This window comes from Mixophyes fleayi, chromosome 8, assembly GCF_038048845.1.
Source record: "Mixophyes fleayi isolate aMixFle1 chromosome 8, aMixFle1.hap1, whole genome shotgun sequence".
NCBI lineage: Eukaryota > Metazoa > Chordata > Amphibia > Anura > Limnodynastidae > Mixophyes > Mixophyes fleayi.
In genome coordinates, this window is record NC_134409.1 from 46,301,267 (window position 1) to 46,436,309 (window position 135,043).

The 135,043-nt window shown below is 39.8% G+C and overlaps 1 protein-coding gene across 1 annotated transcript; it reads right to left on the reverse strand.

Moving 5' to 3' along the window:
• Positions 1 to 11,048: 11,048 nt before the first annotated feature.
• Positions 11,049 to 121,368, reverse strand: RGS5 (regulator of G protein signaling 5). Its single transcript, XM_075182506.1, has 5 exons — positions 121,101 to 121,368; positions 81,219 to 81,338; positions 73,161 to 73,222; positions 45,105 to 45,271; positions 11,049 to 16,962 (listed from the first exon to the last, which is right to left on the reverse strand). Exons 1-5 carry the CDS (start codon positions 121,142 to 121,144, stop codon positions 16,801 to 16,803), a joined length of 555 nt encoding a protein of 184 aa, XP_075038607.1. The 5' UTR covers positions 121,145 to 121,368; the 3' UTR covers positions 11,049 to 16,800.
• Positions 121,369 to 135,043: the final 13,675 nt, after the last annotated feature.

The following is a 135,043-nucleotide window of genomic DNA, read 5'->3' on the forward strand; positions in this document are numbered from 1 at the left end:
GGAATCTGCATAAGGATGACAGCTGGATTGGGCACTACGAGGAATTGGCTCTCAACAACTTTGCTAATTCCCCTTAGGTCATGGACTAATCTTTAGACCCTCCCCCCATTTTTCTTCACTGGGAAAATTGTACTATTTGCTGTGCTGGATGTATGAATTAAGATCCTGTGTTGCAGCAGCCTTTCAGTTACAGGATACACCCCTAATTTCACCTTCGATTTTAGTGGGTACTGTCGGATTTCTGGAGCTTGTCTGCCACTTTTCAGATTAACCATTACAGGAGCTATATTTGCCATCAATCCAGTGTTCTGTCCATCTTTGGTCCATAGGGAACCCGGTATTTGTGATAACATTTCCTTTACCTGAGATGGACTTTGTTCTAGAATGGTAGAGTGTAACATTAACCTTTGTGGGGTGTCCAATATGTCCTGTATCTCATGTGCAACCTTCCCTGGTATGTCTAGAAATACAGCATCAGTAAATGACACATCCCATTTTACACAATAAATTCCTGCCCAGTAGGTTAGTAGGAGCTGCTGCAGCCAAGAGAAAGGAATGCTTGGTATGCAAGGGCCCGATAGTAACCTCTGCAGGTTACTATTTCCCTCCAATTAGGTAATGAGGCTTGTATCCTAGTGTTTAGATTTTTCTTGAGACCATCCATTAGAACTGTCACAGCTACCTACTTATGATGCACATCATCCTTTATGTCTGATATCCCTGTGTATTGGTTCATTGCTGCCAGAGCTCTTGCAAAATAATCTGCCGCATTTTCAATATCCTTTCATTCGATAGTAAAAATTTTGCTCCAGCTCACCACAACTGGAAAGTATATGGCCAATTGTGAGATTATACGTTTAATATTTTCCTGATTATCATCATCTGTTAAGGACTTCTCTTCCTCCAACATTCAATCCTTAATAAACTTTTGTGTGTAAGTATTGGGAGGAAAATAGGCCTTCAACACCACTCGCCAATCTTTATTAGGTGGCTCATGTGCATTACCTAAATCCTTAACAAATTTCTGAAATTTGGCAAACTTTTTCCTAGAATCTGGGAAAACAGACATTATTGAATGCAGCTCAGATCTAGTCCATGGACAATGCATTGCTGCATAATTTATAGGAACTACACCATCTTTGTTCGCTTTCCCATTGGGAACTGCTATTGTGCGGACAGGTTGAAAACCTACCAAATCACTACACGCTGGACTAATTGCTGGAATCACTGTTTCAGTACCATGAATGTTCCCCCGTCTATTGGTTTCTACACTATTCTCACCAATTTCTGCCACTGCCCCTGCTGGTGGGACCGTTCCCTTTCCTTGTCTGCCGTGCACCTCTTGTATAGCATGGGCAATGGCTGAAATAACAGTGGGTTCATCATATTCTTCAGAAACATTACCTTTACAATTGCATAATACAGGATATAAGTTACTTGTTTTACTCCATTTTTGTTATCGACTGTACTTTTGCCCCCAACACTTCCTTCTGGTACACACGCGCTGCCATGTGTTCCCTTTCTGTTGCCACAGTTTTAAACAGTCGTTATGTTTAACTCTTTGTTTTAAGGATTTATTCAAACAAATTTTATCTCTAACCGTACTTAATACCTCTGAATAAAAAGTACAAACTTTGGGAAACGGTTTAACACACTCAGTGGTCAACTTGACCCACATATCACAGTACATCATTGCGTACACACCATATATCATACATATTATATAACTAGTGGACCCTAGTGGTCCTGCTTTGACCTGTACGTGGGTCACGTCGGCAATCCCACATGTTTGCTTAGCACCCATGTGGAAACAGAATTTTCCAATGTTTCGCAATGCAGAAATTCCGGTGTGAGATTTGTGGTGGCCGTGGACGATTTACACAAGCTGCGTCCACTGACTTCTTCTCCACTGTGTACCACTAAACAATATATGCGATTGTCAGCGTACCCAGCGAGGTCCCTAACACAGGCCCTTTCCACTGAATTGACGGAAATATTAAACACAGTATAAAACAATATCCCGCCTTTTCAAAGAGGTTCCTGCTGGGTACTATACCAATGGTAGCACTAAGTATTTACTTATATCAGCCTTGCCAGCGTATCTCCTCCAACCGATCGCAATCGCTCATGAGTTACGTTTATAACACGTGCGGTCCGACCGCTTAGCGTACAGATACTAAGCTATCTGTATACTATGTGATTACAATTGCGATTGGTCACGAAATTGCCCTGCTTTCGTAAACACAGTATACCTTCTTTGTATACCGTTTCCTCAGTTCTCTTTTATATCCTGTTTCGTCAAACAGCAACCGGCATCCACTTTACTTTATCTATACAATCACACAATTCACATACACCTATGTTTTTACTTTCCAAAATGCTTATAATAAGTTTTGAGAGGTTTAAACAATTGCTCACACTATAAAATATTACAGGACTATCTATCAAAACAACTGATTAAACACGTGGCAACAATACAGGAAATAAGTATACGTTATGCAAAATAAATCACATTAAATCGCACAATGACAATAAAAAGAAACAGATTTTATCTTTCTTGTCCCTAGGTTCTAACCGGCGCTCCTTGGATTACACAAAAACGGACATTCGGTTTCACAACACAGAGTGATAAACAGGTCTAGAACACATTGCGTTCTTACCCAATTATGACGCGTATCCACCCTTTGTTGAGGAACCAAACTCTGTAGTCTTTGCGAATCTTCTGGTAGCGTGATCTTCGCTGAGGAGCCCCCAAATTGTTATGTTCGTTTAGTCGCAATCAATGAAGATTGTCCGCTGCGATTTGGTGTGGTTCCAACGCACAAAGTGATTTAATAGCAAGATGCAATATATAACAATTGAATAGAATAAGTACAGCAGATACATACGCAAGCACCCTAGATCCAGCATACAGTCATTCAATCCTGAAGTCTGTGGTCAAGTAGACTGTATAGTGGACCCAGAGTCTGGTTTGTATATAGTTTGTGATACATAAGAAAAACAGTAGTGATGTCTTGGCGTGATTCTATAGTTTTAGGATTCAGGACAGTCCAGTATAATTCAGGTCATAGGTAAGTTCAAACAATGCCCTCCATGGGTGGGGATCAACTCTCCAACAGCTGTATATGTGTCTACCCGCTGAAAAGCTAGTTTAAACTGGTCTATTTGCATTACACATTCAATATCATTCTGACCATTATTCCTCTATCATCCATAACTTGCATGCGCAAGATGCTACCGCTTAGCCGATAGTAGCGGATGTCTGATGGGAAAAAGTGGAATAGAATGACACTAAACATGATATGTTTCCTAAATCCCAAACCTTAGATATCAACAAAGTGCTTTTAAAATTATTATATTAAACTATTAAATCTATTACATTTGATTATAAATGACTGTGCGTTGGAACTTTATTAAGGTGAACTATTTACAAGTGAATGTGAGTGTATGTGTAGGCAGAAGTGTTTACAAGTGTTATTGCTAAATACGCCATTCCACACCATAGCGTGCTATTCGCATATTTTCACATAAAGTAAAATTAAATTGATGGTTATTAATTGAAACAACTCCATCCTATTATTCGACTTTCACACGTCCACAGCCAGTTAATCTCTAGCAAGAGTTCTGGTGCTGCGATTCGTTGAGGAGTTCGCTTCCAAATGGGTGCCAAACAAATGCATGAGATGGCTTATGTGCCTGAGACTCAGGTGAAAGGTGACCTGGCAGGGTCTTTTAAATTGTAGCGAGAAATGCATGTATGCAATGGCGTACTGTGATCAGTGGGTCAAGATAACCGATGAATGTGTGAAACCTTTTCCCAAGGTTGGTAGTTTTGATCCAGAGGTATTGAGTATGGTTAGAGATAAAAGTGTTTGTGAAAACTGAGAGTTAAACACACTGTTTAAAACTGTGGCAACAGGAAGGGAGAATGTGGCAGGAGAGCACATGCACAGCAGAAAGTAGTGTTGCAAAGCAAAGAAAAACGAGCTCAAGACTGCCTCTGCACCCATGCGGACACAGGGGGGAAAAGCATAAACCGATAAAATAAAATTATAAAAATAACAAATGTAACTTATAAAGTATATTAAGTGTGTAACTGAGGTCTGAGGTTTTTTTTGCTGTTGATTGATGATAAAGACGGAAAGTAAAGAAATGAAAATATGTTGTTTGTTTTCTACTATTAATTAAACTTAGATTTTTCTCTTCTTTAGACAAGGACAGCCAAAGAGAAAGATGTTTATTTACTATGGGGGTTGCAGGAGAAATGCAAAATTTTCCCTTAAAGACAGAAGTTAACATTGGGTTATGCTAACACTCTTTCTTCTAGTTACAGTGGCTCATGTTAACTTATTTGGCTGAGATGTATAATTGAAAATGAAGTATGTAATATATAATGTTCTTTTGGTGGGGGTTTTTTCCACTATTTTAGCTACAAGTCCATCACAAGTTGTAGAAATATTGTTATCAGAGATACCGGGTCCTTATGAAGTAATAGTGGACAGGACACTGGATTGGATTGATAATGTAACTCCCTGTTAGATTTATAAAGAATGGGGGAGAGGTCATAGATAGGTAAGATTTAAGGGGATTATTGAAATAATTAAGAGCCAATTCTCCATAGTGGCCAATTCAGCTGTTATCTTGCTTTAAATCTCTTTTTCTGCTTTTCCGCTTTCCTGTTTCTCTGCAAGTCATTTCATTATTATTATTCTTTGCTGTGTTATTTCTCGTTTTTTACACTTCTAACTGTCAATACCTCAGTCTTTTCTTATAAACAGGTACAAAATACGTACACACTGTCCCAGAGGTTTACAGGCAACCTCAATTTCTGGACACAAGCCTGGCGTGACTGTTTTCAATGTTTCCAACCAAATAAGGGGTGCAGTATGAAAAATAGTATTGCTGTGTCCCGATTTGTTTATATCATCAGTGTTTGAAACGAAATATTTGTTTATTTATTCCTCTGTAACAGACACAAGGTTGCAAAACGATGGATTACAGCCATGCCAGACAAAGGTCCAATACTTGAGATATTGTCTCACCCACAGGGCTAAGACATTTTTGACAATGGGAATAGTTAATGGTACAAACACTACACTGACATTGCCACAAAGGTAGCTAAAGGTTGTATTTCTATGCTCACTGAAGCTGCTGAGGTCCTTGACACAGTACTGGGACATTATTCAAGTTTTTATACATTGCATGCAGAATCTGCCCACCTAAGTCCTGCCTAAATTACATATGTTTCCTGAGAAAAGTGTACAAAGTTTGCCTCTAGATGCACAAAGGTTGAAAAGAGAAGAGGAGACTAGCTGAAGGTTAATTAGGCAGATACGCATGACTGTGTGATCATTTGAATAAGACTTTTGCCACAAGACCTGATATAAGTGACATCCTTTAGAAAATGTAAAATTTTCAGGTTTATATTTGCATAGACAGACATATAGTGGATATTTTTATAAATGACCAAGGTGCTATAGAAATTGACCCCTTTGTGGGATTGAGAATGGCATGTGAGTTGGCAGAGGGTAAATCAGTTAATATACACTGATTTTTAAGTATGTTTCTAGGATAGTGGGCGACGTTGAGGCGACGAGGAACTTTTATGACAATAGCAGGACATGAGTAGCGCACTCACATTACATAAAGGATTTTATGACAGTGATAAAAAGACTCAATTTTAGTGGGTAATAACAGAGCGGACAGAGCTGCCAAGTGGACAGCAGGTTTAAATATCACAACTGACAGCACAATGGGTTTTTTTTTTTAAATGATAAACACACATCATCATCACCATTTATTTATATAGCGCCACTAATTCCACAGCGCTGTACAGAGAACTCACATCAGTCCCTGCCCCATTGGGGCTTACAGTCTAAATTCCCTAACATACACACACACAGACAGAGACAGACACAGGCTGGCAGACTAGGGTCAATTTGTTAGCAGCAAATTAACCTACCAGTATGTTTTTGGAGTGTGGGAGGAAACCGGAGCACCCGGAGGAAACCCACGCAAGCACGGGGAGAACATACAAACTCCTCACAGATAAGGCCATGGTCGGGAATTGAACTCATGACCCCAGTGCTATAAGGCAGAAGTGCTAACCGCTACGCCCCCGTGCTGCCCACGCATTAATTAAAATGCAAGATTTGTGTTTCCTACAGAAAAAGTTAGTCTGGAATTCAAAGGGATGTGGTCAAGGTAGGCCGTGGCTCCCAGAACATATCTTCCAGGCCTAGCTGAGGCAGCACATGTTCTGACTCACCTGGGTAAAGACGGTATGAGTATACTGGTAAGAGCATACTGGTCTGCACCAGACTTTTCTTGTCAAGCTAGTAGGAAGGTAATGTCCTGTCTTACTAGAGTGAAGAAAAATGTTGGAAAGACAATACCAATAGAGCCATCCCATACCCCTCCTACAGATTGACTTTATCCAGGTAAACCAAATCAACTTCATGCAATTGCCACCTTGCAGATTTCTCAAGTATATACTGGTGTACTGATGAAATCTATATCTGGGTAAAAATTCATTCAAATGTTTCTAACATAGCTGTGTCATACTCAGAATTTTTGTTAGTAGATATGGTAACACTAGAGTTAAAGAAAGTGATAGGGGTATTCATTTTACTGGTATTAACTTTTAGATAATGAGTAGAATGTATGGTCAGTGATATTGAGTTACAAACTCTTTATCAGCCACAAGCCTGTGGAAAAATAGAGTAAATGGTACTATCTAGAATGAATTGAATAGAGTGACAGTTGAAACTAGATTGGAGTATCCAGAAGCTTTAGCCACTAGCTCTCCCCACTATCAGAATAACTTCTAAACCGCCTCTTAACCCGTCAACTTTTGAAATACTTTTGACAAACAACCTCACTTGATTGTAGATTCCCGATATGAGTTCATACTGGAGAGACTTGAAAATCTCGTAAAGAAAAGCAAATAGTGAGACAGCAGCAAAGGATGTTTGAAACACTGTCTCCTGATATGATATACACTGTTATGATGTTGGACTGGGAGAGTATGTTATGGACTGTAATTTCCTACGCTGAAGTTGTTTGACAGACAGGTACCAAGTGTTGACAACCAGCATCACATCCCTAGGAATAGCAGAGAGACACCTGGACCCATTCCACCCACTGCAGAAGAGTCAACAACCCGTAGACGGTTCAAATTACAGCCGGGAATGACACTCGTAAATTTGTGCTGGGAGACCTAAGATCACAGTTAATAACACCTGAGTCAAAGGACTTTGCAAAGACTTTTAGCCTATCATGGAGCAGCGGTTTTTCTGTTTTCCCTTTCCGGTGTTTCTCTCATTCTTATTCTCTTTCCAGGACATTGGTGATCAGGTGATGGAGATTGGTTCAGGAAGTGATACTGAGGATGTGGGGATGAAGGAGAAGTTGTTGGCACAATCCGTCCAACCAATTACACTATTCAATTCAGGGGTAAAGAAAAGTTCTGCTAATCTTGGAGCTCAGAGACAGTGTGAGGGGCTATTGTCTGAAGAATATTGTGTGTGTAAGTACTGTGACCGTATAGTTGAAGACAGGTGCATCCAGCAATGCCAGTCCAGTAATAATTTGGACTTGAGTGGACATCCATGAGAATGATTATCAGTCTTTGGTGGGTAAGGTTTTTGACCAAACTAATTACTGGGTGTGCTCTCACGTACCTCAGAGATAAAATTATGTAAGACTAGTTCTCTTTACACTAAATATTTCTGAGGTTCTCAAATTATGGGGTGGGAGGCCAGTAGAGGGAAAGTAATACAACTAGGTCCCTTAGTTTGAAGTTTCACAATACTCGGCAGACCGATCACTGTTTCACATAAAAAGAAACTTGAGTATTGGGAGACTGGACAGAATGAAAAGAAAATAGGCCATCCCACAAATGTTGATGAAAAACCCATTGATATTATTAGAGTGCATTTAACTCAAAAGGCTGAAGGAGACCATAAATGAGATTATGTTAACTGACATAAGATGGTGTTTTTGGTGAAAATTTATTGTTTAAATGTCATATAAGCTAAGACATGTCTCGGAGAGATGGACATGCTAGGGATGAGGAACTTTACTAGAATATTATGTATTGCTGTCAAATATTTGATTGTACCTTGTATCCTTCCAGAAAATGTATTACATATGTGGATGAAGGGCATACAAAAGGTTAACTCTGAGCTCCAAAGTTATGTAGAAAAAAAATTGGTTTCTAAAATCTAAAATTATGACTCTCTTTTATGGTAACCTGACTGATATCCACAGACAGTGTGGTTGTACTAAGGGGGACATACATTACAGAGAATGAAACATACTACTGAGATCCTGCAATAAAAATTTTCATAGGGTGAGTGTTAGGTATACTCTCAAAGGGTGGCCTGTGGAAGTCAAATAATTGGATGAAGTCGGCTAAATGAATTAGTTTTTGTTTACCATGCAATTGTGATTAGTTCACCATGTGTAATGACACAATTGCACAGATTAATAACACACACATTTACATTCACACTTACACTTCTAAATAGTACACATTTATTAAGGTACCAATCTACATTTATTTATTAGTAAAATGTATTAGAGATTATTTATACATAGACAATGCTACAATGGAATTTGGTCTGATTAAAACTAATTAATCTATATTTTACTAGCAGAAATCTGGTGTCAAAAGGGAAGCGATCGCATATTGAGATGGCAAGTTATGAATGTTATGAGATTAATACTCAAAAACAATTTGATTATGGATCAGTTTAAACTGGTTATTCGGCCCCTCCTTTGGGAAGAGATCAAATGAACTGACCTATGACCAGTAGTCTACTGGAATATCATTAACCCTGGACTAATGAAGACCTCTCTTAGTGTTATCTGTGTATTTTCGTGACATCACCATTGTTTATGTTAATTCAAACTGCATATAAGCAAGTTCCTGGGCCAGTGTAAATCTCTCTCTTTCTCAGTGCACAATACAAGGCTGAATATGGACCTGGGCCCAGTATGCGCTTGTGTAATGTAATGTATTCCGTTTATACTTTCCTGTTTATTGTTATACCTTTTATGATTCATCATGGCTTGCTGTAAATCCTGCTAGCTTTTGCTATTAAATCTCTTTGTGCATTGGAACCATAATAATCTCATTGATCAATGTTTATTGGTAGTGACAAAACTAACATTACACGCCAGACACAAAACAAAGGTTAATTATTGCCCTGATGTCTGGAGGCACAGAGGGAGGGGCAGAACTGTGGTTCTTGAAGCTCTGCAGCATGGAGGGGTCAAATGAGTAAACTCCTGAGTGAGGCACTGGGACATGAGTACACTTGGGATTACATGTTTAACCTTCTCATAGCCACAGTGTAGTGTTCTGCAGTTGTCCAGTCCATCGTGGCGCAGCCAGATCATTGCAGAACATGTCACAGCATAAATAACTCTTATGGAGTGTCTGTAATTGTGCTAACACTCCTACCAAACATTATACAGATTTATCTCTACAGTTATACAGCCTTGTGAGGTCATTCTCTATTAATAGATGATCGTAGATTCTACTGTAATACTGAAATTCCCCCCACCATGAATACTGACTGATTTCTATCTATACATGTCAAACATTAACTGCATGGCAGTGACATCTCTCCACCCCACTGGGACACAGAGGGTTAATTCTGAATAACATTGACAGCTCCCTAAGAAGAAGAGAAAAAAAAAACCTCTGATTTTCAAAATGATGAGAACACATCTGAAGGTAATTGTGTATAACCGGTGTAGTGTGTACACATGAATCGTCATGCTGATCGGGACTTTCTTTTTTTCCTGTTGTTGGTAAAATTGGTAAAAATATCACATTGTTAGAAATTTGCTGTAGTGTGTATCCAGCCTAAGAGAGCAACAGTCGAATTTTAGATAATTAAAATACTGTATCTTACATGACGCATCAAGAAATGGAAAGGTGTGGATTCAGTGTTTCTTTACATTATTACATACTAATGATACAGTGATATCTCACTCATAAAGATAATAGGGCTAAATCAACAATGTTTCCTCAAAATAGTAAAAACCCACATATGCTTACTATATATTCACAGAGAAAGTCAAGTCTATAAATTAAGCTTCTCTGCAGCAATTTGGGAATGCTCCCAACTGTAATAAACACAGAACTGCAATTGCAAATGGTCAAGCTTATAAGTCAGTTTAATAAACATAATAATGATATTGCATGTCAACTGAATTAAATTAAAGACTTCAGATAGTTAAAGAAACATACTAAACATTATTTTAAATATATATGAGAACATCCCCTCCTATTACACTTCAAAATATATAATCTATTCCTTATATTTTACCCACTCTATTATATGTTGTTTAAACCCCCCACAGTTGTCAAACTTGTGTCAAAATTTTAATCAAATGGTTTATAGTTTTTCTAATTTGTATTCCTAGTGACTTCTAAAAATGAGGGCTCTGTTGTGATTTTACTATTTGTTTTCATTGTTATAATTGTATGATTTGGCCATTTAAAAATATAAATGAATTTTGAAATATATAGAACATTTATAAAGAACCGGTTCCCAGGTAACTGTGCAGAAAAGATGCTGTATCTCATAACAACTAGATTGTATAATTTCTGCTACAGATAGAAAATGAAAGCAAACATCTGATTGGTTGCTGTGGGCCACAACATCCTTTTTTGAACAGTTACCTATGCAGCATTTCCCATAAAGGTCTCTTATCAAATGTGCTTCTGTTCAGTCAGGGGCTGACTGGTAAATATTGGACACGACACAGCAGCCTTTTAGGAACATTTTAAAGGGGGAAAAAAATATTATTATTATTATTATTAATAATAATAATTGTGGAGATTAGGATATGACAGGGACTTGTGGACATGACAACTGAGACCTGTTGTTCTGCAAAGCCAGTTATTACCCCATTAATTACAGATTTCAAGAATTGCACACACAATCGTTTCAGAACAACTTTTCAACATTTTTCAATACTGGGTACACTCCCCCAGGCCATTGTCAGCACTGATTACACAAACACAAGGCTAGTTGTTACTATTTATTTCACGTGCAGTGTTACACAGAGCATATAAAGTTAGCCAGATATATCCAAAAGTAAATATCCATTCAATACATCACCATCAGATTCTGCCATGAGACTGCCGAGATGGATGGAGACTTCATAATATTTGTTTGCTACTACAGCTCTTTATATGAGTGTATTTGGGTACATTTGCCAAAAAATGAACATCAATACCTAGGGTAAATGTATTAAACTGCTATTTCTGCAAATCGCCGACATTCAGCAACTTTGACAGCTAAATTTAAAACGGCAATGTATTTAAGGGCAAAAGACATTGCCGCTTTAAATTTAGCTGTCAAAGTCGCCGAACGTTGGCGATTTGCAGAAATCGCAGTTTAATAAATTTACACATTAATTTTATAGTAAAAATGTGTTGAATTTTTCAGGTCCTCTTGAGGTTAAGATAATCCATGTGCAACAGCTGCCTCCAAATGGAGAGCCATATATTGCATTTTTTGCTTTGCTGCTTCATATTACAAATTTAATAATAAAGCTTTATACTAGACCAAACCAAAGAATAACAAAAAAGCCATTATGTGCCTAATCAAGTCAGGAAATACATTGCAACTACTCTCAATTCACGTGTTTCAGTATTTTACCTGAGAGTCTATAGACGTACATATCACATTATAGCATGCAAAAGCAGCTGGCTATTTTCTACTGACTTCTCCGTGGTTGCCTAGCAATAGGAAAACATAACAAAGTGATTTAGGTTCATCAATGTCCTTATGATTCCTCTCTGTGACCTTTTTAGGTATTCTTATAGAGACAGATATTTTGAGGGGAACATTTTGTTATCCAGGAAATAACCTGGCAGTGTTTCTCACCAAGAAGGGAGGCTTCAGAGAGGAAACAAGCTCTGCTCTGGCTCTTACAACCGACTTACATACTGATTCTGCGCATCATTACTGTGTTTATAACCTCTCCTGGTTGTATGAAAGCATCTCAAAGGAACACGTGCAGCATCCATTATAACACTGCAAGACTGTATATCTGTTTTCAAGTGACAAATAGTGTAAGCAAAAGATAGATTTTAATGATCCACTATGAGAAGATTTAAACAGTGCTTAAGAAATCCCAGGAGTCAGGACGCCTAAAAGTTTGCTCCTGGCGCCTATATTTATTTTCATAAATTTATGGCTTCATCTCTACCCTGGTTTCTAAGCAAACAAGCTAGCTCTTAAATCATTTCTCTTGCTTCTAAATTGTAGCTGTATTTGTCCACCTCTGACTTGAAAATATGCAAAACCAAAAACCTTTGCTATGATTTACTATGGCGGCCTACAAACGTGGCCAAATTCCTCTCTGGGTCAAGCTTTTTTTCTTCTAGTGAATCCTGCCTTTATAGCACAGATGTTTCTCTTTCATAAATGGATATTTGCCGGTTAGATTAATTAAGTAGGATACATTATGCAGCCATGTTTTTCTGTGACATTGAATCCATAATAGTTTGGCTTATGTATGTATAAGAAAGGAAAGCGGTATTGGTCGCTAATGTGCAGTTCCTAGTTAAAGGTGGCATATATCTTTTTCACAAATATATCAGACATGTATAGATGTGATTTTTCTGACAACACACTTCTGACAACGCAACAAGCCTTACAATTTCCCCTGTATGTATTCTTCCGCTATTGGGATAGAATTAAGAGGAATGATACGTGACAGCAAAATCACTAATTTTTAATGACTTTTTTTTTTTTTTTTCCCCATTGGACGATTCAAACTATTTACTGTCTGACACGGGGGCATACAGCTAATTGGTTCCTTATGATAAATTCGCATCTTAAAAAGTACAAGTCTCTGGCTGCCCTGGTGATGTACTCAATGACATGTTTACAGGAAAGTATACAAGCACATATATCAATTAACAGCCAAGTGCAAATAATGTAAATACCGCTGAAATTCTTATACGCATTTATGTGTGATGCAGAGGTTAAGCTAAGTGATAGAGCTTTCATTATATAATATGTAGGAGATGCCAACCCTGCTATAGATTTTCTTGTTAAAACCTTATTCCAGAGGTAAATAAAGTCAAGACCTGCTGTCATTTTCCCCAGGCAAAGTTTCAAGAATTTGTAGGATGTTTGATATTTAGGAGTAACTTTAATACAAAGAAAATTTGTGTTGGGAGAAAAAAAAAACTGCAGGACTAAGTGTTAGAGTCCAGTTTAATGACACTGAAGTTGAATAGTATTGGCAGACAGTTGTGAAATCTGGTGCAAAGCCAATTGTGTGCCATGGCAACCAGTCCGATGTTTGCTTTCATATTCTAAACCATACTTAGAAACTTTTATTTACAGCACCTCTGTTGCACATTTGCATATGTTTTTATAAATGTCCCTCAACCAGGGGCAAACGCAGGATTTGTGGAGGGGGGTTTCCACACCACGCCGTCAATGGGCGTGACCAGCATGCATGGGGGTGTGGCTATAATTTTAGACAGTGCTTGGCTGTTCTCCAACTCTTCCTATCCCTATAATATACATGGGCAATGCTGCGTGAACTACTGTTAGGTGCACACAGCTCTCCCTTTTCAAGCAGAGCCGTGTGAAGCAGGAGCAGGGTCCAGCCATCTCAATTATACAGTGCCCTAGGCTTGGAGGGGGGTTTCCAGGCACTAGGAAACGCCCCCTTGGTTTGCCTATGCTCAACGTCCCTGGTTCTCACGATAATTAACAATTTACTAATCTCTCTATAGCTCTTGAATGTGAACAGATGTTATAAATACAATTGGCAATGAATATTTTTATATTCACCTACTCAGTCCAAATGTGTTAGTTAAATTATGCACAGTAGATGCAGCCACTTTGTGAGCCCATATTCAGCCTAAGAATTATTTAGTGGCCACATGCCTAAGGGACTTCACTAGTTCCTAGTGAATTGATGTAATCATTTGCATGAATATTGGTCTACAACATGGATGCCTCTAATGTTTGCTGGAGTCATGTTGGCTGGTGTGATACAAATTATGTCTATTTGAAGTTCACATACTGTATATTTTTCTTACATAAACAGCTATTGAAAGTGTATTTGCTTTTCACTACTGTCTCTTTCAAGTACTTAAAAAGTGGTTCTTATACATTGTGCTGCCAAGATAGTCGACGGAATATAAAATACATATTGACTAATACTGAAAAAAAAATCACAGATCACCCAATTATAAGTGTTTTACTTTTTCAATAGGACTATTGTCCTGCAGTACAGGGAAGTTTTCTCCTTGGACACACATCGCTGAAGATTATGGTGCCCATTGAACAGGGCATTCAGTTGGCATTTCTCCTACAAAGCAAGACTACAGCATACAAGATATGGCAAATATAATCAGGATAAAAAGACACACTGACTCTTTTGACAAGATACTGAGCTGTGCAGATGTTCCATATAATGAATTAAAGCAAAAGCATTAACTTAATGGCACTATTTTCTGCTATTGCCAAGGTGTCCTCTGTATTAAACAAAATATTAATTAGTCGATGAGTAGCCCTCATCATCCCTGGATTCACTGTGCTGTGAATCTCTTCCAAGGAAGATGCAGATTACATTAATAAACGGTTTTTTAATGGTTCTACATGGTAAAGGGTGTCAATTATAGCATTTATTGGGGTTGCAATTCATCATAATAGCAAAGAGGTGGTTTTATTTACCATAGAAGACTAAAGTGTGGCTGTCAAATAATGTTCAATGGAGGTAGTCATTTTGTGGGCTGGAACAATAATCATGGGGATACGGCTTAACAATTCACTGGGAACTAGTGAAATCGCCAAGATGTGATTTGATAGGCTCCAGTCTTATGAATATCGGTTCAGCCACAAAATGTCTGTCTCCATTGTTTGTAAGTGGCATGTAATATGCTCATGTAAGAAGGATTTTCAGCTTGTTATTGTATGCCATCTGTTTCAATGTTTTCTTAGAAAAGAAACTAAAGCAGCATCCCAGAAAATGATACACCCTAAGCACTGCCATTGGTTTGCCATTGGCAAACCAATGGCAGCGCTTAAACATCTAAACAGATTGTATGTATTACGTTTTGTTTTTAAAATGACAAACTGAGCTGTGTTTTAATAGTTAATATGACTAAGCCCTTTTGCCTGCCTTACAGAAAGGATCCCACTTATATTTAAAATGTACAGGACATAAACTAATAAATGACAGGACCATGCACATTTAATTTGTGTTCTATAATTCTGGAGATGAAATAATGCATGGAGTTTGTGACACTGACCAATCAGAACATTCTCTATACCACGGAGATGGGTGCCTTCAGTGGAATATTAGGATTGTTTCAGATTGTTGTAATGAACTCTTATATTATAACTGAGTTATGCAGGAATATTATTGAGATCTTACTTTATTATGATAGGGCCTTTCTCACGTTCAAACATCCAAATTAAGGGATATGTACTGCTCACACTCTGGGCGAATGGACTATATTGCCATATGAGAGTTTTAATATTCACTTGTGAGAGAGAAAGTAGGTTTCCGATACGATACAATTAGACCAATAACAGGTAGATTTTGGGGATTAGGCCTGAATAAATTGTAATAAAGAACTCTCTATGTAACTAAAAATTGGTTGTTTTTTTTTTCTTTCAATATCTCACAGTGAGATTTTACAGTCCCAGGTGTAAAATGTAATACCAACCCTCCTGGAATAGCCATCTCTGTAACCCAGTGTCCCCTTACTCACTTCAACTTTTTCTATGTCACCTTTTCACGTAAGGCCCCTAAGTTCAAACACCATTATACACTCTCATCTCCATATGAAAAAAATGTAGGTCACTCTGTACTTTTGACACTATTCATTACCCATCAAACCTTTCTGTAAGCTTTTCACCCAATTCCCGGTACCTTACAACATGACCCCTCTACTTACTTATCCCTGGGCTCTGTTCGGGCCCTATTTAGGTAAGTACTGTTTTCAGCAAATAACTTACTGTAACACTCAGTGCAGGCCACTAGGACTTGTAAATACAAATTTCCAGTGTACATGTGGATATTAGCTTCTGTAATAGAACAATATAACAGTATAGGGAAGCACTAACATGCATTTTAATGTTTAGGGAATATTAATTGCTCTTCTTGGTCAGTAGTCTTGACTCATCAATTAGAAGGGAATGTTGCTGTGAGTAACATACAGCAACCCACTAGATGTCTACATATGAGCCCATTCAGATGTCTTTGACCTGTACAGAGCTGGTCAATGCCTTGACCGCATTCATTTGACCTGCACTCTCATCCGCAATTAACTTTGTGATGATATTTTACATTGTGAGCCTGAGTATTTATCTGTAACTTCCCCTTCCCATGGATGCAATACAATATGGCTTTTTTTTACCAATTCATAATCTGTTGTGCAAAACTCTCCCTTAAAAATGCTTGGGAAGGAGTCAGTACACGTGATTGATCAGAGATCTTATAGGTGGCTTGATGGAAATTAATGTAATCTCTGCTACAAAAAAAATCAACCCAAGATGTGTGCAATCTTTTACATAGAATCTTTAGCAATGAATCCTATATAGTTAACCACTTTATTTTTCTGACACCAGCAGATATTGTGCAGGCACCATATAATATACATAACAAGGGACAGCTTGGCAACAACAGTGTCAATTAAAGTGCCCATTAGAAAAAGCAGCTGAAGAAACAACAGGCCAGCAAACCAGTGTCTGACAAGCATGGAGTGCTGGGGACGCACTACACAGCTCTGTCATGCTGTTACTTCACTAGTTCCTGATAGATCTCTGAGCGGATGAATCTGGGCAGTGAGTCTTTCTCCATTAGAGCAAAGATTTTCTTTTGGGCCAAATCAAAGCTGGAGGTTGATGGTTCCACCAGATTCTTCATTGTCACATCTTTGGTGAAGTGGTCGATGTTGACCTGCCAAGAGAAAACAGAGTTACTGTTAATAAAATTAATCTCCATATCCATTATTCCCCCCCTTTCACAAAAATACATCAAATCAATCTCACAGATTAAAACGAATGTAATATACAGATAATTATCACTAAAACGACAAGCTTTTATTTTTAAAAAAAATGTGGTGAACAAATTGAGCATAGTCTGAAGGGAATGTTATATGCTACATCTGCCTGACAACCGAATATCTCTATAGTGCATGGTGGTTGTGTATTATGGAAAAATCAATGTATGCCTGCTAATTAAGAGCCATGCTAATCAGGCTCATAAAACTATTCACTCACATTTTGTGACTCACTTATAAAAAGTTATTGCTTGGTAATAGCGCATTCATCTTTTTGTATTTTCATGATGATTCAGAAATTTACTGTAATTTTATATTGTATGTGAAGCCTATTTAATTACATTTCTGCGGAGTGAGCAATATGGTAACTCTCACCGTTGTTAATAAGACTAAATATGCAGAAAAAAAAAGTGAGTAACTTCTCACCTTGGCAATATCATGTTGCATTGGAGGGGGCGGTAAATTTAAAATGTGGGGACAGATTTATAGTTGGGATAGGGCATGTCCTAGATCAACTTTAAATGTCAGTGTAAAAGTATATGTATTCAAGCATTTGAAAGTCCTAAATGAAAAAACAGCCAGTAATTTTCTTATGTGTAAAATAAACGAATTTGCTCCCATCCCATTGCAACATGGTTTTGCCAAGGTGCAATGTTACTCATTTTTTGCTTTCCTTTCCTTAATGAATCAAGCCCATGATGTTTAGGGGCTGATTCAATTTAGCACAACTTGCTGTGGAGTGCCTCCACAATGCACTCCAGGGTGATGTAACATTGTGGAGTTTGCCACATACCCCGATGTTGGGTACCATTGTACTCGGAAAAAATGTGCAGCCAAACATCGGGGAAGAACATCGAACTGAATTAAATCGACGCCTTAGAAAGAAGTATATTGCAGATAAAAATGAATACATGTTAAACTAGAGTTCATGTATATATTTCATTAAAAAATTGTATAATAAAATAAATGTAGGGAAACATTTTTGATTCTAGATTGAAATTTTTTGGTTTGATATTGTGTACTTCAGCCACCCATACAAAAAATGTTCAGCTTTAAAAACATTTTGACTTCCTATCCCAGTCCTTCATGGCTGTAAACAGAACATTATTTACGCTTAATCTTTGTGGTTGCCATAGTTACAGATGGAAGAGTCAAAGTTTCTGCACGCAACTTAATATCCTCAGGGTGGGAAAAGTCTAGATGAGACTTGGCCCCTCAGCCCCTTTAAACACAGTTTTTTTTCCATAAGAAATTTGCCATCTTTTATACTGGAGCACCACATCAGATGCCAAATATAGATCTGGTACCCCTGGGTTCCTGTAGAAACGGTCTTCAACCCCAGCCTCAACATTGTCTAAATCAAGGTCATGGACATTAATACAGACAAAGAAATATTGTCCACTCCAGCACTTTTCTTTGTTGACCTGATCTATTTAGAGTAGAACTTTACCAAGAGGTACATTAGGATTATAATTTGGTATCTGTTATCTTAAATCTAAGAGGTACACCATGTTGGACATATAACCGCATCAGCTGTACAAGAAAAGGGGAGCTCAGTTTAACCCAAATACTCTTATTTACAGGATAACAATCTCAGTTCTTGGCAGGAGGGACAAACAACCACACGTTCCAACAGATTTAAGAGGCTCAGAATATATTTCTCATTCACAGATTTAGACTATAGCAATATTTCTTTATGGCAAAGGGGAAAGAGTAAATGCACCTCTCACAATAGACAAGTATATGGTATTAAAAAATTCATAGCTGATTCATAGCTTTGTGGCAGAAAAAAGATTCATGAAAGATATCAGGGTGAAAGGGGCAGCTACTCAGGGTATAAAGCTGAAGAGGGGTGCAGGAAGCTTAATATTTTCGGTTACCTTAATTACAGTTGAGGGCTAGGGGGCTTCCATTTTTATTCTTGCCCCAGGTACTAAAGTTTCTAATTACGGCTCTGAATGATATGGTTTAACATAATTCGTTAGCGGTTGTGTTTCACTCAGACGCAAAAAAGCCACAAACACTGGGTTGGGATTATAAATATTGTTGTACATAGTGCTATGTACTTAATGAGTGTTCTCAAATAACTCCACTCTGTATTCTGAATTATTCAGGCAATGTAGAAATTGATGCAAAGTGAAGTGGACTTTTGTCAGAAAGTGTATATGTACAGGTCCATTTGCTTACATTATTTGTTCCACTGATTTAATGTATGAACTATATATTTTCGTTAAAGATAGGAAACACTATAATTGCAGCAGACAAAAATATAGTGATTTGGGTAATTGCAATCATCTAGGGGCAAATGTATCAAGCTGAGAGTTTTCCAGCGGGTTTGAAAAGTGGAGATGTTGCCTATAGCATCCAATCAGATTCTAGCTGTCATTTTGCAGAATGTACTAAATAAATGATAGCTAGAATCTGATTGGTTTTTCAAACCCACCGGAAAACTCTCAGCTTGATACATTTAGCCCCTAGTGTTACTTCTTACTATGTTTTATTTAAGTGATTGCCACAGCTTCTTTTAATACTGAGAGTTTGTTTTTAACAGAAACTTTGAATGCTCTGATAGTCACAGTTCTTTTGAACCATCACAGCTGTTTTGAACGGTGACTGAACTTTCATGTTCTTTTTCTTTATTTAATCTGAACGAGAGAAATACCAATCGGTGTAACTTGTTTAAATGATTTGTTAGTAATATTTTAGAGTGCACTTGACAATTATACTTATACGTTCTTTATGTATGGTTTTATTTAAGTGTGTTTAATCGCTGTTATTTTAATATGACTTAACATGACAAAATTCACAGGTGTTAAACGATTAATGGGAAAATCCCATTGGCTGTGGGATATTTAAATAGCGAGCTCAGACCTGATGATTTATTCTTCAGAAAGAAATTGCATGTATAGTGGAGAAACGCATCAAACTAATGGCTCTGTCTGTTACAAATACATTGGTACTTCACATAACTCTACAGGCTATATTTATATCCACAGATCTTGGCTGTTTAAAAATGGGAGAACCATGTGCTATCTATCTTTTTCACCTGAGGAAGGAGTGCATTTATGTGCGAGCGATGAGCCATTTTCCAACTACACAACAGCACCATATAGTGGTTTTTATATCAAATAGAGGATTGTTTCTCCTACTATACTGGATAGGTACTATGTCCACTATGGGAAATATTTTATGGGACTTTATTGTTCTGTTAACTGTGGTCAAGGGTATGTTGCTCAAATTTAGAATTATGGCTGTAATAAATGTTGAATATTGATTCTCTCTCTCTATCTCACTCTCTCTCTGTCTCTCTCTATAGAGCGGTACAGTAATGAGTGTGTGCAGGCAACAGTGAAGCATGATGGAGGTTCCTTGCAAGTTTGGGACTGCATTTCAGCAAATGGAGTTGGGAATTTGATCAGGATTAATGGTGTTCTCAATGCTGAGAAATACAGGCAGTTACTTATCCATCATGCAATACCATCAGGGAGGCATCTAGTTGGCTCCAAATTTATTCGGCAACAGGACAAGAACTCCAAGCATACAGCCAGTGTCATTAAGAACTATCTTCATTGCAAAGAAGAACAAGGAGTCCTGGAAGTGATGATATGGATCCCAAAGAGCCCTGATCTCAGCATCATCAAGTCTGTCTGGGATTACATGGACACATAAGGATTTGAGCAAGTCTACATCCACAGAAGATCTGTGATTAGTTCTTCAAGATGTTTGGAACAACCTCCCTGCCGAGTTCCTTCTAAAACAGTATGCAAGTATACCTAGAAGAATTGAAGCATTTATGCTGTTTTGAAGGCAAAGGGTGGTCACACCAAATATTGATTTGATTTTGATTTAGATTTTCTTGTTCATTCACCTTGCATTTTGATAAATGATTAAAAATAAATGTATTGATTTTATTTTTGAAAGCTATCTTCTTTTGCCCACACCTGCCTAAAACTTTCGCAGAGTAATATATATATATATATATATATATATACACACATATATATATATATACATATATGTTGTGTGTATCTCAGGATCTTCCTCCTTCCTTGGACATTCTAATTACCTTTAGTAACATAATTGATATCCATCTCAGGTGACAGGTAGACACAGGAGAAGGAACAGTTTCTCTGAACCACCATTAGGTTGACTCCATGCTTCAAACACTAGTAATCCCTCTCAAAGAACCCATGCAGCTCAATCACTCCCATTTACTGCCTGAGGAGTGGAAGATGAGGTTCAAGAATAACCTTTGTTTATTTTGTGCTGCATCAGATCATCTGATTGGAGTTAATCCTAAAAAGTTGGAAAACTGTAATCCTAGCTGGTACTGGTGCGGTCATGTTTATCTTCTTTCAACTACTCTCCTACTACTAACTGCAGTCCAAATTTCAGGACTCTTGCCCATGAGGATCCATCTTGGTCTCCACCTTCATAAACTCCAGAGAAGTCGGGAACTTCATTACCTTTCCTTAGTTTCTAAACTCAGTCTTCCAACCCAGGATCTGGTCCAAGCAGTTTGTCTCTCAGACAAATTTCGGGGGTACTATACTCCGGAAAACCCTTAAGCTCACTTCACAATTTGGAGATTCACACAAGGAATCTATCGCCTTTTTTTATTTCTAACACTATTAACCCTGTCATTTTAGGCTATCCTTGGCTTGAGTCTCCAATTCTTAACTGTCATTCTGTCCAGTTCATTTCCTTGGGTCCAGGTTGCTATTATAAATACATTCAACAGGTTACTCCTTGCACACGTTTATGAATGTGTGTTCTATGAATTCAGAGTGTCTGTTGGACTTCATTTCATCAAAATATCAAAGACTTTGTTTTTGCCTGTTCCATTCATGCTCATTATAAATTGTTGTGACAAAGTCCTATTGGGCCTCTGCTATCACTACCCCTCCCAGATAAACCCTGGATCCACCACCTTTCAATGGACTTCATTATGGATTGTCCTTCATCCAAGGGGTACAATACCATCTGGGTGGATCATTTTCCTAACACTGCACATTTCATAACTCTAAAGGGCCTTCCTTCAACACCTATGTTAGCTTCTTTACTTGTCAAGGAGGTTTTTTATTTACATGGTTGTTTTCTTGAGTTTGTCTCTGACCAAAGCCTTAAAATGGTTAGCCAAGTCCTGGCGAGCGCTCTGCAAAAGTGTCATTATTCAGCTCAATTTCTCCACAGCTTAACACCTGCAATCCAGCAGGCAACCTGAAGAATAATTCAAAATCTTGAGAAGTTTATAAGGATGTACGCTTCTGCTAGTCAAGATATATGGGTTGATTTACTTCCCTGGGCAGAATAAACTCACAACAACTACTTTCATGAAGCTCCTTCCATGTTTCCCTTCTTTATTTTGTATTGCTGCCAGGGGCAGGCTGGGCTTCTGGGGCACGGAGGCATTTGCCCCCCGGGCTGGTCCCATAGGGGGCTACCTTGGGCTGGTCACTGAGCCACCTGCATTTTTTTCTCCCTTTAAAATGTTCCTAATAGACTACTGAGTCGAGTCTTGCCAGCCGGGCTAAAGTTTGCCAGCCCTCCCTTGATTGCTGCCATCCTCATCTCCATTTTTTTGTCAGCTATTCCATCATCTGAAGTTCCTGTGGTAGATTCTCTTCTCAGAGAATATTCTATTATCTGGTCCCAAGCCAAATGTATCTAGTCAAAGCGTATCTACGCTACAAGACCACAGCTTATAAGAAGAGACATGTGGTTCCCAAGTAGTTTATCTGATGACAAATACAGATTCAAAACAAAATGAAACTCAGGTGAATCAAATTCTGGATTCTCGTAAATATCCAAAGGCATTTTATAATTCCTCATTGATTAAAGGGTTATAGTCCTGAAGAACATGCTTGACTCAAGGAATCTAATGCTTATGTTCCCTTCTTAAACTTTTCCACGAAAAATATCCTAACAAACCCTTTCTAAAGGTGTTCGATGTCCACCCTAAAGAGGGGTGTCCTGTCACATATTAGACCTGGTGTCTGCCATTCCACTCCTCTTTCTGCATTGCTCCCAACTCTGCTGGATAGCAGCAGGTGCATGGCTCTCTAGTCCGATCTAATTTGTGGAGAGCTGAACATGGACTTAATCAGAGTAGTAGGCCACTACCTCGCTCCTACCGTCTATCCTCCAGCGCTTCTTAGTGTGTAGCTTACCAGATATCCATAACTCAGCCTGTCAGACTACGCTACTTTTTTGCAGATTTGGTACCTTGCTGTGCTCACTGGTGATTCAGACCTATTCAGTAATAGGCTTTCTTTGGTTATCCCCAAGGAGCAGATCTGAAGGCCACATATCTGAGCCAAAAATCCCTTGCAGGTGTCCTTGGTGAATACAAGACTCTGCATCTCTGTTTTCTGTTCTGCCAGTGCAAACCTTGGTTAGCAAGCAGGTCATCTGCTACCTCCAGATCCTACTTTGTGACACCATCATACTGCAAGGTTGTGTCAAGTGGAAATGTGCATTCATACCACGCATGCCACTCATGACCAGTGACTACATCTTTGAGTTTAAGCTCCTGCAGTTCAACATCAACCTGTGTTTTGCCATCGCCATCAACAAGGCTCCCAGGCAATCTGGGATCAACTTGAGGAATCCATAATTTTCACACAGATAACTGTATGCCTCATTGCTCGAGAGTCTGATTATTCTGCTGAAACAGGCTAAATATGTATGAGGAAACAGGTACCCCACTTTAGTCACCAAAACAGGTACTTAACACTGTAGATGCAATATTCCAGGTCTACGGATGGTGTCATTGGCTTGTTGGGTTACCTACTCGAAGTGATGGAACAGGCAAAACGTTTGAACAGTATGCATGTGTAACAGGGGCGGATCTAGAAAAGTATCCTACCCAGGGCGATTTAGGGGGGCGATTTAGGCCCCGCCCCCTTTTTGACTTCAAGGCTGCCGGCGGCTGCACAATATGTGCAGGTCCGCTCGGCAGTGACAATGTGCTGCCCGGCTGCTCTGATTGTGTTTTAAACACAATCAGAGCAGCCGGGCAGCACACTGTCACTGCCGAGCGGACCTGCACATATTGTGCAGCCGCCGGCAGCAAGCCCCTGCTAGGGGGGGCGATCGCCCCGATCGCCCCCCCCCCCCCTGGATCCGCTACTGATGTGTATATACTAGCAATAAAATCCACATATAGAACATACTTAGTTTGCAAATAAAAAAAAATTTTTTTTTTAGTAAAACAAACACATAGGGGTAAATGTATCATACCCCGGTTTTGTCAACTCCCGCGAGTTCGGCGTCTTCGCAGCTTAAATTTAAAGCTCCTTTACAAGGCAGCGCCGCTTTAAAATTTAAGCTGCAAATACGCCGAACTCGCGGGAGTTGACAAAACCGGGGTATGATACATTTACCCCATAATGTTACATTATATATAACATACTGTATATGGTCCTAAACTTTCACATTATGACTAGGTCTACATTATAAAACAGCATATAATGAACCCTATGGCCATGAAGATCATTTATGTGGAGAATAACCTAGCTGACTTTATTCACTGGTTAGATATCATTCTTAGAGTGCACAGAACGGGTCCTCACTGCTACATCATTTCAATGGGGAACATTGGACTGTAGGAGAACACTTGTTCTATGGGCTGCATTCCCTTCAAGGTCATCTTCCTGATGTCACTGGCTTTTCAAACACCACCAGGTTATTATTTATTGCTCTTTTGTCAATATATTTTTTGTATTGTTTAGAACCGTCAATACAATATACATACTAAAAATTTTTTATATATACAGCTTCGAACGTTTCCAGATGTAATTACATATTGAGAATTTTAGGTTTAGTGTTACTGGAAAGAAGTGTCTTTTATTAACTGTCTCATTTTGTATATAATACATTTAGTGTGATATCACAGTGTGTAAATATTAGGCTTTCTCAGCTCTGATCATCCAAATCAGTAGTCATTTTCAAGAAGATAATGTATTATTAGAGATAGTCTGTTGCCAGCTGCCCATCTGGCAGGGTTTCAACTAGACTCATCACGCCACTTTTCATAGTCCCGCATGTCACAGGCCGCAGCAGTAAATATTTACACAAGTGTCTGAACACAGTCAGGGTCACAGTGACTCCCCCTGGGACACTGCACATCCGCAGTATGTGGCAGGACCTGCTCCACTGGGATAAAACATCTGTGTCTTGCTTGAGGAATTCATCATGGGAAGCAAAGTCCTCAATGTTCACTACGTGCAGCATTCAAGCTGTGAAACGGTTCATCTACCAGGGCAACATATCCAGACAGGAGATACTTCTACCCTCTGTTTTATGCTAAACTCTGCTATAAAAATAGTTATTGTATCAATTTATCTTTAGTCGCATTTGCTTATGTTGTAAGTACTTGTGTTGTTCTTCTGGAAATAACATATGTATACGTTCTTAAGCTAAAAGGGTAACATTGTTTAGCTATACTGCATTCCTCCACACATAACCTTTACATTCCTTTTAAACACATTTTTATTCTCACTCCAAACCCTTTCATCAAGGTACTGGAACTTCTCACAGTGATGAATGATGCAAATACTAAATACCTGCGTCTACATCAAGGTATGAGGAGTGTGGTCAGAAGCGGAGATACTAGGAAAATATGGGAGTACTTCTTCCTCTCCAATACCTCTATTTCTGGCCTCAGACAGGGGCGTATCTATACTAGGTGCAGGATGTGTGGTGCACACAGGCCCGTGAGTCAAGGGGGCCCTACTCTGTCCAAACTGTGCCCAGAGCAGTGGCAGCAAACACCATTTTTCTGGTGCTCTCTTCTGGGCATTAAAGGGACTCAGACCAGGCAGTGCTATGGCGCCACTCCTACAGAAAGACTCTGGTACTATGCGTCATATTTCCCGGGGGGTGGGGAGGGCCACACAAAAAGCTTGAACACAGCCCAATAATTTTTTAAACGACTGAGCTCATGGACACATTCTTCATACAATGATTTAGGTGGGGAACCCAGTGAATCTGTCATTTACTAAGCAATCAATCCCCAAAGATTTCTAATACTACTGAATATCACATAGTTTATTCTGCAATTTGATTTTTATTCTGTGTGCTATAAAATTAACATTTATTGAAACATTTATGGAATTTATGCAAAGCCTGCATGTTATTGAAAATATTTATTTTCACAGTGTATGGGCCTCTGATTAGTAGGAGGACTTTAAATCCTAGTGAGAACTGTAACCAATCATCATCAGAAGCAGCAGCTATTTATATGGCGCCACTATTTCCGCTGTGCTCTACAGAGAACACACTGACATCAGTCCCTGCCCCATTGGAGCTTACATTCTAAATTCCCTAACATACACACACACACACACACACACACACACACACACACACATACACACACGCACGGACAGAGAATAGGGTCAATTTGATAACAACCAATTAACCTACTAGTATGTTTTTAGAGTGTGGGAGGAAACCGGATGTGAAGATACTGAGTTTATCAGGCCCAATGCTATCCACTTCATGCTGGCTGGCTACCCAGGGGTGCCTTACTATACCAGAGAAGCCAACCAAGTACCTTCTAGGATTCTCATAGTCACTCAGGCAAATGCAGTTAGAAAGTAAAAAAAATACAATTATTGTAATAAAAACAATCACTAGAATATAATTTACACACAGTAAAGAAATGCCTGGCAAGTTCGCCACATTATCTGTCCCTTACGCCACTAGCTAAAGGAGTTACAGTTACCTGGCTGTCCTGACTTGACGACCCATAGATCTGCCAATCTATTTCACTGGTAGTGAATGGCAACTCAACACCAGGGGCCTGATTCATTAAGGTACTTAAATTAAGAAGTTTCTTAGTTCAGTCTCCTGGACAAAACCATGTTACAATGCAAGGGGTGAAAATTAGTTTTCTGTTTTGCACATAAGTTAAATACTGACTGTTTTTCATGTAGCACACAAATATCAACTTTAAATTTCAGTGTACAAATAAGCTTTCAAGTATTTGTGTGCTACATGAAAAAAAACAGTCAGTAATTAACTTATTTGCAAAGCAGAAAACTAATTTTCACCCCTTGCATTGTAACATGGTTTTGTCCAGGAGACTGAAATAAGAAACTTCTTAGATTAAGTACCTAAATGAATCAGGCCCCAGATCTTGCATCTTACAGGAATCAAATCACAGAATGACCATCCCCCCCCCTTCCCCCGAGTGGCTCCTTATTACTAGGGTCAAATTTTCATAGTGTTTTCCCATCTTTGGGCAAACCCCTGGGTCTCTCCTTCTTAAACATTGGTGAGTGCTGGGCTGGACTAGGGGGTTGGAGGGGGAGTGGAGGTGAGCTGTTATTCTACAGTGGCTCACCTGCGGTTTCCCAGACAGTACCTATTGTCCTCCACAGGACTGCCTGACACATTCTAATTGGCCTTCCCCACCTCCAAATATCAGATAACAGTTAACCCCTCCTGAAAATAACCCCTTACACTACTTTCTGATGTCACAGGGTCCCCAGCTGTTCCAGGCTTCCTGTAGAGAAAGGAGGGGGGAGAAGGAATGTAACTACAGCCACCTCACCTCTATCCTGAAATCTGATAGCCATAACCCACCTAGCTAATTTAAGAACAATGAATAACAGCTTCACTGCAATATCAACAATATACAATAAACAATATACATATTTACAATGAGTTACAATGTCTTCTTATCCACATGTAATTAGACACTGCAGTTGTACTCTGTTTAGCTGGGGAACAAAAGAAAGGGCTATAAAAAGTACATGCTATAATCCATATTTTGTGAGAAATGAGGGACAGGCTGATTAAGGTGTTATCAAACTTGTTTCGTAACACCGGAGCACACGGAGGAAGCCCACACATACACAGGGAGAACATACAAATTCCATACAGCCAACCTCAGTGTTGTGAGGCAGACTTGCTAACCACTAAACACCGTGCTGCTCATGTACAACCATGAGATTTCTTAGAAATCATAATTTTCCACGACATTCATATAATTAGCGGCAATTACACCTGTCCCCACAGACCTATATGGGGACATCAGCACTAGGTAATTCATTAAGCTGCGAAAAGCAAAGCCTTTAGCAGCAAATTAAGGCCATTCTGAGGCCACTTGCAATGGGATCTAAATGAAGCATCTCTCCGGCTTTGCACGAAAACGCAATATGCACATGCGCATAATTCTGTCTCCTTTCGCCGTCAGTGTTGGACTGCTGGTGAACAGACAAAAAAATCTTTGTTTAGGATTCAATGCAGCGGCACCCAGAGCTGCCCAGGCTTAGTAAATTACAGAGCTGGTGCCTCTTTATGTACCACTGCAATTTTACAACGGGACATATTGAGGGCTACCACACTATAGTATGTATTTTATTATTTACTATGTTAGCTATGTGTATTGCTGTATTTGTTTGATGCCAACATTAGTGCATGCATGTGTAAATGCTGTATGCATTTGTTTTTAATTGATGTACCCTTGCTTGCTACATAATCTGTGGGGCCTTATAAGTAAATGTCAATAACTGATGATGATCTCTTTATGTTGTTTTCTTTATAAATCAGTATTCCTGTTCCATGCTACATAATGTGACTATAAGATTTACTCCGTTCTGTTTCTGTTTGCTTGCCTTGTTCCCTCTCTGTCCTACTAGTTAGCATCTTAAGCCCTGGGGCAATGGTAATTCTGCATATTTCATGTGAAAATTGGCTATTACCGACAAAGACAACACTAGTCCATTTGCAGATGTTCACAAAGGGGTTTGTTTCCCTGAGATTATAGTGATTGTGTGATTTTCCAATATTCCAAGGGATAAATCTATTCAAAATATATATTTTGCATTATGCCGTGAAGCACTATATCAAAACTACTTGATCTGTTTCCTCATCTCTATTCAACAATTTCACAGAAGATCCCCAGGCATGAACTGTCCACAGTGAAACCAAGGTGCGCTTCTTTAAATTAATGAAACGTGTACAAGTGAATAAAATCATTTGAAAAGTGCAGCCAGGACAATTAAGACCACTGTGCATGTGAAAATAAAATAAAAGATTGTCTTGCGCTCTAAAACAAACAATATATAAATCACTGGCTATAGCAGTGTGCTGGGGGATCTCTCTGTGTGTTTGTTCCTTTCAGGATAACCCCACCCTTTCAAGCACCTACTATAGCCTATAAATTGATTGAGCAACTTCCACTTCTTTATTTGTCTGAGAGGCATGTTGGTGTCAGTAGCTGAGGGGGAGTGCTGACATTGGATTGTTATTTGGAGGCTTCTGGGGCACCTCTTTGGTAAGTTAGCTCTCAATTTAAAAACACATATGTATGGCCCAAATATATGGGACTCATTGTTTAGAGTAGGACCACCCTATTAGCAAAAGCGCCGTGGAGTGGCGGGTGGCTTTAACATACATTTGCAAATGTGTGCAACTAAGACTTTTGCATTTTTATCTACAGTAGAAATGGCAGATCTGTTGCTGGCTATAGCAGTGTGCTTGGGGATCTCTCTGTGTGTTTGTTCCTTTCAGGATAACCCCACCCTTTCAAGCACCTGCTATAGCCTATAAATTGATGGAGAAACTTCCACTTCTTTATAAATCACAATGTCACAGCATATACATAAATATAAGAATAACTATATGGGGATAAGCTCACCTGCCAACGTCAAGGCATCTCCTGTAGGTGAGCCTGTGAAACAATTGTATATTCTGGGTGCACTGTCCTCAGGTCAACCAATGTAAAGGAACCGACATTTAGAACAGTACAATTTTTAGACCTGGAAATCTATACCTCTGAATCTTTAGTGTTCCAGAATGATTGTGACACCTAGATAGAATGAATGGAAATAGGTTTCTATAACTATTTTAATGAATTTATGATATGGATTTAGATGATCCCATCAACAAGAACAGGAAGCTCTTTGTAAGGCATCCAGCACCTATGCTATTCCAGGAAACCATTTAAATAGTTAACTTTAACAGCAAAATTGTCAAGTTGTTGAAGTCTCCTTTAGAGTTGAGAAACACAACATAGGAAATACGCCAGTTTGTACAGTGTTATAATTAGAATTTACCCTTACATGGATTGACTTGACATGACCAGCATTCTTTGCTGCCAAACAGCACAAATTTCAGCAATAACTAAACATTAGTGGAGTGTTATTTAATGTTTTCTTTAGGAAACATTTAGAAAAGATTAACATTGTGTTATTGATGCTTATACTTGAGATGAAAGGATCATTAATCTATGGGATTTGTTATTACCTAAATCAATCTTGTTTATACAATATCAAAGCTGTGTGAGATTATATCAATAAACTCTACATTTTATTGAATATCAATAAACTGTAAGTAATCATTAAAATTATATTACAAGATTGTATAAACTCAGCAGCACTAAGGGAAATTCACTTGTTGGGTTTGTTAAGGTGTCTGGTGTGTGTGTGTGCAAAATAGGCAGCATCAATAGTACGAGTAAAGTATTTTATTTACCACGTCACTTTTTGTTGCGCTCAGTTGTTCTGGCCAGAACAGTATTAATACAGACAGTAGCTATACTGGAGCAGTTTAAGACAAGCGGTAAGGTATAATCAACGGCAAAACTGTTTACAATGCCATTAATCAGAGAGAACTGAACATCATTTGATTTAAAATGACTCAGGAAGAAATTACCACTGAAGCAATAATCTCTTTCCAGACATGATCAAGGGATGTTTGACCATGCTTTTTACCAGGTCCTTGAGCACCAACATACCATGAAAAAGACACCTGTTTTTTTATTTACTAACTAGTAAAACATAACTGAAGAAGGCTGAAACAGAACATACCCAAGATGGGTCAGTTGGCCCCCAGTGGTTTCAAAGTGGAGTTGCATTAATTTATGTCTGCATCACCATTCATTGAAGGCACTGCACCACAGCAGCTTATATTATGTGTGGGCTTTTAGCTGCTGAAAAACATTATCACTACTAGATTTGCAGCTGTTTATATTGTAAAACCACACTGTTTTAGCAGTAGAATGTTTTCTACAACGTTCAAGGATATTGACACTGCTGTATACCATCATTATCTATATATTTCCTGCTTATAAAGACGTCTGTCTCTTTGCCCAGCTACCTTTATTTGTGAGTTTGTGCAGTTTTTTGCTTCTTTCAACTACAACTTTGTGACACATGTCTGAAAACTACTATCAAACTAATTGGAGACCACCAAGTCAATCATCATTATTTTCACCTGTGCTAATTGTTACATTCCAACGGTTCCTTGCTGTGCAAGTATTCAGCCGCTTATACTACAAGAACATTCCATAACCACTTCTAGGAGCTAATCAATCTCACGTTTATTTAATCAATCTCACGGATAGTTATATAAAAAGAAAAAATACAGACAATGGCGCTGTCCCTTGCACAAAATAATTAGTCAATATATACCATCTTACATATACATAAAAATTAACTAGTTGTATCCTGATAGCAAACATATGGTGTAAAATATAAGGTAATCAGCCTATTCTTTTTGCCAAGACTCATGGTCCATAAAATACATATAGAAGTGGAGAACCTTGCTGTCTTCTGTTCTGTTCTTGAAGGCACGAATATCAATTCAACCCCAAAAAATAATGAGAGGAAACTGTGTAGTATGTTCATATATAATATATCATTCATCATATAATATATTGCTGGCCTATGTCTCCCATATGTTGGGCATTTGTAGAAGAAGATGAGAACAAATTTATTTATTTGTCTCTTTCTCAAGATCATAGGGGTAAAGATTTAAGTCATTCTCTAAATAAACTACAGATTTTAAGCCTTGTCTCACGGCCCACCCTAGACCTTGTCTACAGCCTCTTCCTAGGTCACCAAGTACTTTTCATCTGGGAAAACGTTGGGTCAGGAGCTCCATCTGAGCTCCATCTTGTCAACTCTGTCAATGAGATGTAGTAGGGAATGTTCAAGACTTCATTGTACATATTGTAGAGTGTGACAGATGTCACACGTCCATAATCTCATCGACACGACTATAAACACAATATTTTTCATATGTCCAATGTTTCCTAAAACTTTGTGAATATTCTAACTGTGTTTAACATAATGACCTACAGATCCCTGTTTTCCAGAACTTCAGTCTGTTTTCATCTTACAGTAAAGGCAGCACAGAGCATAAACCACCCATAAGTGTAAGCCCTAATTTACATGTAATGTTGCATGGTTTCTTAGGATTTGCAGGATTTATCATTGCAGACAGTTTGTCCCTAAAAGTATCCCCAATTTTAATAGACTAACTGCACAGTACCACATATCTGCATCTGTACATCAAATTTATTTATAAGCTTATACAGTATAATACCTGTGGGAATGCCTAAAATACAAACTAAACGTGTTTTGAGGATTTTCAGTGACCGTGTTATGTTGTTGGTCTTAAAACATTATTGTTATACCTTCAGCATTGTTGTTTTACATATGCATTAGCAATGTGTAAACTCCACCTAGTGGTCAGTCTAGTGTCAGCTTAACTGAGCAACTTAGGCCTCCATAGCTAGTTCTCAATGCATTTTTGGGTAATGACTAAAGGTCACCATTTTAGATCTTACATGCTAAGTCAGAGAAGCAGTATATTTCTCCCCTTAGCACAGCATCGATGGGAAGATATTATGTTAAGTTATGCATTTATGCCATGTTTTCATGTTTGCATTGCATTATGTTTGTATATATTGTATTCTATCATTTCTGTATTACAGTTTTACCACTTGATCTACCATGTTCTTTACTACTTATGATGATTTTTGCCTCAGGCACGTCAGCAATAACTTGTTTAACCATTCTCAATCTGTGTTGAGGCCTCAGCAGCGCTTTAATTGTTTAGGTGAGCATGGTCTATGCATAGTCTGACTGACCCCTCGTTTCTCACTGTGCTACCTTGGCTGCGACTCACTGTGTTGCTTCCTCTATTAGTGTAATTATACAGAGCCTTGTCATGCGGCCTAGCTCAGCAAGCCCTTTGCCCTTCATGGCAACGGGAATGAGTCGGAGTGCACAGTCTGTGGGGACGATTGATTCATCCAGTCGCATGTAAGGAGTTTAAACATGGGAGTTTACCAATAGTCTCACAGTTGAATAGGTCTTTGAATTCCTTGAGTTCTGGAGTTTCTTACTGTACCATATGGACTTCGGTTTCCAGGCGTATCAAGGCCAGTTTAATACTATCAGGCAGTCCGTGAAGTGGTCTGACGTCATGATCAGCAATGTGAAACTGTAATGGGGCAAATGTGAAATCTAGTGTGGCCATGCCCATAGGTTTAATTATTTGATCTCTATACGCCACAAGGTTTACTGAATATATCTGGTCAATTAGTGCCTGTGGGTTTATTCTCTGCAGGAGAGTCGTTGACATATCGTTGCACTTGGCACCAGTGTAAATTTTTATTTTCAGTATGTTTCCATTGTGTTTGACAAAGACACTAGTAATGATTTCTTCCTTTTCAGCGACCAGATCTACACACTGATGCGAACATGGTCTCCACGTTATTGACTCTATGTGACAGCCTTTCCCTCAGTGTTTCCCGTGGCATGCTAGTTGCTATTGTGTTACAGCGTTTATTATCTGCATTTTTGCTGCACAGGCGCATAGTGCCTGCCACAGTTTTGGCATTGCATGTATGGGTGTGTTGTGCACTGTATGCTACATACTTTTACCTCCTTCCTTAAGTCTCCTGTACTCCTCTCAGACTGTTCATTAAGCAAACAGATGACAATAGTAGTTTCTAAAGTCTTTTTCTTAACAAATGTGTGTGTGCAGTATCATCATGAATACCATAAACAATTCTGTAAAGATCAGCTTTGTGCTATACCCAAGGCATTTAACAAGCAACAGCCACCTGAATAGGCTAACAAGCACATAAAGAAGTTAATATGTAGTTCGAAGTGGCAAAGGGCCATGTACATGCCAATAAAGTTATGTAAAAATGAAATACCAGTTTAATGACTGCAAGCAGTCATGCGGCATAAAGCAAAAAAACAAAAACAAAATATACTGTTGGTTACGGAGCTGAAGTAGTAAAATAATAGCGTAGTATGTATTATATTTGCTCTTTACAGACTTGACGTGCGATACATTGGGTTGTGTCATTGCAATGCTGATGATGAATAAGCACATGAAAAATGAATTGTTTGATAAGTAACAAAACAAGTATCCACTGACGTTGCCATATTTCTTCTGGTTTTAATCATTTTGACTCAAGTGATTTGCACTGACTTGAGACAAGAATTAATCCAGCTGTTTGGCAGGCTCAGTGCAACTATATTTCCATAGTTATGTCTGCACATGACAGGAGAGCAGGAAGTCAAAAACATGTCTTCTGACCTATGGAGACACCTTTCTTAGAGTTGAGATACTAACAGAGTGCAAACTTTCTAAAGGCCAATATGATTAATATGCAAATTACTTTGAATTAAAGGGATACTTATAGAGCTGACAAATACAAGCATATACTAGAGTTGAGCTGTTTGAATTCTGAGAAATCCAACAGATCCGAGTTTTGGGGTTCCAAGTGGAAACGAGTCATGACTTGGTTTTGCGCGTCAATTTTGGATTGCAAAATGAGGCAAAACGTCTAGTGGCTACTGGTTGTTATTAATGCATATATAATAGTTCTAGTATATAGAGTGAGTTAGATATCATTCTGAAATAAGTAGCATGGTTAGTGGAGAAAAACAGTGTGCTTTTGCTATATGACTATAGAATATCCAATAAAACAAATAAATGTATTTCTTTTAACATTTTAAGCTTTTCTAGTGAAAGTAATCTTATTTGGGGCAGTGACATTTGAATTCATTAAAAAAAACAACTGGGTGTTTGCTTGTGAGTATCAACGCATCTGCACACCCTAAAAAAATGCCATATATTCTAAACTTTTTTCTATTTGTCAATAATTGGCAATTTTGAAAGGGTCGTTCAGTGACATCTATATTTCAAAAAGGTTGTTTGCATGTGAGGGTTTTTCTGGGCATTTTCGACATTCAGCTACCGTAAATAGAACATTTCAGTGGCAGCAATAAAAATGTCATCTGCCATGACACCAAGTGAAGCAACCCTGTTAGATATATTAACCAGCGTAGTGGCTTAGTGGTTAGCACTTTTGCCTCACAGCACTGATGTCAGGAGTTTGATTCCTGACCATGGCCTTACCTTATCTTTGTGGAGTTTGTATGCTCTTCCCAGGTTTCCTCTGGCGCTACAGTTTCCTCCCACAATCCAAAAACATACTAATAGGTTAATTGGTTGCTATCAAATTGACCCTAGTCTGTCTGTGTGTGTGTGTGTGTGTATTAGGTCACTTGGACTGTAAGCTTTAGTGGGGCAGGGACTGATGTGAGCGAGTTCTCTGTACAGCGCTGCTGAATTAATGGCGCTACATAAATAGCTGACGATGATGATGATGAATTTAGTGCAAGGTACAAGAGATAAAATTGTTGAAACTCTACACACACACTAAATTGGAAACGTTAGACAGCATGCATCATGGAGAGTGAAAAGGCAGTATCAATCTGATGTCATTAGATGGACAGAAGCATCAGTAGATATTTAGACAAGTAGATACCCAATTGTAAAGAGCTACATAATTTGATGTAGCTATAAAAAAAGTTGATGATGATAGATGAAGGTGACCTGCACCCATACTATACACTTCTCGATGGGCAAAGCATTGATTGGTATCCAAGAGCAGAGATTTCATAACCTTGCCACTATATAAATAAATGTGGATGATTGTAGATGAAGGTGGCCTGCAACCATACTTCAAAACTTCAAAGACTATGCACACTACATTTTGAATGTTACAGAGCATTCATCATAGACAGTGAAACTACAACAGGCTGAAGTTGGATGGACAGTGGTATGAATGAATAGTTAGACATTTATAAAAGTAAAAGTAAATAGACGATGGTGGCCTGCACCCATACCAAAAACATCAAAGACCAGTACTATGCACTTGTCAAAGGGCATTCATCGGTAGCCAAGAGCAGAGTTTTAATACCTTGTTTAACTTATATGCTCTGTCCTATAGTGCTGCCCCTCTGACTCAAACCAGGGGATTTGTATATATTTATGGGGAGGGCTGAAGAATCAGTCCCCTGGGCGAAGCTTCATCTAACCCCAGGGTAAAGCAGACTTGCAGCGGAGGTGGTCCACAAGACCCATGTATTCAAATATGGAATGTATATAAATAATATTTATATTAATATGTTCTATTAGTGAAGTGTTAGAAATATGTAAAACAGACAGTTTAGATAGATGCAAATTTGCTTTAGCTTGCTTGTGTATTTTCCTATGTATGCTCAGGGGGAAAATGTATCCAACTCTAGTTAAGCTTGTCTGTCAGCAGTGACACATAATTGTAATTTAGAGGGTGTTAAAAAAAAATGTTGTATGAATAGTGGATAGTGAATATGGAAATGTCAGGGTTTTCAGGGCTGTCAAGTCTCACATTTGTTTCAGAAGGTCTCCTGCATTTGAACCTGTCTCCTGGCCTCAATGTTTCATAATGCAATCTCCCACATACCAGGAAAGGATGTAGAAAAATCAAAGCAATGCAGCTTCAACTGTGCCAGGACGCTGTCATATTTAGGGCAAAATAAGCATCCATCACCTCCTTTCCCCTCTGCTTCTCTCCCCTCTCCTCCTCCTTTCTATCCCCTTCAATCTAGTCTCTTCTGTCCACCTCTTCCTTTACACACATGGGGTTGGTAACAACACCGAGTGGTAGGCAGACAGAAGTAAGTCAAGTGCAGGTAAGTGAGTTGGGGTGGTTTTATGAGGGGCTTTGGAGTGAATTAATATTTGGTGAGGGTTATTAATGGTATGAGGTGACTCTTTATTAGATGTGAGGCTAATTAACATAATGTGGTGCTGCTGGGACTATTAACATATGTTAGGGCTTATTGATGAAATGTGGGATCTCTATTAAATGTGGGCTGATAATTTAATGCTGGGGCTCATTGATGGAAATAGGTCTATTTATTAACTGTGAATGCTATTAGATCGATGTCAGGGCCCATTGGTTAAATGTGATGGCTATTAATTTATTTTTGTGGCTGGTTGGGGAAAGGAGGCTAATTTATTAAAGGTAAATTCTATTAATTTAATGATAGAGTTAATTTGGTGTATTATGCATAATATTTAAATGCTAATGCTATAATGTCGGGGCTGGTAAGAAGGAGAGGAGTCTAGGCTGTTCACATTGAGCTCAATGAGTAGGCATCAGACATGAAAAGTGTCTCAGCAAATTTACAAAGTGATACTAACTGTGAATGATCTAGGATTACAGATAACTATTATTAGTAAGAGGGTAATATACTACTATCCCTAACCACAGAGTTGGATTGGGATTATAATCTTCATTTCAATCTAATAACTATCTATCTGTATATAACCAATTCATGGAATATTATAACTAACGTATTAATTGGCCTGAGAAATTATAAACTACTCTTTGGCCATATATATTATCGCTAATTGATACACCTATTAAGGGTGGAGACTTGGATGAAAATGTTGTAATAAGGATTATCTCTAATTTTTGACTAATAATATAAGAAATTAGTCCAAATATTATTTGAGATCAGTAATATCGACAGAAAAATCCCTATACCACAAATGAAGGTGTTTATATATGAGGAGATTTGTGAGATTACTAAACTAGTGCAACTGGTTCTGCATTTTAATCACTATACACAGTTAATCACTATAGTTTCACTTTGTGCTTTTATTTCGCAACATTATATGAAATCAAAATAATATTTTTAATGCACACTAATAAAATAGATGATTTAATATGAAATGACATCCCGAATTGCCTCTCCTAGGCCCTTTGCAGGCCTAGGAGAGGGTAAGCTTCTTGGTGCTTGGGGAGTAAACTAAAGGGGCAGAAGAAGAGGCAGCCAAGCTTGTTTTCTGCAAAGAGGCAGGGGGCCCGTACTTGGTTAAATACATTGCCCCTATCATGTATTTAATAAGTAATTTCTTCCATGGCTGCTATGTGCCAGATTTGCTTATTTGCTTTTAGAGTACATAAAAAGTTGAGGGGTATGGATTCTTCCAGTTTTTAGCTAATAAACTCTTAGCCATGACCAAGATATGTGAGGCTAGTTTTTTAGAAAATGTATTAGTGTCATGGGGATATAACATAAAAGAAACACCCATGGGTCCCTTTCCACAAGGGCCTTAAATATGCTCTTCAAGAGTTTGTACCAGTAGGGGGTTATTGTGGGACATGACCAGCAGATGTGAACTAAAAAAATGTACAGGAATAGTTTGAGGGACAAGACAGAGATCAAGGTGTTGGCATGAAGGCCCTGCCTTACAACAGGAGTTAACGGATCTGCTGCAAATGTCTTGGTGCCAGACATCACAGGACACTTTCAGAGGTCAGAGCTGTTTTGGCAGCACAAGGGGAACCTACACAAATATATGTGTGTGTGTGTGTGTCAAAGGGAGTGGTTTGCCACACGCTGCTTAGAGAGGAGTTATGTGTTCAGCTGACAGTCTGCAGGAGAAGGCTGCATACAGTGTTAAGTCCTTGCACAGTGAAAATCCTATGCTGAATACACACAAGCAATTTGACTAAAGGGAGGGGGGTTGTGTATTAAACCTGAGTTGTGCATATGTGTAGTGCAAGCAATTCTAAATAGTGACCAGTGTCTAGATAGAAGGACTGTACCTTGTCAGTGTTAATATGCCTGATGTCATTCTGACAGAAGTGTATGCCGCTTTATTGTGATGGAAGAATAAAAGTACTGTTTATACAGCAATACGTTGTTCGTGTGTGCATCACCAGAGGGGTGCCCGTGTCACAAGTGGTGTTATTGTGGGATAAGTAAGGTTAGTCCAAGCACAGCTGTCTGCCCAACCAGCCAGATGCAATGGTGGTGAGTGAAACTTATTAAATTTCACTATCACGCGCCAAACTATTGAAAATCTGTCAAAAAACAAAACAAATATTTTATATGTGGAGAGACAGAGAAAGGAGCAATATAACTGTAAAATTGCTGGTTGTTGTAGTGGCACACCTGATCACTCACTGAGTTGTGAGTTGGGTGTGGTCTGGGAAAAACTCTGTGCACAGAAGTTTGCTATTTGCCTGTGTGGAGTGCTAAAGCACTTGTTTGTTTTGCTAATTGTCTATGTAAAGTGCTGGATGTATGTAAAGATCAAGATCGTTGTTTACAGTCTGCAATGGAACAAAGAGTAATTGCTGCTAGTACAAATTGTCTTTGCTACAGCTAAAGATAGGCAAGAAAAAGAATAGAGTGTGGCAAAAAAAAGTTTGCAAGCAGGTGTGTCTGAAGTTCAGTCCCAGCAGTTTTGGAAAAACCTGCACTGGATTTTGGAGGGGGGGGTGAAGTTGAAAAATCTATTGCTCTCTGCAAAAAACATGTTGGGGCTGATTATGTGTCCCCGGAAGAGTTTGGCTGCATGGAGAAAACTATAAGAGAGGAAAACTTCTGGCTTGAAAAAGTGTTATGAAACTCATATTGCCAGTTGTATGAGTTGCAGAAATCATCATCATCAGTTATTTATATAGCGCCACTAATTCCGCAGCACTGTACAGAGAACTCATTCACATTAGTCCTTGTCCCATTGGAGCTTACAGTCTAAATCCCCTAACATACAGAGAGAGAGAGAGAGAGAGATTAAGGTAAATTTTGATAGCAGCCTATTAACCTACCAGTATGTTTTTGGAGTGTGGGAGGAAACTGGAGCACCTGGAGGAAACCCACGCAAACACAGAGAGAACATACAAACTCCACACAGATAAGGCCATGGTTGGGAAGCAAACTCATGAACCCAATGCTGTGAGGCAGAAGTGCTAACCACTATATATATATATATATATATATATATATATACATATATATATTGTAACAAAAGGAGGCATTTAGCTGGCAATGTGCAGAGAAAGCAGGGAAGTAAAGTAAAACATTTGTGCAGCAATGCACCTAGATTGAATGTAAAGACCTATGTGTAATAAACAATAGTTTAAGTTTAGTTAACTTACATGATAGAGAAATCCTTCCTCTCAGCAAACAGACAGGGTGTGTCTGTTTAGTGCAAACAGAGCCAGTGATGGGGCGTTTCCTTTTAAAGAGAAGGTGGGTGTGTCACCTGTCCATCAAGCTAAGGCTGGGGGGGGGAGTATCAGGTATAAAAGCTTGTTTGTATCATTTGTGCACTGAGACCAATGCTGGGTAAGCTGGCTGGTGCTGAGAGAGAGCTGGTCTATGTAAAGCTAGCGTTTAGGGTCTCCAAGTGTTGATGTGAAATCTGTACGGTGTCAAAACATTTACCATCCTGACAATAAAACTACATAAAAAGGAAGAAGTTGTTCGCGTGTGCTTCTGCAGTAGCGGGCTCTTACCACAATATATATATATATATATATATATATATATATATATATATATATACACACACATATATACACACACACACACACACACACACACACACATACACATATATAAATATAGTGGGGTATGGTAATCCATTGCTGTGGATGCCAACATCCAGTATATCTACAAAAAAAGACGAACAGATTAATAACGATATAATTAGAATGTACCCTTACCTGTACAGCGACGGGGAAGATTACCAATTGTAGTGTTATGCGAACACTGCTAAATCCGAAGATGCTGGATGGCGGTGGCTGATTTTGACATCACATAAGATCCCAACGTACCCCAACCCTAACCGCTAAGCTTAACATATCTGTTTAAATAGATGTTGGCGTCTTCAGTGACGTCAAATCAGGCAGCGGCATCCAGCAGCTTTGGATATAGCAGCGGTCGCATACCACTACATTCAGTAATCTCCCCCGTTGCTGTACAGCTAAGGGTACATTTTAATTATATCGTTATTAATCTGTTTGTGGTTTTTTTTTGTAGTTATACTTGGTGTCTGTATCCCGAGCATCGGGATATCGATTACCACTGATATATTGTGTGTGTGTGAATAGTCATGATAGATTATTTATGTAAGGTACTTGTGGTTTGGGTTTAGTGGTTCTTTAAATGGAGAACCCATTCTTTTAAACTGCTCTAAATCACATCATTAGCATTGCACTTCCTTATTGTCACGAAAGTCGGATTATGGGAATGGTCCTGATTGCTGCTAGAGTGACAGCTTACCCCCAAAGAGGTGCGGAGTCTAACAGTGGAGAGACGTTCACCAGGGATTCCCTCAAAGGAATATAGCCTTGGATGCTCTCCAGAAGCAGTAAGCAGCACAGGTATTGTGAGCTGCACAGGTAATGTTGAGAAGTGGTGAGTTGTACAGGTAGTTGCCAAGAAGCACTGGAATTCTGAGTAGCAACAAGCTGCACCATCCACGATGCCAGGAACAACAGGAGTCAGAGGAAATGCTTCTTATCAGGTAGAGAGACCTGATGATCTAACACCCATTAAAGGGAGGAGGGCCCTTATAAAGGGAACTGGCTGCAGATGATCCAATCACTGCGGAGCAGAAGTTTTGAAGGTTCCCAGGGAAACGCATGTACGGACCACCAGGCAAGATGGCGTTCGATGATAGAGGAACGCCAGGCTGAACAGCAGTAACCAAGGGAAAACCAAAGCACACAGTGAACCACACGGGGCGAAACTGGTGAGATGTGTGATACTTACATTGTTTTTCACTGTGCCTGTTTCTCATGATATGGTTTTCTGGTGGTTTTATTTAATATTATAGCGTACCAAAGTACAGTATATAATTGCTGGTAGTGCTTTATTTGAATATTGAAAGACACCATCAAGAATCAGTCACACTGATGAAAACTACAAAGACAGGATATTTCTTCAATACATGAAAACTGTGTTAACAGGACGCTGAATAACATCACTGCCTGCACAAGCTATTGGGGAAAAAAACTGAAGCTACAGGATGTCTATGCAAGTATATCTGCTAAACCTGCATTTACTTCTCCACAACTTTTAGATTTTGACATCCATTATGATACATATTTGATCCTTCTTGGAATGATTTGTTCTTAATTTGATCATGGAGAAACACAGCCAGTGTTTAGCATTCACTGGTAACTGGAGCGATTGTTTCATACATTATCTGTATATATCCTGTTGTTGATCATTAAAGAGACAGACTTCTATACTGATCACAAGCATGATAATTATATTTATTGTTTGTTTGGGGGTTTTTTGTAAGATTTTGCTTATGGTCTATTCTTTTAGTACATAAATACATGTTTTCTTATCTTATCCACAGACACAGTTGTTTTTAACAGTTAATTATATTTGATGACTATTAAGCGCTGTTATCATCAGGATTTTATTAAGTACAATAGGTGGGCTCCTTTATAGCACTATTATGGCCCTCACTGAATTTTAACTCCTTAGAATGAATCTCAGTGTAATTTGAGTTTAGGATGTCTTGAATAGAGAGTGAGAAGCACAGTGTAATATATGGTTTTTGTGGTGCACATATGGGTATTGCTGTAGGCAGTGTTGGTCATAATATAATGTGTGTTGATTAGTAGTATGTGCAGTCTTAGAATGAACATATTGTATTAGTCCAGTGATATATGTGATTTATAGTCACCATTACCAGCCACATTGTACTAATCACACCACAAGCCACATTATACTGATCACCCTGCCCCCCCCCCAGCCTCCCGTGCATGGAACCCATTGTCCTCTCGGCTCTTGTATGCCAGTCATCAGCACCAATCTTACACCAATTCCATCACTAGCCCGCCTCTTGCATTGATCCCACTGCCAGCCAGGGCATGGGGCCTAAATTGGAGAGTGCATGGGCGAGTAACTGATTGTCATGTCTGAGGGTATCACTGTGTTACTGCAACATGATTGTCACAGAGTGGAGGCAGGCAGTTATATACCAGCCAAGACATTAACCTTTGCTATGTGTATGGTTAAACTGTGATTCAATTTGTCCCCTGTACTGATTTAATACAATTGTTTAATTCCTTGCATAGGTCTGTCTCCTGATTGGTTCTAGATACATTGTGTCTGAGTTCAGTAACGTACTACTGTACGTTTATTAATATATTAAACAGAATATTTTTCTACTTTCATTTACAATGGTACTCCACTCTCATCTGAATTTGAGCTCTAACTTGCATTGAATGAACAAACATGCACAATTTCCTAATATTATTTTAAAGAACACATACTCTGTACCCTTTTCACAACACATACTCTGTACCCTTTTCACAACACATACTCTGTACCCTTTTCACAACACATACTCTGTACCCTTTTCACAACACATACTCTGTACCTTTTTCTGCTTTACTAATCTATATTTGGTATGTTAAATTTTCTTTAAGAGTTCTTTCCATATTAATTAGGTTTCTGTTGTCCCAGATTTAGATAGCAAAAATAACATTTAAGAAATGTTTCCAATATATTGTTATGAGGCTTTATTTGACTCAATAATCCATTAACATGTAACAGTATGTATCACTTACAAGTACACAGTTTGTTTTTTGCAGGTTATATATATACCTTGAAAATATGATTCAAAGCCAAAAACAACTATTTGGTAAGAATTCTTTTAAATCTCTTTGAAGTTTATTTTGTGCCTTGGTAATATTACTTTGTTACATTGACAGTAAATAAACACTACCAACACAAATACACGTCTTGTGCCTACTACCCCCGCTCATGTGAAAGCAAAGCTTTAATAAGAGGATAAGAGTTTACGCAAATGTATCATTTGTGCCTTAAGAGTCCTTGAAGATGTAAAGATGAACAGCCTTAGGAGCAATTTTATGGATTTCTACTGACAGTGTAAAATAATGTGACGCAGGTAAGAGTTCGACTAATGTCTCAAGGAAACCATTGTAAAGACTCAAACAGCATGAATGAAATAGCACTGCAAATGATTTGTAGCAAAAAACTGAAGCTCAGAAACATGACAAGGCCATATATATATATATATATATATATATATATATTACATACATACATACATACACACATACATGGACCTATTACAGATCAAGAAACATCCAATACATGTAGTCACTATCAAATATGATCCGGTCTTTGCCTGATAGGAAATTGTAAAGTAAAGAATTGCATTCGGCACTCTATGTTTGTGTACATGTCCTGGCTATTGTTTGTGCATGCACATGGGTACAAGTGTGTATCTGCATGTAACTGTGTAAAAAATAAAGCAGATATTTCTAGCTGGAGAAAGAGCAGCCGAATACTGTTCCTACTCACATGCTGGAGTTCTACTCTTCTGTATAAAACAAATACCGAGCATTTTTGTATTCTAAAGTAAAATCCATTGATAATTCATATACCCTAGCAAACTCAATGTACTCTGGGATAATATTTGTGAAATTTGGCTACTGAGCACATTGCTATAACACATACCCCAGGTCATGAAAATACTTGGACCACACTTTTCCTCCGTTACATTGCCACGACCCACCCTTTTCTCAGTCGCTCTACAGTCAAAACTCTAGTTGGTGTATGTGTGTGTGTGTGTGTGTGTGTGTGGGTGTTATTTATGGTCACCTTGGAACATTTGTGGAACTATGTTCTAGCAGACCCTGGCTGCCCGGGCATGCTTGTGCTTGTAGTTCTACAAGCTCCAGCATTTAATAGCAGTGAATGACTTCCAGGGCTTCCTGAGACTTGAAGTTTTGCAATAGTACTTAATCTATTTTTGATGAGACTGTTATTCTGGCATGCACTGTCCTAAGAGGACCCTTAGTGCTATTCGGCTTGGGGCTGGTTGCCCTGAATTGTGCAGGACTGATTTTCCTAGGGATGTCTGCCCTGTACTGACCGGACTGGGACTGACTTCTCATTATAACTGGGAACCCAAGCCATTTGGTCTTCCTGTTACATTGTGACAGGGACAAGCACAGCCAGACATAGCCTGGTGCTGGTGGCATCTTGTTTGTCTGTATTAAATGAATATTCAATTATGTGTTGAGCATCTTTACTGTTGTTTTCATTTCATGGATCTACCAGTAACAGTTTATCACCTCTGTTTTTGCAATTACCTCTCTGGGAGCCTCGGTTTGGATGAATTCCTCAAAGATTTTCTTAGCCTTCACTGCAAGCTTGGTAGGAGACTTGATCTTTCTGTAATCCTCACAAGCCATCCAGAACTCAATGTTCTCCTCACTGAATTCCATCTTCAGAAAGCTCTGGAAGGAGGAAAGTCCATCTACACAAAGGAGAAAAACAGGGTTTAAGGTTAAATACTAGAATATGTATAGATTCAAGCAGGAAATTTGGTAAGTATTACATCCACCTACTCAGTGTGCAAACTGGCCTACATCATGGTAGGGAACAAGTTCTGTGTCCATAGTGCACACTGTGGGGTAAAAAAAATGTGTTGCACACCCTTCACTATAGTAGTTGGAAGCTGAATGGAAAAAATGGAAAGGTAGCAAAAAGCAACGATTAACAAGTAGATAGAGAGCCTCTTAGTAGATTGGTCTGGGAAAATCATTATCTCAACAGTCCATTATAGAAGACTAGAATAACAAATAGTTGGCTTACTGTCTTGAATATCTATGTACCACAATCAATTCTAGTGCGTCAGGCTGAACTTTAGCTACAAGTGAATTTTGGTTGGAAATTTTAACAGATTAGTGTATAAATAAATAGCTATTCACAAATGTAGTTATCTGAGTCATTGGTGAGTAACTATGTACATGTATTATATGAGTGATTTACATGATTTAATATATATTATTATTAAAAGTATTATTTATACAACGGTGTATCTGCTAGTTCCTTCTGATTGTAAGAAGGATCCTACTTCTTCCGAGGAGTCTTGGACATCTTGCTCTTTGCCCACACTTGGATGGGTGGTTTTTATTTTTCCTCATTTGCACACACACTAAACATAGATTCACGGAAAACAAATTTCTAACAATAGTTCTGTAACTTTCCCCAGCCTCTTGTGATTTTTTTGTTTCTGAAGTTTTCCGAAATGTTTTGATTGGGGCATGATTTACTTCCAGAAAAAGTTTTTTGAAGAGTAAACTCTGACAATTGCAATCAAAGTTTAAAGCAGCTATCCCACATAGGAGGTTTATTTATTTTTTCTTTAAATAGTAAGTTAAATACTTAACTGTATTACAGCTCTCAGCTCTCATGTGAGGGTTTAAAGATATCAAAAAGTAAAAATTATAATTTTCCATTACTGTCTTAGCTAGCAAGGGATAATTTGACCTAAAATGCAATCTACTTTTTATCTATTTAATGTGGAAACAATATTTTGCTATAGTCAGTCTTCATGCAGCAGGACATAGCTCATAAGTCCTGTGCATTTCGTCAGTGAAACCACCTCTGCCAGTGTTATCACCAAGCAAAGCATCAACATCTGCTGGATCGGACTGAAACAGGGTATAGAGACCAGAGTCATAAGATTAAAGATATCAGAGATCCAGGCGAATCCGACAAATGGTGCATCTACGGTAAATATAATTTCTTTTTTTAGAATAATTCTTTGAACTCCATCCAAAAACTATATTTTAGTGAAGATCTTTAATGGTCCTTTAATGAAAACAAACATAGTGTTTGGAATTATTATAATGGCAAGTAAAGGAGAGACAATAATTTCATGCACAAAATATGGAAAGTGTTTTGTCTGAGGACTCTTGTTTCTTAACCTTCCTGTGTCTGTCCTGCAACATGCATCATATATGTTTTCTCAGAATTTTTCCTTGTTGTTTACAGTTAATTAACATCTGTGCGTGCTGCTAGAGCAAATGTTCCATACAAGTTATTTTTCTTCGAAAGCAGTAGTACAGAAAGCATGATAAATGAGTACAACATGTCAGGAATTATCTCCACTGCTTTATTTCCTGTGATGGACAGGAAGTTGCATTATCACTTTGAGTTTTCTCCCACTTTTTTGCCCAGATTTTCATTTAATTAGAAACGTGCACAATGTTTAATTAGGAAATGGGAAATGAGGTACTTTGATGTAATAAAAACAGAGATTACAGAATTGTACACAAATTCAGCCTTTACTGCAAGAGTTGTATAGTCAAATATACATTTGTGTTTAAAATATTAGGGTTTCTAGGAAGAACATGGTAACCAAAACTGTATTGTATTCGTATAGAATTTCTACTTATGTTTAAACATGGTAAGAATGATATAGATACTAGGTATTTTATGTACGTAAAGTTTTGCCTCATTTTTTATATAACACAATAAGCTTAGTTGAAAGATTAAACTTAATGGGGGTGTTAAAGATCAATTTAAACCAGTCCTTTATGTTAATAAATGTCAAAGCTTGTGTCTTACTGAGGTTAAAAATGTGCCTGAAATAGCTGGGGTGTTTATACTTAACCAAAAATGTCCATCAAAAATGTCCATCAAACTCTCATCACTGATCTGCAGCAAGTTGCTATGTTAGAGGGGGGGGGGGGGGGCATGCTCCTATAACTAACCAGATGGTGACTGTTAATCTGATTTGCTATTCAGAAATGCACTGTGTGAATTGGTGGATTCATATACAAGAAAAGTAGGACAGGCCCAATGGGGAACGGGAATTTCCGGGGGGCCCCACCTGACCATTCAATTTAGCTACAATGTTGAGAGGTGACCAACTACCTGCACCTAAGTGCATATGGGAACTAATGATGTTGTGAAGGTGCCAGTGAAGAGGAGCCAGGAGAAGCTAATCGTAAACCAAAGTAGACAAAAGAAGCTCATAGGAGCCGTAAGGTTAATATGGGTTTTGCAAGAAGGGAGGTGGGTGGGGATCAGCTATCTGTAGAAAACACAAAGAAGACCAATGGCACTATAGAAATCTTTAATCCTCTAGCGCTCATCTAACTTTGAGATAAAAATAGTTGCCTCTCGAAGCCAATAAAGCTAATCATTAGCAAATATACATACTTTAATTAATAAAAATTAAACATTTATGCAGCAATTCAATCAGATAAAAGGTTCTTTAGTACCCTTGCGCTTTATGTTTCCACGTGATGTGAAATATAATAAATTCCAATATGAACACACACCTATTTATATATAATAATATATAATTAAAGGTCATTGCCCAGAGCATAACACTGCCTCCACTGGCTTTCTTCTTTCCTTTTTCCCATAGTGCATCCTGGTGCCATCTTTTCCCCAGGGAAACAATGACGTCCACATGGTGTAAAAGAAAACGTCATACATCAGACCAGGCCACCTTCTTCCATTGCATCATGGTCCAGTTCTGAAGCTCACATGCCCAATGTAGGCGCTTTCGGCAGTAGACAGGGGTCAGCATGAGCATGTTGACTGATCTGCGGCTACACAGCCCCATTCGCAGCAAGCTGCGATGCACTGTGTGTTGTGACATCTTTCTGTTATAGCCAGCATTAACTTTTTCAGCAATTTGTGTTACAGTAGCACTTCTGTGTGATTGGACTAGACGGGCTAGCCTTCACTCCCCACGCGCATCAATGAGCTTTGGTTGCCCATCACCTCGTCGCCAGTTAAATGGTTGTTGGACCACTTTTGTTAGGTGCTAACCACTGTATACTGAGAAAACCCCACAAGACCACTGTTTTGGAGAAGCTCTGACCCAGTCGTCTAGCTATCACAATTTGTCCCCTATCAAAGTCTCTCAAATCCTTATGCTTGCCCATTTTTCCTGTTTCCAACACATCAAATTCAAGAACTGACTGTTCACTTGCTGCCTAATATATCCCAACCCTTGACAGGTGCTATTGTAACAAGATAATCAATGTTATTAACTTCACTTGACAGTTTTAATGCTGTGGATGAACTGTGTATGTATTTATATACTAGTTAACAGCCTGTCAAAATGAAGGGAAAAAATAAAAGTAAGATCATGTTGGACCGTTTTGGTAACCGTTAAATTATGCGCATTGTTTATCACACGGATGTGGGATCAACTACAGGCTCAACCCGCCCCCCCCCCCCCCCCCCCCCAAAAAAAAAAAAACCCACATATTCCTATTTCACAAATATTGTCAAAGAATTTTCGGAATGGTCATGCTGTCCTTTCATTAAGTGCTCAATAACAGCGGAAGACCTTATTGCACCCAATTTCACTTTACCCTTGTGGCAGCATTGATTGAACAGTTTGTCAGATGGCTGCTCAACGTGGCAAAATTTACAAATACTGTTCATGGGACCACAGTTATTAGTATTAATATTTGTTTTAACAAAGTTGCCAACATCAAGAATGGCGTGGCATCTTTTTCGCTGACTTTGTAGGCGCTGACGTGATATTACGTGTGTCCCGTTTACTCTTCGATGGTTTTTTCTGTGATGGGCAATTTGCCTTGAAGTTAGATTTGCATGGCGATGATGATCACGTTTTGCGTTCTCCGTCCTTTTGCCGCTTCTTGCTGTACAGTTACTCCCACAGCAGACATTTGCCTTTTAGGTGGCATCACAGTTACACTTTGTTGCTTAAATTAATTAGTATGTTCCTATTAATTTTACACTAAGTGCAAATAAAATAGAAAAATCAAGTCAATTTGGAATAGCAAAGGTCATTATAAACTAGGTAACTGCCACACAAAAAAACTAAATAGACCAAACAAAATAAGAAGAAAGAAATGAGGAAAATCTAGTGAGAAGGAATAGTCCACAAAAGAGTCATTTGCAAACATTTTACCAAATTCGTTTGTGTGTGAGGAGCAGTGTTATCTATACATATATATATATATATATATATATATATATATATATATATATATATATATATATATATATATACACATATACACACACACACACACAGTGAACAGCGTGGGCTGGAATAAGGTGGCACTGCTACTTCCCCTACTGCTTCGATTATACTATAAAATTCCATTCAATTACATTTTCCATACCGCCACTTCTAAATTTCTCCTTCCACCACTGATATAATATTTTAATACATAATATGTCATGTGCAGTCACGCCCATGTTTACAACACCCCCAAAAGTGTGGTCATGCCCCCTTTTGACAGTGCACAGCAGCCACACACGGCCTATTATCTGCTCATCTATGGAGGGAGGGGGAGACAAAAAGTTGCTGTACCGAGTACCAAATTCCTCTTGGTGGCACTGGTGCTTGGCTGTGACGTCATAGCCAAATTACACACTCCCAGCTTAACTCTGAGATTGAGAAGCAGCAACCGACAGTTTCACATGTGAGAGGCTGCTGGATGCTTCTATATTATGTCAGCACCTCGTGCTCCATGTGGGGGCACTGCGGGGGCATTAAAAACACTGGATGAATGGCATTACATCACTCGTTTCATTTTTTAGGTACCCTCAAACCATTGGCACCCTAGGCAACCCCATAGGTTTACCTAATACTAGGGCCCGCCCTTATTTAACCTACTTACTTACCTACCCCTGTGTAATCGGATGCCTACTTATGGGTAATGCTGAATTATAACTTTTGGACAGTAGACCAAGATAGTAAGAGGGCCTAGTCTTACCCCACTCAAACTCAGCTGTGTAGGTATGATCTTGCTAAGAGATATAGATTGATTTACAGGACTATAAGGATTCACAACAGGAATCAGGAGTAAATCCAGCTAGAAGGTGCAATTTCGCAAGGGTTGGGGTGCACTTCTAAAATATGTAGTCAGGTTTACAGTTGGGAGGGTGGTGCCTTAGCTCAACTCTAAATTTCAGTGTTGAAATAAAGACCAATATTTCTGTGCTGCTTGTAATATTTTCCCAGGATGCAAAAAATGCATTTGCACCCATTGCATTACCACATGATTTGTGCAGGTGCACCCTTCAGCTCAATTTGTCCTTAGCTATAAATGAAGGCCATTGACATGCGCTGGCAGCTCCCAAGAAAGAACCACTTGCTGGGGTAGCTATCAGAGACACACCACATCCGGCCAAGCTGCTTAGTCCTGAGAAGAGCAATCATGAGGTATAAGATGACGTCAAAGACTTGTAGAAGATAGAGTAATGATGGATGAAGCCAAAGTCAAGGGATTGGAGAAGGAAGAATAGAGGGATGAAGCTGAGTTCTAAGGATTGGAGAGAGTAGAATCATGATGTACAGTCAAGCAAAAAAAGTCTTAATCAAAGCACAGGCAGAGAGATCGAAAAACAAAACTTTGCCCCTGCAACGGTTTTGTAGAACTGAGGGACCTAGAGAGACTACAAACAGGTGAAATGAATTGATATGATTGGCTTAACCTTTTCACTGAAGAGCTAATTGCAGAGTAGGGAAAGTTGTGCAGAAGTCCAGGTTTGGTGATTAGCTAGATTGCTGGTCTTAGCCGAGTGCTAATTACAGGAATTAAGGAAATGTGCTTGTAGCTGACATTGTAATAGTTATCGGACAGCTGTCATCTGGAGCTAGTGTGTGAGTCCTCACAATAGTTGATTTCTGAAAAATTGTCAGCTGGAGCTAATGTTATGAATCCTCATACTCATACTGATCATGTGGTGAAGGACTCACTTAATATCTGTCAGGATCTGCCTTCGCCTGCACTGCAGCATCACCCCAAGATGTTGCTTTTCCTCTGTAGCTCTTGTCTGTGGGATGTTAGACTTTTGTATCAGGCCTGCAGTACCTCTGGCTTACCAGAGGTGCTGCTATTGTTCTATTGCCTTTTCCTTCACTAGCAGGAGTTAATCTTCTGCTCCTGGTTAATTACTGCACCTGTGTCTCTGCCTATTTATGCCTGTTTCCCACAGTGCACCTTGCTGATCATTGGTGTTATTCTTCGTGTTCCCTGATCCTGGCTATTCATCTCTCTTAGCTGGTTTACCTGTACCTGTTGTAGTATTTTCTGCTACTTACCTGTTTCCAGCCACACCCAGATATCCATTGTTTTTATTCAGCTATACTTGGTCTGTACCTTCCCTGCATTATTTTGAATTATATTTGTTCAATAAAACTGCTATGTTTTGTTTTACCATACTCCAGGTTTCATAGCTGTCATTACTAATTCCAGCTATTAGCACAGAAACCTGACAATACCTCAATTAACTGGGCGAGCTGTTCTTGATGGTTATTGCAATCCTTTAGCGTATGTGAATTTCTATGTCTATTAATAAAAGAAACGTTCCCAATATGAAAAAATTCTGAATGTTTCAGTGGGTGATTAAGTATGGGAAAAGTTTATGGAGGGGAGGGGGGTTCATGACTTGAGCATCATCTAGTGTCCATGAATCATGGAAACTCAGAATGCAGAGCTGCTGTTACTAAGCTTGCTTCCTGTTCAGGTTGTACTTACATTTACCTAGGAGTTACGTACCAGTTCACAAGGCCAGTCTCCATCATTGTGTGCATACGTGATTTAACAAACCCCGAACCTCTGAGCCCCAGTTTTCACCTTTGGCAAAGAGGTCCTTTAACCTCTAAACATATCAGTCATGGACATGTGAGGTTTGCCCCTGTGTGAGCTCTGCTCTATACAAATGCAAAGCACATGTACTGGGTTTTTCTGCAAATAGCAGGCAACACTAATCTGCTGATACACAAACACTGTTACGCTTTGTGAACGCTGCGGTAATCCAGCATTCCTGCTCACTTACCACATCAATTAAAAAATAAATCAGGTCGTCAGGATTAAAAACGTAGGGCTCAGGGAGGAAATCTGGAAACTGGCGCGAACATTCATGTGGATTAAAACACAATCTTCAATAATCTGGACAGGTTTCATACTTTCAAATGAATTAAAAAAAAAATTGTTTTTAAAAAATATTATATTGTTGAATTTACATGGGAACCCTAACAATATGCTCTGTCCTGAAACTGTCAGTGGAAGTAAAAAAGGCAGAGGGAAATGTGTACTTTGTATCCTTCAGCACTGTGGCGATCACAGATGTTTGCCAAATCCGTGTCTTTTTCTTGGTCTGAATCCATTCACAACTGAGTGCATACTTCCTTTCTGTACTTGGACTATGTCTCACCCCGTGCTCCCACTTTCTGGACGTGCAAAGAGCTGTCCAATAAGATACACTATGTAAGCTGGAATGGTGAATCAGCCCCATTATAGATCATTAAATACTATTAAGCGCGCTCTGTAATTGCATACATATTTAGTCTCATTATGGAACACAATGTGTTCATTAAATTATTAGTGTTTTGATACACTCACTATTATAACAGAGTGGCGTGTGTTTATTTGCCGATGTGTTGATTTCCTGAAAGCTATATTTAAAGCTTTTAATGTGCTGGTAAACAAAATTATAATTGTGTACTTTCCCTGCCAGGAGATATTGTGATATTTCAAATAATTTGCTTTTTTTGGCCTTGAGGCTAAATGAATGGCAATTCTAGAACAGTTGAGCTGCTTTATAATTAATCAGAACAAAGTATGACAATTTGCATTGAAAGGTCCTCTAATCCATTCTCTGTTGCCTGTGGGTATATGTTCTGATCACGCCTGTTGTTGTTTGAGCAATTAAGCCCAGTAAATATAGCTCTTTTGTACAGCAGTCAAAGGCAAATTGACAATAGATTGTACTTCACAATTTAACATAAAACGAAGGAGAGTAATTAGCACCAAGCCAGGGACAAGGTTCTTCACTGAGCAGCTGTCTACATTTACTATGTCCATGTGATTTCAGGACACACATTTACTCCCTACACATTTCCATCAGGTGTCAGACAATGTATGCAGCACTGTGTAACCTGTGTGAGCTGCAAAAAAATACAATTGTAATCTTATTACCTGTACTTGGATCTAATATTTGAGAATCCTCATTTGATTATAAACTGCACATCTCTCCTTAATAATACTGTATTCTTCAACATGAAATTGTATTTTCAAAAATACACAGCCACTGACAGTGGATTCACTGCGTAAGGGGGGGGGGGCGCTGGAAATGCCCTGATAGTAGAAAGAAAACATATACAGTATGTAACCTGAGATTTTAAATCAGTTAAGACCTGAATGCATGAATTAATCATTCTTGCATACTCTCCCGGACTTCCAGAGAGGTTCCCAAATTTCGGGGGTACTCTCGGAAGGGTAGACATTTTCCCGGTTGGTGGTGAAGGTGTGGCTTAATGATGCAATTTTGCATTATCATGCCCTGTCCCCATTATGCATTTCATAGCAGGGGGTCGGGGCAAGGTGACCACAGCCCTCATATATTTGTCACATGACCTCCTCACCGGGATCTTCCCGAGGAGAAGTTTTAAAAGTGGACAAGTGTGGAATTAATAGATAAACCGATAAATACAGCTGAATCTTGTAGTTAGCGTTACAAAAAAAAATAATATTCTAAGTCAGAACCTGCACGGAGGCACTAATATAGCTGTCAGTAGCCATATTACTTGCAGATGCTTGAAGGCTGGTGTAAATACAAACTGATGATCATGACAGTTACCACCACTAGCTAAACACTTCTGATTTTCTGACTGAGGATTCACCTCTAAAGCTGATAGTGCTTTCTTCTTTACTGATGCCTATATTATACGATATTGAGTCTGTATTTTAAAAAATTGTTTTGCTCCTTTCATTCTTACAGGAGTAGGAAGATACTGTATTATAGAGGGGTTTTTTTTATTATTTAAATCAAACCTAATACTAAATGCTTTTTCACTATCAAAACAAAACCTTGCTTATGGTTATGCGTAGGGATGTTCACTGACCCCCATGTTTTAGTTTTGGTTTTGGCAAAACCATCCTCACGTGTTTTGGTTTTGGTTTTGAATTTTTGGATCTGTATTTCTTTTGCAAAAATAGCTTAAATATGCTAAAATCACATAATTTGGCTGTTTTTTTTATTTGTCCATTATTATTAACCTCAATAACATGGATTTCCAGTAATTTCCAGTCAATTTTGACCACCTCACTGGGTACAATATTATTTTCATCCAGTTTAGGCCAAAGACTGCAGCGAGCAACGGCAAAAACACATGGCAGTTCATAGCACATCTATGAAATATTTCCACATAGCAATGGCAGAAAAGAAAAGTGGTTCAAGATGGAATTGTCCTTGGGCCCTCCCACCCACCTTTATGTTGGATTGACATAATATGATTGATGGTCAGCAGACTAGACAAGGTTATAAAGTATTATTAGAACAATAATTGGAATGTAGACAGTATTTATTAGGTTGACTATTCAATTGTAGATAGTATTATCCCTAACTCTATCTCTGTCCCTATTTATAGACCTGTACCTATCTCTGGCCCTATCCTTGCTCTAGATCTGTCCCTATCCCTGTCCCTAGACCTGACCCTATCCCTGTCCCTAGACCTATAGTTATACTATCTACATTTGAATAGTCTACCCAATTATACTGTCCACCATGTGAATTGTCAACCTAATAATACTGTTGACATCTGAATTGTCGATTGTTACACAAGCTGATAGACCAAGGTCAAAATGTAAAACAGTGCAAGATGGAATATGTTAAAAAGGACATGTACAGTTTAACAAACCAAGCACTTCAGTGACAAGGACTGCCATTTTTTGATTGAAGTGCTTGGTTTGTTTGGGCCACCACAAAACAATCTACCAATGGGCTTAAGGTAGCTAAGCTAACAGTATTGTCAATGAACTCTACAGTGGCAAGTCATGCACCAGTGATAGAAACAAGGCCATTGTTATGCCTGGGCATAAGACCAAAAAATCCACTTCTTATGTGTGGAATTATTGTTACTCAAATCCTGACAACAGTTGTGTAGTCATTTGTAGCGTTTGTAAAGTCACAGTCAGTAGATGTAGGGACCATAACCATCTAGGAACCTCATCCATGTTACGCCATATGAAACGAGTTCATGGCAAGCTTTTGGTGAAAATCTCTAACTTATGCTAAAAAAATAACTGTCACGGTCGTCTGAATTTCTTGATCCGATTCGGGACCCTTGGGACTAGCTGGAGCAGGAGTGAAACAGAACTTAGCAGCCTGGATGAACTTCTTGCTCATGTTCGTGCTGATTGTAGAATATAGCAGGGGAATTAGCAGTCTGGAAATGTAGACAGGAACACTGCACTTGTAATGTAGACAGGAACACTGCACTTGTAATGCAGACAGGAACACTGCACTTGTAATGCAGACAGGATTACTGCACTTGTAATGCAGTCAGGAACACTGCACTTAGGAATGCAGTCAGGAACACTGCACTTAGGAATGCAGTCAGGAACACTGCACTTAGGAATGCAGTCAGGAACACTGCACTTAGGAATGCAGTCAGGAACACTGCACTTAGGAATGCAGTCAGGAACACTGCACTTAGGAATGCAGTCAGGAACACTGCACTTAGGAATGCAGTCAGGAACACTGCACTTAGGAATGCAGTCAGGAACACTGGAGCCAAGAACTATCCTCTGGAGAGAAGTGTGTTGTTCTGGCAATGAACAGATCACAGCAGCAGGTTTAAATAGGATGTCCCAAACAACTATTGGCTGATCAGTTCATGTGATCACAGCTTCTGAATCTGGTTGGTTTGGAATGATCACCTGACTGCATCCAAGATGGCCACGCCCATGCAGCAGGACAGACAGTATGTGTTTGTTTACAAATGAAGGTGTGGAGAACGGGAATGCTGCAGATGACCAGAAGGGACCCAGGTAGCCGTGATATGACAGCGGCGGATGAGGTAAGTGCGGCTAAGATCCCGATTTGTGACAGTACCCCCTCCCTTACGAGTGGCCACTGGACACTTAGATTGGGGCTTAGTTGGAAACTTGCGGTGAAATTTTTTGATGAGAGATGGAGCGTGAACATCAGAAGCTTTGATCCAGGCCCTCTCTTCTGGACCATAGCCTTTCCAGTCGACTAGATATTGTAAGGTTTTATGTCGAAACCGAGAGTCCAAGATCTCTTTAATTTCATATTCGTTACCATGTTCAGTCTGCACTTCAGGAGAAACCAGTTTGGGTGTATAAAACCGATTTAGCACCAGTGGTTTCAAGAGAGAGATATGGAAGGTGTTGGGTACCCTGAGGTAAGATGGTAGATGTAATTTGTAGGACACTGGATTGATGACTCGGGAGATGTTAAACGGTCCAATAAAGCGAGGAGCGAATTTCATAGATGGAACTCTGAGGCGTAGATTGCGAGTAGACAGCCAGACTCTGTCTCCGGGTTTCAAGCTTGGAATGGCTCGTCGCTTTTTGTCGGCCTGAATTTTGTAGCGTTGGGACGCTTTAAGTAGAGATTCCCGTACCTGGCGCCAGTGGCCTGAAAAATTCTTTAGGAAAATTTCAGAGGCAGGTACTGAGGCTGTAGGAAGTGGAGTAAACAAGGGTACCCTGGGGTGTAGGCCATAGACCGTATGAAATGGAGTGGAAGCAGAGGATTCGTGATAATGATTATTATGAGCAAATTCTGCCCAAGGAAGCAGATCTACCCAGTCGTCTTGAGAAGAGGATATGTACAAACGGAGAAATGTTTCTAGGTCTTGATTAACTCTTTCCGTTTGCCCGTTGGATTGGGGATGATAGGCCGAAGAGAAGTTTAGTTTGATCTGTAGTGCTTGGCACAAGGATCTCCAGAATTTCGCCACAAACTGAACTTCTCTATCTGAGACGATTTCTTCAGGACACCCATGCAAACGGAAGATCTCCTTTATAAATTGCTGAGCCAGGATAGGTGCTGATGGGAGTCCACGGAGAGGAACAAAATGCGCCATTTTAGAGAATCGGTCAACGATGACCCAGATGGTATTGAAATTATTAGAATTGGGCAAATCGGAAACAAAGTCCATAGAAATATGGGTCCAGGGTTTGGTGGGAATAGGCAGAGGCAAAAGTTTACCAGCTGAAGATTGTCTTGAACTTTTATGTTGGGCACAGCTGCCACATGCGGAAACAAATTGCTGAACATCCTGATGAAGCGTAGGCCACCAGTAGCTTCTCAATATGAAAGATTGAGTTTTGCGGATGCCAGCATGACCGGCAAATCTGGAACAATGTGCCCATTGGAGCAATTTTTTACGCAGATTCTCAGGAACAAAAGTTTTCCCCTGGGGAGGTGTATTGTCGGGTCTACTGACTGCGATGCTGAGTGGGCTGATAATAGGCCGTGGATCCACAATGATGGAATCTTCTTCTTTTACCATAGAACGTGACAGAGCATCAGCCTTGCGATTTTTGGAACCGGGACGGAAGGTGACATGGATATCAAATCGAGAAAAGAATAGTGCCCATCGGGCATGACGTGGATTCATGCACTGTGCAGTTTTAAGGTAGAGCAGATTCTTGTGATCCGTGTATATTGTGACAGGATAACGAGCTCCCTCAAGTAAATGTCTCCACTCTTCAAGCGCCAATTTGATGGCAAGCAGCTCTTTGTCCCCTATGGCATAATTTCGTTCAGCTGGTAAAAATTTTCGGGAGAAGAACCCGCAGGGATGCCATTGCTCATCAGCTGGTTTTTGGGAGAGAACTGCCCCTACTCCGACAGATGAGGCATCAACTTCCAAGTAGAATGGACAGGTTAAATCTGGTTGCCTCAGTATGGGAGCAGAAATAAATGCTTGTTTCAGAAGTTGAAAAGCAGATTGGGCTTCTTCAGACCACTTGGCAGGATTAGCTCCTTTTTTGGTGAGGGCGGTGAGTGGTGCTACTACAGTAGAGTAGCCACGAATAAATTTTCGATAGTAGTTAGCAAATCCCAGAAATCGCTGTACTGCCTTTAGTGTAGATGGTTGCGGCCAGTTAAGAATAGCTTGCACCTTCTCTGGGTCCATACGGAGACCGGTGCCCGAGATGATATACCCCAAGAATGGAATGGATTCAACTTCGAAGGTGCATTTTTCAAGCTTGCAATACAGTTTATTCCTTCTGAGACGGCTGAGGACCTCTTTAACATGTCTGCGATGGGACTGGATATCAGAGGAGAAAACGAGGATATCGTCCAAATATACCACAATAGTATGGTACAGTAAGTCCCGAAAGATTTCGTTTATGAAATTCTGAAAAACCGCTGGGGCATTGCTCAGACCGAATGGCATGACAAGATATTCGTAGTGCCCATCCCTGGTGTTAAAGGCGGTTTTCCATTCATCGCCACGCCTGATACGGATCAAATTGTAGGCCCCGCGGAGATCCAACTTCGTAAATATTTGCGCACCTTTGACTCTGTCAAATAACTCTGTGATGAGGGGCAGAGGATACCGGTTCTTGATGGTAATGTCGTTGAGACCTCGGTAATCGATGCAGGGACGTAATCCACCATCTTTTTTTTTTACAAAAAAGAACCCGGCTCCTGCCGGTGAAGAGGATGGGCGAATAAAGCCCCTTTCCAAGTTCTCTTTTACATATTCAGACATAGATTTTGTCTCAGGGATAGAAAGAGGGTAGACTCTGCCACGCGGTGGGGTTTTACCCGGAACAAGATCAATGGGACAGTCCCAATCCCGATGAGGTGGTAGAGTTTCAGCGGCCTGCTTACTGAAAACGTCTGTGAACTCTTGGTAGGCAGAAGGAACTGGTAAAACTTCCTTATCAGAGGTGGAGCAATGTGGAAGAACACGTTGTAAACAGGACCCAAAACAAGTTGGAGCCCACGCCAGGATTTGTGGAGTCGACCAGTCAATATGGGGGTTATGCGTTTGAAGCCATGGAAACCCGAGAACCACAGGGCTAGTGGCTTCTGGGATGACCAAAAAGGTAAGAGACTCGGAATGCAGAACTCCTATTTGGAGCGTCACTGGAGAAGTCTGATGCGTAATGGTACCCCCTGGAATACGGCTACCGTCAACCGCAGAGAGAAAGATGGTCACTGGAATTTTCTCTAGTGGAATGGCTAGTTCAGCAGCTAATCTGGCAGACATGAAATTCCCAGCTGCTCCAGAATCCAGCAGGGCTGAAATGTATTGGGAGCCTTGAGCGTGTTTCAGAGTGACTGGGATAATACAGTCCTTGCCTTGTGGGGAGCGAAGAGCCACTCCTAGGCTCACTTCCTCATCGTCAGCTAGGAGGTTGTGTTTACCCGGCTTACGATGACAATGATGTAACAGATGTCCGGAACTGGCACAGTATAAGCAAAGTTTCTCTCTAACTCGCCGTTCTCGCTCGGTGGGTAAAAGACGTGCTTTGCCTAATTGCATGGGTCCTTCAGGGAAAGGAGACGGTACACGGACCCGTTGAATAGGGTGGAACTTGGGGTGTTTCAGCTTCCTCTTTTCTAGAGCTCTTTCTCTGAACCGAAGATCAACCCGATTGCAGGTGGTAATCAATTGGTCTAGCGTTGTAGGTAAGTCCCGAGACGCTAATACATCCTTAATGTGGTCAGACAGGCCCTGCCAGAAAACCGCAACAAGAGCATCGTTATTCCAAGATAGTTCAGAGGAAAGTGTTTGGAATTGAACGGCATATTGGCCCACAGACTGCTGCCCTTGCCGAAGGCGCAGAATATCTAAAGCGGCTGACGTTGTTCTTCCAGGCTCGTCGAATATTCTGCGGAAGGTAGACAGGAAGCTATCAATGTCAAATAAAATTGGGTCAGATTTTTCCCAGAGCGGTGATGCCTATGCCAGAGCTTGCCCTGATAGTAGCGAAACAATATAAGCAGTTTTGGTACGTGCAGTGGGGAAATTTTCGGGTTGTAATTCAAAGTGTATACTACACTGGTTGAGAAACCCGCGGCAATTCTTCGGATCGCCATTGTATTTAGCTGGCGTGGGAAGATGGAGTCTGGATGAAGTAAGTAGTGAAGCAGGTATTACTGGCTCAGGCGGAGTATGGAATGGTTGACTGCGGAATAACTGCAAGGTATCCATACGTGTAGAAACATCCTGCAGCAATCTCAAAATTTGCCCCTGGTTAGTTTCTTGTCTCTCAATGCGTTCAGCTAATATTTGGACAGAGTCCTCCCTCGGGGTATGTTCCCCTAGCGGATCCATTAGGCCAGAACAAACTGTCACGGTCGTCTGAATTTCTTGATCCGATTCGGGACCCTTGGGACTAGCTGGAGCAGGAGTAAAACAGAACTTAGCAGCCTGGATGAACTTCTTGCTCATGTTCGTGCTGATTGTAGAATATAGCAGGGGAATTAGCAGTCTGGAAATGTAGACAGGAACACTGCACTTGTAATGCAGTCAGGAACACTGCACTTGTAATGCAGTCAGGAACACTGCACTTGTAATGCAGTCAGGAACACTGCACTTGTAATGCAGTCAGGAACACTGCACTTGTAATGCAGTCAGGAACACTGCACTTAGGAATGCAGTCAGGAACACTGCACTTAGGAATGCAGTCAGGAACACTGGAGCCAAGAACTATCCTCTGGAGAGAAGTGTGTTGTTCTGGCAATGAACAGATCACAGCAGCAGGTTTAAATAGGATGTCCCAAACAACTATTGGCTGATCAGTTCATGTGATCACAGCTTCTGAATCTGGTTGGTTTGGAATGATCACCTGACTGCATCCAAGATGGCCGCGCCCATGCAGCAGGACAGACAGTATGTGTGTCACGGGCACTAGGAGTCTTTACCCAGGGATCACCAGGTGATAGGCTTACCAGAGCAGTATAGGTGGTAATATGGTACTCTGGTAGCAGGGTGATCACGGAACAGGAAATAGCAGATGATGAGATGCTCAGGAAAGTCTATGACTAGCAGCACTGGCAATATGGAGGTAGTAATACACGAGGAACTGTATGGACAAAGGACACGTGAAGGTAGTCAGTGGTCTGCGGTAGCAAGTTGTACCACTGCTATAGTGAGGAGGAATGTCCAACAGAAACGAGGAGGTGATGAGAGTCAGCGGTCTGCGGATAGCAAGTTGTACCGCTGTCCGAGTGAAGGAATGGAATCCAAGTGGAGGTATCCGGGGAGTCAGTGGTCTGCGTTAGCAAGTTGTACCACTGCTATGTGAGAGGATACTGGAACAGGTGAAACTGTAAACAGGAGTCAGTGGTCTGCCACTAGCAAGTGGTACTACTGAATATATATGTGAGGAGGTGCACGGGGAGAGACTGCAACACAATATATACACGGGCACCTTGACTTTGATCCACAGTAATATGCACAATATAAATGTATAAATGACTGAACAACACTGCCAATATAGAAAGTCTCTTGAAGTAATCCGGCATGAGATAACACAGTCAATGATGGCAATAGACTCAGCGGATAGTACACACCAGAGGAGAACCAACACAGTCCAGCAAGGTATGCAATACACAGCACAGTCAATGGGAAGTATGCATACCGTGGTTCAGGAGAAGGCAGTCAGACAGGAGTGCAGAGATACCTGAAGGGCAGGAGGCCAGCAGGATACCAGTCCCTGGATGGGTGAAGCAGGGGTCTAGCAGGTGCAGCGCACAGGTAGGTAGACCAGCAGGGAACACAGGAAGGCGTGGAGAGCGGATCAGCAGTAGATGGATGAGTAGCGCTGAGAAGTAACAGCAGCGGGTCTCTGCGGGAACACGGAGGTAACCAATAGCAACCAGCAGGTGCAGTAACGATGGGACACCGGAGCAGAGTTGAACTGGAACAGATGATCACGGAAAGTAGCGGGTAGCAATAGTGGCAGCAGACTCAAGGAAACACGGGAGAGTAGACAAGAACTGAAGACTGAAGCGCACAGAGGCAGCGGATAGGAATCAGCCAAACAGTCACGATGAAACACAGACGGGTTGCAGGTTGAAGACTGTAGTGCACGGAGGCAGCGGATAGGAATCAGCTAACAGTCACGATGATGAAACACAGACGAGTTGCAGGTTGAAGACTGTAGTGCACGGAGGCAGCGGATAGGAATCAGCTAGCAGTCACGATGATGAAACACAGACGAGTTGCAGGTTGAAGACTGTAGTGCACAGAGGCAGCGGATAGGAATCAGCTAACAGTCACAATCATGAACAGGTGAGTGGATGTGGATGAAAGACTGTAGTGCACGGAGGCAGCGGATAGGCATCAGCTAACAGTCCCAATAATACATGGTAGAGTTGAAGTGGTTAGAAGACTGTAGTGCACGGAGGCAGCGGATAGGAATCAGCTCACAGTCACGATGATACAGTAGATGATAGAAGTGGTATGGGAACCACAGTAGTAGAAGTGGTTTGGAAACCACAGAGGTAGAAGTGGTTTGGAAACCACAGGAATCAGCAGGGCTGAAAAACAAGGAAACACAGGAACACCTTCAGAGACTCATGGGGAATGAGACTCCAAGATCAGGCAACGTGGTGTTGACCACAGGTGCTTAATATAGGGAGGTTGCCTGATCTGCCAATTAAGTTAAAGGAACATACACTGAAGGTTTGGAAAGGGCTGCGCATGCGCAGTCCCTCAGGATAGAGGACGTCCACGGTTCCTAATAGTCCGGGAAGAAGCACTCACAGTCCGGTGAGTGACAGTACCCCCCCTTTTAAAGGTGGGCACAGAACGCCTGGAACCGGGCTTGTCCGGATTTTTGGAATAAAACTTCTTCAGAAGGGCAGGAGCATTAAGATCTTCAGCTTTGATCCATGAACGCTCTTCAGGACCAAAGCCCTTCCAATGAACGAGGAAACGGAGGACTCCTCGCGAAATTTTTGCATCCAATACCTCAGTAATCTCGAAATCCTCCTCCTGATGAACTTGAACTGGCTGCGGTGCTGAGGGAGGAGTCGAGAAACGATTGATAATAAGAGGTTTGAGTAAGGACACATGGAAGGCATTGGAAATCCGAAGATTCTTAGGAAGAAGAAGTTTAACACATACTGGATTGATAACTTGAATGATCCTATATGGACCAATAAAACGAGGGGCGAATTTCATAGATGGAACCTTCAAACGAATATTTTTGGTAGATAACCAAACCCGATCTCCAATTTTTAGTGGTGGAATAGCCCGCCTCTTCTTATCTGCGAAAGACTTATATTTGTTAGATGTCTTCTTTAAACAGGTTTTGACCTGAGACCAGATATTTTTGAAGGTCTGACAAGCAGTCTCCACAGCAGGAACTTGGGTGGGTGGGAGGGCAGGAAATTCCGGAAAAGACGGATGGTGACCGTAAACCACAAAGAATGGAGTTTTGGATGATGACTCATGGTACATGTTGTTATGGGCGAATTCAGCCCAAGGGAGCAATTCTACCCAGTTGTCTTGGTTGGCTGAAGAGAACATCCTAATAAAAGTCTCAAGATCTTGATTGACTCGTTCCGTTTGTCCGTTAGATTGCGGATGGTAAGACGATGAGAGTGCTAATCGTATGCCCAAGGTTTTACAAAGGGCCCGCCAGAATCTGGAAACGAATTGTACTCCTCTATCTGACACAATCTCAGACGGACATCCATGGATGCGGAAGATTTCTTTAATGAAATGTTCAGCCAGAGTAGACGAGGAAGGTAAACCGGACAGAGGGACGAAATGAGCCATCTTCGAAAATCTGTCTACCACTACCCAAATAGTATTGTGATTCTTACTTGGTGGCAAATCAGTAACGAAATCCATACTAATATGGGTCCAAGGCTTGGACGGAATGGGTAGTGGTCGCAGCAACCCTGCTGGAGTTCTGCGGGAGGATTTGAACTGAGAACATAAATCACAGGAAGCAATAAACTCTTTGACGTCTCTCCTCATTGAAGGCCACCAGTAACTACGAGAGAGAATCTCAAAGGTCTTATGTTCACCGGCGTGTCCAGAAAAACGAGAGGCATGGAACCACGAAAGGATTTTCCTCCTCAGAGTAGGAGGCACGAGGGTCTTCCCAAATGGTAGCATTTTGGTGGATGAAGCAGCCAGAGAAATACATTTGGGGTCTAGAATAGCATGGTTGGGAACCTCTTCTACATCAGAGGACGTCACAAAAGCTCGAGATAGAGCGTCAGCTTTCTTGTTCTTAGCAGCTGGTTTGAAGGTTATAATTAATTCAAAACGGGAAAAGAAAAGAGACCATCTTGCTTGACGAGGGTTCAAGCATTGAGCAGATTGCAAATATGACAAGTTCTTATGATCCGTGAAGATCGTCACCGGATGGCGAGCTCCTTCCAACAAGTATCTCCATTCCTCTAATGCAGCTTTGATGGCCAGCAACTCCTTGTCCCCGATAGTATAGTTTTTCTCTGCGGGCAGAAGACCCCGAGAGTAGAAGGCACAAGGATGTAATTTTTGTTGCTCCGAGCGTTGGGAGAGAATAGCTCCTAAGCCCACATTAGAGGCATCTACTTCTAGGAAGAAGGGGAGTGTCACATCAGGTTGTCGCAGAATGGGAGCAGACGAGAAGGACTCTTTGAGGATTGAAAAGGCTTGGAGAGCCTCAGATGACCATTGCTTAGTATTAGCCCCTTTCCGAGTTAAGGCCACAATGGGAGATGCAATGGATGAGAAGTCTTGAATGAAGCGTCTATAGTAATTGGCAAAACCTAAAAAACGCTGGATGGCACGAAGAGTAGTTGGCTGAGGCCAATGTAGTACAGCATTTACTTTGTCTGGATCCATCTTCAGGCCAACTCCGGAAACTATATACCCCAAGAATGGAATCTGGGGTAACTCGAATGAACATTTTTCCAATTTACAGAACAACGAGTTTTTCCGTAGTCTGGAGAGGACCTCTGCCACATGTTGGTGATGAGAAGGCAGGTCCTGTGAGAAGATCAATATGTCGTCCAGGTAGACAACGACACATACATATAATAAGTCCCGAAAGATCTCATTGATGAAACCCTGGAAAACCGCGGGGGCATTACACAGCCCGAAGGGCATTACTAAATATTCGTAATGCCCATCTCTGGTGTTAAACGCGGTCTTCCATTCGTCACCGGAACGGATTCTAATTAAATTGTAGGCACCACGAAGATCCAACTTAGTAAATATCCGAGCTCCCTTGATGCGATCAAATAGCTCAGTGATCAGCGGAATGGGATACCGATTCTTGATAGTAATGGCGTTGAGTCCACGAAAATCTATACAAGGGCGTAATGATCCATCCTTCTTTTTGACGAAGAAGAACCCAGCTCCAGCGGGAGAGGTGGAAGGTCGAATGAACCCACGCTGGAGATTCTCCTGTATGTACTCAGATGTGGCTTGAGTTTCAGGTAACGAGAGAGGATAGACCCGACCCCTGGGAGGAGTCTTGCCAGGTAGAAGGTCGATCGGACAATCCCAAGAACGATGAGGAGGAAGACGTTCAGACTGAGCTTTATCAAACACATCGGCAAATGAAGCATACTGAGGAGGGAGTCCCGGGGAAGAAGATGAGATGGAAGATTGCTGTACTTTAAGAGAAATAACTTGAGAGAGACAACGATGGTGACATTCAGACCCCCAAGACATAACTTGAGGAGTGCGCCAGTCAATCTGGGGAGAGTGACACTGAAGCCATGGAAGGCCTAAGACAATCGGACTTGTCGTAACTGGAAGAATTAAAAACGAAATTTCTTCATGGTGTAGTGCACCAATCTGAAGGGTTACTGGAGACGTACTCTGGGTGATGAGACCGTTGATGAGACGTGATCCATCTATAGCCGTCACAGTAATGGGTGTTTTTAAAGTGATCACTGGTAGGGACCATTGATTCACTAGTGATTTAGAAATGAAATTTCCTGCTGCTCCGGAATCAATCAATGCCTGTGACTCAAAGGATTTGGTAGCAAAGGAAATCGTAACATCGAAAGCGCAGACTTTAGATTTCATAGACAATGGAGAGGACTCCAGGGACCCTAACTTCACCTCTCCAGAACTAGTTAGGGCCTGGCATTTCCCGATTTCTTAGGGCAAGAACTGAGCATATGTGTGGAATCAGCACAATAGATACAGAGTCTATTCTTTACTCTTCGTTTCCTCTCTTCTAAAGATAATTTGGAACGTCCTATCTCCATGGGAATCACAGAAGGTGAAACTGGACGAAATTGAGGGTTTAAACGAAGAGGTGCTTTAGCAGAAGTTGTTTTCTCAGATTCTCTTTCACGAAATCTCATGTCTACACGATGGCAAAGAGAGATCAAATCTTCTAGTGACGAAGGAAGCTCTTGGGTAGTCAGTGCATCTTTAATTTTATCGGAGAGCCCCTGCCAGAAGGCGGCAACTAATGCTTCAGTGTTCCACTGAAGTTCAGAGGCTAAGATCCTAAATTGAATGACATACTGTCCTACTGTATGGGAGCCTTGTCGCAAACGAAGAATGCTGGAAGCAGCGGAGGTCACACGACCTGGTTCATCGAACACACTTCGGAACGTGGAAATGAATTTGGCACTATCTTGTAGAATTGGATCGTTTCTTTCCCACAGAGGGGAGGCCCAAGCCAGGGCTTGTCCAGAAAACAATGAGATAAGATAGGCCACTCTGGAACGATGGGTAGAAAAATTTTGAGGTTGGAGTTCAAAATGGACTGAACATTGGTTAAGGAAACCTCTACAAGTTTTGGGGTCCCCGTCATATTTTGACGGAGTAGGCAGGTGAAGCGTAGGAGCTGTAGACACCTGGGATGGCACTGGGGAAACGGAGGAAAGCACAGGAGCTTCAATACTAGCTGTAACAGTCTGTCCAGATGTTCCTTGGGAGGTTAACGATTGGTAACATTGAAGTAACAGCTGTTGGCGAGCATCCTGTTGCTCCACACGGCTGACCAGATGCTGCAGCATCTCTTTAGCAGTAGGTTCCGTATCTGGGTCTGTCATGGCCTGATCTTACTGTCACGGGCACTAGGAGTCTTTACCCAGGGATCACCAGGTGATAGGCTTACCAGAGCAGTATAGGTGGTAATATGGTACTCTGGTAGCAGGGTGATCACGGAACAGGAAATAGCAGATGATGAGATGCTCAGGAAAGTCTATGACTAGCAGCACTGGCAATATGGAGGTAGTAATACACGAGGAACTGTATGGACAAAGGACACGTGAAGGTAGTCAGTGGTCTGCGGTAGCAAGTTGTACCACTGCTATAGTGAGGAGGAATGTCCAACAGAAACGAGGAGGTGATGAGAGTCAGCGGTCTGCGGATAGCAAGTTGTACCGCTGTCCGAGTGAAGGAATGGAATCCAAGTGGAGGTATCCGGGGAGTCAGTGGTCTGCGTTAGCAAGTTGTACCACTGCTATGTGAGAGGATACTGGAACAGGTGAAACTGTAAACAGGAGTCAGTGGTCTGCCACTAGCAAGTGGTACTACTGAATATATATGTGAGGAGGTGCACGGGGAGAGACTGCAACACAATATATACACGGGCACCTTGACTTTGATCCACAGTAATATGCACAATATAAATGTATAAATGACTGAACAACACTGCCAATATAGAAAGTCTCTTGAAGTAATCCGGCATGAGATAACACAGTCAATGATGGCAATAGACTCAGCGGATAGTACACACCAGAGGAGAACCAACACAGTCCAGCAAGGTATGCAATACACAGCACAGTCAATGGGAAGTATGCATACCGTGGTTCAGGAGAAGGCAGTCAGACAGGAGTGCAGAGATACCTGAAGGGCAGGAGGCCAGCAGGATACCAGTCCCTGGATGGGTGAAGCAGGGGTCTAGCAGGTGCAGCGCACAGGTAGGTAGACCAGCAGGGAACACAGGAAGGCGTGGAGAGCGGATCAGCAGTAGATGGATGAGTAGCGCTGAGAAGTAACAGCAGCGGGTCTCTGCGGGAACACGGAGGTAACCAATAGCAACCAGCAGGTGCAGTAACGATGGGACACCGGAGCAGAGTTGAACTGGAACAGATGATCACGGAAAGTAGCGGGTAGCAATAGTGGCAGCAGACTCAAGGAAACACGGGAGAGTAGACAAGAACTGAAGACTGAAGCGCACAGAGGCAGCGGATAGGAATCAGCCAAACAGTCACGATGAAACACAGACGGGTTGCAGGTTGAAGACTGTAGTGCACGGAGGCAGCGGATAGGAATCAGCTAACAGTCACGATGATGAAACACAGACGAGTTGCAGGTTGAAGACTGTAGTGCACGGAGGCAGCGGATAGGAATCAGCTAGCAGTCACGATGATGAAACACAGACGAGTTGCAGGTTGAAGACTGTAGTGCACAGAGGCAGCGGATAGGAATCAGCTAACAGTCACAATCATGAACAGGTGAGTGGATGTGGATGAAAGACTGTAGTGCACGGAGGCAGCGGATAGGCATCAGCTAACAGTCCCAATAATACATGGTAGAGTTGAAGTGGTTAGAAGACTGTAGTGCACGGAGGCAGCGGATAGGAATCAGCTCACAGTCACGATGATACAGTAGATGATAGAAGTGGTATGGGAACCACAGTAGTAGAAGTGGTTTGGAAACCACAGAGGTAGAAGTGGTTTGGAAACCACAGGAATCAGCAGGGCTGAAAAACAAGGAAACACAGGAACACCTTCAGAGACTCATGGGGAATGAGACTCCAAGATCAGGCAACGTGGTGTTGACCACAGGTGCTTAATATAGGGAGGTTGCCTGATCTGCCAATTAAGTTAAAGGAACATACACTGAAGGTTTGGAAAGGGCTGCGCATGCGCAGTCCCTCAGGATAGAGGACGTCCACGGTTCCTAATAGTCCGGGAAGAAGCACTCACAGTCCGGTGAGTGACAATGTGTTTGTTTACAAATGAAGGTGTGGAGAACGGGAATGCTGCAGATGACCAGAAGGGACCCAGGTAGCCGTGATATGACAGCGGCGGATGAGGTAAGTGCGGCTAAGATCCCGATTTGTGACAATAACAACACACAGTCCAGCATCAACTAGTTCCCTTCTCTCAGCTAGATACCAGCACCTGCAATCTACACTACCACTCCACCTTCATCATCAATATCCTCACTTATCATCGGTGTTAGTCCTGCATCCAAGTTGCTAAGGCTAGATGACGCCTCCCCCTTCCAGGATTCCTCAGAAGAATCCTTGAGCGTTAGGCCCACTGCTGCTGCTGGGGCTGGATCTTCATCCCAGAAGCATACCAAGCAAAAGACTACTAGTAGTTTAAAACAACAAGTATGACAGCTGTCACCCAGTCGCACAGTGAATCACAGGCACCATGGCGACAATGCTAGTATTAGATCTGCGTCCAATATCCACCATTAATGCAGCAAGTTTTAGACAGTTAAATGAGGTCCTGTGTCCCCATTACTAAATTGCATCTCAACACTATTTTACTAGGCAAGCAATTCCTCACCTGTACCAGGAGGTTACAAAAAACCTAATTATTGGGCTACGAAATGCCATTCTACGCACTGTACACTTAACCACAGATATATAGACAAGCGGAACTGGGCAAACTAAAGATTATAGGACTGACAGCCCACTGGTTTGATGAATCACCTTCAGCAGCAGGAACAGCAGGAGAATCTAACAAACAACTCCAGATCTTTAAGAATCAGGCTACCCTGTGTATCACCGGCTTCATTAAGAGGCATACTGCTGACAACCTGTTAGAAAAACTAAGGGAGGTCATTGCAACATGGCTTATCCTGCTTGGATTCTCCTCAGGATATTTGTATTCTATTTTCACCGATATTGTGAGAACATTACAGTGGGGTGATTTAAATCACATTCCCTATTTTGCTCACACAATCAACTTGGTGATACAAAGCTTTTTAAAAAATTACAGGGGGAGTGCATGAGATGCTGTATGTGGCCCGAGAAACTTCAGGACATTTTTGGAATTCAGCAATAGCATGTAGGAGATTGCAGCAGCTGCAAGAATAATTGAATTTGCCCTGACACCAACTGTAGCAAGAGGTGGTGTAACCAGATGGAATTCGACCCTTTATATGCTTGAGGAACAGCGAATGCAGCCCTGTCCACTCTGTCTTCGAACACAAAGAACACTTACTTCAGCCTATGATTTCGGGGAGTGAGGTAAGGGGTGTTTTGCCGTAGTCAATGAACAGTAGGGGTATGCCAAATTCAAGCGTACTCAGGACATATTTGTGCAGTGTGTTGTGTAGTAGAGCACAGCATATCTATATCGTAGAGATACGTTTGTTTAAAACCAATACAGGTTGCGGTCAGTATTCGCGCCTTTATGAATCAGGCCCAGAGTGTTTGTCCCAATAAAAGAAAGGTCGCTTACAACAGATTGCAATAATCATAACATCAAGCGCTGATAAGGTATTCTTTCATTCATAATTAACAGACGGATTGATACGTCAACATAACACAAATCAAACTAGGAATCTACTTTATTAATTTCTATGTATTGGACTGCAACCCTATACTTAGTTTCAAATGTTTCTGCAGTTATAACCAACGCACAGTCAGTGAAGAGCGGCATGGAGAGGAGACAGAAAATCAAAGAAGGGAAGAGGAATAGAAGAAAACAAGAAAAGAAGGTTAAAGAAAGGTAAGTAAAGACTGGAGGGGCAGCAGTGTAATAAAGGGGGCACAGTGATGAAGGGAGCAGCAGCATAATGAAGAAGGCAAAAGTGTGAAGAAGGAGGGGGCACAGTGCGATGATGGAGGGTCAAATGTGAGAATTCACTAGTGAGAGGGAATAATAGGAGCAGAAACAGGGCTAGATAGAGAGGATCAAGGAGTAAGGAAGGAGCGAAAAAAGCAGGATGTGAGGCACAGGGGAAAGTAGGGAGGGAGGGAAATAGAGGGATACCTGCAATGGAGATAGGGGCACATAGGAAGAGAAAAAGGAAACAGATCAGGGAAAGATAAAGGGTACAATGGAAGATATAAGAGTTATATTTTGTAAAGTTTTATTATAATATTATGGAGATATGAGGGAAAATGTAAGTATATAAACGAGACACGAGGGAAAGGTGGAGGGACACAGAGGAAAGTTAACTGGACACAGGAGAGGTGGGGGACACAGGGTGGATAGCCTTGCATCATTTAATATGCTTTATATTATACTATATATTGTTAAAATGCATCTGAAATTAATTTCATTCTATCAAAACACCTAAACCTTCGGGAGGCCTAGGCCGCCCCCAGCTGTTCATTTCACAGTGAAAGTTCCATGCCAGCACATCTAAATTTCCACTTATTTCTTCTATACACACCTTTTTATTATTGTATTGTATCACAACCTTTTCTATCTTTTAAATAAACATATTCAAAAGTTTCAACAAAAAAATGTTAATTAACGAAAAAAAAAGTATATTCTTTTAAAAAATAAAACATACTATTACTGTGGTCTTTGAGTGTCCTCATTGTCTTTTTCTTATCTCCGAACCAAGACAGGTCAAATGGTTGGGAAGAGGCCTAGGGGTAAATGTTTCAAGCTGCGAGTATCCGGCAGGTTTGAAAAGGGGAGATTTTGCCTATAGCAACATATCAGATATTAGTTATCATTTATTTAGTACATTCTACAAAATGTTAGCTAGAACCTGATTAGTTGCTATAGGCAACATCTTCACTTTTCAAACCAGCTGTGAACTCGCTGCTTCAAACATTTACCCCCTAGATTATTTCAGTGTGGACCTGGAAGACTTGGAAGGGCCTTGATATTTGTTGACAACCCCCCTGCCAAAGTACACACCAGTCATGTGCTGCACATTCTGGGGATAGTTTTCACTATAGCAGGAGTAGACCTTACTTATAGTCTCCCTGGTACAGTGGAAACCATCCACCAGGCTCTCAAACGCTGGGGTTAATTGATTATTTGAAAAGGAAACATGTTGCTCGTATTTTAATTATTTCATAATTTTTTTAATTACATAGTGCTGGACCTGCATTCTGAGCAGAAGTATAACCATCAACCGCTTGCAGTTCTCTGCTATTCAGCCTCATGTGTTTTTACTACAAATGACTGACTTACCTCTGCTCAGGTGACATATTCTGCCAATTCATCGATGTAATATTAAATAAAGTTTTATAGATTATAATTATTATTATCAGCAACATCTTTCATTCATTATAAACTGCCATTTTCATGGCAACATCCTATATTTACTTTGATTCAATAGCAAATTAGAGTATAGCATATAATGTGATTGTGTATATTGCAAGTAAAACTTTCAAAATCATTACATGGGATCCATAACAGGAGCAGATTCAACCCAAGATAATTTGACACGTGTTACATTTGTATGTAACAAATTACTTTGCAGGTCCCCCCTGGAACCTTTCCTGGAATCCAAACCAGGAGAGGGTCATCTCAGAGTAGAGGACAAGAAGGTCTGAATTTTCCAGTCAGTGAAATATTCGGCTTGTGGGAAAACAAATGAAGCTACAGTGTATGGGGTCAATAGCATGGACCAGAGTGAAGCTAAGCCTTTAGTAACAGGACGCAGACAGGAAACTGAGAGAAGCAGAGAAACAAGAATTAGACAGATGGGAACTTACAGCTGTTCTGCAGCAGCTTCTCCAGAGTATCTCGCCATTGTAGGGCTTCTTCTGCGGAGGGTCTGTTAAAGGAAACAAATTGAGGTATCAATATATTAGCTCATCAATGGGCTCAATATAATAGCTTTAGGTACTCAGGATTGTATCTACATTTAAGTTAAGCCAGGCCAAAGAACTGATCAGAAGTGAGCAGAGAATACATTAATTAATTGTTTTACCATTTTTCTGACTGAAATGTGAAAAAAATTATGTTAGATTTACAATTCCTGGTTAAGCGTGTGTCTTTTTACAATAGCTAAGGGCAGCATTAATACAAAGTGTAGACCAGTGTTGGCTAACCTGTGACACTCCAGGTGTTGTGAAACTACAAGTCCCAGCATACCTTTACAGCAATAAGCTGCTATATATTGGCAAAGCATGCTGGAACTTGTAGTTTCATAAACACCTGGAGTGTCACAGGTTAGCCAACACTGGTGTAGACCCACAGGTGGTAACAACTGTATCCTTGTTAACATTGTCTAGTGATGTTATCATAGCAGTCATTACTATGAACACTTATGTGTAATAAGGAATCATATCTCTGGTTGTACATAATACACGGTATAGTATATCACCTTATATATCACCTGGTTTAAATTATAAGGATATTAGAAGTCGACAAGAAATGTTATAATTCTATAAAGGCACAAGGCCACAAGCTGTGTGCTTTACTGATCATGCAATTATAAAGTATATCAAAAAATGTATCCAAACATTCATCAACTAGAAGAGGAATACCAAATATGCTTTATATGTATTTTACACAAAAGGGTAGCTCTGAAATTACACCAAATACTGTCTATGCAGTTCTTTGGTTGATCCAGGTATAAACACTAATATGAATATTTACAAAGAAGATAACTTTTTCTTTAATTATTTTATACCAGGAAACAGTCCCAGTTTTCTGCACCATAAATGGAAATGGACAAGTGGAAACGATTGGGGTTGCCTTAAAACCTAACTCTCATGACAGCTGCTTCAGTTTGACTCATTTATGGGTGGAATTGGAACAGAATTTAAAGATAATTTAAATAGAAAAAATACATTATTCATGGAATATGTATCATTATACTATAATGCCTAAATGAGTTTTATTTTCAAATGAAACACATTTTACATCACTAAGGTTGTCACCTTTAATTCATTTGTAATGGTCATTCTGCAACTTTTTCTTAAACAGGACCTGTGATTTCTCAGCTAAAGGCCTCTTTACATAACGTCGTGTGTTATGTCTTTCCTGAAAAAACAAGGTATCACAATACGCCAGGAGAGAGCAGGTAAAATCTTGGCAAGCTATATGCAAATGCTGAATGTGGGCTGTAAATACTGACTCATTCTCGCCCCCAGGTAACTTTCTTCCACAGCTCCGCTGAGCTCACAAGGTAAGGGAGTTGTGATATAAGAGGAAACAAGCAAAAATTTAGCATTTGATTATAGCGCACCTAGGTATTTCATGCTCTGTCCTGGGACTTTGATCTTTTTAGGACATACACAGGGCCTGAGTCATTAAGGAGTGCAAGGCAAAAAAACGAGTAAATTTGATCCTGGACAAACTATCTTACAATGCAAGGGGTGCAAATTAATTTAAAACTTTTTTTTTACACTGAAATTTAAGTTGATCTATGACATGCTGTACCCCAACTATAAATCTTTCCCTACATTTTTTATTTCTCTCCCCCACCAATGCAACATGGTTTTGCTAAGGCGCAAATTTGCTCCTTTTCTTTGCTTTGCTCCTAGCTCAAAATCAGGCCCAATGAGTCCAGTACAATTTAATAGATCAGAATACTCTCACCTATTGAATCAGACTGGATGGATTGAGTCCTCCTATGCAGAGCCGGATTTAGACCTCATAGGGCCCTAGGCAGGATACTGTTTTTGGGCCCCCTTCCTGAAACAATCCATAGCACTATATTTTTGCAGCCTACCATATACCCCTATAGTTACGTAGAAGTGAAAGCATGTGCCGCCGCATGCCTACCATATACCCCTATAGTTAAGTAGATATGAAAGCATGTGCCGCCGCGCCACCAAAGGAGGTGGGGGCGTGGCTTGCATCTTTGGGGGCGTACCTAACATGTGAAAAGAGCAAGGCCACCCTGCTGATGAAAAAAGGCACCCCTAAATAATTACCAAGCAGTCCCGTTTTTTTAAGTAGTTGGGTCAAAACAACTTAATAAATATTGAAGTCAGGGCAGAAATACTTAAGTTGTTTGCAAAAATAATACGCATAAATCCAAGTATGTGCTCTTGTCACTTTTGTCCCTCTATCATCACACTGTGCCCCTTCATTGTCACTTTTGCCCCTTCACAATATCACATGTGCCCTTTCACCATCACCTCTGTGCCCTTCACCATCACCACCTCTGTGCCCTTCACCATCACCACCTCTGTGCCCTTCACCATCACCACCTCTGTGCCCTTCACCACCTCTGTGCCCTTCACCATCACCACCTCTGTGCCCTTCACCATCACCACCTCTGTGCCAATCACCATCACCACCTCTGTGCCCTTCACCATCACCACCTCTGTGCCCTTCACCACCTCTGTGCCCTTCACTATCACCACCTCTGTGCCCTTCACCATCACCACCTCTGTGCCAATCACCATCACCACCTCTGTGCCCATCACCACCTCTGTGCCCATCACCACCTCTGTGCCCTTCACCATCACCACTTCTGTGCCAATCACCATCACCACCTCTGTGCCAATCACCATCACCACCTCTGTGCCCTTCACCATCACCACTTCTGTGCCAATCACCATCACCACCTGTGCCTCTTCACCATCACCACCTCTGTGCCCTTCACCATCACCACTTCTGTGCCAATCACCATCACCACCTCTGTGCCTCTTCACCATCACCACCTCTGTGCCTCTTCACCATCACCACCTCTGTGCCCATCACCACCTCTGTGCCTCTTCACCATCACCACCTCTGTGCCAATCACCATCACCACCTCTGTACCAATCACCATCACCAATTCTGTGCCCCTTCACCATCACCACCTCTGTGCCCTTTACCATCACCACTACTGTGCCAATCACCATCACCACTTCTGTGCCAATCACCATCTCTGTGCCCTTCACCATCACCACCTCTGTGCCCATCACCATCACCACCTCTGTGCCCTTCACCATCACCACCTCTGTGCCCTTCACCACCTCTGTGCCCACCACCATCACCACCTCTGTCCCTCCGTTGTTTTACTTACCTTTCTATTGCCTTTCTTCTGCGGCGCGCTGCTCCTCCTCGGCAGCCTCTCCTCCTCTCTCTATCACTGAGACACTGAGAGGAGAAGAGGCTGCCGGGACCCAATTCGCGGCACCCGACCCCCCTCCCCCGATTCCCCGGGGGGGGGGGGGGGGGTGCCGCGAGTCGGGGGAGGGGCCGATTTTTTTTATTTTTTTTTAAATTGCTCCTGTCCCCCCCAGCTGTGCCCCCTAGAGCCGCTAGGCCCTAGGCAGGTGCCTAGGTTGCCTAGCGGTAAATCCGGCCCTGCTCCTATGCTGTGAACTAAATAGCTGACTAATCAACTAGTCCACCCTACTTCTGTCTGCAGGCAAAGGTGGACATCTCAGGCAGGGCATCTAAAGTTTACTATGTGAGAAGCGCTGGCCATAAAAAGTTGATGCTTATAAGTGGATAGCTCTTTAACATTTAGCAGTTATTATAACATAACCGAGAGATGAATGAAGCCCAAGGGAAATTAAAAGGTGAAATGTGTGTTAGTAACTTTATTTGTCCCTCTCTAAGGGGTTAAATTCAGCAGACAAAGTGAGCTTTGGGTAAATCTCATTGTTGTGTCACGGTGGGAGGTCACTTAGGCCACATTATATATTTCTCTGGCTGATGGTGTTCTGCATCTAGGCTGCAGGACAAGTTGGGAGGATAAGTGTGGTGCCTGTTTTTCTGTTTCTTTGCCTCTCCTTTTCTCACCTATGCCTTTTTTGTTCCTCCTCCCTTTCTTCCTTTTGCCTGCTCCCTGTTTTCTAGCCTATTCATTTCTTCTTTATAGTCCCTATGTTCCTGGTGCCCAGTTAACTCTGTCTAATAGCCGGGTTTTTCCTGGTGCCACATGTTGTTAAACGTCCCTACTGTCTTTTACGAGTCGCTGTGTTCCGCAGCTTGCTTCCTCTGCTGGCGTCCTGGCTGTCATGGCAACAGCCAGGGACGTCACTTCCTCCTTCCTCGTCCCGGCCGTTGCCATGTTGATGCCCTCTGTAACTACGCCGCGTCCCAACATTAGGGGGCAGCCAGGCGCGCGTGTAAAAGTTAATTAAGTTAATTACTTATTCATGATTAGCCTCCTGTAAATAATCTCTCTGACGCTCTATTATTGGCCAGTTTAAGTATTTAAAGCAGGGAGGGCTTAGACTCCCTGTTGGTTACAGCGTCCTTTGCCCTGCATGTGTTGCTGACCTGCTCTGTGACTATCCTTGTTATTCCTGTGGATACTCTGCTAAACTTCTGTTGGACCTCTGTTGTGACCTGCTGTCTGTTTTCGGACTTTGCTTGTGTTTTTGATTGCCCTGACATTTGGCTTGTACCTCAAAGCTCCCTGCAAGCCCCGACCCTCTTGCCTGTCTCTGACCTCTCTGCCTGCTATAGATCTCAGACCCCGGCTTGCCTCTGACTATCTGCTCTTATCTTGGCTACCGCCTCCTATTCACCACTTTCGGCAATGCATATAAGCTTCCACTACACAAGAGCTTATGACCTGGGGGCATCAAAGTTCCTCTGAGCACATAAAGTTCTAACAGAAAGGTGGCTGCTATAGGCAAAGACCTCTGTCTCCAGTTCTGCAAGCTTATATCAATAGTCAAGAGCCATAACACTGTCCTGGTTGGTCCTGTAGAGGGCAATAGCAGTGCCTCCATGGTCTGGGCCTCTGTGCTGGTCTCCCCTACCCTATTTTCCACTTACCTTTTCTCGCAGCAACATCGGCTTCCCAGTGAGAGAGTGGCCATGTCTCCCTGCCTTAGTTCTTGAGTGAATTAGGTGTGGCCGGAAAACATTGAGCAGTTGGCGAGCTATGCTTGGTGGGCATACATTAGTTTTATTTATGTAATGACTGAACCCGCCTCCCTTCGAAGAGTAGGCTTTGGCTTCGGTACAGGTTTGTTGGTTGTGTTCAGTCAGCCCATAAGGGACACGGGTTCTCGAATGCCTGGGATAAAGATAAGGTATACCCATGTTTAAGGAAAAGGGTACGGCAGGGCGAAATGGTTCCCTATGTATTGATATCGAGAGGGTAAACAACCTCACAGTGATATCAGGAGCATTGGTCCTTACCAAACTGCTTATCGTTTTCTCCTCCACCATACAATGTTTGTATTTTAATAAACTCCTTTATTTGCCAAGCACTGTTTTGTGTTCTTTATTATTATTAGCTTGCTAGGGAGATGAGGGGGGGACTGACTAGTATGTGAGAACATCAATCGTAGTTTAATAGGATAAATAAGGTATATTACGACAGATGCGAAAAATGAAAAACATTCTACTGTGATATTTAAATGCAATAATAAATAGATACATGCAACTTCAAAATAATAATAAATATGTGACGTATTCCATACTATTAAAAGAAGTTCAGATATTTTGAATGCCATATGTAAATGTTAAAGCATGGGAAATACATCTTCATTTGAACTCCTATAAAGAGCTGTGGTCTTGGCTGTTGCTCCAGTGATCTCCATTGGGAGATTTTATTTATATCTGGCTCTAGAATCAAATCTAATGTGTCATCTCTCAGCTAATACACAGCTGGAATGGTACAAATGTGTATATGGGGAATAACTATATTTTCTACACATGCAAAATTTATTTTACAGTAAAAAGTTTGTGGAAAAATAAACACAAATTAGAAACGGTATATTTTGAATCAAAATTTTGAAATCACAGTATGTATGAATGGCAAGACTCATTGCTTGAGATGGACAATCTGGTGCTGTCCCATGTTACAAAGGATGAACTGGGAGTGACTAACAGACTGAGATATTTCAGAAAATAGAAGGGTATCCTAAGTTTAGGTTCATTGTCACCAGGACCATTTTGAGCTGCTCAATCCTTCTTGTACCTTTCATTTACAGAACTACTCATCTATGATGGCTGGATGGAAATAAGAGAGTCGTGTGCTCCCCGATTTTCATGGGGCAAGCCTTACTCATGAAGCCTGGAAGGGGCTTTGCCATTTTGGGCATCAATGGGCAGATTGTGGGCATAAATGGGTGAACTGGAGCATGGCCACAATTTGTTCTGATATTTATGCTTGCAATGTGGCGGGTATGGAGTTGGGGGAGGTAGAGTGTCAAGGGCAGAATGGGTAACCTGTCCCACTAAACATGTGTGTCCTGCTTCATTACACTGATGACCTTCCATGATTATAAAATATTCCCTTTTTCTTATAGATAGCAAGGGTTAAGAGAAAAGGAACATGAAGGATGCCAATCACAAAGTGTATTCTAATTACAATATTGGTACAAAAAGTCCTCTACAAGGGGCATGTTGTGCAACGTGCCTCTCAAACAGAAATCATTGCCTGTAATGGTAACTGACACATTGGCCTCAGACTTAAGCCTGCAGCAGAAGTGAAGCTTAAAAAAATTAGATGTTCTGTGGGATATTTCACAGTCTTCCAATAATTACCCTATAATTACATTACGGAGGTACCACAGTCACAATATTCAATCTAGCTCTGTCATTTAGTGAGATAATTAGAACAATGAGAGGACCACAGACATTATTTATGCAGGGCACCTGCATATTGCCAGTAGGAACAGGCTTTTAGCAAAAACAAGTGATATCATCAGCTCATGTACAGGAGTGATTCTAATGAAGAGTATAGTCAGAAGATATATAGGATATGAGTATGTGGATCTACATGGACCATTAAAAAGAAATGTTACTTAATGTATAAAAATACTGCACTATAAAGGTAACTTGGTGAAGTGCCATTTTATAGACCACTGGTGGGCAATAGATGGGCATGCAGTAATCCAGAGCCGTTTAGCCCACCCCACCAACTTTTCTAACTGACAGCGCCTGGTCAAGCCCCCTCATTTCCTGATTGGGCAGCACCAGTACCCTCCCTTGACTCAGAGATGTATTGCTGAATCCATCTAGCTATTTCAAGATATAGGAACTGCAATAAACGTTAATATTCTATTGCTGATTCCAGTGCCTTACTTGCACTAGATCGCTGTATGAGATACGGAAGATTTGAAGTTTATTAGTGAATAACATCCTTTTTTTGTTTTAGACAGTTCTGGTAGACAGTGGAGGAGATTGCCCATGCTGATGTATACATGTCTCTCCAAAGAATGAGCATTTTAAAGGGAATGCTGTGAAAACGCTAGTTGCAAAGATAATAAGACATGGAGGAGCATATAGTGCATTCTAAGAAACATGAGTTAAAGTATTTATTTTGATGCCAGTGAGCAAGGGGCCTGAGAGACTACCACACTCAGCTCCTCCAGTGCCTGTGAGTCAGCAACTAACTGCTCAAATGAGGCTTCACTGCACATGCGCCGGCCCCCACACATGCTAACAAGAGCAGAGTGGTGACATCCGGAGCAGGTGGACTAGTATCGTTGTGCCCTCCTTGCCACTGGGTCCCCCGTTACTACTTGGCTACATAGCCGTTGCATGAGCTGCTATGGCAGTTGTTACACCACTATCTCCAGATCTACCTTATCCTCTATCTCTCATAAGTGTTATATATACATTATTTGATGTCATCCCATATCAAAATATACACCGTGATTGTTTTTACACTAGACCTATTTTTTACTGGTTCAAGCTCATATGACCATATGACATAGATGAACCATGTAAAACGTTAGTACAGTGTGGTAACAAGGAGTTATAAGAAGTAAAAGTTATAGTTAGTAGCACTGAGGAGCTGTGGTAGGATGTATATGGAGTAACAGGAAATGCTACTTGTAGTGAAAAGTTTATTGGTCACTGACTTTTTCTTGTTTTTAAACCAATTAACCTTTCCATATGCAGATACCTACTTGGGTGTCTTGACTGTCTTCTCATGCTTCTCATGCTTCTCAGGGTACGGGATAATTAAGTCAATGGCAGTTTCTGGCTTCTGGAGGAGAGTGCCGAGTTTGGTCTTTATCTCCTTGGCTCTAAAGAAAAACAACATAACACTTGTAAATGGCTGTTGTCAGGAAAAGGGTCATACATATAAAAAAAAAGCCAGTATTTGTATTTCATTTGTCCACTGTATCTTCAAAAACAAATAAAATCACACATTGGAAAAAATTAGGAAACCATGGCACTTTTAAAACTAGTGTCAAATGGTTTTAATATTCTTTCACTTATGCCAGTTGTTTGATTTATTTCTTCTTTACTTTGCAAAGCATGTACATTTTCACGTTAGCATTAGTATATATGCACTGGTTGGTTACCATAGAGACACAGGAGATAACAGGAGATTGAAGCTCTCCGAACTGCACCATTCTACATAATGTAATAACATATAGCCCAGTGGTAGCTCCTACAGTACTGTGCCTTATAATACATAGCGATTCTTCCATATCATAAACAGTATTGTATATTAGAATTACTAGTTATATCACATGGACCATGTAATGGTACAATGTTGTTCGTTTCTGATTCTGGAGTTATAATTGCATAATTGTCCAGATTTATCATTTATGTTGCTACTACTCTTTCATCATATATCAGATTAACAGGCTATTATTAAGTTGAAAATATTGCAGGAAGCAAGATTACAGAATTCGTTTAATAGTAGAACAATTGAACAATTAATGGACTTTAAAAGTAAAAACTAAAATTACAATTGAATCATAAAATAGGTCCTATCCTATAGAACAGGAGTCCTCAACCTGTTTCCTTCTGAGCCCCCTAACCAAACATATTTAAAGCCATCAATTTCACAACTTATTTATTATATCTACAGTACTAAAAGCAGCTTGTTATGCACTTAAACAAATATAATTTACAGAAAACCTATTTTATATGCATACTTGCATATATTTTACACCGTCAAAGAGGGACATTAATAGAGACAGATTTTTGTCCCAAACACTATCCCTTTAATCTCTCTATCCAATTTCCAATCCTTCTTTCCCCACCCAGGCACTGGCCAGCACTCCCTCTTCTTCCATGCATCTCTTCCACAATGAACTCTTACTCTTACCCCAGTCACATCCCAAACCCTTTTCTTTCCTCATGTGTTCCATTAATTTGACTATACTACACAGTATGTAGTGAAGTTCTGGCCTGAATTGGCAGACATGCAGCCAATCAGCTTACTTCAGAATAAAATCTCTGCCCACTGCAGGTGGTCAGCTCATCTCGCAGCCCTCTGCCTCAAGCTTGTGAACACCTTGAGGGCTTTAAGTCCCTGGAGCTTACAATACATAATATAGGAATAAATACAGTGACAGATGACTAGACAAGTATCAATTTATATTACAGAGATACTGATAGATGAATAAAACATGGACTGTCAACAGGACAGTATTAATACCACTCATATGTATCCAATTACAAGTAAAAAAAAAAAAAAAAAAAAAGAACAAAAGTAAAACTCGAAACTCTGTGACCTGTATAAAACTTTGACATTTTAATTTGGTCATGGTATGGCTCGGTAACTTCTAATATTATAACATAAAATTATAGGGCCATAATCCCATTTCATATTCACAAAAGGAGGAGGTTACACATATTGGGTCTGAATAATCAATATCTCAAAAGGTACGTGTTTTTCTGTTGTATCACTTGCACCAGCTACAAGTCAGGGGGAAGCACAGATTGATGGTGATGACGGTCACCTATGCATGCTAGAACATGTCTTTGCAATCAGCAGCAAATGTAAAAATGCATTTAATGTCCAGTAGACATTAAGAACATCATGATCAGGGGCAAACCCAGGATTTGTAGAGAGGGGTTTACACACCACGCCACCAGTGGGTGTGACCAGCATGCATAGGGGCGTGGTTATAATTTTAGACAGTGCTTTGCTGCTCTCCAACTCTTCCTATCCCCATCATATACACGAGCAATGATGCATGCACTACTGCTAGGTGCACACAGCTCTCCCTTTTCGAGCAGAGCCATGTGAAGCAGGACATACCTCCCAACTGTCCCTACAGTCAGGACAAAGTCCTAACTAAGTGTGTTAGCACAGTTGGCAGACTGTCCTGCTCTCTCCTACCTGTTCTTGCTGCTTTCAATATTTGTTGCTGCTGCTCAGGTCCTAAGCTCAGATGCTGCTTGTCTGGATCCTGGAATGTTGGGTCACTGTTTGGAAAAAGGACAATTACCTAATATAGAAATCCCAGCAAAGAGTGAACAAATCAGCCTGATATTAAATCGAAAGCAACCACGTTTAAAAATTAGGCCTCCCAGCAACCAACCCTGACAGTAAATTAATGGCATTCACCTTTAATAAAAAGATCAATTTCCTATCAAACAACCCCAACATTAAATAAATAGTATTTACATTTCATAAATAAACCTATTTCCTCCCAAACATTAAATAACTAGCATTCACTTTTAAGAAATAATAATCCATCTCCCCAAACTCAGCCACACATTCAATTAATAGCACCCAAACCACCCCAGCATTAAATGAATAGTCCCATCGTCCCACCCTTAATAGGTTCGCCATAACCCCACTATTAAATTAAATATTCCCAACTTTCACCCCACCAATAAATTAAAAGCTCCCACTCTCAACCTACTATCAAATTAATATTTCACACCCCATCCACATCACATAAAATACCCGCCTACACTTACATTAAAATCCCTTTTTCCCTTCCCCCACATTTATATTAAAAGTCCCTCCAACTCTATGTTTACAAAGAAACTATTGTACTTATACATTAAATCCCCCACTTACATTAAGTGTATATGAGAACCCCCCCCACAAACACACTCACACACTTACCATCTTCATCTATTGCTGTGTCTTGAGAGAGGGGCGGGGACACACAGCAGGGGAAATAGGGGCGGGGACACACAGTAAGAGAGAGGGGCGTGGACACACAGCAGGGGAGAGAGGGGCGGGGACACACAGCAGGGGAGAGAGGGGCGGGGACACACAGCACTGGGAGAGAAAGGGGCAGAGGCACACAGTAAGAGAGAGGGGCGGGGGCACACAGCACGGGAGAGAGGGGCGGGGACACACAGCAATGGAAAAGAAAGGGGCAGGGACACAGCAATGTGAGAGAGGGGTGGGGACCACAGAAGGAGAGAGGAGTGGGGACACACAGCAATGGGAGAGAAAGGGGCAGGGAAACACAGCAGGGGAGAGAGGGGTGGGGACCACAGAAGGAGAGAGGGGCGGGGACACACAGCTGGGGAGAGAGGGGCGGGGACACACAGCAATGGGAGAGACGGCTGTGAACAGTGCAGACAGAAACGATCAGCACACAAGTTGCAATGTGGTTCGTCCCAGGGGCAGGGTCCAGCCACCTCAATTATACAGTGACCCAGGCTTGGATGGGGGTTTCCATAACTAGGAAACCCCCTTGGTTTGCCTATGGTGATATATGTATTGCATGCATTTTTAAAAAGCGCAATTTACGCTAGTTTTGCTTGCCTTAAGGAATCTGGCCCATTATCTCAGTTCAGTATATCATAACAAAGGATGGTAATGCATTCAACTGTGAATGAATACCCCATGGATATGACAACCACCTTGTCCATGTCACCACAAAATGGGCCATCTAGTCTTGATCATAACAGCCAACTTTACTAATGAGCACATTTGACTAGTCCTATTTACAATTGCTGTCCACCTTAAAGCCGTCTGTCTCCATTGAGGAGTCAACAACTGCATACCAGTTTTGTCTGAGTACTGTCTGCTTTTGTCTTTTTTTTTTAAATGTCCTGTATTCGATTTCTTGACGAAATTGCTTGTGTATGGAATTTTTCTGGCTTCCTCCACATTTCAGTCGGACTAGACATTAATAGCTTCCATAAGTGTTCACAAGAAAAACACTCATCTATGGCATCTGGAAGATCTGATGCAACTTTGCTAGTGCTTTCTTATAGGGACAATTCTGGGATATTAAGCCTCATTTCAACTATTTGTGACTTGCTTAATTACTCATCAATGCACCATTCATGAGAAAAAATCAACTAAAGTAAAAAACAAAAACAACAACAAATAATATACTCATTAGATAAAAAAAAAATATTTGATTTACACAAATCTTTAGTAATGCTGGTGTTGTCACATTTCTTTCCCCCTCGATGATGTGTCAACAAACTAAATTTCGTTAAAGCTTATCACTCTCCTTACTTAAGGAGACACCCGGAAAATTATTAGTTTCATGCCCTTGCTTTGAACAGTCATTCTGATTTATGGCTCCACACTTCATTCACGTTTTGCATTACATAAACAATGATTTGAATAGTATTCTGTGTTTGTGTGTTTCACAAATACAAAGTTACTTAATGTTTTCCTAATAACAAAAACAAGTACAATTGTCAATGACCATTGTAAAGAATTGTTATCTTTAAAAAAAATTCAGTGCAGCACTCTTAATGATTTAGCCCTAGAAACAGTTTATGCAAAATGTAATATTTCAGTGTTTCACAAACTTTTCAGTTGATGAACCGATACAGAGGTCCACATATATATATATATATACACTGTATACACACACACACACACACACACACACACACTATATACAGGAGCGCATTTAGTGTATGTATATATATATATATATATATATATATATATATATATATATATGTGTGTGTGTGTATAATATATATATATATATATATATATATATATATATATATATATATTATACACACACACACACTATATATACACAGGGGCCCATTTAGTGCATATATATATATATATATATATATATATATATATATATATATATTTATATTTATTATACACACACACACACTACATATACAGGGGCTCTTTTAGTAGTAAACAGATTTGCGCACCGAACATAAGAAAAGTAAACACCCAAAGGGGTTCAACAACAGTAACATTTGTGCCAGCCATACAAGTGTGTATACTTACACCCCATGAGAGTGTACAGATGTGATTTGACAGTGACAGTGGTAAATGCTAAAGTCAAATTACCCTGTTTGAACACAACATAATAATGTAAAGGGTCAATACATATATATTTTACACACCTCTCCTGCATAGGGATAATTAAAATCCCAAAGAGTCAGCAGGTACAGGCTACAGACAGGGTTAATTCCCACTCAGTCTTTCATACAGCACACAGGTGCACCACATGGGTGTAATTAGTTTATTTTCTTTATTGGTTAAGTACTGCTTGGGAGGAGAATAAAAGGCTGTCTTGTTGTGGACGGGGCGACCAATGAGAGCTTGTTGGCCAGTGACTAGAAAGGAGGTTATGTCTAGTCACCTAGTGTCATCCTGACAAAAGTGTGCTGTGTTATTGGTGATGTGTTACAATAAAAACACAGTTATTCAAGAAAGAAGTTGTTGTGTTGGTGATCAGCCGGGTGTCAGCATCACAATATATGCAAATGTGCTTTCTGGCAGAGATGCATCCTGTCCTCACAGAGAGAACATCCCTGTGTGACAGAGCTTATATGTGTCTTTTTGTTTTCGATACATATATGGGCATTTATGCCATGCAGCTGGTGCCATATACATGGGAGATACCGAGTGCAGGCTCATTTCTTCCCTGAAATATACTGTATATATATATATATATATATATATATATATATATATATATATATATATATATATGTGTATTGTTTTGATGACAGCTATCACTGTATAAGAAAGTAAAATTTTCAACTTAAAATGTACCCACCTTCAAATCTGTTGTTCACCCCTTTAAATATCAAATGGGAATTTCTCCTGCAGTTGTCCAAATGGAAATGTGTATGTGCCCCTAGAAGAGTTACAATGCACCCCAGCTCCTAGACGGTACATAAATTAAGCCCTTTTTTACGGAGTGAAAATGGCCACTCACCCTTTTGCACTGCAAGCAACTACACTAAGGGGGAATTCAAGTGACAGTGTTACTCATGAGGATAACACGGTCTGCGCACTATTACTGTTCATACGTAATTTTAAGGCGGATTTCTGCTCACAACTGTCAGAGGCACAAGCAAAAATCAGCGTTGAAACTACCGTACTAATGGTAATAATGTGCCCTATTACCGTAGTAATGGTAATAATGTGCACTATTACCGTAGTAATGGTAATAATGTGCACTATTACCGTAGTAATGGTAATAATGTGCACTATTACCGTAGTAATGGTAATAATGTGCACTATTACCGTAGTAATGGTAATCGTGCGCAGGCCGCGTTTTCTTTTATCTATTTCAAAAATCTTACTCCACAAATGGAAATCTCGCTTTTGCACTGCCCATTAAAACTAGCAGCATGGTTTGATTAATCTGAACTTAATGCCCTTACATAACCATACTCATTATTCAAACTTCTGCTTCTCCGCAAAAGCCAGGTTGTTACTCAATAAATGCACTTTGGTGGAAATCTAGATGCACTTGTGCAAGTCAAGACCAAAGCACTTCCAGAGCAAGTTTGCACTGTATATTGGCCATTTTGTGAATGGTTGCCCAATGTTAAAAAGTCCGTAGACGGCAAAGCATTATTTGCTTAATTTACTGCAGTTGTTTAGTAATGTATAAACCTAATTTTTCCAAAAAAAAAGAAATCATCCTGCTGTTCTCAATTGCAGAAAGTGTGACCTCTACAAAGGAATTTATAGAATGTTCTACATAATTCCACTTTAAGCCATGAGCCCAGTTCAATGTTTTAAATGACACAGAACAGGCTGGTTTACTCTTCTGTTACTAATTTATTTGAGTTTTTTGCGTCAAAATGTGAATTACTACCACTCTCTTGCTATTTGATAAGTTTCTGTTACTATTTTATGTTGCAGTTCTAATTCAAACACTTAAATGCCAGAAAGAACTTTTACACATCAATGAACTACATATTTATCATTTTATTTACCAAGGCATAGTGCATATAATGATTATCTTGTTTTAACAGCTTTGTGAAGTAATATTAACTGTATTTTCCTCCTAGAAAGGGATAACATTACCTGCGATATTCTTAGTTAAGCAGCACGTTTGGAAAATGTGGAAATATTTGTGATGAGTCCCAAAAGAAAAAGGGAATTCTTATGAAAATATATGCAACCACATTTTCAACACTCATCCTTACGTCCTTGATTATGAAACACTGCCTATAAGATAAACACCAGAATTTCTGAGAATTCAATGTATAAGCAGAATGTTATATAGAACTGGAAGCAGCATTTTAATCTAGAACTCAGTATATCAGGACTGCTTAGAGGCTAAACGTCCCTGGCGCTGACAGCTGACCACAGCCAAAGGGTACTCAGTGTTTTTGCTGGAATCAGCACTTCCTGTTTTCTAATTGGCTTTTGGTTCCTCAATTGCCAAATAACATGATTGAATTAACTGGTGTGAGATTTTCAGTCCACAATGGGAGCATTGTTCCTGGGCTGTTATATAACACTTAGAAAAATAGGTCACATAGCCTTAGATTTACCAATGCAACAAGCACAATTAGAGTCAATAATGTATCGTTGGTATTTTTTGCATACACCCACTATCTATAGGGCAACTGTTAAAAACACCAAGGTGAATGACATAGCAATAAGGGTCCAATGGTAGCAGTTTGGTGCTATGTCATAAGGCTTATATCGATTTGCTATGGCTTACCCAGTCCTAATGTATAGATCTAAAAACAGTGAGACCAGATTGGCACTTTTCAAACCCAGAGGTCGTGATGTGATGAGGTCATTGCAATGTCATTTTTACGGTTACCCCCATATTCACTGTTTTTGTTTTCCTTTCTCTGCCCAGACACAGGGCAATCACAACAGAAGATCTTGGGCACTTACTTCAGTTACACAATTGGGTGAGGAAGGGGCATAAGGCACACACAGAACTATGTCTCAAGTGGGGGAGGCAACGGACACACGCAAAACAAAGGAACATAATATAATTACATCTGGACACTGATAATAATGTTCAGGAACTATTCACAGGTACGCACAAGGGTATATATACAGAAGCAGTGCCAAATGTCAAGCAAGGTGACAGAGTGGAAAAAGGTGCCGTGGGGGTTGACAAGAGAGACATGGGGAGAGACAAAGGGAGCTGCTGAGACCTGAGAGACATCTAGAAAAAAAAGGGAGCACACAGGAGTGATGTGCGCTTTGTGGGTGTTTTGTGTGTCATTAGTGGCCTTGGTTACAGGCAGGAGTGTGTGTGGGCACATATTGTACCAAGGGTCATTAGCTACATTTCACAATTAATCATGAAACATGTGCCTCTATTATCATAAACATTTTCTTGAAAAAGAGTATTGAAGTGGGATTGAAGTGTTTTCAAGATGGAGATGTCATAAAAGGTTATCTGCTTAGTTACGTTAGTATTTGGTGTGAGGATGGGTGACGTAATCAGCTCCTTAGCAGGTGTATCACTTCCAGCTTTCTGACATTCAGATTGATGAATACTAAACATACATGACACCAAACGCAATCTCGCCTCAAGGAAACCTCATGCGGGCCACATAAACATGCCAAAACAAGAGACTAACAGATGAAAAAAAGACAAGAAAAGTACAAAACAAAAGACAGAAAGTTTCCATAATTGGAGCTGTGTCTGTTCATCAAACTGATCAGCTGCTATTTATAGAACATTGTTTATTTATTCAGGGGTGACCGCATAAAAGAAAGCATTTTGCTGGGCTGAAAACACACAGATTTAGTTTTTCCCTTTCAAACAATTTATGTTTCAAAAATGAAATATTTATTGAGCTTGTGATGGAAAAGCAACAGGATTGACCAAGAAGAAAACAACAATGATATTTGAACATAATGGGCCTGATTCATTGAGCAAAGTAAATGTAGATACGTTGCATATTTTGCGTAAATCACTCTGTGCGTTTCTAGAACCAGGGCGTACACCAGAGAATGCAGAAACATCAAATTCACCTTTGTGCGCAATGGATCCTTGCCACAGCCTACAGGGGCAGAACAGGGAGGGGAATGGGCGTATGTGCGTCGTTAATGTACAGTAAGGGTGTGTCGAGCTCAAGCGCACACATCAGTGTCTGATACAAGCATTGTGCATCTCAAAGGTCCGTGATTTTCAGTTGTATCACTAGCACCAGTTACAGGTCAGGTCTAGGTGCCGATTACTAGTGATGACAGCTGTATGCTAGAACATGTGTTTACTATCAGGAACAAATGTAAAAAATTATTTTATGTACAGTAAACATTCATAGCATCCTAATAAATGTATTTTAAGGGGTAAATGAAGAAAAATAACTTTTTTTTTATGTTTTGATATTTTGTCATTAATAACTATATTATTAACAGATGACATTAACAAAATATTGTATTGTGTGTTAGAGCAAAGCAGACCTAGAGCTGTATTCATCAACAGATGTATCCTCAGATCCTTGTTGAATATGGACGTGTGCATGGCCGCTGTACGTGTTTATTTTTAAAAATGCACATTACATTCATTTTGCATCTCATATTAAGTGGTTTAAAAGTACAGTTAGCTCCACTGCAGTTATGGAGGTGGCATCTTTGATACATTAGGTTCCAGTAATGACCTTTGAGTTACTGTGTATTACTTTTGTAGCTGGATATAGTGCCATCTTCAGGTAGTAAGGAGAACAATGGTTGAACATGACTAATATATAACCTAAACCTTTCAGTCTACACAGGCCATCTAAAAAATAATGTAATGTGAGCATTTTGTACACTTTTTTTTTTTTTTTATCATTTTTTATTTTCAGTGGTCAATCAAGAAAATACAGACAGCAAAACGATAACACTGTGTAGCATACACAGTAAAATCACAACAGTTATTGTGGTGTATCGCGTATTAGGAAACCTTTAGACAAAAATTACTGTTTTTTACATTTTTAAGGAGTAATATAAAATGGGTGTAGGAACAAAAGGGATTGTGGTGGGGGGGCGAGGGGGGTAGGACCACAACGATAAGCACTGTAAGTATTTAGAGGTTAATTAGGGTGTGTTGAGCCTATAGCAGAGGGGGAGATATGTGTCGGGAAGAGTTAGGGTCATCGCACATGGGTCAGGTCGGAGGACGCGGAGCGTTGAGTTTTGTACACTTTTTATTATTCAAATTACTTTGGAGGAGTAACAACTTGAATATTAGTCCATGCAGATTAGTGATTGTGTGAAGAAATTGAGTCATTTTGAGAATAATTCTGAATTTGATGAAATAATTATAGTTTAAAAAGGGAAGTGGAAAAGGAACAACAATATATTATGGAAATTATGGATTGACAAAGAAGAAAACATGCACAATATAACTAATTTTGAGTTAAGTAAAATGATAGCAATATAAAAAAAACCTTGCAAAAATAACAAATTTGAAAAGGTAGATGAAGAAAGGGTAATTATTCAGCACTTCAGCTAATGGATCTGATAATGACTGTTCGATTTGATCTGCAAACATGGTTACAAGTATTATTATTTTAATAAAGGGAGACCAGGTGAGTCAAAAACAAACAAAAGCAAAAAGCAAGAGAAAGGAATGAGCAGATAAAGATGGTTCAAGATTTGGTGGATGAGAACACATAGGGTGGGCTTGTTGATGTTTGAGACTGTCTTCAAGGTATGATTGTTAGACTTTTCTTTGTGGATGGCCCCTTTAATTTTTGATCAGTTTGACTTGAGTCATTACTTAATAAATGTCCGAGTTTCTCTCTGGTATGTTGTTTAAATGATTTAGGATTTACATATTTTTGTTTGAAATATTTTTTAAAATGAATATATGATAACAGAAGGGACAGTGCCGATCCTTGGTTACACTCTACCTTTCCTCCAGTGGAACAGAAGGTGTTAACTATTTTGGTTGAATCTACAAGATCCGTATCCAGGAAGCAGTTTTCGCAGCCAGCATGCGTTCTACCACTTCTTCATTAGCTTGAGCAAGCACCTGGCTGCCCATTATTGATGATTACCACATTGCTGTGCATGCCCACCAACAATACATAAGCATATATCCGTATACACATTTATAAGTGTTTTTTCTTACATCTCCCTTCTACTCCTGGAAGGGAAGAACAGGGGTTGGACGGGGGCTGGGGTTCAGGAGTGGGCGAGTATAGGCTGAGTAAAGTAAGAGTGTTTACACATAATTGCAACAGAACAAGCAGCGATTAAAAAAGTCATACTTATCTCTGCCAGTGGCCCAGGGCAGTAGTATAAATATACCCCTCGGCCTCCAAATACTACCCTTACTTCTAATAAATGCAGAATAACAGTTACAGGAGGAATGTGCATTCCATGTTATAGATTTCCAGTTTCCAAACGAGACTGTTCTGGGAAAATCCTACCATAGGTGTATGAAGCTTCTCCCAATTCATTATTAGATACCCCAATTAAAGTACATATAATATATATCCTACAGAACATCTGATACATAGAAACCAAACTGTGCCCCAAACTTTGAGATCCATTAAGAAATTAAAATGGCTTCAGTCAATATAAAATACCCTTTTATCGCTGCGGGGACTTAGCTATAAATTCGTTATAATGTCAGAAATACTACTCTCTTTCTTCTAAATAAAACCTCCACACTCCAATGTGTTTTTTAAGTTCAGCCATTCCATATATTTGTCTGGAATACCCAATAGCACCAAGCCAACACCCAGCTATGTCTTCTGCTTAGCATATTAGGTATATGCCTACTTGTTACTTACTCTGAAGCACTTCATTATAGAACCAGTGTAGATAAAATGTTCTGAATTATGAGAATTTTATCTATCAGGAAACTAATCTACAGCAACACCAATGTGCGTGGCCCATGTTTTCTATTTTAATAGATCACCACAATTTACCTATGACAAATGCACTTGCAGTCTACTACAATCTAAGACAAACTGCAGCGACATTGCTGGTCGTGTTACTGCGTTTGAATACATTAACATTTGTTACCTAGAGAACTGCAAACCAATATTTATCCAAAGATGTTTAAGACTTCTGTGCACTGTAATTATTTCCCATTACAAAGCTGTCTGGCAAACAACTTGTTAAGCATGTTGGTTTGTGAAAGTTACTTTTTTTTCTTGTTTCAGGTATATTATTTAGTTTAACAATATGGGCCCGATTCATTAAGGAAGTAAGGCTAAAAAGGAGTACATTTTTTCCTGGACAAACCATGTTACAATGCAAGGGGTGCAAATTAGTTTATTATTTTGCACATAAAGAAAATACTGTCTGTTTTTCATGTATAAAACAAATACTTGATAGCTTCATTTTTACACTGATATTTAAATTTAATCTAGGACATGTCCTATCCCAATTATAAATCTGTCCCTACATTTTAAATTTACCTCCCCTCCAATGCAACATGGTTTTGCTAGGGTGCAAAGTTACTCCTTTTTTTTTGCTTTCCTCTACTTAATGAATCAGGCCCCACATGTTTAGATTAAAACTAATCAGTGAGTTCATTAGCTCTTTGAAGGATGAAAACCTGTTTTTTTAAATCTTACCCCACTATTTACTTATTGTGACCTCTCAAATAAAATGGGCAGAAATATCTGTAAACTTCAGTTATGCAATGACTATGAAACAAGCTATTTGTTGCCTTTTGTCGATTGGTGAGGTTTGTTGTAAACCTCAGTAACATTATCTGGATATAAATTCATAACCAATTTACAAATAAACACCTCTGAAACATGATGAGCACATGACAAGAGGTCTAAACGTAATATAGATCCTTAATGCAACCTGTGTGTGCAAATGGGTAATTAATGGAAAGTCTTTGAATTCAAGCCAAATACGTGCAGTCTTTGAGGTCAGGATGGGATTGAGAGGACACAATTGACGGGCAAAGATTGTTATGAACAATATTTCCTTTTTGCCTGTGCCACCTAGTCTGTACATTGCAGAAGAGGAAATGCTCTGATCAAAAGCTTTAATGTAGAAGCTGTTCTTCATTTCAACAACTCCCAAGGGAAACAAGGGCAGGAAAACCAGCATGTTACCACTATTGAAGACATCGGACGGACATGTACAGTATTTTCTATTGGTACCTGTGCTTGCCTAACATTTTTTACTTGCTGGCTAGATGAAAGCACATTTATTTGTGACCATTTAGTTAATAAGGTTAAAAACGGCTTGTAAAGTTTTGCGAGTTTCCCCAAAGTAAAATCCTATCTGGTTTGTGGATGTTTTTGTGTGTTTAAAGATGTAGGAAACTGTGTGGCGTGTAGTATATAAATGTTGTCTGGCTGTTTGATTTTCACTTGACAAAATAAATTGAAAGCCTGAGAGTAATGTTCCACAAACAATTCCTTGTTACAGGGTCAAGTGAGTAAATTATTTAGGAATGTTGGAAAAGCAAGATGGGGTGAGACTGCAGCAGCCACAGTTTACTCATACTTTTCAAGGAAATTTGCACACCAAGCTGGGAATATATCTTATACCAGTACACTGGAAGTAAGTGGGACACCCCCTCATAAAGTAAAGGGTCTGTTCTGAGAAATGGGCAAACATTATTCAGCGGATGATGCAACATGATTTTGATGTGGTGATCCTTTATCCATAGCATTATTTTCTGATGTGCAGACCTTTGGTCTGTGATCTCTCTGAGGACAGCATTAACACACTGGCAATGTGCGCAAAGTGTGTGTAAAGGCTCTCATGTGTCCGATAATCATAGCAAATTGAGGCCATATGGGCTAAATATGTGAAATGCTAAAATTACTCCCATCCATCATCCAGATACAGAAAACTGTCAACATATTTAAACTGTATAGTGAGTCAGTGACCATGCTACCAAACTGAGGACATACGGAACAAGAACAGGGAAGAAAGGGAGCGACAGAGTAGACATGGCGCTAATTTAAAGTTGAGCAATCCATACTTCCTAGTAACTGTCTGTACATCACAAGTGATGTTCAGCTGTACAAGAGATTTTATTCTAACCCACACAACCTTCATTCTCTACATGGATCAGGAGACTAAATTTAATACCATATTACGGATGTCCTTTTATTTCATGTTTTGGATCATTGATGATGGTGCATTGATTTTGAGGAGTTAAAGTCTGATTATTTTTAAGGGCTCATAGACAAGGCTGTTGAAATAAGGAAATCAGTGCCTGCTAAAATATACTTTTAAGCGGTTGGTTCAGAAAATAATGTTAATGCATGAGTACATTGGCGGAACTCTGCCTCTGTATCACTTGCATCATTAAGCCCCGTCTCCACAATTGCCCGGAAGCTTGCTTAATCTTACTGGAGTCCGGGAGGACTCCTCGAAATACAAGAGCCTCCTGAAAATTTTGGGAGAGTAGGCAACTATGAAGTAGACAGTGGACCATGTGCTAGTTACCTTTTACAGTGTGGAAGGGGTTAACATGATTTGAGAAAGTACAGTGTACACAGGCTGAAAAAATGTTGTTAGATAACGCATGCCCTTTGCAGTCCCTTCATCAGGGATGCTAAACGGGGTCTCACCTGGGAACAGAAGCTGAAAGGCATGGCCATTAATTAGCAATTCTTTACTAATTTGCTCTTATTCATTTCTTGTATCACTGCACTGTTATTTCTGATAATAGCTCTAATGTTATACTTGAAATCTTTGTATTTCTGACTGTTGAAGTCCTGGAAAACCTTTACCATATTTTTCCTATTATGTTAGTGGATTCTATCATGTCCAAGTCTTTGACGTAAATTAGTGTACTTGCTAGGAATGACTTTTCCACATGTTTTTATTCATTGGTCTATGACATTGCTATTAAAGTGCACCTGTTGCCTACACACAGTAGATGCAGACTATTTGTGGGATAAACCAGTATCCATGAGAATGCAGCCTGGGCTATCACTTCACTAGTAATCAGGGGTATCAGTGACGGCTGGTTCCCAGTGAAGTCCATAAAATGCCTGACTGCATTGTGTATAGATTACAGGTCCACCTTAACTAAAGTTCCTCCCTGACATATGCTCCCAATTTTGCAATTTACTATGTTATTGCTTTTGCATCTCAGCTGTCCATCTCCAAACCAGAAACAGAGTATTAACAATTTACAATGAAGATGAAAGTAGATGAGAAATGATGCAGATTGAACTACTGTGCTCTACTATACAGTATCTTGAATTGAGAGTTAAGCTGGGTACACACTACAGAGAATTACTGCAGATAGGATTTCTGTAACGATTTTGCCAACGGCTGAAAGTCCATATGAGCCTGTAGAATTATGTGTACAAACCTACCTACACGATTTAACTTCAGATCTGTGATCTTCATCTCTAATAACCATCCGCTGATATGATCGTGACTCTGCACACTGTATAGTGTCTGTATGCCTACACTGCTGGTAGTGAGTAAATACACACTTCCACATTTGCCCTATATCGTTCCACCACTGATAGTGATTATTAGGAAGCTTATAAAACCAAATCAAACAATACAATGTGCTTTGGTATGATAAAACATGATTGTTGGAGCACACACACTATTAAGATATTATTATTATTATTAATTTTTATTTATAAGGCGCCACTAGGTATCCGTAGCGCCGTACAGGGACATACAGAAACACGATACAGGGTGAGACAGCACGGTACAGTTAACAAAAAGCACAGTAACTCAGAAGCTCAATGTACAGCTAGATGAAAGGTGAGAGCCCCCAGCGGTGAAGCTAGAGGGGCAGAAGGGCAGGAGGACCTCACGGAGGAGACAAGGAGCTGGAGAGCAGAGTTAAGGTGGTGGAGAACAGAAGGAGAGGAGGCCCTGCTCGAAGGAGCATACAATCTAAGGGGAGGGTAGGACGGACAGAGACACAAGGGTAGGAGGAGGAAAGGGGGAGAACGCAGAGAGGGAGAGGGAGGAGAGGAGAATGACGAGGTGGGAGGCAGGAGGAGGGCAGGATAGGGAGGGCGGTAGGTGGGAGGCTGGAAGGAGGTCGGTTAGGTGGGGGATATCTTACCAAACAATCGCTTATTGTGTGATCGGCACGATGATTGGGTGAAAAACCTGTAGTGTGTACTAAGCTTTACATTTGGACATTTATTCTATTTTTTTTTTTAAATCTTGCAACAGGACTACAATGATTATCTACGATAAGACAAGCAGACAATCAGGCAGAATCCTTTGATTAACTCATCTAAAATTTACTCATTATAGAGAGAATGCTTGTTATAGGGAGAGGACCTATTATAGGAAATATATGTTATAGGGAGCTTTGCCGGTAGACAATACTATTTAATGAAATATTATTTATTATTAAATAGAAATCTAATACAACCTGCAGTTGTTTGCTTTTACTTGTACTTTAAAGAAATACACTGAAAATGTAACTGGGGTATGCAACACTAGTTATTTTACTTATTATGCTGCTGATTTTAAAGAAACCGATTGCACCTTAAAATTATATTTCAGCCATTATCAAGATTATTTCAGCAATTTTATTTACTCTTTTTCTTGTTTTAAAAAGAAAACTATGTGTATCAGCTATGAACTATGTGTCAATTGTTTTATAAAAAGTTCATTGTCTTTTGATAATAGGGAATGTGTCTTGAAAAGAAGACATGTTTGTGCAGACCAGACATCTATTAGAAAAGCAAATAGCTTTTACCTGTAGATTATTACTGGCTGAGGTGTGAATCATTTATATTATGTGCCTCATGAAGCAGTGCTTACACATTTTGTTCATGGTTTACAGCATTAAGACTTAATTTTCTGTCTTGGCTAGAAAAGGCCATTAGCTGCGATTATTGATGGCTAAGAGGACACTTTGCTATAATATGGCTCTCTAAGCCACTGCCAATTGGCTGAACAGGATTCCTAGCCAAAACCATCATCACATCAACTTGCAGCTGGCCTAATGTTTTCCTGCTGAAAGATTCATAACTAAACATTTACACAGGCAACACTGCAGCTCCCATGAATGAGCAAAGAGACTTTATACGCAATGGCTGATAAAAACACTGAGTTGTATCCTAATGGGTAAAAAAGACCATATGCTTATGATATCCATGTACAGCTGTCTCAGCAGAATCAAGTGCTACCCCGATAGGTCATGCAATATAGAGAAAATGTATTAAATATCTGTTTAGAGCAAGCATTCTGTTGACCTGGAATCACCTTTGCTTTTACAGCACTCAGATACTTTACATCAGCAAATTTTACATAGATTCTGAGGATGACTAACAGACACTATGTGTGTGTATATTTAATAATGGTTATATGTCCTGATTATTACTTTTTGAAGAGTCTACAGTCGTTTTAACTTCAGTTAACCTTAAAGTTCCTACCATAGTGTCAAAACCAACCATATTTACTACTACCATATGCCATATTTACTAATAGCATATACTACCAGGCTATTTTGGAATAATAATAAATAAACAAATAAATAATAAAAATTGAATAAACTATTCTCTATTGTGTAGATGACACTTCATTACATTATTGTATTGTGTACAAATAATTTAATGCAACATTGGCATTCACTACTTGCATTATTTCTACACTTCTGTATGCTACCTCTACATTTTCCTGGGGAGTAACCAATGGTGGAAGTGGGGTTATATACAATGATATGCCATACTGCCACTTCTCCTACTGCCTTCATTGTAAAACTATCAAATTCCATTCACTTATGTTCCCATTACAGTTTTCATACCGCCACTTCTATATTTCCACTTCGACCTCTGTTATAAAGGGTTGTCATGCCCAACATGTGCCTAGTGCAAATGTATTTTTATCTGGATGCATCTTGAAATGCTTCCCACTGAATATATGCACGCAAGGAGAATTAGGAACAGGGCCCCCCAACTGCACAATATATTGAACCTCAAACTGCTGCGAAAATGTGGGATCACACATACCACTGTATGAAATGAAGTTCACGCATCCTTCCATTTCCATTTTGTTGTGTTCAGAGACTAGTATCCATGGTCTCAAACTTTTATTGTGTATGAGAAATTTGTTAATAAAATAAATTATGGTTTGAAAAAAAGCCCTAAGTTCAAAGTTTGCATTTGCTATGTCACATTTCCATTCACTGAGCTGTATAAGCACAGTCTCTACACAGAAAAGACATACAGCGGATGCACGCAGATGTCTAAGGAGGTCCAGGCTCACAGCAGAACTGAAGAGTGGATGTTTGACAATTAATAATTCATTCTCAAATAAGTGCCACACTCTGTAAACACAGCCGATGAATGAGTAATTATTGAAGTGCTAACTGAAATAGGTCAAGATACAGTTCAGTAAAGGTTTCCCTTGCACAAGTCAGGGGCATACAGGACATGCTGAGGGACACGGAAAGCCCCCCATGTGATGTGACCATTTTCAATTTTGTGTACACATTGCCACTGTGCAGCACCATGCTCTGTCCCATTTCCCAAACTTGCAGTGTTGGGAGGTATGTTATCATTTCACTTATGGAAGGGGCAATTTTTTTTGTTTAATGGGAAATTTTGGCTACAAATTCCATTCCAATTAAACTGTAATGTTTTTAAGGGACCACCTCGCCCTAAAATTGAAGTTTGCAGAAATTAAACCATATATGAAAAATACACTGTTCAGTGCTAACATGACTTTCCACTGCAGCTCTGTTTTCTCCTTAACACATTACAGAAAGATAAAGCTACTCCTACATCTTTAGGACAATGTCCTGATATGAACTCAAACAAGGTCATTGTGATGAGAAAGTGGTGATGTGTTACTGCGAAATCACTGGCCCTACGCTTATGTATGAATCTAAAAAACCCCAAAGTGTATTTCTGCACAGCAACTCTGCAGAGCTGTGACTCAATCTCTGCCTGCTCAGATAGAGATGCAGTTCCCTGCTCTGACATCCTGGTGCAGAGGAGTGAAAGAGCATGCTGGACTAGTTAAGTAAGAGCAAACAAATTATTTTACGTATCATATACAGCTCAGCAATACACAACCTTTGATATATAGTAACTTCAAAAAGTAGCTTAACTTTTAACCATATAACCATAAAGCAGTTGTTTCAACTCAAGTTGAGCCAACTAATTACATTTTGCTTTGATTCGCATAGTTATCAACCAATTCTTGAGGCTCACAATATCAAATTGGTATTTATTGTCACAAGCCGCCGTCGCCCGTCAGTTCCTTCTGCTGTGTGTCCCAACTATTGCCATGACAGCAGGGACGTCACATCCACCTCCTTGTCTCGGGTGTGACCAGGGCAACAGCCGAGATGCTCTTTTGCTCACCGCCACATCCCGACACAGCCGTCAGTCGGGCACAGGCGCAACAGGTCCCCTAAGGTTGATTAGGCTCCTGTGTTTCATTAGTAGGCTGCTGCAGGGGCAAAGCTAAATGGCTATTGCCATTATTTAAGGCAGGAAGGGGTTAGCCTCCCTGCCGCTTATAGCTCAGAACCTTTGTTTGCTGACCTGCTTATGTTTGTTCCTGCGACTCTCAGCTCCTATCTGAATACCTACTGTTGTAACCCTTGCCTGATTTCTGGATTCTGCTATTACGCTTGTAACCCTGACTGCTGCTTGATTACCAGATTTTATTTGAACGCATGTTGCCCGGACCTCTGCCTGACTACTGGATTTTGCTTGAACGCCAGTTGCCCTGACCACTGCCAGCTTCTGGATTCTGCCGGTCTGCTGGTTGCCTTGTTCCACCCCAGACTCGTCCGGTCTTCAGGTACCCTCCTACCACCCACACTGCGTTTGCCAAATATAAGCTCGTACTACTTAGAGTTTAAGACCTGGGGGTATCTGAGTACCTGTGAGCAATACTCGCTCTACCTAAAAGGTGGCTGCTATAGACGAAGACCTCTTCTACCTGTTGTAGCAGTTAATGATTTGGACACAGGCCTAACATTTATGACAATGATTCTACAAGTTATAGCAACCAATCATATTGTAAATATCAGTTTTTGAGAACCATATCGCCAACTCTCAGAGGATCACTGTTATCTTTTTTGGAGACAAACTAGCCTACTGGCATCTCCCTTTCCCCTAAGTCTTCCGCACATTTTGCTTTGAAATAAGTGGAGTTTGGAGCAGGGAGCGGCAGGCAAGGATGGAAGAGATTACCTCAGTTCAGAGCACAGTAAAGATGATACTCCTGGGGTGAGAGATATTGACAGAATACTACAAAGTCTGACATGCACTAGTCTCACACTCACCATATATTATATCGGAGCATATGAAACTATGGGGGCATATTGACTATGTGGGAGGTATTTTGTCCATAATTAGCATATTGGCAAGGCTACATGGAGCCATATTGGCTATGTGTGGCATATTGGTTATATGGGGGTATGTAAGGCTATATGGAGGTATATTGACTATGTGTGGCATATTGGTTATATAGGGTATGTGAGGCTATATGGAGGTATATTGGCTATGTATGGCATATTGGTTATATGGGGTATGTGAGGCTAAAATGGAGGTATATTGGCTATGTATGGCATATTGGTTATATGGGGTATGTGAGGCTAAAATGGAGGTATATTGGCTATGTGTGGCATATTGGTTATATGGGGTATGTGAGGCTAAAATGGAGGTATATTGGCTATGTATGGCATATTGGTTATATGAGGTGTGTGAGGCTATTTGGAGATATATTGGCTTTGTGTGGCATATTGGTTATATGAGGTGTGTGAGGCTATTTGGAGATATATTGGCTATGTATGGCATATGTGAGCCTATTTGGAGATATATTGGCTATGTATGGCATATTGGTTATATGGGGTATGTGAGGATAAAATGGAGGTATATTGGCTATGTGTAGCATATTGGTTATATGGGGTATGTGAGGCTATATGGAGGTATCTTGGCTATGTGTGACATATTGGTTATTTGGGGCATGTAAGGCTATATGGAGGTATATTGGCTATGTATGGCATATTGGTTATATGAGGTGTGTGAGGCTATTTGGAGATATATTGGCTATGTGTGGCATATTGGTTATATGAGGTGTGTGAGGCTATTTGGAGATATATTGGCTATGTATGGCATATTGGTTTTTGTGAGGCTATTTGGAGATATATTGGCCATGTGTGGCATATTGGTTATATGGGGTATATGAGGCTAAAATGGAGGTATATTGGCTATGTATGGCATATTGGTTATATGGGGTATGTGAGACTAAAATGGAGGTATATTGGCTATGTATGGCATATTGGTTATATGAGGTGTGTGAGGCTATTTGGAGATATATTGGCTATGTATGGCATATTGGTTATATGGGGTATGTGAGGCTATTTGGAGATATATTGGCTATGTATGGCATATTGGTTATATGGGGTATGTGAGGCTATATAGAGGTATATTGGCTATTATATGGGATATGTGAGGCTACATGGAGGAATTTGAAGGGACATTTGCATTCCATTTACCTTAGCACAGTGATGGGCAAACTTTTTCAGGAGCGGGCCAAATAAAAAAGAAAAACTTTAGGCGGGCAAATATAATTTATTAAAAAACTCAAATATCGAAATATATAATACAAATTTTTTGAATGGGACGGGAGGGTGTTATATAGCAGTGTTACCTCTATAAGTGCAGCGATCGTACAGACACAGCACTTATTTCAGCAGGTTGTTGCAGATCCGTCTTTCTGGTGAACCACTAACTGACAACACAGCAGCCAATCAAAATCCGCCTTAGTATATGGCCCAGCCCATCTCTTCTCACATGACTTTCAGCCATTAGGGGGAGGGCAGGTGTTTGAGTGATTGACATACGAAGTGTCCTTTTAGGAAGGAGGATGAAGTGTAATGGAGGAAATAGCTAGGCATAAAAATGAAGGTTCTGACACACAGGGTCGGTCCTAATAATTTTATGCATATTTTAATGAATTTTTTTTAAATATTGCCGGATAGAACCTCTAAGTGGGCCGGATCTGACCCGCGGGCCGTAGTTTGCCCATCACTGCCTTAGCATGTATACTAAGTATTCACATTTTTTTGCAATAAATATGTATTTCTTCACAAATCCATGCATGTCAGGTATATATTTTATTACATATATTATTTTCACACCACACTACTTAATATTACTAATATTACAAAATGGAGTACACTATGTATATTTTTTAATAATTTTGCCATAATATAATAAAATGCAGCATCTTTTACCTCTTACCTTGGCAGCACACGAATCTCACTGTAAAAAAAAGATTTATGTTGCTAGACATGTGGTACAGTTCAGAAAATAAAATACAAATATCTAGTTAATTACCAAAGGCAACATCACCCTTTCTACACATTTTTGAACCAGTTTTTATAAATGTCCCCCACTATGTTAAAATCTGACGGCGCAGACCTACCTACTAGTGCCCGTAGGGTCTTCTGCAATTAACTAACAACAAATTTGAGGAATTTAAACCAAGTATCAATCCAGAGGATTTGTAGTACAACAAATAATAGTTACACACTGGCTTTAAAAATTAAGGTTTTACCGGTCTGCCATAACGTTATTAAAAGCAAGTACATGGGTATGGGGATGAAACATATATCCACGATCGCTTGCACTTGCAGTCAGGAGCAAGAAAGCAACTTCTGTTGGATGCTATCTGTTCTATGCACCAGTGTTCACTGAAAATACATAGGGTCAAAGGAGTATATTCCATTACTCCCCCTTCCCCCCCCCCCCTACACCCCAGACTCCAGAAATTCGGGTAGGTCGGGAGAGCAGGCAAATATCCAGCATATGACAACATGTTCCCCAAAATGACACGATTCATGGTGAATCGCGTCATTTTGGCCCCGCCTCTGCGAAAACTGCATATTTTTTTTTCCGCAGTCCCGCCCCCTCCCGCCCTCCAACCACGCCCACCTGCCTGGGATCTCCCAGAATTAGCTTGCCAAAGGTTGGCAAATATGGACTATGGGTATAGGTTTACTCTGCTGTACTAGACCAGACACTGCAGGATACGTACAATACCTATGTGGAATATAAAATCTAACAGGAAAAACATATACAGTCATTTATGATTATACCTGGATATTTTAAAAATAAAGTGTTTTTTAAAATATTTTTATTTCCCTTGGAAAACATATTAGGCGGTCTTTAATTAAACTGTACATCAAATACATTTTTACAGTTGCTCCTGGTTCCAAACACATGTTATAGCAAGAGATACATCAGAAAACCAGCATACTTCTGTGTGCGCCTGAGGTTGATTTGGACGTGGCTGCACAGGAACGTCCTGCCTACCTGAATACGCCCGTTCCCCACCCCGTTCACTCCCCTAAACCATAGTAGGTGTCAATTGCGCTGGAAGCTGACTTGGACATGGCTGCATTCTGTTGCGCATCTTCCGGGTCTGAGCATGCGCAGCATGATTTTTGCGAACGATACGCACAAAACCAGCAGAGACATTCCTTAATGACTCAGGCCCGCATGTCAAATACAATCACATTTGACATGCGACTTCAGTAGCGTTCTCTTAACACCTGTGGGTAACCACCCTTACTGTAAATTCTGTACAGCTCAAATAAATAAAAGAAAAAACAAAACACTGGCAGAGAACTATGTTGGTGAGTGAGACAAATACAGAAATTATAAAGCAAATTAAAATGCATGAATGAAACCCACAGGAATGGTGTGTATCTAAGGAGCAGCTGTTAGTGTTTCGTGTAAGCTGTCATTCTTTCCATAGCAAGATTCATCTATATTTTGGATTTGTATCGAGTTTCCATGTAACCTCCATAAGGCTTTTGTTGCCATTTAATATAGCATGACTGATTAGGAGACATTATGTAACATAAATAATTACAGGCAAAAACTATTCTAAATTGTAACGCAGTGTTCTTTGAAAATGCACAGGGTATAACTGAATGAAATCTAAAATATTCCCATCACTTAACTAGGAGCACACAAACTGTACTAAAACAGCCATTGTCCCCAATCAAGTCTGGGAAATCTTGGAGTCATTTTCACCAATCAACTGGGAGGTAAAGATGTAAAGACTAAAAACACAGAGAAAAAATAAAGGTATTTATTTGTTTTAATGCATCACATTATTATATAACCTTTCCCTTCAGAGGCAGAAGTAAGGTAGGACAATGTGTCATTTTATTAAGGTAACGCAAAACTTCATCCTCTTATACCATCAAAAGAGGACCCAGCGAGTGGCCCCTACACCAACAAGAAAAGTAGAACACATTTAGTTAGAAGCATATGTTGGTTATAAGTCATTAAGAAAACAACAGTAGACAGGCCAATATTAAAGAGACTCTGAGCAACAAGAGGGAATGAAATGGCAGGTAATCTACTGTTATGGCTAAAAGTTTTGAGAATGACACAAATATTATTTTTCACAAAGTCTGCCGTCTCAGTTTATATGATAGTAATTTGATTATACTTCAGAATGTCATGAAGATGAATTGCAATTAATTTCAAAGTCTCTCTTTGCCATGACAATGAACTTTATCCCAAAAAAACCATTTCCACTGAATTTTAGCCCTGCTACAAAAGGACAAGCTGACATCAGGTCAGTGATTCTTTTGTTAACACAGGTGAGAGTGTTGACGTGGACAAGGCTGGAGATCACTCTGTCATGCAGATTGAGTTAGAATAACTGACTGGAAGTTTCAAAAGGAGGGTGGTGCTTGAAATCATTGTTCTTCCTCTGTTAACCATGTTTAGCTGCAAGGAAGCACGTGCAGTCATTATTGCTTTGCACAAAAAGGGCATCACATGCAAGGATATTGCTGCTAGTAAGATTGCACCTAAAACAACTATTTATCGGATCTTCAAGAACTTCAAGGAGGGAGGTTCAATAGTTGTGAAGAAAGCTTCAGGGAGCCCAAGAACTTCCAGCAAGCGCCAGGACCGTCTCCTAAATTGATTCAGCTGCAGGATCGGGGCACCACCAGTGAAGAGCTTGCTCAGGAATGGCAGCAGGAAGGTGTGAGTGCATCTGCATGCACAGGGAAGCGAAGACTTTTGGAGGATGGCCTGGTGTCAAGAAGGCCAGGAAAGAAGCCAATTCTCTCCAGGAAAAACATCAGGGACCAACTGATATTCTGCAAAAGGTACAGGGATTGGACTGCTGAGGACTGGGGTAAAGTTTTCTCTGAATCCCCTTTCAGATTGTTTGGGGCATCTGGAAACACGCTTGTCCAGAGAAGGAAAGATGAGTGCTACCATCAGTCCTGTGTCATTTCTTGTAGGTTATATATATATTGAGACCATTCATGTGTGGGGTTGCTTCTTAGCAAAGGGAGTGGGCTCACTCACAATTTTGCCTAAGAACACAGCCATGAATGAAGAATGGTACCAAAACATCCTCCAAGAGCAACTTCTCCCAACCTTCCAAGAACAGTTTGGTGACTAACAATGCCTTTTCCAGCACGATGGAGCACCTAACCATGAGGCATAAGTGATAACTAAGTGGCTAGGGGATCAAAACATCAAAATTTTGGGTCCATTGCCAAGAAACTAACAAGTCCTTAATCCCATTGAGAACATGTGGTCAATCCTCAAGTAGCGGGTGGACAAACAAAAACCCACAAATTCTGACAAACTCCAAAGGGTAAATGTATCAAGCTGAGAGTTTTCTGGCGGGTTTGAAAAACCAATCAGATTCTAGCTATCATTTATTTAGTACATTCTACAAAATGATAGCTAGAGTCTGATTGGTTGCTATAGGCAACATCTCCCCTTTTCAAACCCGCCGGAAAACTCTCAGCTTGATACATTTACCCCCAAGCATTGATTAGGCAAGAATGGGCGGCCATCAGTCAGTATGTGACCCAGAAGTTGATTGACAGCATGCCAGGGCGAATTGCAGAGGTCTTCAAAAGGAAGGGTCAACACTGCAAATATTGACTCTTTGCATAAACTTAATGAAATTGTCAATAAAAGCCTTTGACACTTATGAAATGCTTGTAATTTTACTTCAATATACCATAGCAACATCTGACAAAAAGGTCTAAAAAACTGAAGCAGTAAACTTTGTTGAAAATAATACTTGTGTCATTCGCAAAACCTTTGGTCATGACTGTATATCTTGCATAGCTGTCACCCAATATATCTCAATATATGCAAGTAATGCATCACTTATAAAGTAACAGTTACGGGGCTAGCTTGTCTACAGGTCATGTGTCTGGAGTAAAAGTCATAAGCATGTATTGCGTATGCTGCTTTTATTATTTAGCCACAAGGTAAAAGTGATACATGTATCAAAATTCTGGTCTCTTATGGAGGTCTCCAGAACTTAGGAGTATCTAGTACTGTATTTGCCTCAAGCTATGTAATTGCATGCTGAATATCCAATACTAATTAGTACAAAATCAATGCACATCCATATATAGCAATTTTATTTATAAACTAGCCAATCACTTTAATCAATATAGACTTTGTTATAGAAAATGGCCATTTCATAATAAGCTCAAAACCAAAATCAATCTTGGTTTCTTGTTGGTTCCTTATCCGGTAGCCCTATGAGCTAACATTCTCTTGCTTTTCTCTTCATATTAGATAATGACCCTGTGGAGGCATTTTACAGAAATGTACACACTGCTTTGTAAAACCAGGTTTGGACCTGTAGTGCACTCCGATTTGCACTAGTATACCTAGATTACCACTAGATTACCACAGAGGCATATGGGTTTACTGAGCAAAATATCACAGTTTGCGAAAGAGCGGAGTTGGAGGGTGGAGTATATACGCACCAATTAACCTATTTTTAAAGAGCAAAGCAGTAACAGGATTTACTTTGATATTCTTAAAATATGATAAAGGGGTATAGAGTGTACATTGCGACCCTCTGCTCAAGCAGTGCGGGGGCCGTATGGCCATTTCCACTCCACAAGCAGGATTGAATTTCGCACAGAGCAAGTGGTCTTCAAGACTTATCCTATGCTTTTACTGAGGATCATTTGCACCTTCATACTGTACTTTTGTGTAGGAGCACATTTCTAGGGGCATACAGAGAAATGTAATACACAAATTTGCCACATGCAATATGACAGTCACCATATCCTATTATTCTTATGAATAGTTTAAGCCATGAATGCAAATAGCAGTAGATTAGGGGACATCTAATAATTTTGCACATATCGGTTTTAGCATGCAATGTACTAAAGATGAACTTGTCCATTTCATATTTCTTGTAGGTTATATATTAGTACCCACTTGTATCTACTTTACTGATGATTTTTTCTTTCATTTTTTTACATACAGTTTAAAGCAGCACTCCAAAGTAGGGTGAAAAATTAATTTCTGATTGGTCTTCCTACTTACACTCACCTCCTCCACAGCCAATTGCTGATGAACTACCCTCTTAATCTCACTAGGTTACCCTATTACCATCCTCTACACAGCTAACACAAGACAACAACCCTCTGACCAACACAGTTGTGTGACTGAGCATACAGCCCACTAAATACTTTGTAACCTTTGCATTCTAGGTGGACAAATATTCAATATGATGTATCACATACCCTTGTGTATCAAACAATTGTCCCATTGATTGTAAGCTTGTGAGCAGGGACCTCTTACCTCTCTGTATGTAGTACCCAGAATTGTTTTATTACTGTTTGTTCCCAATTGTAAGGTGCTACGGAATCTGCTGATGCTATATATATATATAAATGTTGATAATGATGACGAACTAAAAAGGTATGCCGGAGTAAGTAGTAATGCAACTTTAAGAGCATGTGTCATGGGCGTTAAAACTAAATGCATGTGAATAAATCTGAAAAGCATATGAGTTTCTTAACATGTGTTGAACTTTCTGAATTAAAAAGTTATTTATGGATTTCCCTCTCTGTTCAGCCACTCTATATGTTGTTTTTTTGGTGGGGGAATCTTCCAACTACCCAAGATTCTTGCATTTGACTCCGGTAAGACAGAGTAGAGCACTGTCAGTGTGGGCTCATCAGGTAATCCAATCTCCTATGCCTTTTAGGTTGCAGCTGATTGGACAGGACCTGCAGCTATTCCAATCACCTACTATAGATAGCCTTTGTTGCTAAACATTGTAATGACAAGTATTCTACTAGCAAAAAAACTATACAAATTTTTTGTTCCAATATATTTCCACACTTAACTATGAAACTTCCTGTGATTTTCTTTTCATATTATACTCATATCATTCTCTTGTCTCAGGGTTGTCCAAATTATAATCTCAAAAGACATAGAAAGGTCAAGTTTTTAGTGCAATCCAAAACTTTCTTTGGTGATCTGAACAAAAACTATTGATTGAGCATCTGAAGTCCTAAAATTCTGCCAGATTCTCTGCTGTCAAGGACAACTCTACCATGACCTGACCTACAGATAATGCAAAAACAGCCATTGACAAAATAGCATTATTTTTTCTTTTTATATATCATTGAAAAAGTCCCATTACCCAGCAATTAACATTTCTAACTAAAATTATATTTATTTGTTCCAAGACAGACACACCATTGTCGCTCAGTGTAATATTTACTAACGCTCCCATGACTTTCTGTTTCTGGGGAAATGGTTTCACAATGATCATTATCATCATCATCAATATTTATTTATATAGCGACAGCAAATTCCGTAGCGCTTTACAATTGGGAACAAACATTGATAAGACAATACTGGGTAATACATACAGACAGAGAGGTAAGAGAACCCTGCTCGAAAGCTTAAAATCTATAGATAGTCTTCTATATTTTGCACAAGGCAATGATGACAATGATATCTGTAAACACAACAGGCACCAATTTTAAAACTCAGGAATGTGGGGAAAATTTTGTATTCCCAACCTACACTATGGAGTATGATTGTAGCCTAGCCTTATAATGGATTTCCCTGTGTTTGAATGGAGTAATAATGCACATCTTCATTGTTCCCCACAAGTACTCTGCCCAAATAGGGAAACTTTTAAAATGCATTTAAGTTAAATTATATGCAAGTGTTTTACACAGATATAGCCCTCTCATTGCAGCATAGTTTAGGTTTGAATGGAAGTAAAATGTTAAGTCACTCTGAATAAAGTAAAGCCCAGGGCTCTTCTTGAGGGGAGCTGAGCAAAAAATGGGGATCACCTCTACTGGGATGCTAGAAGTAGTGAGATGGTGAGAGCTCCAAATTTCCACTCTCAGATTTTACTTAAAATTATAACTAAAGACTTACAGCATACTTGCTAACTTATGGCAAGTATGATCCGGGAGCCTGCCGGGGAAGGTGGGCGTGCAGGGTGCGGAGCTCCGAAAATCGCATCATGACGCAAATCGGGTCATTTTACAGTGGTTCCCGGTGAATCGCGCGCTTTGGACCTAATTCTGCCCACTTCACTAGGAAGTCCGTGAGACTCACGCGAAATTCGAGAGTCTCCCAGACATTCCGGAGAGTTGGCAAGTATGAATTATAGCTAGATAGAAAAGTCTAGTCTGTGAGTTTTCAGTTGTGGGGATAGGGGTTTCAGTTCTGTGGGGTTTAAATATTTGGAATTAATTGGGTGCAAACAGATAAGATCTATGTGTGGGGAAAAAGGTTAAAGAGAGGTACAGGTGTAAGATAGGATAAGAGTGGCTCTAGTTATTTTATTTGTGTTAAAGAGAGATGTGAAGTAGTGTGTGAGGTACTGGTCGTGGTTCACTCAGTAGGTTCCAAGCAGGACCATGTGGAGAGTGCAAGGAGTAGGGAACTGCTGAGAAGCTGTGGTAGTCTGCAGACCAACTATGTCAGGATATCCAGGTAAGGCGGAGAGGCGCGTGAAATGGAGACCAAATGTTAGCGAAGATAGTTCACAGATCAGAGGGTCCGGTATGTGACACTTACCCGTTTTCACTTGTCTCTTAAGATCACCTAGAGACATTCTTCTACTATTTTACACCTGCCCCGCTGTCTTTACGCACTCTCCCACTCAAATCACACATACACCTTCGTCTGTGTCCAGGTGACCCAAACATTTACAGGTTTACTGCTGCTCTTTGCAGATCTTGGGAAACATCTTGAGGGTAAGTGTCTTGAATCTGCATGCTGTGCGCTGGCTTTATCCATCCCACCTGTACAGAAGTTATTGATAGATTATCTAATTTCTGAAGGATAACTAAAATATTTCAGACTTATCTAACATGGCGTTCACTCTCTATTTCTGCAAAAGTCTAATAGAAACTAAGTGATTCTACTTGTACACCCTGAGAAATGTTTCTGTTGCAGCTATAATTTTTATACAGCAAAGAAGCCAGCAACATCTGAGAAGGCTCCTAAACTGTGTATGTGGGCTTCACAATTCTACTGGTCTTTCAAACAGTAATACAATCGCCAAACATTGTTCTGTGTTTATATAAGATATGACATTTACTCCAAATTTATATTGTGTTGCTAATCTAAAGCCTACAGTATTGATAAAAAGAGAAACTCAAATGTCACATGGTGTTGTCCTGACATTTGAAATTATAATGTTCTGCTCCATCTTTTACTTCTGTGCGATGATTTTCTATTCTGTCTAAATTAAAAATATTGTATACTCATAGAAATAAGTGCAGTTTTCTTCCAATTCACCTTATCTTTATTTGAAGTGTAGTTTGTTTCCAAGGTGTGAAAAGACGAAAAGAGAATCATTTACTCTACAAAGATCAGGGAGAAGAAAGAAGAATGAAGAAGAAAGAAGAACACAGTGGACCTGATACATCAAGGCACGCCTTCGGAGCGCAACCTGTGTTTAGTATTACACACCCGTATTTAGGCATTGTTGACGCCCTAATTCATCAAGGCCCGGAACTCAAGATATGTGTGCTGTTGAAATTGGGAGCAGGTCTGCTGTACTTTACTACACAAGACGCTGCAATTAATACCTATATGGATTATAAACTCGCCAAACAAAGCACAGGGAAAAAAAATTATGTCACCTGTTAATAATGATTAATAAGTGATTTTTTATTTTTTTTTATTTTATTTTCTCCATGAAATACATTTATCTAGATGTTGTTAATGTCTACTGAGCATACTGTCATCACTACTGATCAGGACTGATACTAGCCCTGTCACTGGAGCAATAGATTAGGCAGAAAAACAAGTAACGTTGAGACGGCCAGAGCTGGATTCGGACCTTGCTGTATGCACTAGAGTTTGACACGTGCCTACTGTAAACTGACTATGGCAAAATGCCTCTTCCCCGCCCCATTCACTACCCGAAATTGTAGGCTGTAGTAAGTGTCTTTGCATTCAAAGACACAGTGGTCTGCGTTCACGGAATTCCCGGTTATGGGCATGTGCAGAGTGATTTTTCGTATGATACGCTCAATATCAGCAGATGCGTGCCTTGATGAATCAGGCCCAGAGAGAGAATTGTGGCCAAGTAAGGAGGAGGTGCGGCCATAATGTGGTCAGTAAGTCAACACAGGGAGTAGTATCAGTAGTAGAAGAATATAGGTGTGGCTATCTGGTTAGGGTAAGACCAGTAAGGAGGGAATTGCAATAGTTAATGTGGAAGATTATGAGTACATGCAAGATTTTGCAGGATCTTGTGTGAGATAGGTGCATATTCTGGAAATGTTTCTTAGATGTAAATAACAATTTATATGCAGACTGGATGTTGGGAACAAAGGGCAGCTTTGAATCAAGGATGACACCTAGGCAGATAGCTTGATGGCTAGGGATTATTTTTCGTATTGTCAACAGATCAAGAGATATCAGTTCGGCAACTTCTGTTGACTGGTGGGATTATTATTAACTCAGTTTTTGAAAGATTGAGTTTGAGGTGGTGAGAGAACATCTAAGATGAAATGGCAAAAAGACATTCAGTGATAAGGGCCAACACAGATAGTGGGAGTTTCAGAGTGTATAGATAGATTTAGGCATCATCCGCATAGAGAGGTTACTGAAATCCAAAGGAATTTATTAGTTGTCCAAGAGAAGTGGTATAGCTAGAAAATAGTAGAGGGCCTAGAAAGGAGCCTTGTGGTACTCTGGTAGAGGAAGCAGAGAGGAGGTGGATCCAGAGAAACAAACACTAAAGAAGTGGATTGAAAAGTAGGATGAGAACCAGGACAGTGAAGGTCTTGAAGACCTAGGAAATGTAGTGTTTGTATGACAAGAAAGTGATCAACAGTGTCAAATGCAGGAGAGAGGTCCAGAACAATTAGAAATCTCTGTTTATAGTTGAGAAAGAAAGCCTGACTGAAGAAGTCCTAAAGGTTGTGTGAGGACAGGAAGCATGTAAGGCGAGCCTCTCAAAAAGCTTACAGGGTCATGTGAAATGAAAGATGGGACAGTACTCTGCAAGAGAGTTTGGGTCAGAATTTTTCTTTCTTTTAGAATTGGAGTAAATACGCATGCTAATAATGGAAAGATACCTGTGGAAAGAAAGAAATGAATTACAGTGGGAGGGGAGGAATAGAGTAGATACTACTTCATTTGTGGGATCAAATGAAGAGAAGGTACCACAGAGTGCAGCAAAGGAATTGAGCAAAATTGTGCTCAAGGAAGAGGATACCATTTCATGTCAAATCTTTTTTGCAGTGCCCAGAACTTTCTATAGGCGTGGTAAAAAGCAGTATATTTGAGAACATCTTGAGATGTACGAGAGTTACGCTAATGATGTTCTACTCTGTAGGAGAGATTTTGAAGGCAGTGTATTTCTTTAGTGTGCCATGGTTGAGTACATGGTTGGTGCACAGATAAAGAGTAGCTGGAGACACCTGATCAAGGGCTATCGTTAGCGTTTGTTTAATATGTGGGATTACCAAATCAGGACAGGAGAAATTAGAATTTGGGGAAAAGTAGCCATCACAATGAGTAGAAGAGTTGGTCCACTGAGCAAGGCCAAGATAGTAAGCTAGTGAGAGTAGTTTAGAGGCACAAGAATAATGTGTAATCAATATGGATTTCAGAGGATAGGGAATGAGGGAGCTAGACAGTGAAATGATCAAGGAACAGTTTATGTGGTCCAAAGGGGCAATAGACCACAACAACACACAGAGAGAAGGGGTTGAAAACCTGCATAATGTGTACTTAAAAAGTTAGGAACATAAATGAAGGAACAGATAGTAGAGAGGTAAATGTGCAGTGAGTGGAAATAGGTAGTCCAAGCCCACCTCCTTGTCCTCTTTCAGGCCTGGAGGTGTAGTTAAAGTGGTCACTTTGTGAAAAGGCTACAGGTGAGGCAGAGTCTGATTATGTAAGCTACTGTATGTTGCTGTTATTGTCAGAAGGTTAAGGCTACTTCAGAGAAAGAGGTCATGGTTGGAGGTTAGTTTCTCACACACAAAGCGCACATTCAATAGGGCACATTTAAAGGATTTTAAAAGTTATAGGAGACAGGTGATGTGTTTGAGGTTTGCTGGATTTCTACAGTGTTCTGAATTAGAATTATATGTGTAGCCGGTGTGTGTGTCGGCTAGTAGGTGCAGAATGAAAGAGATATAAAAATGAAGTGGAGTAATGAGGAGGGCTGGGGGGCATGGATAAAATGAAGCAGGGGTGTACAGGATTTTGAACAAAAATGCCATGGAACACAGTAAGAAAAACACTGTGGTAAACTTTGTAAGTTTTGATAGGGGTTAGAGAATATGTGACAGGGGAATAATATACAGGTTCCATTGTCCTGTTAGAGTGAGGAGAAATGCAGATTCTAGATATATCAGCTGAAGAATAAAGTTTGTAGTTCTCACATATTGTTCACTGTTTGTTCAACTGTGTTTTTTAACTATGAATTTGGAGCTGATGCAGAGCTGGTCGCAAAATGGTAGTCAATTACACTTAAAAAAAAAAAAAAAAAAGCACGGAGAAATAGCATATGTCCACCCATATGCAGAGTAGTACACATCTCGAGATGCGTCCAACTCTGCATCATATGCACCTCGTTTGCAACACGTCATCACCATCAACGAGTATATATACCTGCCCAATATCAGTGCCAAAGATAAGCCTCTAATAGGCATACATGCGCGTATCTGCATTTGTGTAAACACACATTTGCGCCATACCCCCCCCCCCCCCCCCATCCCGCCTCTTCAGGCGTAAGCAGGCATAAGTGCAAGAACCACACAAATCTGCTTAGCAGCATGTGTGCACACCCACTTTCTGGGCTGGAGCAGAGCAGAGCAATTTCATGCAAGATATAGCAAGCAAGCTGGCATACGTCCCACTCTACAACAACCCCTTTATGACTAATTCACAATTACATGTATCCCTAGCTGTTGCCTTCCCCTAGACTAACTGCTGGATGTGCTGAGATTTAGGTTGATAAAATCTTGCTAGTGCCGAGTCATAAGATTTGCATGACTGACTAAGACTTTAACATGAGTAATATCAATTGCTGACAAATTCTGAGTACATACATGTATGCAATAGATTTTGATTGCGATAAGATGTGCTGCAGTCAGATAAGTTGACGTTCAGTGTACATACATAAATATGACAGATGGTGCATCGAGGCTCCCTGGAGGCTGCAAGGGAAACGGGGAAGTAATCTAATCTGTTGTAACATTGCTGCTACTGCATTGCATTTTTTTTTTTATAGTGAAACCCTGTGCTCTAACGTATATACTCTCTTCATTGGTTATTGGTACCATACCTCTATGTCCCCTGTTATTTGCTCACTGATGGTGTAATAAGTAAAAAAAAACTCCATAAAAAGACAAAAAAAAAAGAGGCAGAGTAAAATATGATCAACAGCCAAATAATATTGGTGCCCTTTTATTGATATATATTTAATAAATAGAATGTAGGCTAAAAGCATAAAACAGGATACTTATAGAGGCAATTAAGTTTAGGGTACTACAAGGTATCAATTCCCCTTAGAGCCAAATATGACTCATATATGTAATAATATCTATATAACACACAAGTAATTTCAGTATATGCAGGGCTTAATTTGTACTGGAATGTACAGGAACACAGCTCCAGTTCTTCTTTTGGCCCCATAGTGTAATATTTAAAGATAACTTTTAGTGTTCTCCTAGTATGTCATTTATTCTTCCATGTACATAAGATTTGATTCCCCCTCTTTTATTATCTACAAATTAACCAATGAATTTATGTATATGTTCCTATGACTTATGGGATTGATGCAGAGTGAGCACTATACCAGTTTGCGTATCATATCTTATGTGAAATCGCTCTGTGCATGCTCAGAAAAGTGGCAACACGCATATGTGGTTATGTAGATTTGCATAATTCTGGCACTTATATTCATGGGACGGGGGATGGAAATGGAGTTCTAACGTAGATTAAGTAAAGTAAGGGACACAGACATCTTTGCGCCTATCGAAGATTTATTATTTGTGGGAGGTAAAGGGCAGGTGCGGATCACAAAGATGACGGTCATCGGTAATAGTGAATCACTTGTGATTGGTTGTTTGTGAATGCTGCACAGCCGTGGATAGGTGCCATCTCTGTTGCACATGCACATATTATGCGTTTGTGTGCGTGGTTTTATGCAAAGATTTTTTTCCCCAAGTATGCGAGAAAGGGAATTGTTTCTCCTGTATTAGAAAGGTTTTTGGGGTTTCATTAATGCCGAATAGTGAATATGTATTTTGCAATCAAAACAAATAGTTATAAATATTGGCATGTTATGTATGTGAGGTATGCCTTGTGTACATGCTACTGATGGAGACCTGTACATATGTTTTACTATTTCCAGCTTCACATGTGCCCGCAGTTGTGTATTTTTTAGCGAGCGCAATTTGCGTCTGCGATTTGGGGTGCAATTGTGGCCAACTGTGCATCTGCCCCTATATCTGTATAAAGTGACTTCTGATGTCATCGTTTATAGACAATGAGTTCTGATGACATCATTCCAGTGTTCACTAGGAAACAGTTTGTGTTCTGACAAATAATGCACTCCCTACTGTGGTTTATTACCTCTATTAGAAGTCACCTTGGATTTCTGTGACCTGTATATATACAGTCAGCCCACAGCTTTGTGCTTATTATTATCACAGAACTGTTTGTGGTCATTTCTAACACCCATAACATTTACCATGAGTGTACCATGAACTTAGTGGGGAGGTGCTTAAACAGCAATGGGAAACATCAAAGGCAAGTTATATGGTCCATGATCATCATCGTCACCATTTATTTATATAGCGCCACTAATTCCGCAGCGCTGTACAAAGAACTCACTCACATCAGTCCCTGCCCCATTGGGGCTTACAGTCTAAATTCCCTAACATACACACACACACACACACACACACACACACACACACACACACATAGACTAGGGTCAATTTGTTAGCAGCCAATTAACCTAGCAGTATGTTTTTTGGAGTGTGGGAGGAAACCGGAGCACCTGCAGGAAACCCACGCAAACACAGGGAGAACATACAAACTCCTCACAGATAAGGCCATGGTCGGGAATTGAAATCATGACCCCAGTGCTGTAAGGCAGAAGTGCTAACCACTTAGCCACCGTGCTACCCGATGCTATATAATCTGTTATTACAGACATGCAAGTTCACATTTGGCAAGATAATTGCTTATCACTTATTCTTCCATGCATATTTTGTATGTATATGCTATTGCATATGTAGTTCAATATAGTTTTATATAAGCAAATTGCAGCAAATGTTGACAAGGGTTTTTATAAGAAGATGCCCCGTTTTCTTCATGGTCACCAGATCTAATATTGAGCAAAAAAATAAATGGACTAAAAATAACAAAGGGGTTATTTAATGCAAACCGAAGTGGGGATACACGGATCTTGTATGTCTAGATTTTGATATAGTGTTGTGTGTTCTATATAGTTTAAATTTGATACTTATTCAGGTTGTTTTATTGTCACTGAAAATAGTTGGTATTTATATCATGCGTGTAAATGCTTTCTCTTCATAGGTTTAGGGTACAATACCTTGACAGCCTACCAGTAATACCTAATACCAGTATCAGTTTAAAAAAAAAGACATGTCTTTAATACCTGGTTTGGACATTGAACAGATGCCGGAAACACTATTTATGCATTTATAAAATAATTATTTTCCAAAAGAAATACTCAGTTGAACGCCATAACCATCTCTGATGCAGGGTGCTCCCGCTTGTGTTAAAAAGGGGGTAGGCTTTTACCAAAAGGATGAAGAACTAATTAGTGCAACTACAGCATGATTTTTGTAAAAATATGTCATTTGCAACAAGAAAATTGGATTTTAGCAAAGCAAGTTCAGAATTGGCATAGAAAAATGTACTATGCCATGAGGATATTTACAGAAAAAATGTCAGTACATATCCTTTTTAGCCATTTATTACCAGCAGCCATTATTTTATATAGTTTTCCTATGCGCATATTTTTAGAAACGTCCTCCAGTATGTACAACGCATATAGTAAAACATTGACAGATGTGTCACCTTACCAAACTGAAATATATCTATGCAGTCTTGTGAATATAATTTTTTCTTTATAAAATATTTTGCAATCCTTAAAATCCATCATGTCATCACCTTCCCAGGTGCAAATAATTACACAACTCTGAGTCCAACATTGTGGCATAAATACAATATAATATTAAGATAGCAACATATATTTATAACAGGCAAAGTGATGTGTCAAATAGACAAGGGCTAATCTGTTGTGCTTCTAAATGGAAACATTCAAGAAGTAAGTCCCACGTACATAATGATAAAATTATATTTCATGGACTTTCTCTATGATGAATTCTATAATTCTACTCCTGCTGCTGAGAGTTACCACATTAAGATATTAAGTCTGACATTATTCACTGTCACTAGCCGAGTTCAGTCATTCACTTGTATGTTCACAATGTAGTATAGCCTTTGTTTCTAAACGTGAGACAGATAATAACATTTCTGTGGACCACCCACATAGAACGTCTTTCAGTTTATTAAACATGAGCTTCCATGCAAAACTATTTTAAAAATGGAAGGTGATTTTTACAGCGATGAACAACTTCATAAAATGAAAAGCTGCAATGAAAGTTCTGCCATTTATAATGTCTAGTTCTGTAGTTTGGTAACTTTGGAATACCAGATATTCCATTAGTTATTGTTTAACAGTAAAATGGGAAGCGACCCGCTACATAAAATACATTAAATCCTAATTGATGCTTCAACAAAGGCAGAAATAATGGGGAATGTCTTATTATAAAAATGCTGAAATTTCTCTTCTTGAAGTTTTGGAGTGGATGCTATAAAAGCCAATTGGGAGAAAATTGATATCTCTTAGGCTATCATTAGGTAACACATTTTCTCGCTGCTTCTACAGACCTATAGAGAACAACTCATGTCAACCTGTAAAAGGTAAGAACCTTGGTACACTGGGATGTCATTTCTTGTAACACATCACTACAAAGCATATACATCATTATATTATTATACAGTATCTTAATGAACTATTGCAACTGTAACTTCCATGTAAAAAAAGTAGTTACACAAGTATGACATTACTGGGGACACCTTGAATGGTTTTATGTCACTCTTGTTTCCTTTATCATGTTAGTTTTCACTTCTGTTTTTTTTTTGCTAATTAGACTTCATCAGCCACCTACTTTTGTTAGTGACAATAATGGAGAAGGAAGTATTGCATAGGGGGGAATGACCAGGTTGTTTATATAGCTCAGGATGTATTCATATAGGATGTCTAGGATGGTGTAATAATTATAGTCATGTGTACAGCTCTGCAGGAAATTTTGGAGTTTAAAACAGAATGAAATTAGAAATGTCACTTGTTAGCGTGCAATTGACAGCTGTATTTCAGGAAGTTGTGCAGCCATGATAACTTAATGGTAGTAGCCGGGAAATAAAGAAAATCAATAGGTGGTCCAAAGCATAAAAGCCACTGTAAGCAGCCAGGTAAGTGAGAGTTTATCTTTACAGGAAGCTCTAGTGTGTTAACATCAATTTCCATATTTTGTGTATTAGTCCAACAAAAATAACAATGAAAAAAAATATAATTTCATAGGAAGTCTTCCAAGTGATTGAAGTCTTTGATCTGGAGATCGTTAGTGCAGTTCCAAGCTGATTACAATCAATCTACACATTGATGTGCTAGATTAGTTATAAGTGGCTGTAGATTTGATTGAACTACGCAAAGAAGCTGTTCTTTGAAAATCATGCAGTGGTTGAATACTCAACAAAGGCAAAAGAGAGTTGAAAGTGCATTTAAATAAGTGAGATTTAAATAAAGCATGCAAGGTGACGAATTATAGCACATTATAGATTGCATTATTAGATGTAAAAATGATTGAGCTGTACATTATTCAGCAAAAATCCCTGATATTCATAAATTTAGATTGGCAATTTCCAAATGTAACATCAATAGCTGTGTATTGAATGATATATAGTCCTTTTCCAAGTTATTTATTGCATATATTAACTTCATATAATACTTATTGCTGAGCACTTTGAAATGACTTGAAACATAGAGGTTGCATACCCCTGAGTTTCTCCATTATACTACACATCCATAAAGTTTGAATAGGAGCAGATGCTCATGTTTAATAATGCACGTCCCACATCAGTTGGAGGAAAGACAAATGAATGGTTTGTTTGCGCTTTTATTAGGATTGTTTATGGGACATGAGATTTGGGTGAAATTAAACAGAGGATAGTCCTTCTGTAACACATTAAAGTGTCCTCACACAGTGTAACATTAAACTTGACTTCACAGGACATAATCTGTTTTGTACAATAATAGATTTATAGATGACATTTTAAACCTGAATGTATCGAAAACAGTTGTGCGTTATCACTGCAACACAAATATATTTGGAATAATTAAGTCTGTACTCTAGGCTGCAAACAATGGTACTGTAATCACTTGTTAAAATAGATTTGAAACATTATAGTTTTAAGCACTTTCTTTGTGTCAAGATGTAATAGAATAAAGTGTGTTTATAAGTAGTAGCAGGCAGGCTCTTTAAACTATACTGACCAGTGTGCCCACAGAACTGCTATGTATAGTGACCCAATATTAGAATGCACTCAAGTGTTCTCACCTCTCCAGACAGGTGTGGGGCAGGGCAGCTAATCCTTTGCACATTTTGGCTTCTGTTGAGTGTTGCTGATCTCTGAGAAGTAATTCGTAAAAAGAAAGCTTTTTCTCTCTCTAGTAGATGCTTTTGTTTTTATGAAGGCAGCTGTCTCTGGTTTTCTGAGATAACCCCTCTGTTGCAGTCTATGGCAGAATCTGTGCCTGGCTCTCTTTTAAAGCTCTGACAGAAGCACTCTCTCTGGTTCTCTCACTCTGAGGTAGTCTCTTATTAGCAGAAGTATATAGAGGTTTAACCCTGGATGTAAGCCAGCCCCTCATCCAATGATATTCTCCCTCTCACCACAAGCTGGAGAGCAGTAAGTTCAGTGCTTTACTCGGAGCTGGGGGGGATGCAGATAATTGTTATGGTGGGATTTGTTTGTGGTACAGGGCTCTATTACATCATCACTCCCGCAAATTCAACCTTAACCTATTCCCAACAATTAATATTTGAACTGTTGAACTTCTCATATCTCATATATCATTATAAGTTTCTCTTCATCCAGGGATTGATTTACCTAATTATTTTGCTAGCTATGATGGCACGTTCATATAATGCTTACAAAAAAGGAAAATGGTCATGTGTTTCATTATATTGTATACAACAGATAAATCACTTTATTCCATATAATTAATAAAGGGAGAAAATGCTGAAGCAGAAAATTTCTGCAAGAACTTGTTTTCACATTTTTAAACTTTATTCTCCAGCATTTGCTGGACCCCAAATTTGTGTTGCTGTGACAGTTGTGCCAACTTGCTTTACTATTATTGCATGCAGATGCTAAATTTGCACTGAACCAATCAGCAGTGAGCTTTTATTAGTCTAGTGCATGCTAATATTAAGTACCATAATTAACGTTTTTGATTGGTTGTTGTGATTTAGTGACATGTTTGTGCCTAAATACAATGTTAGTAAATGATGGTAGCATCTTTATATATTAATATAGAAGTTTTTAGGATAAACTGTTATTGCTTGGACATGTTACTTATTCCCTTTCTATCTGTAGCACCATGAAAATCACAGGCTGTGTTATAAAATTGCAATGCTCACTACTTAAAATGTTTTTCATTTGTTTTGTTGCGGAGTATTATGTTATTATACACATAATGCTTTTACAGATCTCTGTTACGTGTTAAACTGTTGATGCTGCAGTACATAATTTTACATGGTATAATTTGGGTGATATGATATTTTACACTACGAACCTATTAAGATCTTAACTTTTATGTTGGATAACAATATGATTATTCAATATTTTTAACTATACATAATTATGGAAGGTGCAATCTGGATAAATAGGCACTCAAATGTAACATATATATACTGTCATAACATAATTGCCAACTGTTCCTAATTTCCAGGGATCCTCCAGGTTGTAAGGATTTGTCCCAAGGAATGTCCCTGTTTTTCAGTATTGACCACTGGCAAAATAAAATTGTATTTTTTCTGCATGTTAGATCCAGTATCAATTATCATTCTCTGGGTTTTAGAGGTTAACATTTATTTAAAAGCAGCATTTATTTATAAATGTAACAAGTACACTGTCATCACCTTCTGTAAACATGATAGGATGGAGACTGCAGTTCCAAGAAACAGTATTGAATGTAAACTGCAATCTGTCCTGGAAAAATATTTAAAAATGTTGACAGCTGTGTGATAATGTAGAATAAATGAATATTTATAGTAACTGTCACAACTTTTAGAACACTTGGGCCATAATTTCCTCTATATTCATTCTAGACACACTTTTAAAACTAATATATTCCTTACTGCAGAAAATCATTGTATTCTAAAGTCAGTGATATCCAGATACATTGTTGCAAGGCATGTTTTGATTAAGGCACAAATGTAACAGTGGGTGTTTAAATTGAAAAAGTGTTGACATACAACAACTATTAGTCTATTAATGTAAAATAAACAATACAGTTGGACAAAGAAAAACAAAACAAAGCGGCTGAACACAAAACAGTGATCTTACATAAATAGAAGATACTAATTAAAAGTCTGGATGCACTTGTATACTGTGCTGATGAAGGCATTGTCAATGACATAATGGATACAAATTGATAGATAGTTCCTTATACTTATTTCTATTGGGAGATTGTGATGTTGTAACTACTTTTATCTTTTGGATGTATCTTTCTGGTATATAATATGGTTTATGGTACAAAATGATCTGACCAAATTAAATTTCACTTTCATTAATGGGAACCAATCTTTTATTTTTTTAGAGCTCTATTTGGTGCATTACTAGTTTGTTGGGATACTATAGAACAATATGTCCCATATTTGACATATACTGCAAGCAAAGAAATATTTGCATTCCTGTATCATTGCTGCAACAGTTCCTGGTACAATAACGGCACATGTTGTCTTACCTGCCTCACACAGCAGTATGCCAGCTGACTATCCAAAGTGGACCAGTAATGTTTTCTCTTATAGGGCCTATTCTGAAAAAGAATAAAACATAATTCCCAGTTTACCACACTAAAATCATCTACCTTCTGTAAAAAGCATAAATTCGGTTAAACTTAGATTGCTGGTATCTAGCATTTGGTCAAAGTAAGATAATCCCCTGCAGTGGCAGTGCTACAGCCACTGCAGGGGGACACAGCTGCTATGGGGCCCAGAGGTTCTTCTGATCCTGCGCAGTGACGGCATTAGTGCACATGCTCCAGATGCACGTAAGCTCAGAAGAGGCCTCTTAGATAAGCAAAGCAGAAACATGGCTGGGCTCTCCCCCAAAAATTATGCTACAGGGCCTGGCAATGCACTGTTCCGCCCGTGAACATAATTCACCCTTGTTTTGGTGGCGTTTCAGAAGCTACATTATATAATGAAATATTTTACTAATTAATGTTTTTGTTCACCAGTATGTGCTTTTGATACATAATTATACAGTACTTACAGTGCTTTTAGATTCACAGAATAGAACATGTAGACAGAAGTTCTTAAGAATATAAGAATACAACTGTATTTAAATCCAAGTCCAATTATGGCAGAGTAGAACTGTCAGTATACATATACACATGTGCAGCTCAGACAACATGTGCCTATTTTTGCACAGTTCAGCCCCCCAGATTACTCCAGCAAGTTGGTAGTGATTCAAAGCAACATTTTTGCTCTATATGTTGTTAGGGTCCAGTTGAACATGGGTAGATCAGAATAGGCAAACCGAGGGGGGGGGGGGGGGGTTACTAGTGCTTGGAAACCCCCCTCCAAGCCTGGGGCACTGAATAGTTGAGGTGGCTGGACCCTGCCCCCGCTTCACACGGCTCTGCTAGAAAAGGGTGAACTGCGTGTACCTAACAGTAGTGCACGCAGCATTGCCCATGTATATTATGGGGATAGAGTGCGTCGGAGAGCAGCCAAGCACTGTCTAATATTATAGCCATACCCCCATGCATGCTGGTCACACCCACTGGTGGCGTGGTGTGGAAACCCCTCTCTACAAATCCTGCGTTTGCCAGGATGTTTCAAGCAGTTTATGGGCCATTCACAGTAATATGCCTGATTCAGAAGAACAAGATGGTGTTTGCTGGAAAAGACATTGTTATAGAGCAGTGGACAATTTCTGAATGTCTGCAGTCTTTTTAGTAATGATAAATGGTCAGATTTTTACACCATGTATGAAATGGTAGTAATCTGGCCTTGACTATTACATTAAGTGGAACACCTTTCATTAATCTAGCCAAAATTTCATAAAGAAAGCATATTAATCATTTCACATAATATATAATGTAATTACAAATTCATTGCAAAGCAAAGCCCCCTTGCTGTCATAAGTAATTTAAAACATTAATTAGTCTCCAATAAGCAGCATTTTAGAAAGAAAAAAAATATTAATTAAGGGGGTAGGCCAAACGGGATTGTAAGCAGTACTTTCAGGTGACCTATTTTAAATTTGCTGAGAGGCACATTTCTGTCATAAACTAAATATCTGCCAAATGTCATACAAAACACTTGGCCAAATGTAAAATAAAGAAACAAACAAGCGCAAAGATCAGGAAAGAGTTTTGATGATAAACTTGAATAGAACTCGCTCCTCATTAAAAGATGTAACAGCAAAACTAGAGGGTGCAGAAGGGGGGAATATGTGTCCATCCAGCATGTTACATGCCATTCTCTTCAGGGTATTTTATTTAAAACTTTTATTCATCCTTATCAATAGTTCTTTTATATTTAGGTTTGTCAGTGGCTCTGGTACAAAAACTAAAGGCTTATTCCAGCTATAATTGTGCAACCCCTGCACAGAACTTAACTTCTGTGCACTATATTCAAGGTATCCCTCCTTGATTACATCAAACTTAATAAGATTATACATCAATAATGATATAAGATTTTGTGTTTTAAACATGAGCAGAATTATCTTGTTTTATTGTTTTATCATCAATATTTTCTTTTCCCTTAGTTCTTACCAAGCCAGCTAACTACTGTTCATTCTCACTGATTAGAAACATTTACAATTTACCAAGTCATCTAACTAACCGTCCATCATTTGTTCTTGTATATATACACGTAAATATGCTGCTGACTATTAGTGACCCTTGAGAAAGTCCACAGGAAGAAACGCGTTGGTCCATATATTTTGTCCTCTCCAGGGTTCCATGCACAAAGTAAGTGTGTTCCAGGGTGGAATGCATAGAATGATTTAGTATCATCTGTGGGATCAAGCTCCACTGATCCCGAACACCTCTATATTTTTCGGGATTTAGTTACACTGAGGTTGCTTTAAGAGGTATCCTTTATGTCTGCTGTTTATCAACCTATACATTTTAATTGATTGTTTAAAGTAAACTTTATTGTATATTTTCATATTAAACATGTTCACTATGCATAAGTGCATGGTTACCCATTAGCATTGCTCAGTTCCTGCTGGGATTGCCGTCTGTTAATTTTCTATTAGTCTCTCATCTACAGAATACAGTTGTTTAGGAATTTTTTATATTGTTTTGTTTATATCCCTATCTGATCTGTAGTTTAGGTTGTTGATTTAGACCTTTCTGTATGTGCCCTTTTTCTAATCTTATGTGAGATATATTCCAGAAATGTTTGAATAAATATTTATTTTCTATTCTAATCAATCCCTCTCTATGTTTATTGCTAAACTGAGTCCTGCTGGTAATTACCAATATATCTTCCCCTCCCCTCCCACCTTTAATACCTAAGCACCAACTACCCTTTTTTAGCGTAGTTAAAATAGGGTAGTTGATGCAACCACCATCAACTGCATACAGATGTAAGTATTACATATTCCCTTAGGATGTAAGCTCGAATGAGCAGGGCCCTCTTCTCTCCAGTCTCCATACCTGTTCTTCTGCTCCGTCTCTACTGTATCTGCCCTCCCGGAGTTTCTGAAGTACTGGTACTGTGTGTTAATTGTTCTGTACTGTTCTACCCTGTATAGTCTACTGTTTGTACTGTGTGCGGCGCTGCGGAAACCTTGTGGCACCCTACAAATAAACCATAATAATAATAATAATACATCCACTTTCACCATACTAGCATATTATGAATTAATCTAATACCTGGTATTTCTGTTGAGGGGAATTGATCTCAAACAAGTTACCTACCCTTCGAGCATCAAGAACTGTTCCCAACAGCAGCAACTCATATACCAACTTCATCAGAATATCATTTTTGGACCAATCACCTAATCCCTAATGAGAAGAGAACACCCCTTATCCAAATAAAGGACAAAGTGATACCAGTAAAGTACAACTTGGATGTTCCAATCTTACAATGTGGTGAATCTCTTATTAATCCTACTGCCTGCCATCATAGGAACTTTCTCTCATTAGAAAACTATAGGGACGATCACCATTATTATCATGGTTTTCTGCATTTTTTAATGTATCCAAGCATCCACCTACCAGAGACATTATGAAATACTGCATTGTTTGTCTTAGCCCAATAACGACTGAGGGTTACTATTATTACATTGCATTTGTACCATTATCACTTCATTGTTGCCCGTGTATATGTATTGTCAATGCACTATTATTCCATGCCATTGTTCATTTTTACTGTCAATCATAATAAAATGTTATGCAATTTTTACAATGCTATTGTATTGTATTATCCAATTTGCATCTTATTCCAAGGGTTTGCTTTTGCTACACTTAACCCACAAAACTTAGGGTTAAACCGTTCAAGTGGTTTATCCACTTCCTGCAAGTGGTATTTAGGGAGTTAGGCAGAAGTTTCCCAAGTCAACCCCTGATGGACCATGTAAGGACTCACAACCTGTAGAGTGAAAATGACTCGGGTGGAGGTATTGTGTTTAGAAAACACAATTTATTTATTGTAAAGTTAGCGCGGATACACCAAGCAGCCTATAGACCCTACCAGGCGCGGGCTGACGGACGTCAGCCCGGGGGGCACACGCCTGCGCGGCCGCATCACATTTATATTACTTCCGGGGGGGCGACCGGCCCTAACAGCCGTGATTGTGAGCGGCCCGGGGGGGCGATGCCCCCCTGCCCCCCGGCCCAGCCCGCCCCTGGACCCTACCCTGCACAATTTATATTTCTGGCTTCCAGAGTACCAAGTTGCAGGTCTCCATAGGGTTACAGGTATGACTATGAGAATGTTAAATGTCAGCTTTCCACTGAGGAATAAAGACTAGCAATAACTGGATCTGGGCAGTGATCTAAGTAGAGCTCCATGGCCCATGGCAAATTATGAGCCTAGGCCATCATCATCATCATTTATTTATATAGCGCCACTAATTCCGCAGCGCTGTACAGAGAACTCACTCACATCAGTCCCTGCCCCATTGGAGCTTACAGTCTAAATTTCCTAACATACACACACAGACAGACTAGGATCCATTTTGATAGCAGCCAATTAACCTACTAGTATGTTTTTGGAGTGTGGGAGGAAACCAGAGCACCCGGAGGAAACCCATGCAAACATGGGGAGAACATACAAACTCCTCACAGATAAGGCCATGGTTAGTAATTGAACTCATGACCCCAGTGCTGTGAGGCAGAAATACTAACCACTTAGCCACTGTGCTGCCCGTTGCCATTGCCACATTCTACTATATGTATGTGTAGGTCTACTTGTTTGGCCTTTCATGCATGTGCAGTGAAATGGGTGCCCATTTACTACATAGGACATTTAAAACTGCATTTCTTAAACATGCATTCCTTCAGGCTTACAAACCCGGAAGTGTTTGCGTAACAAATGTGGAGCGTATGTAGTGGATGCAGTGAGCGGACACAGCAATTATTTGTACAGGCTATAATATGTCAGTCTAAATTCAGGCCACATGAGTGTTCCCACCTTTGTCACCTTGGTTTGGACCTGTAGCTCGGGGGTATGTTGCAGAACTGTATTATTGTAAATCGGCACAGTTCCTATATTTCAACAAGTAGATGGACCCTTGCATCACACTACTACCCAGCTGAGATTCAGACCCCTGAAACCCTGCTGTTTGTTCAATGTAGCCACTTCCTATAATTACTATTATTGGGGACCTATGGCAGAAAACGTCTCTATTGCTTTATTAGCAAAGTAAGATGTGACATACGGGTAGAAATTATGTCTGGGTTCTCATTAGACACCTAATTAAGTGAAGACCCTTCTTTCTACCTGTATGTTGCATCAATTCTGTCTTCCAAAGTTCATACATCTTTTAGCAGAATCTTCAATGAACCAATCAATGGCAGAGATCACAGAAGAGGTACCACCACTGGAAATGTTTTAAACCACTATAAAGGGAAGAAGTATGTGCTCTTTACAGTACACTAGAGGCCTACCAACGGAAAAGAACCTACTGGGTTGGAGTGTAGTTATCAGACTGAACTGGATGAAACCCAAAAACCCAGAGGATATAGGTCCAATTAGTGATAAAGATTCATACAAGCAGGAATGGATCACAGGCACGATCACAGACATAATATCTGAAGCTATGATTTAAACCAGAAATTAGACAGGATTTAAGGCAGCTGCTCCAGGACATAATTACATAATTACATAGACAGAATAAACAGGACTGAAGTCAATACACTAAAGTCACAACAATCTGGTTCAAGATAAGTTCGATATCAAGGGGTCTCAAATAGAGTTACAAGCCTATGCTAGTGCACTGAAGTATTGCAAATTTCTGATTAAATATTGCTAGGATGAAATGCAGATATCATTATCATGCAGTCGGCAAACATTTGTATAATTTTTTTGCAGATACACTAATGTGTAAACTTAGAAAATAAAAGTATAATCTTTCAAAATTTCAATGAACCTTAACATAATAGGAAAAGTGCATAAAAAGGTGCCTGAAAGTTGGTAGCAAATGGGGAATGTAACAACAGAGGAGGGTTTGGGTATGGATACATTGGGGCTTCCGAAGTTTTAAAATAAAACAGGGACATCCATTTGACCAAGAAAGCCAGCTGAGGTTTTAACCTAAATTTGTCAGCTTACAAATGAGGTCTAAGGAAGTTTGTAGTTACGTCATTCGTGGGAACCTGACAGTGGTTCATGAGAATGTACACCAATATATAAACATTTGTTAATGTTACCTCTTTCATATTGAGCCATGTAAATTGTGTTTTAGTGTGCCAGGATGCAAGCAGAGTGCTCCGTGATGGACAGTTGATAAACTGTAGTTTTACGTGTCTGTCGTCTGTATGGCATAATAAGGATGAATTATATAAGGATATACTTAACAACATAATAAGTCTGTAGTATGTCAGATTACAAACCTAATTCATTAATTTTCTGAAGATGATATATCTGTCAAAGATAATGTCATGCTGCATACTGTCTAATTTTATATCTGGTTAAACTATCCCCACATTGGGCGAGCAGCTAAATATCTGACATTTTCAGCTATACATATACATGTATGCCTACACCTGAAAGATCTGGTTGTTTGTCCCAAGTGCTCATGCCTAATGTGCTACCGTACAGTCAGACCAAGACAATTTCCATCTGCTACTTTTAACTTCTGATAGGCAGCCATCAGATGTAGATCGGTGATATTTCTGTGCCAATACACATGACAATTTACAGCAACATCGCAATGTCCAATAGCTATAGGCTTCCAGTTCATTTTCTAATTTCCAACATAATCATCAAGAAGTCATTCCAAATGAATGAATGTTCATAACATCTATGTCATTCTGCTTGCTCTAACTTTCTCTCTGGGTACTATCCAAATATCTGAGTCTGACTGATGCTTTCTTTTACAGTTTATTAATAATCCCATATAGTCCACAACTGCATAGTGCTATTTTGGTTCATATTAAATGTACTCTCTGTGCAATTCTAAAGAAGAATAATATGGGACAGGGGTGTGGGCAAAAAACAGCCTGCCTTTAACAATATAGAAGCTGGAAGGAATGTGACTATTTATATGGCAGCAGGAACTCAGACCAGCTATTATACACAGGAGTATACACAGGAGTAGATATATTGTACAACAAAGAGAAGACAGTGTGTCTGTATCTACACAATGCAGGCACTTCCATATGCAACTAATTATCTGATTATTGGAACATACTGTGCAAAATAGAAAGTGATTCATCTGTATTGGAGACTGAACAGATTCAAATCTCCAGGTTCAAAGGGAAACTCCTCTGTTGAAAAATAATATTTGGTATAAGTTAGATCTATTTGTGCAATGGATTCACATGACATTTCCATCATTCAAGGCTACAAAATAATTTGATGAGGATTTCTTTATTCAAAACAAGCTGAATCACAAAGTCTGGTGTTTATTTATTAAGCATTCAGATATCCTTTCCCTTGTTTTATGAAGAAGAACCAACAAAATTAAGGATTTACAGAGCACGTAACTACAATTTCTCATGACAGGTCAGGGACACAATTTTGAACTGGGGAAACTTTCTTTAAACATCATGTCCATGTCATGTAAAAGAAAAAAAGAAGAACACCCAACACTATTTTAAATGGGAAGCACAGCCGTGGAAATAATGCAGGGTTTATTACTTGTAAAAATATTGTTCAAATATTGTATGTTTACATACCTGCTTCGTTCCAGCAATTTTATTTATAAACAACAATTGCTTAGAAAATTCTCTTCCAACTTAGTATTTATTGAATTTATAGCAAAGCTGCTTTTTAAAGAAAAAAATCAATAGTATCTTGTAAAATGGATCATTTTGGAACATTTTTTATTCTAGATGGATCATTTTGGAACATTTTTTCTAGATAGATTGTATACTAACTATGCAATCTAAACATTTTTGGGTGTAGCTATCCAGATGTTTGCCAACAATTGGTCAGTTTGATGGATATTCACCCAGACTAAAGTATTACAGGCAACTGTGTTGAGTCTAGATGGCTGAGATAGGAAATGTTTGGCCCCTAGCTCTTGCTGATGTTCAAGTCAGTTTGAGAACTACAGTTTGCATAAGCCTGCTATTCAGCGATGTTGTCTAATATTGGTGTGTATATTATTTCATAGTACATCCCATATTATCAGCACTTGAATCTTCACTGGCAGTTTGACCTTAACTAAGATTAATTATCAAGGTCATAAGAATGACTTGTGCTGTCTACTGCTGGACTGTATCTTAGTAATCCTTAGCATTGGGTGCGCTTTTCAGGAACAGCTTGTGCTTGAGATCAGTTGGACAGCAGAGTGCGAGCCAGTGTTGCACTCTGGAAATGTCTATCATCAACAGCATGTTTCAACAAGGCTGAAACAGAGTATATTATAGTCTGAGACTACCTTCCTGAGACCTGCTCTTCCAGACTTACTTATACAAAAACAAAGCCCTCAGTAAAAACAAACACATCTTGCATGTCATAATATGCAGGAGTTTATCATTTAGCAGCATTGTTTTTGTTCATACCAAAAAGCACTTTACACATTACACTGAAAGTCCCATCAGGCGATATAAACATTCATTGTGTTCTTAACTACCCAGCTGCTACTGTAAATCTTTAGACCACTCTACCCTTTGTGGGAAGTTGCCACAGATATATATGGTCTATATGGTGGCTGAGGGACTAGTGTAGACTTGACTGTGGAATAAATGCTTAGAGGTTTATTTATGGATGCGCCCAGAAGTCTAGCTAGTCATTCTGCTGCCCCTCTCACCCCTTAGACAACCCCCTTACACTGTAAAATACAGAGTGCTACTTTCATTCTTATTTCATGGGGCAAGAGAGTAGAACCCATCAATTTGGCAAAAAATGTACTTTTATAAATTAATTTTATATATGTTGTGTCCCATTGAGATCTGCTGCCTGTGGCAGCTTTATAAGTTTGGCTCATGATAGACACACCCTTTTATCCCCCACAAGTGTCCGGGACAGAGCTCTGCCATCCTGAGAATACAAGCAAAGTACAAGCAACAAGTTCTCATGTGTGCATCATCAGAAGGGTCCCCGAGTCACAAATGGCGTCAGAAGTGCTTAGGAAGCCAAGTTTCTGCTTCCCAACCCGCGTATCTTTTCACAGAGTTGCGAAAAAAGGGCACAATGGCTTTCTGAAGTTTGGGCTTAGAGACTGGTGCCATATCTAATGGGGGGGCGTTTATAGAGCTTATATGGATTTGAACGAGTACTAGGCTTCCGATTATCTGTGCTTAAAGTCTGAGATATTGGCTTGCATTGTGGTTTTGGGGCCAGGCAGAGCCCAGTGCTATCATGAGTGACGCTATGATAAAGAAAAACCGGTCAAAGCACAATTGTCTCAGCTTTCCAAAATGTAAAAAAAAATCACTGCAGCCAGAGGTGAATTTGCATACTCATATTATTGAAATTTTGGTGATTGATCACTGGTTCCGGGGGATAGACCGTGGTCTGCAAAGATGGGTGCTGCAGTCAGACCCACAGTTTTATGAAGGACTTGAAACAGTGGTAGAGAGGTTTGGTGCTTTACAGCAAATGACCAAAGCACTTGTGTTTGTGTCAATACCAATGCCATGTCAAAAGCCAGGTTTGAAAATGCTTACCACGGGGTCCAATGGTAAAAATGCTATGACAGACAGACAGTTACAAAGGTGTTTAATCCGAAGTGCTTTAAATGTGCCCAGGCCACTTTCAGGGCGAGTGTCCTAAACTACTGGAAGCCAAGGACTGTTTTGTTGGGTCAGCTTATCTAAGCTGTTATACTATGAGTCCCACATCAGGAAATCCTTATTTGATCGGAGTGACTGTGCTTATCAGCCAAAATATTGTCCTAGCTTTGGTTGACTCTGGGAAGAGCTTATATTGTTTTTCAGCTCTGCCTTGCCCGAAACCATAATTACTCAATTGCCCAAGGTGAAGGTGTGTGCATACATGGAACAACTGAAGAAAATGAGAGTACACTTCTGCCAGTCACATTTAAAAACCAAACAGCTATGGTGGTGGCTGCCATAGCACCTAAGTTGCCATATATGTTTATTCTAGGATGAGACTTCCCATTGTTTAAAGAGGTCCTCTCTGGGTAAGTATGGCGGACATGTTGGCAGCTGATTCAGCGGTCGAAAGCCCGGTCTTAACGGATTTGCCCCAAAAAATCACAGTGTCTGCACTTTGATCTTTGGGAAATGACAACCTGGAATGCTATCTTGGGAGTCACGGATGTCTAAATTTAAATGGAACTAATCTAATTCAGCTTCTGCTTCTGTCCAGACAGAATTTTGTGCGCTCAGCTAGTGTTGGAGTTTGTATTTGGATTCAGAAGTCCGCAGGGATGGACAATAGTGCAATGTGTAAGTGTTACAATTTACTTACTCTCTACCAGCATGACAAACTTTTGAGATTATATCCTTAAGGCTCACTGACTAATATTACCACTTCCACCTGGTATTTCCAAAGGTGGAATTTCTAGACTAAAGATTAATTAGATCTTTGGAGTACAATATAACATTGGAGAGATGTTTCTCCCAACAAAGAATACTCTGTGGTATAGGCTATCTAATTACTGTCCTGCAACTGGAAAAACCATGGATTCTAGTGGTGCACTAAATAGATTTTGTTGCGTCAGCCTTAGCAGAGATATCAGTTGTATTGTACTAATATTCTCAGTAGCATTCAGCTCTTTCCTTATCTATGCAGTGCCGTGTTATGAATTATGAATTATAATTAAGTTTTAGGACTGAGAAATTGATTCTTGTTTTAGTTATTAGTGGTCATGCTCTGTTTTGGCTTATAAGTAATTGTTGATAAATTTACTTATTTTTTTGTAACCCGGAAAAGTGTGCCATAGTTATAAGAGAAGCCAAATATTTGGGGTACATTGTTAAGCAAGGGCAAGTAAAATCTGAAATGGACAAGGTGGAAGCAGTCAAAAAGTGTCCAAGACCAGAAAAAAAAAATCACAGTTAAGAACCTTCCCAGGCTTGGTAGACTACTACAGCCAATTCGTAAGCCATTTCACCAATAGAGCTGCTCTACTTACGGATATGTTAAAGAAAAGTTGTCCAGACTGGTTAGACTGGTCTAACTGCAGAGGCTGCTTAGCTGGATCTTCACTTAGCCCTCCGCTACTCTCCAGTACTACAAGCACCTGAGTTTACCTATATATTCTTCTTTCAAACCAATGCCTCCAAAGTTTGCTTAGGTGCAATCTTGTCGCAGGAGAAGAATGGAATAGAAAATCCTTTATGAGTCGGAAGTTACTTCCGAGGGAACAAAAATATGCAACCATGGAGAAGGAATGCCTCACCATAAAATGGACTAGAAGCTCTGCGCTTTTATCTTTTAGTCAGAGAATTCTCATTAATAACAGATCATGCACTATTGGATGCAAAACAACTAGGAGGTACATGCCACGCTAACCCGCTGGTTCTTAGCATTGCAACCATTAAGATTTACAGTAGAGCATAGACTTGGAATTTTGCATAAAAATGCAGATGTATTGTCACGAACATTTACGCTGCCTGCAAAGTCCACACCACTATACTTGGCAACGCTATGGAGAGGAATATGTGACAAAG

Excerpts from the sequence above, each read along its gene's own strand:
- RGS5 (XM_075182506.1), bottom strand. The coding sequence starts at position 121,144 with ATGTGCAAAGGATTAGCTGCCCTGCCCCACACCTGTCTGGAGAG. Across the intron at positions 81,339-121,100 it reads CCCCACACCTGTCTGGAGAG|AGCCAAGGAGATAAAGACCA; the intron begins GTGAGAACACTT and ends GTTTTTCTTTAG. Across the intron at positions 16,963-45,104 it reads AAACCGAGGCTCCCAGAGAG|GTCAACATCGACCACTTCAC; the intron begins GTAATTGCAAAA and ends TTCTCTTGGCAG.